The sequence below is a fragment of the Homo sapiens genome, chromosome 8, assembly GCF_000001405.40.
Source record: "Homo sapiens chromosome 8, GRCh38.p14 Primary Assembly".
NCBI classification, from domain to species: Eukaryota; Metazoa; Chordata; class Mammalia; order Primates; family Hominidae; genus Homo; species Homo sapiens.
Window position 1 is genome coordinate 20190244 of NC_000008.11, and position 123493 is coordinate 20313736.

The 123493-nt window shown below is 46.8% G+C and overlaps 2 protein-coding genes, 1 long non-coding RNA gene and 2 pseudogenes across 8 annotated transcripts, besides 14 other annotated features; 4 read left to right on the forward strand and 1 right to left on the reverse strand.

Moving 5' to 3' along the window:
• Positions 6912-7191: a silencer, noted in NCBI's record as "silent region_18971". NCBI's record gives its function as "represses an Ori minimal core promoter by ATAC-STARR-seq in GM12878 lymphoblastoid cells {active_cell/tissue: GM12878}" and the evidence as "EXISTENCE:reporter gene assay evidence [ECO:0000049][PMID:35858748]".
• On the forward strand, positions 7138-31453 carry ATP6V1B2 (ATPase H+ transporting V1 subunit B2). The gene is made up of 14 exons (NM_001693.4): positions 7138-7299; positions 14241-14296; positions 19190-19288; positions 20103-20196; positions 20326-20403; positions 20934-21073; positions 21409-21510; positions 21859-21956; positions 22539-22662; positions 24575-24725; positions 26170-26252; positions 26977-27081; positions 27910-28039; positions 30020-31453. The coding sequence occupies exons 1-14, from the start codon at positions 7164-7166 to the stop codon at positions 30157-30159; spliced, it is 1536 nt and encodes a 511-aa protein (NP_001684.2). The 5' UTR covers positions 7138-7163; the 3' UTR covers positions 30160-31453.
• Positions 33911-34010: an enhancer, noted in NCBI's record as "active region_27064". NCBI's record gives its function as "activates an Ori minimal core promoter by ATAC-STARR-seq in GM12878 lymphoblastoid cells {active_cell/tissue: GM12878}" and the evidence as "EXISTENCE:reporter gene assay evidence [ECO:0000049][PMID:35858748]".
• On the forward strand, positions 39536-39634 carry RNU6-892P (RNA, U6 small nuclear 892, pseudogene; annotated as a pseudogene).
• Positions 40116-40616: an enhancer, noted in NCBI's record as "H3K4me1 hESC enhancer chr8:20087870-20088370 (GRCh37/hg19 assembly coordinates)". NCBI's record gives its function as "activates a minimal SCP1, AML or CMV promoter by ChIP-STARR-seq in primed H9 embryonic stem cells {active_cell/tissue: H9 hESC(primed)}" and the evidence as "EXISTENCE:reporter gene assay evidence [ECO:0000049][PMID:30033119]".
• Positions 43951-44460: an enhancer, noted in NCBI's record as "NANOG-H3K27ac-H3K4me1 hESC enhancer chr8:20091705-20092214 (GRCh37/hg19 assembly coordinates)". NCBI's record gives its function as "activates a minimal SCP1, AML or CMV promoter by ChIP-STARR-seq in naive H9 embryonic stem cells {active_cell/tissue: H9 hESC(naive)}" and the evidence as "EXISTENCE:reporter gene assay evidence [ECO:0000049][PMID:30033119]".
• Positions 44461-44970: an enhancer, noted in NCBI's record as "NANOG-H3K27ac-H3K4me1 hESC enhancer chr8:20092215-20092724 (GRCh37/hg19 assembly coordinates)". NCBI's record gives its function as "activates a minimal SCP1, AML or CMV promoter by ChIP-STARR-seq in naive H9 embryonic stem cells {active_cell/tissue: H9 hESC(naive)}" and the evidence as "EXISTENCE:reporter gene assay evidence [ECO:0000049][PMID:30033119]".
• LZTS1 (leucine zipper tumor suppressor 1) lies at positions 55922-113720 on the reverse strand. Of its 6 annotated transcripts, none has more exons than NM_021020.5 (4): positions 113497-113720; positions 64594-65072; positions 62539-63342; positions 55922-60120 (listed from the first exon to the last, which is right to left on the reverse strand). In NM_021020.5, the coding sequence occupies exons 2-4, from the start codon at positions 64936-64938 to the stop codon at positions 59479-59481; spliced, it is 1791 nt and encodes a 596-aa protein (NP_066300.1). In that variant the 5' UTR covers positions 64939-65072; positions 113497-113720; the 3' UTR covers positions 55922-59478. The 6 variants fall into 6 exon arrangements, with proteins under 6 accessions (NP_066300.1, XP_047277265.1, NP_001349813.1 ...); XM_047421309.1 differs by lacking the exon at positions 113497-113720 and adding an exon at positions 83215-83292; NM_001362884.2 differs by lacking the exon at positions 113497-113720 and adding an exon at positions 82765-83292.
• Positions 58781-59322: an enhancer, noted in NCBI's record as "H3K4me1 hESC enhancer chr8:20106535-20107076 (GRCh37/hg19 assembly coordinates)". NCBI's record gives its function as "activates a minimal SCP1, AML or CMV promoter by ChIP-STARR-seq in primed H9 embryonic stem cells {active_cell/tissue: H9 hESC(primed)}" and the evidence as "EXISTENCE:reporter gene assay evidence [ECO:0000049][PMID:30033119]".
• Positions 59323-59866: an enhancer, noted in NCBI's record as "H3K4me1 hESC enhancer chr8:20107077-20107620 (GRCh37/hg19 assembly coordinates)". NCBI's record gives its function as "activates a minimal SCP1, AML or CMV promoter by ChIP-STARR-seq in primed H9 embryonic stem cells {active_cell/tissue: H9 hESC(primed)}" and the evidence as "EXISTENCE:reporter gene assay evidence [ECO:0000049][PMID:30033119]".
• Positions 65089-65272: a silencer, noted in NCBI's record as "fragment chr8:20112843-20113026 (GRCh37/hg19 assembly coordinates)". NCBI's record gives its function as "represses an EF-1alpha promoter that drives an FKBP-Casp9 reporter gene in an ReSE screen in K562 erythroleukemia cells {active_cell/tissue: K562}" and the evidence as "EXISTENCE:reporter gene assay evidence [ECO:0000049][PMID:32094911]".
• Positions 78395-78689: an enhancer, noted in NCBI's record as "tiled region #10012; HepG2 Activating DNase matched - State 4:PromP". NCBI's record gives its function as "activates a minimal TATA promoter and a strong SV40 promoter by Sharpr-MPRA in HepG2 cells {active_cell/tissue: HepG2}" and the evidence as "EXISTENCE:reporter gene assay evidence [ECO:0000049][PMID:27701403]".
• Positions 78395-78950: a biological region, named in NCBI's record as "Sharpr-MPRA regulatory region 10012".
• Positions 78415-78950: an enhancer, noted in NCBI's record as "OCT4-NANOG-H3K27ac-H3K4me1 hESC enhancer chr8:20126169-20126704 (GRCh37/hg19 assembly coordinates)". NCBI's record gives its function as "activates a minimal SCP1, AML or CMV promoter by ChIP-STARR-seq in primed H9 embryonic stem cells {active_cell/tissue: H9 hESC(primed)}" and the evidence as "EXISTENCE:reporter gene assay evidence [ECO:0000049][PMID:30033119]".
• Positions 78955-79014: an enhancer, noted in NCBI's record as "active region_27065". NCBI's record gives its function as "activates an Ori minimal core promoter by ATAC-STARR-seq in GM12878 lymphoblastoid cells {active_cell/tissue: GM12878}" and the evidence as "EXISTENCE:reporter gene assay evidence [ECO:0000049][PMID:35858748]".
• Positions 81631-82166: an enhancer, noted in NCBI's record as "H3K4me1 hESC enhancer chr8:20129385-20129920 (GRCh37/hg19 assembly coordinates)". NCBI's record gives its function as "activates a minimal SCP1, AML or CMV promoter by ChIP-STARR-seq in naive H9 embryonic stem cells {active_cell/tissue: H9 hESC(naive)}" and the evidence as "EXISTENCE:reporter gene assay evidence [ECO:0000049][PMID:30033119]".
• On the forward strand, positions 85530-100215 carry LZTS1-AS1 (LZTS1 antisense RNA 1). Its single transcript, NR_047509.1, has 3 exons — positions 85530-85671; positions 98966-99065; positions 99566-100215. It is a non-coding gene; the product is annotated as an LZTS1 antisense RNA 1 (long non-coding RNA).
• RNA5SP257 (RNA, 5S ribosomal pseudogene 257) lies at positions 99931-100046 on the forward strand (annotated as a pseudogene).
• Positions 113710-113779: a silencer, noted in NCBI's record as "silent region_18972". NCBI's record gives its function as "represses an Ori minimal core promoter by ATAC-STARR-seq in GM12878 lymphoblastoid cells {active_cell/tissue: GM12878}" and the evidence as "EXISTENCE:reporter gene assay evidence [ECO:0000049][PMID:35858748]".

Here is a 123493-nt window from a genome sequence, read left to right on the forward strand (position 1 = left end):
CAACAGAGCCAAACTAGGTGGCTTCAGAGGCCAGGTAGTAAAAAAGGAACGACTGTCTAGAAAGCTTAGACTGCTGGTATCTCACTTCCAGAACTTAGGAAAATCACTTTACTTCCCTAAGATTCAGTTTCCTCATCTGTAAATTAGGGAGTTAAGTCTAGCTGAGTGCTAAGATCTATTCTAGATTTTACAATCATTCTGGTCTTAGAAGTAAAACAATGAATTCTCATCTAACGTTGACTCTATGTCATCCGTTACTAACCCCTTTGACCTGATTTCTATCAGGTCTCTCTAATATAGAACTTTTAACATACCTGATTGCATGCTTGTTTTACCACTAGCCATAAAACCTGCTCCCTGTTAAAGTGAAAATTATACCATTTTAAACAGAAGCACCTTATTATTTCTCACCGTACTTTTGATTCAAAAGCATAATGAATGTTCATGCCAAAAATGTGACAAAATAAAAAAGAAAGCAAAACATCTCATAACTCAGAGTAGTCACTGTTAATATCAGTATATATTTCTTTACAATATTTTCCAAGTGTATGTGTGCACAAATAGATAATACAAATCATATAGTGTATGCCACTTCATATAGAATGCTGTACTCAGCACTGTGTTATGAAAATTTTCCCAGGCTTCCATCTTAATGTCTGAATAATTTTTCATCAAATCAAAGTATCTGATTCCTTTTTGTTGGAACATTTGGGATGTGAGAAGACTCTCATGATCTGGCAACAAAAGAGGGTCTTTGACAAAGGATACTTGGAGTTTCAAGGACAGGTGTCCCCTTTTCAGACAGCCAGGCGACAGGAAAGCAGTACTCGGTAAGAGACCTTCCATCCATCAGCTTCTTGGTCTGTATATTTAAACATTTGCATCACCTTCTTAAGTAGCCATTGTTCTGATCATAGGGCACCCTCTGCTCTTTCCCCTCTATTGGACAACACATCTGTGACCCCAGTGACAAGGAAAGTAATATGGGATATGGAAGAAAACCAGAGATCTCAGTTTTAGGAGGTCAAAGTACAGTTTCCAGCCTATACACCTCACTCTGCCTCAGATGGTCAGAATTTAAAAACAGCCAACACAGCCAGGTGCGGTGACTCACGTCTGTATTCCCAGCACTTTGGGAGGCTGAGGTGGGTGGATCACCTGAGATCAGCATTTGGAGACCAGCCTGGCCAACAGGGAGAAACCCTGTCTCTACCAAAAATACAAAAATTAGCTGGGTGTGGTGGTGGGCACCTATAATCCCAGCTACTAAGGAGACTGAAGCATGACAATCGCTTGAACCCGGGAGGTGGAGGTTGCAGTGAGCTGAGATCATGCCACTGCACTCCAGCCTGGGCGACAGAGCAAGACTCTGACTGAAAAAAACAAACAAAAAAAACAAAAACAAAAGCAAAAAAAACCAATAATAAAATATATAAATAATTAATTAGCTTCCTCTCCCATCTTATGCTGAAAATGTTGTACTGATGATTTTATATTGGTATATGCCTTGCTACATAGAAACACATAGGTCTGTTTATTTAATCTGTTGTGGTTTGTCTTCATAGTATTTTCCTTGATTAGAATTTTCCAGCAAATAAAGAGAGATACACATTATCTGGAAAAAAATCAGTCACTGGCATGAGATTTTCTTACCCCTTTCTTCTCTATTTTTCTTCCCCAATAATCATTTGTAATAAAAGAATAAGAGTTTGCCTTTCTATCTAAGATGTTGATTTCTGGAAGCTTCTTTTTAAATTCTTGAGAAGCCGGCATGACATGAAATCTTCCCAACTCACAGATGGAGATTCAAAGACAGAAGGAGTTGAGGATTGGCCCAAGGTTACACTGTGCATAAGGAGACAGTCAGCACTGAAACTGGGCTGGTGATTCTGAGTCTCATGTTTTGACCACATTCCCTACTGCTGGGGAATTCCTGGGATTTTTGCATTCCTTGGAAGTAAAACAAGGATATGGTTTCAGCAAATAACAGGAGGACAATAGCCAGTATACAATATCTGTAGGATGACTCTTCCTTGGCGGGGGGCGGGGAACCCTCCGTATGGAAGAATAAGATTGGTGGACAACTGTTCATTTTTAAGAAAAAAGCAACACATTTTCATTTATCTAATAGATATTTACTAAGTACTATGTGTAAGTTACCTTGCTAGGTACTTTAGATAGAAGACAAGAAAATGATAAGATACAGTCGCTGCTTAATACAAACTACTCAACTAGTCCAGGAGCCATATCATTTCTTTCTTAGAAAAGAGCCTGACACAGCCAGGCATGGTGGCTCACACCTGTAATTCCAGCACTTTGGGAGGCTGAGGTGAGCGGATCGCGAGGTCAGGAGTTCAAGACCAGCCTGGCCAACATGGTGAAACCCCGTCTCTACTAAAAATACAAAAATTAGCTGGGTGGTGGCAGGCACCTGTAATCCCAGTTACTCGGCAGGCTGAGGCAGGAAAATCGCTTGAACCCAGGAGGCGCAGATGGCAGTGAGCCGAGATCATGCCATTGTACTCCACCCTGGCTGACAAGAGCAAGAATACGTCTAAAAAAAAAAAAAAAAAAAAGAAGAGCCTGACACATATTAATTAACACATAAATATTCTGTTAATCAATAAATCAAAGCATGTAATAATAATGTTAGCTAAGCCATATCTAGCCTTTGCTATTTGCCAAATACTTTGCATTATCTCTTTTAATACAATAATTTTATGAAGATAATATTATTCTCATTTTATAAACTAGAAAAGTGAGGATTAGAGAGAATAAATTTTGTTCAAAGTCATAGAACTAATCAACTCAGGACTTAAACTAAGTCTGTCTGACCTCAGAGTCCATGCCCCAAGCCCCTGATAGAAGAAAAACTTCAGCTGAATTAAATTTAAAGGTGTTTAATTGAGCAGTGAATGATTTGTGAATCAGGCAGCCCCCAGAATCACAGCAGATTCAGAGAGACTCCAGGGATGCCTCGTGGTCAGAACAAATTTATAGATAAAAAAGGGAAGTGACCTACAGAAATCAGAAGTGAAGCACAGATAGAGCTAGATTGGTTACAGCTCAGTGTTTGCCTTATTTGAACACAGTTTGAACACTCAGCAGTGTATGAGTAGCTGAAGTACCACTGCTGGGATGGGCCAAGACTCAGCTACTGTTACAGGCGCAAACTCCTAGTTAGGTTTTCAATTTTGTCTACCTATTAAGTTAGGTTGCAGTTCATCCACAAGGACTCAAATATAGAAGTACAGAGTCCTTCTCGGGCCATATTTAGTTTGTTTTAGCACCTCTTACCCTTAAAACTGTGCAAGCCCCCCCACCTCCAGCTGATACTCTCTCTGTGTGAGTATATGTGACTTTTGGATATTTAATACACATTTCAGAAGAGAAAAAGATTTTTCTCTCCAAATTGCAGCATCAATTATTGGCATCAATGCACAATTTCCTGCTTTTTACCAATGTACAAACATGTTCTACACTACTGCAACTGGTCTATATCTGTGCTAAGCTTTCACTCAATATTATTTGGTATAAAGAGTTCAAATACTTGAATTCCACCAGCTATATATCATATTCATGTCAGTATCTATTAAATATACACTACTGGTGCAGTTTACTATTATGGGATATTTAGGTTACTATTTCACTTTCACTCTGATGAATAGCATTGCCATAACAAGCTATAAACATTTATTCCTTTGGTTAATAATCATATCATTGAGATCATGGAATCAAATTATTGGATCAAAGTGCGTGAACAAGTTTATGATCCCTAACCTATACCAGGTTGCTTTGCAGAAGGTCTGGCCAATTTCCAAAGTCATCAGAAATGAGCTGGTGCGACACTTAGCCCCGAATCCTGCCAACACTTAAAAAAAATCATTCAGTTTTCTTAATTTAACAGATAAGGTGGAACGGTGATGCTTAGTTTGAATTTCTTCATTACTAGAGAAACTAAAACTTTTCTATATTTTCCTAAATGTATTTTTCTATGTATATAACACTTCATTTATCCTTTTCCTTCTTGCATATTAAGGGGATAATTTTTTTAAACCCAAGGAAAAGCATTTATATAATATTGCTATAAATAATTCTAAGAAACTCTGAATTTCAGTTGACTAACAGTTTTGGGTTACCTGCGCTTTGCACAGGTACCATCGTAAGATCCAAATAAATTACACAATTTTTAAAAATGTAGTTGTCTGAGAAGTTAGAGACGGTGTCAAGTGATACCAACTATCTGACACAACCATGTGGCAATTTGATTAAACACTTGTGATTCCATAAATGGCAATACCACTCTCCCAATTTGTCAGTGATGCTTACTTGGTGGTTTTCTTTAAGAGTTTCAGGCTCCTTTGACAATGTGATAGAAATCTGTGGGTTATTTCCACGGAAAATATCCATATGCACACATTTTGCACAACGTTTCACCGACTTCCTAGGGTGCCAAGTTAATAATCCCTGTTTTACAGCAATCTTGGACTTATCTCTATCATTGTTTTTTTCATTTGAAATATTTCTCCCAGCTGCACTGTGCTCCACATCCCCCTTGCCAATCCCCCATTCCATATCTGAGGTTACAGAATGGAAAAGTGCAGGAGAAAGATATAAATGGCCACTTTTTAATGATATCATTATTGCGATGAGCTCTGTGACAGAGCTAAGGCCAGCGTGCTATGTAGGAAAGCCATCATCTGGTTTGAGTCCATGTTGCTCACCCAGACAATCACAATAGCTTCCTAACTGGTCTCTCCATTTTTCTCTTGCCTTCTTCACCAGTTCATATTTTGCCCAGTAGAACAACATGCCTCTTTAAAGCCTAATCAGATCATATTCCTCCTTCATAAAATTCTACAATCACTCTAAGAATATAATTCGAACTGCTATCTGCATAGCCTCCAAAGCTGTACATGATCTGGCCCTGCCCTCTCTCCTGCTGCTCTCTGCTTAGCTGTGTCCATTCTAGCCCCACTTTCCTTCTTCTGCCTCAGGACCTTGGCACTTGCAAAACCCTCTGCCTATGCCACACATCTCTTAGAGCTTCCCATGATCTGCTTTCTCTCTCCATTCAGATCTCAGATGACTGAGAAGTGCATTCCCTGATCACATCATCTAAAATCTTATCTTCGTCTAGATCACTCTTTTCTCTTTATCTTGTTTTATTATTTTTCATCATACTTGACACTACCAGGCACTTTATTTACATGTTTGTTTTCTGACTTTCTCCCTCCAACAGGTATCAGGATGACAGAGTCTTTGTTTATTTACAAATATATCTCCAGGACTTAGATCAGCACCCGATACACATGTGCATTTTCTCAACAGATGTTTGTTAAATAAATGTTGGGGTTACCACTCTACGTATACACATTAGACCACAACTAATTTCTATTACCAGAGTAAAAAGTTAAAAACAGGTTTTTTTTAAAGTAAAAGCCATGAACTACTCCTAAAAGAATAACATAAAAATTGTAACAACTAACAGTCTGATATTCACATATGAAATTTACCTACCATTGTGAAAAATTGGCATGAGAAGACTAGATTTGTAATTTTTATTAAAAAAGTTGTTATGCATTGTATTTGAAAAAATCAGTACAAACACCTGTTAAAGCAGTGAAACTACATAGAAAGATTATTAAATTAAAAATAAAATTTCTCCTACTGTTCACATGTTAATCTACTTTACATGGCATTTTGCAATTGCTTTTTTATTTTAAACCTAATAATGTGTCTTGGACTTTTTTTAAAAAAAAAAACTCAACCCTTGAGCCTCCACTGAATTCTTTTCAAAAGTTTGAGAAATACCTTTGACTTAATAGGCTATAACTTATGAATGGGCATTTAGATTGTTTCTAGGTTTATGCTATTACAAAAATTTTTTTTGAATATCTGTGTGTATGTATATATACATGTATATGTCTGTAGACCATATATAATAATATATACCATATGGTGCATGACGTAATGTATTATATATAATGGAAAATATTTGTCACATACACTGAGTGGATAGATAGATACAGATATATCTACAGAGAGAGAGAACGATAAGTTCCTAGTACCAAAATATTTGAATGAGATATCACCAAATTGTTCTTCTAAATATCATACCAATTGTGCTCTTATCAGTAAAGTATTACAATTCCTGTTTAATTTTACACGTGCCAACTTTGGACATTAGTTAAACTTAAAAATTATAATCTTCTGGGTGCAGTGGCTAACGCCTGTAATCCCAACATTTTGGGATGCCAAGACGGCGGGATCAATTGATGTCAGGAGTTCGCGACCAGCCTGGCCAACATGGTAGAACCTCGTCTCTACTAAAAACAAAAATTAGCCGGGCGTGGCGGTGGGCACCTGTAATCCCAGCTACTTAGGAGGCTGAAGCAGGAGAATCGCTTGAACCCGGGAGGCGGAAGTTGCAGTAAGCCGTGATTACGCCACTGCACTCCAGTCTGGGCGACAGAATGAGACTCCCTCTCAAAAGAAGAAGAAGAAGAAGAAGAAGAATCCATTCCATTGCTCCGGCCTCCAGCCTGGGCTGTCATCCTACACTAGTCCCACCCCTTACACAGCTTCCAAATCTGCCCCTATTTTTCACACCGCTACGCACATCCTATAACAAGCCAATATATGTTTGTCGAATGGATACATGCGTGAACGAATTGGGTAGGGAGTAAAGTGAACTAAATGATGCCACATGTGTTAATAATCACTGAAACATGTTTTCCATTGCTTCTGTTTTTCAAAGCGGTTTTCACAGCTTGAGTTCTCTCCATTCAGCGTCACGAAAGCCCATTCGAAATGGATATCAGCTGACGTTGGCCTGCACGCGTTTGCCTTCCTCCCCTCACTCCGCTTGTGCGCCTCTCTTTCGGCTGGCTTTCCTCTCTCCTTCCATCTCCCCTCTTTCGCTTCCCTTCCCTCTGCGCCCGCGCGCGCCTCCCAGCACGCTGGTCAGCTCCTCTTGCTCGCAAGCAGGTCTGGCCCCAGCGGCGCGAAGTCACGAGGCTGGGGGCGGCCGGCGGCGAAGGGGGCGGGGCGAGGCCGGGGCGCCGCAGCGCGCATAGGCGGAGCCTCGGGCCGCGGGCCGCCTTGGTATATCTGCGCGTGCGCGGCGTCGCTGCTGGGCCAGTCGGGACAGAGGAGACAAGATGGCGCTGCGGGCGATGCGGGGGATTGTCAACGGGGCCGCACCCGAGCTACCCGTGCCCACCGGTGGGCCGGCGGTGGGAGCTCGGGAGCAGGCGCTGGCAGTCAGTCGGAACTACCTCTCCCAGCCTCGCCTCAGTGAGTATCAGAGAGTAATACGTCTCCGGTCTTTGCTCCCTAGCCTAGCCCTTTGCTCCCAGTCACCTGCTTAGCCAGCGGGTAGGGGGTAGGATTTGTTTTTCCCTCCCGCGTCTCCCCTCCGACCCTGACCCACTTGTCTCTTTAGAAGGAGATTTGCCTGTACCTAATATTTCCAGGAGATGGGCTGAGGGCAAGAGCACCAGCGGGAACTTTTTCCTGGGGTTGGTGGGCTCCTGGCTGTTGCCCTACCCCCTCCCCTCCCCAGCTTCCCTAGGCTGGAGCCTTCTTAGGCACTTGCTTCCCGTCCCCGAGGGCCACTTCTTGCCACTCCGATCTTAATCTTCCCCTGACTTCATTTGGATATCTAGGGGTCGAGGGAACGCCCCTTCTCCCCTCCCCCTGGTGAGGACCTCAATGGGGTCTTCAACTCCTGCGGAGGGCAGACGGTAGAGCCTTCGCTGACGTGGTCAGGCCTTTCGTGGATGGAGGTCAGGCCAGTAGCCAGAGGGAGATGTGGCTTGGTGTTTGGTGGAGGGGCTGCTCCGCAGAAGGACACCTAGATATCAGAGAACGCTAGAGCTGAAAAGTACCTTGCAGGTCATCCAGTCCAACCCTATCATTTTACAGGTGAGAAGCCTAAGGTTCTGGAAGGGGTAGGATTTGCCATGCTTCAGACACTTAATTATTGGCAGAGCAGGGACTAAAAATCCAGGTTCTTAAATTCTCGCTGGGCCTTTTTCTACCGTTGCCTCTTCATTTACTGACCAGTTAACCAAACTTGGTTGAGTGCAGGGTTCTTTGGGGAAGCCAGGTGGCTTTGCCCATAGGTGGTGTGTGTGCATAGGCTTGTTTAAATGTTGTGATTTTTTAAATAAAAAGGCCTTAATGAACTAGGTTTAAGTGGATAGCTCAGCAATTCCAAAAGAAATGGTTCTTGATTACTAGAGAATGCAGTTGTGTAGCATCCAACTTCTTCACAGCTTTCTTCGGAACTGGCAATGAGCCCTCGAAATAGACTTTTTAAAAAACTGGGAAAAGCACATGATGTTTCCCCAGGTGGTGAGACTGCATTTTCACTGGTTAATTGCCAGAGTGTCTGTCTCTAGGTGGCCGACTGATTAAAAAGGATTTCAGATGAAGGGTGTTAGTCTGGGCGATCTGAAGCCTGACTAATCCACATCCTGATCTGTCACTGGGTCATGTGATAGCACTGCAGTGTGAAGAAAAAGGAAAACATTTGATTCGGTGGATTGCTGAGATGTGCCTTTTACAGTAACTGGGAATTGTTCGAATTAGAAAATGTATGTTGGGACTTATCTGAGCTGAAGTAGCTACTTCAGGAAATCGGCAGATGTTGCATTCTTATGCAAACCTTGGCAATAAATTTATACCTACGAATTACAAATTCTCTTTTATTAATTGCGTTTGTATGCATTGCCTTTCTTTGGGTAGAACAGATAGACATTAGTGGTGCCTCTCAAAAAAGGTTATAAAGGTGCAGTAGTCAGTTTCCATATAATTAATCATTCAGTGTCAATTCAGAGAATATCAACTGAAATAACGTTGTTTAAAGAGTACTCCATGATTAAGATTGTAAACCTTTAAGAGAGATGAATATGATTTCTCCATGGTTTGTACGTACTTACCCAGTTGCTGAGGGATTTTTCCAGACGTTATTCTTGACAAAACTGTTGTAGCATAGGGCTTCACACTCAACTGTTAGATGTCAGGGATCCTTTTTATGTCCCCACTGCCTAGCACAGTGCCTGACACATAGAATGTGTCTTGTAATTGTGTAACTTGCATTTAAACTCCTTGCTCGAATAATTCAGTGGATAGATTGTGAACATGGGTGGAATCAGAGCAGGGAGTTGAAATGCCCGGTCGAGTTGAGTTTCACTTATATATCCGTGTTATTCTAAAAAGCATAAATGATATCATACTTAGGCTAACAACTAACAGCATTTGAATATCTTCTTATTTTGCCATATTTTTTATTCTACTCAAAAGTTTTAATTGCTTCTGAGTAAATATTGATTAACCTCTTAATTTTTGTGGGTTTTTTTTTTTTTTTTTTTTTTGAGATGGAGTCTCGCTCTGTCACCCAGGCTGGAGTGCAGAGTGGCGCGATCTAGGCTCGCTGCAACCTCCGCCTTCCAGATTCGAGCAATTCTCCTGCGTCAGCCTTTCGAGTAGCTGGGACTACGGGCGCACGCCGCCATGCCCGGCTAATTTTTTGTATTTTAGTAGAGACGGGATTTCACCGTGTTTCCCAGGCTGGTGGCGAACTCCTGAGCTCAGGCAATCCGCCTACCTAGGCCTCCCAAAGTGCTGGGATAACAGGCATGAGCCACCACGCCCAGCCAACCTCTTAATTTTTGTAAATTGATTGTAATTTTTTGTGAATTGATTGATGTTATCATTTAAGGGGACATGTAATTATAGTTATTGTGTGTGTGTGTGTGTGTGTGTGTTGAGACAGGGTCTCACTCTGTTGCCTAGGCTGGAGTGCAGTGGTGTGAGCTCAGGTCACTGCAACCTCCACATCTCAGGCTCAAGCGATCCTCCCACCTCAGCCTCTCAAGTATCTGGGACTACAGACGGACACCACTACGTCCAGCTAATTTTTTTTAATTTTTATTTTTTATTTTTGGTAGAGATGGGATTTCCCCATGTTGCCCAGGCTGGTCTACAACTCCTGAGCTCAAGAGATCCGCCCGCCATGGCCTCTCAAAGTGCTGGGATTACAGGTGTGAGCTGCTGTGCCCAGCCTAAAGCTTCACACTGAACCTTTAGAAGTCAGAGATCCTTTTTGTGTCCCCACTGCCTAGCACAGTGCCTGACACATAGAATGTGCCTTGTAATTGTGTAACTTGCATTTAAACTCAAAAAGCTTTGTTTTTTGAATGAAGAAATGGAGTAATGTTGACAGTTCCACTGTACAAATTAGATCCTTTTAAAAAATAGCTTCAAGATTATAGGACTTTTAAAAGAAATGGAAAACATATTCAGGCTTGAAATTAGGAAATTATCTTGAGCATTTTAGTTGAATTTCTGAAGTCACAAGGAATGAAAACTTGATTTTCTCTTAAAAGAAAAGATTCAACAACATACATAGAGCTTTCGGGTGCTATGTATTTTGAATTTGGTCATCTCCATTTTTCTTGAGACCCTAGATCAACTGGCCTTAAGTTTCTTATATCATAAAGCAGAGCCAGCCCTGCAAAAAGTCAAAATAGGAATCTTCTCCTTGCTTTTTTCCTAGAACCTCTTCTTCAGGTGCTCACTGCTCATCATGCAGATCTCTACTCTTCTTGTACAAGGGAAGATGATTGCTCTGGGTTTTTGTTTTGCTAATAAGGCAGAGGCTAAAAGACTAGGACACTTATTATGCAATGGCTGTCAACTTTTTCTGAGTATTTCGTAATCATTAAATGGTGTTACTAGTGTTGAGCAATATCCTATCCTGCAGGAGGAAGAGGATGTCATCTGATAAAATATGTGCTCCTTAAAACCCGTGTAGATTTTGGGTTTTAGATGTTACTTCATAAATACTTGTCTGGCTCATATGATAGTTCAGAATCAAAGCCAAGACATTTTGGTTGTAAAATATGTTAAGAAGGTAATATAAGCATATATCTTCTGTGTTGTCAGAAGTTCTGATTATCCCCCATTCACACACCTACGGGCTCAAATTCTTTTTCATTTGGAGAGGAGTGGTCAATATGTAGGTAAATAGAAATATTTAGGTAATTTACAAATGGGTTTTTTCCTGTTTTGAAGGGCAACTTAATGTCTTTGACAGCCATAGTTTAAACTGGTATCTCTGTTTTGGGCTGTTAATGGTAATGGTGAGGAAGGCTGGATAAATCTAGAGATAAAAGGTAGTGTTTGTTATCATTCTGCTTGGTTTTCTTTGCAGATAGTTTTAGTACCATGGAGAAGAGCTGTAGTTTTATACAAATTGTCTTTTTGTCCCCACTTGTAGTCCAAGTGCTAGAAGCTGTATGATCTCCATACTTTTTAATTGTACTGAAGACTAAGGCCAGAAATATTATAAGGGTCATAGAGTACCAATCCTAAGATTAAAGAAAAACAAAACAGTTAGAAGCCTGGCTCCCCCATTTAAAAACAAACTTATCAGGGCCTTAGTTTCCTTAGGGTGCATCAGCCTTGCCTACTGTCTTAGCCATTTTCTGCTCCTTTTAACAGAAAACCTGAAACTGGGTAATTTATAAAGAAAGGGAATTTATTTCTTAAAGTTCTGGAGTCTGGGAAGGCCAAAGTGGAGGGGCCGCATCTGGTGAGAGCCTTCTTTCTGGTGGGACTTGAAAGAGTCCCAGGGTGGTTCAGGGCATCACATGGTGAGGGGGCTGAGAATGCAGGGGCACTAGCTCAGGTCTCTCTTCCTTTTGTAAAGCCACCAGTTACCTTCACATGATAATTCATTAACCCATGAATGGATTCATCCATTCATAAGAGCAGAGCCCTCATGACCCATTCCCCTCTTAGAGGCCTCACCTGTCAGTACTGCCACATTGGGGATGAAGTTTATTGCCTGGTGCGTTAAAAAGTAAAAACCTGTTTTGCATACCTAAAATTGCAGGCTTGTGAAATTGTTTTGGGTGGTATCGCTTCATAATTCTTACAAGATACCATACCACAAAAAATGAACCAGTTCAGTTTTAGAATTTGGGCTGTAGTAGAGTCAAAGAATAAGTGGCTTTGGAGCTAGAGTGTACACATTCAGATCCTTGGGCTGGTTGCTTGTGTCCTTGGGCAAGACACAATAATTTCTCTGAGAATAATTTTTCTCTTCTAAAACTTAGAATAATGATAGCTAACTCTGTCTGTTATGGAGATTAAATGAGAATTCCTGAAAAGTACTTATTAAATGTATGATAGTGTTATCAATTAACTTGCAAGGTTACTTACTAACTTTTTAAAAGGCTGGATACGTTGTTCCAAATTTAGAGACTTTTGATGAAGTAGAATCTTGTCTTCTGTAGTAGATGTCAATTTGAGTCACTGTTTCCAGGAAAAGCTATGACTAGTGTTTCTTTTTCTTGGTCATACTTTTGCTCGTGACTGGCAAAATTTCATAGTTTGGAATGAGCTTGAATTTTAAACATGAGATTCTAAAGCAGTATTGTTGTAGAAATCAGACCTATAAAGGAGATACAATCTTGTTGAAAAAATAAAGAGAATTTTAAGAACCTGGTGTATTTTACTGATGTTGCATTTTATTCAAAACAGTTAATCATAAATCTCAATACCATATCCCCTCCCTCACCCCAGCTGTTTGGTAAAGGTTTTGGAAAGGTCTACGTTTCTGCATTTCTGAAAACTGGTTTCAAGAAAACATATTTCTAATGTAGCTCACTTTCCATTTCCACATGGCAATTTTAGAAAGCCATTGTAAAAAAAATGCTGGGAGTCTTTAAAATGAGAACAATGAAGAAATCTTTTAAAGGGTTGGAATTATGTTTTTTAAGAGTATTCAATCATTTTAAAACAGTAGGGATGGTTTTCATAAAAGTGGCAGAAAATGTGGCAAATGGGGTCTTTCTAGTAATCTAGGGGAATGATTAATCCTTTCACATGACCATCCATCCAAGTAGCTTGCTTTTTATCTAAAGTGGGGAAAAAAAAATACAGTTCAGTTGGGGGGCCTCTATTGAGACAGTTGCAGTACAATTACTGATGTATTCAAGCAAATATGTGATGTCTGGATTTAAACGTCCTGTTAGCAGGAAAGATGGAAGCCCTGACAGTGCTGTCTGCTCTGTCCCAGCATTTTTACCAGGGCTCTGGCTTCCCCGCCTGAGGCTGAAGGAATTGTAATTTTAAATTCCAAAGCCACTTGAGTGGACAGACTGGTTAGTAAATGGTTTCCTCATGCTTGGGAGTCCACATCTGTGCCAGGAATCTCTGTGCAAGCTCATTATAAGACCTCAAAAGAAATCAAGCAAGTGAAAAATTCCCAGTTGCTAGACAGCTTCATGTTAATTATTTTAGGCCTTATAGTAAATTTTCTTCAAAACTTTAGTTCATGTATTTTTTTTCAGTTGTTCTGCTTATGAAATTTAGTGAATTTTGTAGGTGTCTGGTAGAATTACTCTCCCCTGAGTGTTCTTATACCTGATCCCCATTTCACTTGCCATGCAGGTGTGATAGGTGAGGGCTTTGGGTAGGACCTGCTGGGGTAGAATTAGCTGTTTATTCCTAGGGCGCACTTTGCAGTGGAAAACAACAGTCTCTAACCTGGCAGTAACGTTTGACTTTTTTTAAAAGGATCCTTTTCTTATCTTGTTTGACCCCCTGGCCTTTCTTTCCATTGCCTACTCCGTCCTTCAGAAGCTCTTTTCCCTAGTTTTTATGACACCATTTAATTGTGGCTTTTTACCTTGCAGGCTATACAATTTCTCCAATTTCCTTTGTGACTTTTGTCACTTCTGCGTAACATTAAGGATTCCCTTTCCTCATCTACTTAGCTAAATGCTGCGTCCTCTATAAAGTTTTTACTTTTCTCCCTGAGGTGAGAACTATTCCCCTGTTTCTGCTGTGCTCCCACAAACCCTGTGCAGGCCATAGTTAGAGCCCTTATCTCATCACATTCTAACTCCACCCCCTCGCATAAGACTGAACTTTTGAGACAAGCAGAGTCTTTCCCTCTGTGTCTTGTTTTTGTATGCTGGGTGCTTACAACAATGACTTACTAAGGATTCAAAATATTTTTGGTTGGATGACAGTGGATTATGAAAAGTTGTATAGGCACAGATGTAGTTTATAAATGCATTGAAAAATTTTGTAGCTATTTGAGTGTACCGTATTCTAATAGACATGATAACGTAGAAAGGATTTTTGGTAATGCCAGAGAGCTAATTTAAGCTTTTGTGCTATTTGACTAAAACTGACTCTTCTGTATTTCTTTCCAGCATACAAGACAGTATCTGGAGTCAATGGTCCACTAGTGATCTTAGATCATGTTAAGGTAATACCACTATCTGTTTTGGTCTATTTATGTAGTTAAAAATGTGGCATTAAGTCCTATTTAGTATACTTTAAATTTTTGTTATGATTTTTAAGCCATACTTTAGACTGGGTGTCAGTCAGTCTAAAGCCCAGATACCATGATACCCTGGGCTATCAGATACCCTGGGCTAAGATTTTTGCCTGAGCTGTTTGACCAAAATATCATCCAAGAAAATAATTTCCATAATATGTTTTCTAGAACAGTAATTGTACATTGGTTACAGGGGTGGGTCAGGGAGAGGCATACAATTACTAGTTTGTTGAGAGAGGTTAATGATGCATTTGTGCTTGGCGTGTGACCCCTCTGGAAGTAGAAAATACATTGAGAAACACTTCTTAAAAGAAGGGGCAAAGTGCATTGCCTCTTCTGCTTTATCACTAAGGTAATATCTTTCTGTATGATAAGGCACCTGTAGAAACTAATCTCAAGATGAAACCTAGTGAGTTTACCTCCTGACTGCAGTTTGATATGTGCTGCAGATTGATTCAAAGCCATAATCAAACTGAAGTTGTACAAGATTTAGGCAGGTGCCCATTAACGTTTTGTAAAAGAATACAGCCTCCTCTTTTGTTTTCTGGGGAAAATATTAGGAAGCTTTGTTTGTTTCTTTATATTTTAATTGTTTTCTATATTCTTTGTGAAATAAACTTTTGGACTCATTTTTAAAATATAAATTTTTTAAATATTAGTAAGTATATTATTGAAACAGCTCAAAAAATATTTGGGCTCAATTGTGTTAAGTGCTGAGCCCAGTACAGAAAATATAATGGTGGACAACGAGAACGGGGTCTCCCCTAGTTGAGCATAGTATAGTGGAGATGCAGATATAGTATCAATGTCTCATTGGTACGCGCTGTGAAGAGGCAGTTAGGGTGCTGTGAAAGATGATACTGGGAAGGACTTAGAAACCGTCTCTGAGGAAGTAATTTTAAGAGACCTAAAAAAGTTTCATTGAATGTTACATTGGGTTGTAGTTATAGGTGAGGGAAGACTGGTAAATCATTTTTATGTAGTTGTAGAAAAATCTATTTAGACTATGAGATTGATAGTGATTTGATTTTAGATTTTGGCTTTTGTTTTTAACATAAAACATATAGGATCAAGGAACAGATAATCTCAGGCAAATTATATCAGAATAGAAGAAGATGAAGCACTGCTGCCAACTAATTTTGTGAAGTTAAAGTATCTTTGACTCCAAACCAGAAAAAGGATAGTATTAGAAAAGAAAAATAGCTGTTCTCACTTATAAACACAGATCCCAAAATTCTTAATGCATTCATGTTAGATATTAGCAAAATACCTATGTAAAATATCAGCAAAAGTAGATAATTTGATATTAGAAAATCTAACAATGTAATTCAACACATTCATGGATTAAACTAGAAAAAGCTTATATTCTTCTCAATAAATACAGAAAAAAAATTTGATGAAATTACTCATTTTTTAAAAAGCCTCTTCGAAAATAAGGAATATAACAAACTTTTAACCTCTTAGTGAGTATCTACCACAACCTGCAGCAAATCAAGTACTTAGAAGATTCTATAAACATTCCCATTGAAATCAGTGAAAGGAAAATAACTATTCCCTCTCTACTGCTGTTCTCAGTATGTACTTCACTTCTGACACCAGATGTGTGTGTTTTTTCCTATAACAATTCAGTTCTTTGGGGAACACCTATTGGATGCCCTGCAATTTAGCTCAGTTCTGGCACTCACTGCAAAGAGTTGTGTGTACCCCATAGGTTAAGGGCTTAGTCCCACAAGACTGCAGTCCACTTCAGATGCCAATCAAAAGTAGTGGGTCCCCAGGTTACCCACAGCTACTGTCCAACTCGGCTACAGATTGAGGATACCCTTCTGAAGTTTGATAATTTGCTAGAATAGGTTACAGAACTCAGGAAAACCATTTACTTACTATTACTGATTTAGGGTATATTAATATATTAATATTACCACTACTGTTAAGGTTATATTAAAGGATACAAATGAATAGCCAGCTGAAGAGATGATCATAGAGTGAGGCCCTGAAGAGTCCCGAGCACAGAAGCTTCTGTCCCCGTGGAGCTGGGGTGGACCACCTTCCTGACACATGGATGCATTCTTGCTGCCGAACCCAGAAACTCTCCAAACACCCTCAGTTAGGATTTTTTTTGAAGACCTAAGCATGACTGGTCAAGTCCTTAGCAGCGGTGATTAGTCAATTTCCAGTACCGCTACTCTGTCAGGAAGTCAGGGGATGGGGCTGAAATTTCCAATCCTCACTCAGCATCACTATCCATCTTTCTGCTAAAAACTTACCCAGTGCTATGGGGAAAAGAAATTAGGGTACAAAGCGATTAGAAGGGAAAAGGAACCGCCATCATCATTTCTTGATAATCTGATTAATGAATCAGAAAACCCAAGTCATCCAGTGGCAGACAATTAGAAACAAGGTAGCAAACAAGGTAGTGGATACAGGATCAGTTTACAAAAATTTTTAGTGTTCTGTATGCCAGAGTAACTATTTACAGAAAACTATAAAACATTGTGAAAGACCATAAAAGAAGACCTAAAATAAGTGAAGATTCCATGTTCATGAAGGAAAAGACTCAATTCTCCCCAATTAACACAATCAGGGAAGAGTAATTAAAAATGAGGATTTGGTTCAGTAATAAGCAGATATAACAGTGGAACAAAATTTAGGGCCCTGAAATCAACTCTTCACACATGAGAATTCGACTTGGTAAATCAACATTACAAGGCCATGGGGGACACTGTGCTGCTCAGAATATTGTTAGGGCAATTGGTTTCCCATATAAAAATGAGAAATATAAAATTAGTTACCAAAATTCCAGATGAATTAAAGATCTAAATATAGAAAAGGAAACATAAGTCTAATAGAAGACAATACAGAAGACCGTTTTTGGGTGCAGCACACCAGCATGGCACATGTATACATATGTAACTAACCTGCACATTGTGCGCATGTACCCTAAAACTTAAAGTATAATAATAATAAAATAAAATAAAAAAGAAAAGACCGTTTTTATGACTTCAGGCTGTTTTCCAAACAAGACACAAAAGACATAAATTTGTAAAGGACCACAGTATGTTTTATTATGTAAAAAGTGTTGTGCACATGTATCCTAAAACTTAAAGTATAAAAAAAAAAAAGTGTTAAAACTTTTGTATGAAGAGATACCATAAGCAAAATTAAAAGATATGAAGGAGAGTAAGAAAAGATATTTGTACAAGGATTAATATAGAGAATCTATAAAACTTCTATAAATGAATAAGAAGGATTTACTTGATAAGTAAGAAAAGGATATTAATAAGCAATTCATAGGAAATGAAGTCTGACTTATCAGTAATATGAATGAATAATTGACAATGATAAGCATGGGAAGTTCCTCAGTATTGGTACAAGTTAGGAAAATGCAAACTAAAATGATGCTGTTTTTATTAAAATGGCAAAAATTACTTTTAAAAGCATAGATTGGCAAAGATGGAGGGAAAGGATACTTTTTTATATAGCTAGGGAGAGTGTAAATTAATAAGGTTCCTTTGCAGAGTTAATTTGGCAGAAAATGGGCATGGCCTGTATGTGGCCCACCAAATGGCTTTGGGAAATTCTGGCATGCTTGTATGAGGAGCCCCATACAAGAATGCTCATTGTAACATTTCTGTGCTAGTGTAAATTTGGAACAACCTAGAACTCCACTGGTAAAAGAACAGCTGAATGAAAGGTAGTGTAGTTATCTGATTTAACTATATCTGCTCTGTTTTAACATTAATACTAAGGTGCCCATATCTCCAAAGGGTCTTAAAGCAATGGCACATCATAGTTTAATTGGCAGGTTTCTCTTTTCACATCACACAAAATAATGATGCATCTTTCAATAAATTATGTTGATAAAATAAGTATTAACATGCCAAATGTCATGTTAATATCAGGTCAAGTGAAAAACAAATTGCGGAGTGATTAGTACGTTGCCATTTATGTAAATCACCAAACTTCATTTTTTGGAGACATGTCTTTTTAAAGAGTAAAAATGGATTAGAGGAATATATATCTTGTTAGGAGAACTAGATTGAGGATGAGACTTAAGCATTATCTTATTATAATAGTAATTATTATTTAGTAACTTTCTTTTTTTTTTTTTTTTGAGACAGAGTCTTTTTCTATCAGCCAGGCTGGAGTACAGTGGCACGATCTTGGCTCACTGCAACCTCCGTCTCCCCGGCTCAAGCAGTTCTGCCCCAGACTCCTGAGTAGCTGGGATTACAGGCCTGTGCCACCATGCCTGGCTAATTTTTTATTTTTAAAAAATTAAAAATAAAATTTCACCATGTTGGCCAGGCTGGTCTCGAACTCCTGACTTCAGATTATCTGCCCATCTTAGCTTCCCAAAGTGCTGGGATTACAGGTGTGAGCCACCGCGCCTAGCCTATTTAGTAACATTTTATTCTTCCCCTGTCAACCACATCTGGAGCACACAGTTGATTACACACACAGCCTAGAAAGCAATCATCATTTCTAGGTGGTGAGAACATGTTTATCTGTACTTTTCTGTAGCCTCAAAACTATAAAATATGCATGCAGAGGAAAAGCAATACATTTAATTCCCATGTTTTCATGGATTTAAGACCCTTCTTCTGTACCTTATGCTTTGTTTGCTAGTATATGTGACAGTGATGTTTGCTGTAAGGACTTAAACTACCTGAGGGTATTGAAAGCTCTCAGCAAAAACCTGTGTCTGTGAAGAGTAGAGGGTTCCATATTCAGACACAACATGGGAGAGACAGAGCATGTGTAGTAATTTGGGGGGCTTGTAAAATGTCGGATATTGATCCTTTATTTTTTTCTCTTTAGTTTCCCAGGTATGCTGAAATTGTCCATTTGACCTTACCGGATGGCACAAAGAGAAGTGGGCAAGTTCTGGAAGTTAGTGGTTCCAAGGCAGTAGTTCAGGTAAGTTTCAGCTGGCCAGCTGAACTGTTTCCTAGTTGCCTACACATAGGGAACACTGCTTGTTTCTTTCTGTGATGATCATTGCATAAGTGTTTTTAGAGTCTTTAGAGATTGGTTACCGGCTGCAGGGAAAGAAACTATTATTGCATGTTTTTTTGCTCAGTGTCACTTAGTCCGATAGCAACACTAGTAAGTGGCTTTTTTAAAATGGATAAAATTAAGTAGTCATGTAGAAGGAGAGAGATGAAAAGCAGAATTCACTGATGATGTGATGAAACCAACAGGATATCTGTCTGAGTTTCTTCCTTTAAATTATCTCATACATTTCCTAGTTTTAAAATGTTACCTCACTATGGGTAATGGCAATTTTCTAAAATAACATGTTCCCCTTAAAAATAGCCTAAAGCAGGGATTGGCAAGATTTCTGTAAAGGGCCAGAGAGTAAAGCTTTTAGGCTTTGTGGGGCCAACTAAATTCTCCTACATATTCTTCTTTTTCTTTCTTTCTTTTTTTTGAAACAACCCTTTAAAAAATATATATATATATAAACATATATATATTTATATATTTATATTTATGTATGTGTATATATATAAACATGCTTAGCTTGCTTATCAAATTTGGCCTGTAGGCATGAACCCTTGATCTAAAGGTTGACAATTTGATTTATTATCATATTTCTTTGCTCATTATATCAAAAGTAGTATACATTCATGGGTTTTACATTATAAGGGCTGTTTAACAGACAAATAAAATGTAAATGCCCGTGATCTAAATTACTTCTACCCTTCTCATTAATTCTTTTTCTTGATAGGTATTTGAAGGGACTTCAGGTATAGATGCTAAGAAAACGTCCTGTGAGTTTACTGGGGATATTCTCCGAACACCGGTGTCTGAGGATATGCTTGGTAAATGGATATTATTCATTCTAAGCCGAGATCTGTTTCCTTTTAAACATATTTCCATAATGTCTTTTAAAAATTATGAACATTTGAAAGTCAGCATCTACTCTGTCCTGTCTTCTTACTGATTTCTAGGTCGGGTATTCAATGGATCGGGAAAACCCATTGACAGAGGTCCTGTTGTACTGGCCGAAGACTTCCTTGATATCATGGGTAGGTACAGTAGATGGATTGCTGTGTTTGGGAGAAAATAACCTCACTCTGTCTTGTACCTTTGCCAGATAGAGAGTGTTTTTTGTGATATCACTTAAAGTAGATAGGCAACACGCTCCATAGGTTATAAATTATTTTATTATTTAATTATATTTTCTTAGAAATTATCGTAAAATTTTATGTATTAATATCTTAAGATACTGTAAAATATCTAGGATATATCTGAAATGTATATGGTAAAACCATGAATTTGAAATTAGGACTTCTCTCTTATTTGCTATATCTTTATTTTACTTTAGGAACTTGAATTCTATTACCCTATGTTTTGTGAGTCTACAAAAGAGTAAAGGAAAAAATTATTTCAAGTTTCATATTTGAAAAATAACTGATTTTTTTTGTAGTAAAGAGATGCTTTATGTAGTTCTGGTCTTCTGGTGCTTTTTCTTTTCTTTTAATTTGATATGATATCTAATTTCATTCATGAATAATGCGGCAACTTGTTGAAATTTTCCTTTTTGGAAATACATTAGGTCAGCCAATCAACCCTCAATGTCGAATCTACCCAGAGGAAATGATTCAGACTGGCATTTCGGCCATCGATGGGATGAACAGTATTGCTAGGGGGCAGAAAATTCCTATCTTCTCTGCTGCTGGGCTACCACACAATGAGGTGAGGACTGGGATCGGTTTGCTATGAAGTTTAGCAGACAAGAATTTCTATAATGCATCACTGTTACTGAGAAACCGAATAAAGGGTTTTCAAAATAAATACTCAGTGTTATTGTTTGTATAATCCAGTTACCTCACATCTTTATTTCTGCACATGTCTTCTTGCTTACCCTTGCATATCTTTGCAAAAAGTACAAAATAGTTTTGTTGAATGAATACCCTAAAACATCCTGGTTTCGTTTATGATTACGATTCCAAAAAGTTTATGGTAAAAGTTATTTTGTTGTAGAAATGTTATTTTAGATTTCAACTGAATTCTTCTACTTTGTTCATCAGATTGCAGCTCAGATCTGTCGCCAGGCTGGTTTGGTAAAGAAATCCAAAGATGTAGTAGACTACAGTGAGGAAAATTTTGCAATTGTATTTGCTGCTATGGGTGTAAGTAGAATTTTTGTTTTAGTATGATATGTAAAATTTTGCTTGTGTCGTGAGAACATTGTAGTAAGCTGTACATATATAGTTGAATTTTTCTTTAGGTAAAGAATTTGCAATCTGGCATTTTGGCCAAATTAAGGACTAAAATTTGGCATTTGACTAATTTGAAATTTAAGAATAATATTGTTTGTGCCCCAAACCGGCTCTTTGTTCTGTTGGTTTTTGTGAAGATTTTTGGGGTACTTGAGGTTTTAAAAGAAGGAACAATTCAAATCTGTAGCTTGGCTTTCATCAGAAATAAATGTTAAGGATTTTTCTTCTCCCAGCACTGATGAAGTTATTGTTATTTAGGTAAACATGGAAACTGCCCGGTTCTTCAAATCTGACTTTGAAGAAAATGGCTCAATGGACAATGTCTGCCTCTTTTTGAACTTGGCTAATGACCCAACGTAAGTAACAGAGCTATTTCTTTCTGTGGCCCAGACTCGGGATCAAAAGTGTGTCTTAAGGTTGGGGAGGTAAAATGTGGTAATAACAGCATTTGGACCTAACAATGAGGTAACCCTGTATTTAAAGTCCAGCCCTGCTTCTTGGTAGTTATCTGGCACTGGGCAAATTACTTAGGTTCTGAAGCTCATAAGATGTGACAGCTGATACTTGTCTCATGGAGTTGTTTTGCATATTAAATGAGATCATACTTATAAATTACCTAATACACAATCAACTCTCTGTAAATGATTTTTTCCTCCTACCTCAAAAATCTGGCTTTCATTTGTTTCCTCTCTCTCTCCTTCCTACCTGCCTGCCCCACCCCAGTGTTGAGAAACCATACAACTGAGAAATTTGGGACATTTATAAATAACTGTTAATACCTTACTTAAGAATTTGTAAAATAACAACTGCTTTACTCTCCTCAATTCATTTAAAACTTTAAAAGGGGAATTGTACTGTTATTTCCAGAATCATTTCTTTTTGTGTTTTCTTTTTGGTCTTTTGGTTTGAGTGGCCTAAGACTTAATGTTCCCTTTCAGCATTGAGCGAATTATCACTCCTCGCCTGGCTCTAACCACAGCTGAATTTCTGGCGTACCAATGTGAGAAACATGTATTGGTTATTCTAACAGACATGAGTTCTTATGCTGAAGCACTTCGAGAGGTAAGTTGTTCATGTTTTTCCCTCAGTTAAACAAAATTGGTTAATTTTCAGGGTTAACTTGTCACTTTGCAAGTTTTCATTCTTTATGGTTTTTTAATTCCACTGTTCATATATTAATAGAATGCCTTAATAAATCAGAAAGGAAACTACTTCGTTTTTGTCAACTTGGTAGAAGTGATTAGAGGTTAAGATTTAAATGGTTAGCCTGTTTATCATACTGTCACTATCTCCATGGATTAAGAAATGATTGTAAAAGGGAGTAAATAATTCAAGCTGTTTATTCAGTTACTCTCTCGGGAAGTTCTGTTTCTGTCCAGACTATTAATTTTTAAACCTTTTTGTAATTCCATTTTTAATGATGTTAATATTTTATAAAGACCCTACTCTCACAGTACTCTCTTCAGCACTTTTTTCTTCAGAAAACCCAGTGTTTATTTAGGAAAAATATTAAGATTCTAGCAGGCTGGGCACGGTAGCTCATTCCTGTAATCCCAGCACTTTGGGAAGCCAAGGCAGGAGGGTCACTTGGGATCAGGAGTTCAAGACCAGCCTGGGTAACATAGCAAGACCCTTTCTCCACAAAAAAATTAAGATATTGGCTGGGCGTAGTGGCACACACACTTGTAATCCTAGTTGCTCAGGAGGCTGAGGTGGGAGGATAGCTTGAGTCCAGTAATTTGAGGCTGCGGTGGGCTATGATTGTGCCACTGCCCTCCAGTCTGGGTGACAGATCGAGACCTGCTTCTTAAAGAAAGATTATAACAGTTACCCCTAGAAGTTTTGGGGTATTTGTTCAGTAATACAAATTACTGAAATTTTGAGTAAGTTACTTTTTTAAGCACATAAAAAGATTCTGAAGAGACAGGCTTCTTAAAATTCCTTCAGTGCCCTCACCATATCTTACTCTGCTATATTGCTGTTTCAGACTAACTCTAGTCAAGGACTAGTTTTTCTCCCCCATCCATCACAGACCAATACTTTTGTAAAATGCAATAAAATTGAGTTATTAGAAAAGTGAAATTTTAACTATATATATAATTTACAAATGCAGATTTTAGAATTGTTAGATTCAACAGGCATAAAATTATTCTGCCAAATTGCCCTGAAAGTTTCTAAATGCTTATCTTGCTTTCTGTGTGATCATTGCATGTTGATAACAGTTGGTCTGCAGACCGTGCTGTGAGGAGCACCGCTGTAGCACGCTCCTTTGAAGATGTCAGAGTAGCACTTAGAAGTTGGATTTCATAATGCTTTAGGGTTCTAGTTGATTGTAGGTGAACATGCACACCTATAGTCTGGTATCCATGTCTCTAAGGGAAAGATCGTTTATCACCATTCTTATTTTGTGCAGTGCAATGGACTCCTGACTTTGTGACCTTCAGAAATTGTTTAATTTTTCTGACCCTTGATTCCAACTGTTAATTGGAGGTAGCACCTTCCTCATAGGGTTGCTGTGAGGATTAAGTTAAATAATGTTGTAAAGCGCAGCAGATGATTCCTCGTGTACATTTCCTTCCCTTTTGACCTTTTTGGGATTAGGTTAGATAAATATGGCTAGTTCCACCACGTGGAATAAATCTTGTGAACCAAGAATCTTTTCTGTTTTAAAATTAACTTCCTTTGATTTATAAAATTGCAAACAGATTTTCTTCTAGCAAACTATTTGAAAACTTACATTATGGCAATACGATTTTAGCAAAAACCTTCTGGTGCCCCATTGTCAACATTTTTGTTACAGAATACTTTGAATTTATGTTGCCGGGAGATTTTTCTAAATCATTCTTAAGGACAGTATTTAAAATGAACATGATGGGATTTTCAACTTTGTACTTTGGCATGTTGAAACAAACATGTTGTAAGCAAGCTTGTTGTAATATCGTGCATGATACTCTTCTGCTTGACCTGCTGTCAGGTTTCAGCAGCCAGGGAAGAGGTACCTGGTCGACGAGGTTTTCCAGGTTACATGTATACAGATTTAGCCACGATATATGAACGCGCTGGGCGAGTGGAAGGGAGAAACGGCTCGATTACTCAAATCCCTATTCTAACCATGCCTAATGATGGTAAGTTTTGGTATTTGGATTATAACACACCTAATCATTTTAAAGAGAGAGAAGACCCATCTACCTTTTCGAGTTGAAGTTATTTTGAGAACACATCCCCTAAGAGTTTATCTTGGTTATTTGCCTAAATAAAACATTTTTCATTTGAAAATTACCCACAGTTATTATCCTATTGTGGAGGAAAAGCAATTTTCTTCATAATTTAAGTTTTTAACTTTATTAGGTACTATTGAGTGCCTGCTGTTTGCAGGACACTGTTCTAAATGTAAAGAATTTTTGAAAAGAATTTATGGTCTCTACTTAATGTAAGTTACTCAGTCTAATTGGGGATGTTTTTTATGTGTGTGCACCGGTAATTTAACATGGCCATGTTCAGTGCCACATGAGGAGTACAAGTGGGAAACTCCACAAAACTGAGAGACAGATTTTTTTAACCAAGGGCTGGTTAAAAATGACTTTCCAATGCCTGTCTGTGTGTGTGCCCAGGATGGGGTACGACTATTCAGAATTCCTCTCCTGTGTTGCCTCTTTGTCCTTATTTCAGTTTTTGAACAACACTTTGACAAAATATGGTAAGTTATTACTTACTGTAATTGAGCACTGTTCTGAGTGCTTTATAAATATTCACTCATTTGCTCCTCATAGCAACTTTGAGGCAGATGCTGTTTGAGGCACAGGGAGGTCAAATGATTTGTTGAGATTAGCAAGTGATAGATTTAGGACCCAGTTTGAGTTCATAACTCACACTGTTACTCTGTACTGCCTCTGACGTGAAAATGATTTGTTCCAAGGGAGTAGCTACAAAATGATGTAATTTAACAGATTTGGAAATGTGTTGCTTTGTGTGACCTTTTTGGTGCAGCCTGTGTAGTGTTGTTTACTTGTCTATATGCCTGCGTTTTGCATGGTGAAATGTTGTGTATCCATCCGACATAGCTTATGAACTAAGAATGTTCTTAGTATACATCAGGTTGGCAAATTTCTATAAGGGAACTTTGGGTTTAAAATGAAACTTTACTTATATTGAGAGGGGAGAGCGCTTACCTAGGGGAGAGAGTATTTTTAATGAATGCAGCCAGTTTACCTCATAGAGCCAACACATGTCTAACTGCTGCAACCAAACTAAACTGGCCAGTATGGTTGCCGCTAGCCACATTTGGCTGTTTAAGTTCAAGTTAACTGAAATAATTGAAATTAAGTTTTTCAGTTTTGTTAGCCACGTTTCAAGTGTTAGATAGCCACATTTGGCTAATGGCTACCGTACTGCACAGCACAGACACAGAACATTGGCAGCATCACAGAAAATGACTCTAAGAACACTCTTCTAAGTAATGTTACAGGTAGTACAGAGGGACTTTTTGTGGGTTTGGTTCTGAGAGATGGCCGCTTTAAAACTCATAACCTAAAGATGCCATGCTTAATGCCAACTGTCTTCCTCTGGTAGATATCACTCACCCCATCCCAGACTTGACTGGCTACATTACAGAGGGGCAGATCTATGTGGACAGACAGCTGCACAACAGACAGGTACTGGACGGGAGCAGTGCTGGGAAGCTTGCAGACCTGCTCATCCGTTATTCTTTAGTGACTTGGATTTTGCTCTTAGGAATTGCTTTGCTTAGAAAGTATCAACTTGAATTGTTTTTAATATGGTTATAAAATTGTCATTTCTATTATCTTAAATTCTGGTGTCGGCAGAGCGCCAGAATTAAGAATCTTCTTAACACTTTCCTTTATTGTGTCTTAAAACAGAGTCACTTGTCTCCAAGAACTTTTTTGGGAATTCTGTTCCATAATGGTATCATCTACCAATCTTGTTATTGATAGAAAAAAATGACTTTTCCATGCCTCTCTAGTAGATGCTGACTTCTAAAATCAGCTTTTAGGAATTATTGTTAATTTTTTTTATTTTGTGTATAATTTTTTGAGTCAGTTCAGAAGACCATTTTGACTCGATAATGTGGTAGTACTTATCAAACAGATGTTGAAAGTTGAGTTTTTTAAAATAGTCTTGTACAGTGTTATAGATGACACTTTTTTGGATTTGATTCTCGAAAGAAATGCTATGCTATAAAGTGTTTCTTACTACCTTTTCTTGCCAGGAAGAGACAGTAGGATTCATCTAGGAGACAAATGCAGCGGTTGTCTTTGATTTAAGTTGTAATAATGAGTTTCAAATGTTTTTTTATTACCAGTAAAACTTGAGTTTTGTACTTAAATATAGTATTTTTTCCCTCTCATTCTACCCAAGATTTATCCACCTATCAATGTGCTGCCCTCACTATCACGGTTAATGAAGTCTGCTATTGGAGAAGGGATGACCAGGAAGGATCATGCCGATGTATCTAACCAGCTAGTATGTACATTCTTCTAAGAATGGTGTTTGAAAATATGGATACGTTTCTGCTGTCTTACACCTCTTGTCTTTCACCCTTACCACTTCTCTCTTCCCCATCCACATGGAATTTTAGTGTAGGCTTGATGTGGAATACATAATCATTCATTAGAACCAAAGCAGCCTTTTCCCATAAGGACAGATGCAAATGATCAAGATTAGCTTGAAACCCATGTCTAATGCTATCAAGTTTCCAAATAAAAAGCCAAGCAATGAGGTTGTTTAAATTTTTTATTAGCAATTTTAATGTTAATTATAGAGTATTCCTGAAAGGCTACTCTGACCTATTTCTTGCTTAACATATTAAGCCGTCACCAGAACACTAAAGTATACAGTTTTATGTAGGCTCTGAAATCCTTGATTTTTATACTCATATAAGATTGTACACTAACACAAATAAAGAAAAACACTATGGCCATAAAGTAGAAATGGTAAACTTAGCGATATCACAGATTTTTTTTGAATAGAACTTCAAGATGGATTTCTCCATGGTTTAACTATGAGTTCTGATTTTCAAGTGCTCTATAAATTTTGAGCTCATTAACATATTGAAGAAGTGTGCGTTTTGTAGAACATTAGGAGTGTCTTGTGTATTGTATGCCTGAAGACTCCTTTCTGAGTGAGAATATAGTCCTTCTGGTACTTTCATATGAATTTTATGTGAATTGTTTTTGTAAATTCCTTCTATGGGCTCTTGTGAGGAGAACTAGAGCAGTACATTCCTATATCCCAGATGACTGAACATTTTGAGAGCTTCTCTCTGCTGATGGGTGCCTTTCTTCTCTTTAGTATGCGTGCTATGCTATTGGAAAGGATGTGCAAGCCATGAAAGCTGTCGTTGGAGAAGAAGCCCTTACCTCAGATGATCTTCTCTACTTGGAATTTCTGCAGAAGTTTGAGAGGAACTTCATTGCTCAGGGTAAGATGACTGTTGGCTTACAAACATAAAAAGCCTCATATGTAATTTTGAAAACTGCTTTCCAAGCCTAAGAAAATTCTCATTGGTTTCTATATAGTTATTTCTCTGGTTAGAGAAGAGGCTCTGTCACCTGCCTGCCTTAACCCTCTGGCTTCTCCTCTGCCTTCTAAACATCTTGGGAGATCTTGACTTGATTTTCCAGTTACTCAGCTACCATCTCACTGTTTTCCTTCTTCCATCGCCCTTCTGAATCCTCCTTCCCAGCCCCTCTGCGGTACAACTTCATTGCCAGTTCTCCTTGCTGCTAACTTCTTAGCAATGATCTGCTTTGACATTTGGGGCTTGGGACTTTCCTGATTCATCTATATTCATCTCTTTTTCTCATTTCTTACCTTCCTGCCTCTTAATTGTTAGTAATCCAAAAAGCTCAGTTACCTGTTCTTTCTGCTTTCCCTCCCAGCGTCCACTTTTCACTGTGCTGTGGGCTCTATGATGTGTGGACCTTTACCCACTGTCCAGACCTCTGATTCCACAATCTCCAGCTGCCTTAGGAACACCGTTGTTGTTTATGCCACCATCCCCTCAGGCTCAGTGTACTCAGAACCAAAGTTTTTTTTCCAGCTGACCTGCCTAGCAGTGCCCTTTCAATTTTTATCTACCTCTGCTATAATCATTGTCCCAGTTAACTCAAGCTCAGTAACTGGGCATTATTCTTAACCTTCTTTGCTTATTGTCCATTGATCAATTATTTACTAATTTGTGTTGTTTTCTTTTGAAATATCTTACCCTATTCAGTTTTTATTTCCATTATAATGCCTTAGTCCTGTATTTCTTAAACTTTAATATGCTTTTGAATCAGCTGGAGATCTTGTTAAAATGCAGATTCAGATGCAGCAGACCTTGGTGGGGACAGAGATTTTGCATTTCTGTGAATTCCTGGGTGATGTTGAAGCTGCTGGTCTCTGACCACTCTTGAGTCCAAAGGCTCTAGTCCAAACCTTTGTCCCATCACCCTTGGCCATTGGTGCCAACTTTTTCACCACTCTTCTTGACTCTTTGTGTGCCATTGCCAGGGTAAATATATTACTAATTTTATTGGTTGTCCCTCTACTAAAAAAACCTGTAGTGGTTTTTATGACATAGCATAGGCAGGATTTTCAAGCTGTTTTGCTTGGTCTCTCCCATCACCCCTGCTAATGCTAGTGATACTCTCTTAACATCGGTGGTTACAACAGGTGTGTTTACTTTGGAATAAATGCATCAGGCTGTACACTTAGGATGTGCACCTTTCCAGTTATATGATACATTATTAATATTCAAATCCCCAAAATATTCATGATTATTGGAATTTTTTTAATGCAGAACCTGAATATCTTAAACAAAATAAAGTTTTCCTCTAGAGAAAAGAACCCAGACCTCCAGCCTTGGACTCAAAGAATAAGATTTATTTGTGGGGATAAGGATGATTCTGCCATCAAAAATAATTTTAACAACTTGGGAAACCACTGACCTTCAGATAGTGATACTCTGGAGAGGGTTGCATGTATTCAGGTGCTTGACTGGCATTTATGTCCTTCTGAGCATCTGTGTTAGTCGCCTTCAAATTCAGCCTTTTCTCTTTGTGTGAACCTTCTGTGCTAGGGAGACTTTTCTTACTAATCTCTGGACAAAACATTGATTCTAGTTTCCATTGCTCAAGTATCCTACCCAGTTGTCAAATCTCAGATCTGTCTCACCATCCTCTCCCGCAAGACTGCTCCCTGTCTCAGCCCAGCCGCCTCTTCCCTCTTCTCTGGTTCCTTATGATACTCACTGTCTGTGCCTTCTTTTCCTCAGTCCTTCTCATTTAGTCTTGGGAGTCCCAACTTTTTTTTTTCAATATCTATTTAATACACTGCTAGTCATATAACAATACATACTGGATAACACTGCTAAGTTGGAAGTCATTTGCATTTATTAATTCAATCTCAATTTTTTAAGGTCCTTACGAAAATCGCACTGTCTTTGAGACTTTGGACATTGGCTGGCAGCTACTCCGAATCTTCCCCAAAGAAATGCTGAAGAGAATCCCTCAGAGCACCCTCAGCGAATTTTACCCTCGAGACTCTGCAAAGCATTAGCTGCTGCTTCTGCATTGCTCCGCGCTCTTGTGAAATACTGGTTCTGTTTTCTTTATTCCTTTTGCACTCTCGGTTCCCACCTTTGTGTTGGAGTTTACCATGTTACCCTGTAATTAAAAACAAAGAATAGGTAACATATTGTGCCAGTGTTGCAACGTTTTAAACTGCTAACAGACCTTAAAATATCCCCCTACCTGGGTCCTCAGTGCTATGTTTAAAGTGCTGCAGGGATGGAGTGGCGTTTTCTTATTGCTGTATGTATTGTACATAGTGGAGTAGTTAGTTACCTGATAACAGTCTTGTTATTTGGGTCTCTTAGACCTTACCTCTCAACTCCCTCAAGAGTACCAGTCTCTGAAGTTATAATGCTTTGGTCTCTACATTAGGGGCAAGATCCAGTCTGAGAGAAGTCTCCTTTGAGAAGGGCCAAGAGGCTCTTTCCTGAGTGTTTGCTTTCGGTTTGTTGGTATGCCTGTATTGCTGGGCTGTGCTGCTGCTCGAAGCAGATGGTTTTGACTGTCTTTTTGCTCTTTCCTATATAATGAATAGATGAGTGAAAGGAGTTTTCTTTTTCTCTTTAGTACTTACGTATTGGGATTCCTGTGTCTTACAGCTCTCCCTCTCCAAATAATACACAGAATCCTGCAACTTTTTGCACAGCTGGTATCTGTCTGGTAGCAGTGAGACCCCTTGTCTTGGTGATCCTTACTGGGTTTCCAAGCAGAGGAGTCACATGATTACAATTGCCAGTAGAGTTGTTGTTTGGGGTACAAGATGAGAAGAAAGAAAAACCTACAGCCTTTCTACATTCTGACATGCTAACAGTGGTTTAAGTTTCTAAAGTGTTTACCAGATGCTGAAGGCAAGGGGAGGGAGCAGAAGCACTTATGTTTACGGATATTTTAAACTCTGTTAGAGAGCAGCCTTTGAAAATCCCCAATTTGGTTCTGCTTTTTGACCTCTCTCTACCTTTTCAGGGTAATCTTTGTGGCACAAACGATAGCATTTCCAAGCTTTAGAGTTTTCTGAATTCCTGCGCCTTCCTGACGTGAGCCCTGAGCGATCTTCTATGCAGTTCTGCCATGCGTCCTGTTGGTCTCTCTGTGTTCTTTGTTACTTGGGTGCAATAGCAACTTCCCTACCCCGTGCATTCCATCTTTCATGTTGTGTAAAGTTCTTCACTTTTTTCTCTGAGGGCTGGGGGTTGGGGGAGTCAGCATGATTATATTTTAATGTAGAAAATGTGACATCTGGATATAAAATGAAAATAAATGTTAAATTAAATGGACCTTAACTAAAGTGACTCTCTATCTTCTAACGAGGAAAGCAACAAGCAAATATGTAATCACACATCTCTTCAATTCACAGCTCTGAGCATCATAACCAGGATTGGGAACCAGCCCTTGTGTTGCAGGGACATGGCTTCCACACTGCCCTTGTCATTCTTTTTGGTACTGTCCCTTACAGCATGCTGTAGTTTGATCCAGGGCTGAGCATTCCTACAGGTGCTCCCCAGCGTTCCTCATTTCAGGCCTAGTCAGGACCTCTAGAGCCCATCTGCTGTGAGCAAAAGAGGGTGCTAAATAGTGAAATACAGCTTGAAGCAAGCCAAAACCTGTTTCACATAAAATCTCACATGGATGTCCTGTATATATAGAAACCTGGTGAAAGCACAGGGCATGCTGTCATGGAGCCTCCCATTTCTCCCCACTCCAGTTCAAGGCAGCTTTCAGGAGATGGAGAGGAAAAAGCTTAATCATAAGAAGAACTGGGTAGACCTGAGTTCTCTTTCGGATTCTACCAGTACTATATGGCCTTGCTTAATCATTCAACAAATTCGAGTCTGCTTGTCTGCTTGTATGCCTTTTAGGGTTGTTGTAAGGACTGGAGATTTTTGTGTGTAAAACACTAGGACAGTGCCTGGTCCATAGCAGGCCACTGTTACTAGTAAACCTTTTTTAAGATGAATTTGCCTTATTACTGTTACATAATACTTAGGAATTGTTGGTTATATAGCACTCTTGTTAGTTTGTAACTTATTTTTTAGTGAAAACATTTTCTGAAGGAGCCTTTTTATACCAGAATAAGACCTAATGAAAAGACCTGCTACGAAGCCAAGTGTCCTCAAAGGTCAGGCTAACTAAAATGACTCATTCGGCATTTATTCTTGCAGTTGACTGCCACTTCATTGTGTAAGATTTCATGTAAGTGAAAAAATGTTTTCAGACTAATGTCATAAATACCTCGCTAAGATGTTTTATTTTCAGCAAGTGTGAGGGTACAAATCGTCTGAGGTCAACAAAGCATCCTCTGCTCTTGAAATTTTTTGTTACTATCATAAGGGCAAGTTAGCTTAATTCAGTATTAGGAGCCAACGGAAAATAGTTCCCCAGACTACATTTAAAATAGCATTTAGAGACTACAACAAGAAATACTTGGCAAGGCAGTTCTTGAGGGAAAATTATCCTTTGTGGGAAAACTTAAGAAGGAAGTGGGTTTTTTTAAAATGAAACAGTCATGTTCCTTACTCAGCTACCAACTGTAGTTTTATTTCAAGCCATTTTTCCAGTTTGGGGTTGAACACCTGCCTCACACTCAGGCAAACCTTGTGGTGTCCCCAGCTGCCCCCTCCTCCATATGAAGCCCTGCAGTGGTAACAAGGAGCGGGTGACTGATATTTGGAAACAATGAGAAATCACTTCCAGTCACTAATGGGTCACAGAGCTTTGTATCCTGAGCTAGTGGCAAAACTCGTCCAGAAAACTTAGTAAGTGTTTTTCAGACACGTGTGAAGGCTAGGAATTGTGGGACCCTCCCTGAACAGTCTGCCACATTTCTACTTAAGGGAAAAGCAAAGCATCTGACCATGGCTATCCCTGAGGCTGAGGCACACATGAACAATGCCTAGGTCTCCTTTGTAGGAGCCTGAGGGTGCCTAACCTAGAATCAAGCCCGTGGCTGTTTGCTGTGGTTAGCAGCTACAAGTAGTGCACATGTGATATGCCACTGTTCTCCACAGAATTTCATCTCTAAACTCCTAGAGCATTTTCTAAATCCAATAAATTACAGCGTTCCAGGTACCAGTGGTCATGTAGCCCTTTATCCACAGATGCAACTGGAAAATGACTCGTCCAGGGTCACAAGGGAATGGCAGAACACGAGCTGGAACCTGGGTCTTTAAGCGTGGGCTAGTGCTCTTCCCACAGCACAATGTTAACATCCAAAGGCCACTCCACACATCAAAATGGTCTTCACAAATGTCAATCTCGCTAGAAACCAGGATTTTGTATTGTGGCTAAAGTTCCATATCCTGGTGGACAGAATGGTAGCGTGAATGTAAACCAAAGGCCCTGACTGTCTGGACCTAGGAACTTCAGGGCTCACACTAAAAAGTTAAGCTTAGGGCTCACACTAAAATGTTAAGCTTTTAGGGGAAGGTAAGATGGGAATGTGTGTACAGACAATAGCCTCCAAATGCATCTAATTTCTTTTCTAAGCAGTCGTATTCTTCATTTCCACAAGAGGGCAGCAGCCCCTGAATGGTGTGGCAGTGGCTAAACACTGAGTTCTAGAAACAGACACTTCCGGATCAGTGACTGGCAGTCAACAGTTCACTGAATCAAATAGTGCTTTTTTTGGGGCTGCATGTTAGCCTGGGGACTGTAAGGGAACATGCTCTGATAAAAATAAACTGAAATCGGTGTAAGGAGCCCTGTACTGTGGAATTGGGAGGTCAGGGTAGAGAGATGGCAAGGATGACCTGGTCCAGCCCTTTCCTGATAACTGAAGGGCTTTCTGAGCATCTGAAGCAGTGAGATCCAGCTTCTGGTGAAGGTGGGACGGTGTCAGGAGGCAGTCTACTCACAGATGGGCATCTCTGGTCGTTGGAATAATCTTCCTAAACCAAGAAACTTGCCTCCCTCTAACTTCACGGAGGGGTATCCTTGGGCTGTCCCCTACGGCTCTCCCAGGTGTTTACCCTCTACCATTCTGAAGATAGTTGGCCACTTCTAAGTCTTCAGTCTAAATATTTCTAGTTCGCTTAACCATCCCTCCCTTTATGAGTTAGGGAGTTACTGATCTCTCTGGTAACTGAACAGGTTTAGAAGTCAGATCTAGCCTCCTCCCATAGTACTTTTGTTATTGGGTCTGTGTTGTCCATAGAAAATCTTCTCCAAAATCTAGAGGCTCAGCTCATGGAAACCAAGGCCTCTCCCAAGCGGGAAGCTGGAGCTGGAAGCGAGCACGGACCATGGGCCTTGAGACCAACTCACAGAGGCTGGGACTCTGATTCAAGCTTAGGTTGCTGGAAACCTCAATATACTCTGACGTAAGACATTCTATTCTCTGGTTCTACTATACTTTTCCCCAGGATCTACTATTCAGTCGCACTCAAGTGTGGCCCTAGCACCAAGGAAGCTTCATTAGTGATTTACCTACTAGATGTTCATTGTTCAGATAAAACTTGGAAAGTGCAGGTAAGCATGAAGAAGAGAGTTCCATAATCCTATGACTTTGAGGAAATTTAACACTTTATCATATAGAACCTTTCAACAATCATGACTTTACCACCTGTGGCTTTGCCCTTCTGTCTTCTTAAGCCAAAGCCCACGGCAATTCTGGCTGCTTTCTCCTGAGGACCACATATATATAAGATTATGGGAATCATGTCAAGAAGAGATGTGTTTAAGGTGTAAACTTTCAGTACATGAGATTACAAAACAGCCGTGTGGTTTAATCTGAGGGCTCCGTTGAAAAACAAAAATAATTTCCAAATAACAAAGTTCTATTGAATTCCTTAGATTACATGTGCCATGAGGGGAATTGTGGTCCTTTAGCAGTACTTCTCAAAAGCCCCTTTCTTCTTTTTTTTTTTGAGGTGTCTCACTTTGTCGCCCAGGCTGGAGTACAGTGGTGCGATCTTGACTGACTGCAACCTGCAACCTCTGCCTCCGGACTCAAGCGATTCTCTTGCCTTAGCCTCCTGAGTAGCTGGGATTACAGGTGCGTGCTACCACGCCTGGCTAATTTTTGTATTTTTAGTGAGACGAGGTTTCACCATGTTGGCCAGGCTGGTCTCGAACTCCTGACCTCAAGTGATCCACCTGCCTCGGCCTCCCAAAGTGCTGGGATTACAGGCGCGAGCCACTGCACACAGGCAAAAGCCCCTTGCTTCTCATGGGTCTGCTGTTGTTTCCTTCAGCCACTTTGGTTTTCAGGGAGGGTTCAGGAAACCATCCTCCACTGTGCTTCTTTCTGGCCTTTGCTACCCCTGTTTCCCATCAGGAGACCCCAGGAACTGAAGTGGCAAGGGTGAATCCTGTGAGACGATGAGGAATGAGACCAGGCTGAAGTGTGAGATGCAGTAGCCCTCCTCCACCTCCACCAGAAGGCAGGGGTGGAATAAGAGCTGAAAGGTTTGTGTGCACATTTCTGGGTTATCCAGAGAGGGAGGGAGAGAGAGAAAGAGAGAGATGGGGCCTAGGTGGTTTACTTCTAAGTGCTTCAACAACCTGTGAAAATACCAGGGAGTTATCCATGCGTTTTGCTAAGGATTCTGAAAGATCGACATGAGTGTGGAAGATATATTTTAAGCCAATAAGGGCTGGCATGAAGAAATGTAATAACAGATTAAGTCTGCATACCCTGATTACAGAAGAACCCGCCTTAATAGATGATGACCGAAGCACAGAATGTGCGCTGAACCATTGAAGGTGATGCAGAGAAGAGTTACGTGTGTGTGCGGGCGTGTGTGTGTGAGTGGGTGTGTATTTAACAGCTTTACTGCAATATAATTCACATACCATCTAATTCACCCACTGAAAGTGCCATTCAGTGATTTTTAGTATAGTCACAGAGTGTGCAACCATCACAATCAATGTTACAACATTTTCATATTCTCTCCCCACCCCCAAAAGACTGTACCCATTAGAAGCCACTCTCCATTTCTCCCCAACCCTACCAGTCCCGGGCGGCTACTGATCTTTCTCTGTCCATGGATTTGCCTGTTCTGGATTTTCTTTTTTTTTCTTTCAGACGGAGTCTCATTCTGTCGCCCAGGCTGGAGTGAGTGGCGTGATCTCAGCTCACTGCAACCTCCATCTCCCAGGTTCAAGTGATTCTCATGCCTCAGCCTCTCGAGTAGCTGGAATGATAGGCGCGCACCGCCATGCCTGGCGAATTTTTGTGTTTTTAGTAGAGACGGGGTTTCACCATGTTGGCCAGGCTGGTCTTGAATTCCTGACCTCAAGTGATCCACTCTTCTCGACCTCCCAAAGTGTTGGGATTATAGGCGTGAGCCACCGCGCCCGGCCTGTTCTGGATATTTCTTATAAATGGAATCATACAGTGCTTCTTTCAGTTAGCATAATGTTTCCCAGGTTCATCCAGGTCATAACACATAATCAGGCTTCATTTCTTTTTATTACCAAATAATATTATATGAATATACTACTTTGTGTGTATCCGTTCATTGGTGGATGGACATTTGAGTTGTATATGCCTTTGGGCCATTGGTGCTGCTATCAACATTCATGTACAAGTTTTTGTGTGGGTGTATGTTTCATTCCTCTTGAGTATATCCCTAGGAGTGGAATGGCTGGGTCATATGATAACTCCGTGTTTAACCTTCTGAAGAACTACCAAACGACTTACCAAAGTGGCTCCCCTGTTTTCTATTTTCACTGGCAGTGTGCAGGAGTGGGGTTTTTTATAATGCCCAATAATCGGATTTATTCAGGAAGCAAGTAGCTTCCAGCTTATTTACTGAGCTTTTAAAGATATACTTAATGTCGTTTCTTAAGAAAAACCAGGTCTTTATTTACTATGAGACTCCAAGTGCTTTAATATAGTTGAAACTAAAGAAACATAAATTTTTCATTCTGCCTCTTAATTGCATGGGAAACTGCACTTATTAAGCATTCAGTTTAATGGCTATATAACACTTTATCATAAATATACCCATATTGTCTCTGTTGTTTAACATTTAGCATATTTTCAACTTTTGCTTACACTGTGATGAATTTGTTGGTACATAAATATTCGTCCGTGTTCTGGGATATTTAAGAGACTTCCAAAAGTATAGGACAAAGAATATGAACACTACCAAAGCTCATTACTTATATTGGCTCCACTGCTTTAAAAAAGATTTATGACAGCCTTTGGTCTCACCGTGATTTCATTGCACCCTCTCTAGCACTGGGTGTTCACTCTTGTTAAAACCCTAAAACCAGAAACACCTTAATTTTAAGAAAATTTTCTATTAGAGTAACATACATAGAAAACTGCACAGATCATTAATGTGATAGCTTGATACATTTCCACAAAATAAGCACACCTGTGTAACAAGACCCAAGTTACTAGACAGGACATTTCCAGCCTCTCAGAGGTCCCCATCCTGTCCCCTTTCAGTGACTAACCATCTCCCCTTTCTCTCCAGAAACCACCATCCTGACTTGTAATAGGAAAAAAAAAAAAAACAAAAACAAAAACAAAAACAAAAAACCTTGCAAATTTAATGCATAAAAAAGTATACTGTATTAAAGTAAACCAGGTTGTCATAGAATTCCAACATTTTTAAGCCATCTGTATTTCTTGTGGAAAGCCATGTACTTTGCAAAGATAGCTTTCTTCATTTTAAGGTCCCCAAATGGGTGGAGGACAGGGAGCCCACATGATTTCTACAATCCAGGAAATCTGACTCTGGCCTGTGGCCAGTGTGCCCTGGCGGTGCCCAGGATCCCTCTTGGGCAGCACCTGGGACTTCTTTCTTGCCATCTTGTCTAGGTAATGATGGGCTTTTTCCTGTCCCTCCTGTGTATCACCAAATCAAACTCCAGGGGATGCCAATCCAAGACTGAAAGCCAGCAGCAGAGCTTTTACATGATGAATGGACATTTCACCCAAGGCAGGACACTGCTAAACTCACCACTCCTGATCACTTTTTCTAGAGGTGGTGAGTTCCCTTTCTAGAACAGGATAGAATAAACACCTTAGGGGGCCATTGCTGTTTCCCCTACAGACCTGTACAGAAGCCTGGAATGGGAAGCTCTGGCTTCTCAGCTTGAGGACAACAGGATCTTTTTCTTAGATCAGACCTGGCACTTTCCACCAGCTCTGCCTCGTGGGCTCTGTTCCTGGTCTTCCCCTTGCTTTGAAAAATACAAATACCAACATACAGGAAGTGACATTAACACAAATTCAAGCAACCGGAGCTCTCTGGGGAGGCATTTAGTACTCTGCTGCTGCCATGTAAAAAGAAGGAATAAGGAAGAGAGTTTTCCTCAAGAGCCCAGGAAAGATTCCAAGTGCATTGCTGTTGTCAGCACGAACCCCCATGCCCACCTCAGCCCACTATCCTCTAATATTGAAGATAGGGCAGGGAGAACATTACTGCCCGCTACCTGAGGTTCAGGGAGGCCAAGTAACTGACCTAGATTTAGTGGAAGAACTGGGATTGGAAGTCAGGAATGCCGAAATCTAGTGGAGATTCCTTCTGTCACTCTGTGTTCCTGCTGTGCAGAAAGGTCCTCAGATTGTGGTAGCCTAACATGGAAAATCATGGGCTTTGGAGAACAGCAGATCCGAGACGAAATCTATGTTCTACCATTACGTTATGAGAATTTAGACAAGTTGTTTACTATCTCTGACCCTATTTATCATATAAATGGGGACAATAAACTGTTAAAGATTAAGAGAAAACACTATAAAATATCTACCAGAGTATCTGGGTTTGAATCCTGGCTTTGCCTTTTTCTAATTGATTGCGTGACAAACGGCAGAAATGTCATACAGTAGAAATGAGAGATGAGAGGTCCTCTGGGTAAGTGGGGAACTGTTTGGTCTCATCGCCTCCATTTCTACATCTCTAATAATATCCCTAAAAAAAAAAAAAAAAAAAAAAAAAAAGCCTAGGGGCCAGGTGCAGTGGCTCACACCTATAATCCTAGCGCTCTGGGAGGCCAAGGCAGGAGAATGACTTGAGACCAGAAGTTTGAGACCAGCCTGGGCAACATAACAAGACCCTGTCTCTACAAAAATAAAGATGAAAATTAGCCAAGCCTGGTGGCTTGTATCTGTGGTTCTAGCTACTCAGAAGGCTGAGGCAGGAGGATCTTTAGAGCCTAGGAGGTCAAGGTGGCAGTGAGCTATGATCATGCCGCTGCACTCTAGCGCTTGCAACAGAACCAGACCCTGTCTCTAAAAGAAAAGGAAAAACAAGTCTTATATTTTTATGATAAAATGAGTTCACAGCTTTGAGAGATTCAAGGCCCATGCCTCAATGACTATGTCATTTAGCCTTAGTTTCCTTATCTGTAAAGCAATCTGAGCAGGGATTATCTCTGTATCACCGGGTGATTGTAGACATCCAAAGTAGGTGCTCACTTCAGCAGCACATACATTAAAATTAGAATGATACAGAGAAGATTAGCGTGGCTCCTGCACAAGGATGACATGTTTAAAAAAATATTTTTTTAAAGGAGAAAGAAAAAAAATCAAAAGTAGATGCAAACCATTTTATGATCTCATGATCTCAAAACAAAGGGAAAAGAGTAAGATTCCATGTCTCCTAGAAGAATTAGTGATCTTAAGTTGCCTTGAGTGTCCAGAGGAGGCTAATGTTTGTGTCTCTCATGTGGCTGATGAGAGACGTTCTATTAATGATGGTACTGAAGCCAGATGTTAAGTAACTTGCCCAATTTCACATAGGTAGTGTGTGACCAGCCTGGCTTTAACTCATAGCTTGTTCTCCAAAGACTGTGGTTTTTTGTTTGTTTTGTCTTTGTATTGTAGGGTAAGAAGGTTATGACCAGGCCCTTAAGTGTTATCAGAGAAATAAAGTCAATGGCTATAAATGTGGGTATGCAAAATTTCTTAGTAGGATGGCTAACCTTAGGGCTACCAGAATTGTATTCCTAAGTAAAACTATTTCAGGAAAGACAGGCTTGGGACTGGCACCCTTTTCATAAGAGCAAAATAAAATACCAAACTCTTCTGACCTAGTAGTATCTTCTCTTCATGTCCACCACCACGACTCCTAACCATATTAAAAGAGAGGCCCCCACAGAGCTGCCCTGAGGGTGGTCAGCATGGCAGCTGGAAGGTCTGATGCACCCACTAACCCAGAGGACCTCTCATTTCTGTTATATGACACCCAGCAACGAGCAGGTCTCAGAGGACGGGGATGGGTAGTTACTAGAGATGGTTAGTTACAGCCTGAGGACAAGACAAGATCCTGTGGCTCCTGAGGGACCCAGGAAGGCACCAGGAGCAAGTGTCAGCTTCAGAAGCCTTTCGTCTGCAGCTCCAGAAGCCTTTCCCCTGCAGGTCCCTGAGTCTTGGTGGCACAGCCCTGTCCCATCAGGGAGCGAGTGCCCTTCCCCCGAGGAGAAGCTCCAGGGAAAGCAGCCCTGGGCATCACCCCCAGGCAGCAGCTGCTCATGCCCGAGAGAGGGAGCCCACCTTCCCCAGCTGTGGCTGCTCCCTTAGACCCCGAGGCCCAGCCACCACTGCTCAGTTTGGTCACTGACAATGCCTACAGATTGTGTCACCAGTTATTCCAGAGCAAGAATTACCTCTCAGCTCAGTGCCCGAAAAAACGAGAGAGGGCTTGAATCCTAATCCATAGATAGGTGATTGACCACATCATGGCATCTCCAGGAAGTTCTAATTTTTTAATAGATTTCTAGAAAGGACCAGATGTGTCCTTCTCAAGCTGTTCTCTCTTCTTCTCTTCCTCTTTCTCCTCCTCCCACTTCCTTTCCCCAAATCCAAACACTCAGGTGCTCAGAATGACGGAGACAGCTGTGCTGTAGCCCTTTGGGTTGGCTGGGGCAGCCTGGGTTTCTTTTGCTAGTTGGAGGACAAGGTGTGGAAGGCATATTGTAATCAAGTAGCAGCAACAGCTTCTACTCTAGAGATTTTTAGGCCCAGAAAGGACTGACTCTTCCCTCCCCTTTTTTTCTTTTGTTGAGACAGTCTCACTCTGTCGCCCAGGCCCAGTCTGGAGTGCAATGGCGCTATCGGCTCACTGCAGCTTCTGCCTCCCAGGTTCAAGCAATTCTCCTGCCTGAGCCTCCTGAGTAGCTGGGATTAACAGGTGTGAGCCATTACACCTGGCTAATTTTTATATTTTTAGTAGAGACGGGGTTCCACCATGTTAGCCAGGCTGGTTTCAAACCCTTGACCTCAAGTGATCTGCCCACCTCGGCCTCCCAAAGTGCTGGGATTACAGGTATGAGCCACCGCGCCCGGCCTGACTCTTTTCTGAAGCCTGCCCTGGGACTGACCTGGCCCTGAACAGAAAGAAGATGCCCAGCAGCAGCACCATCATGGACCCCAGCGTAAAGCCCTCATAAGTTTCAGGTCTGTGTCAGTTAGTGTACGTGGGGAAACTTAGAGTAGCCATAGGTGCAGGTATCCGTGTGTCTGAAGAGGCAGCAGTACTTTTAATCCTGTTAACAGAAGTAAAATTAAAAGAAGAAAACGCACACACAAAAAACCTTGCAACTCTTGCTGCATTTCCATTACTTACCATCAGGTGTCAGTAGACCACACGGGAAGAGGGAGCTTTAAGAGCCGGGGTGCTCAAGTCCGTGTCTGGGGAGGCAGCGCCTCCTCCGTATTCCTGTGGATCTCTTAGTGGGAATCATCCTAGGCACCTCCTTTCCCCGTGCCCGCTGCCCTCGTTCCACCCCTGGTCTGGTCTGCCCTTGTATTCCCAGCAATTCTACGCTGTAAGATGCCTTCTGTGTTCTCTGCAGGGCATCCCTCCCTGACTCAGCCTAGCAATGGCCGGAATTCATGCATTTGCTGTGTGCCAGCTTGCCCTAACCATCTGATTTACTTATCAAAACAGCTCTCTGACATATGCACAACTAGTTAAGCAGATTGACACATCAGGAAGGGGCCTGGAGAGATGAAGGGCAGCTTCGTGGGATGCATACATGTGGACTTTACCTGGGCGGTTTCCCCAGAGGCAGAGCCATGAGGCAGAGGCGTGAGGCCACTCCTCTCTCCAAATCGTGCTAAATCACTGGGCTCTAAGTCGGCTCACAGGACAGCTTTTAATAGTTTCTGCTACCTCATGGCAAAGCCCAAAGGCTGACCTAATTCTTCCCAGCACAGTGCACAGGCAGAGGAGAGACAGCGATTATGCAGGAGGGCAGCCTCCTTCCTGCCCCAGAGGCCCTGGCCCCAAGCACGCCAGCGTTTTTGTCTTCTCCCAAATAAGTCATACTGGAAAGCTCTCTTGCCCTAGATTTAGGAGAGCAAATATCAGGAGGGTGCTACTTCTTTGGTCACAATCCAGCCGGGCGTGGTGGCTCATTCCTGTAATCCCAGCACTTTGGGAGGCTGAGGCAGGTGGATCACTTGAGGTCAGGAGTTTGAGACCAGCCTGGCCAACGTGGTGAAATCCCGTCTCTCTTAAAAATACAAAAATTAGCTGGACATGGTGGCGCACGCCTGTAATCCCAGCTACTTGGGAGGCTGAGGCACAAGAATTGCTTGAACCCAGGAGACAGAGGTTGCAGTGAGCCGAGGTCAGACCGCTGCACTCCAGCCTTGGTGACAGAGCGAGATTCTGTCTTCAAAACAAACAAATCCTACTCTACACTTAAGTCCAGGTTGAGTAGTGTCCCCTGCCAAAAACTATGTATTTAAATCCTAACCCCCCAGTACCCAGAATGTGACCTTATTTGGAACTAGGGTCATTGTAGATATTAGTTAAGATGAGGTCACACTGAAGTAGGGTGGGCCTCTAATCCAATATGACTGGTGTCCTTATTTAAAAGCGGCCATGGGAAGACAGACGCCCTGTGTGAAGATTGGAGTGATGCAGTTACAAGCCAAGGAATGCTGAAGGTTGCCAGCAAACCACTGGAATCTGGGAGAGCTGCAGGAAATAGATTCTCCCTCACAGCCTGCAGGAGGAACCAACCTTGCTGACACTTTGATTTTCAGACTTCCAGAACTGTGAGAGAATATATTTCAGTTGTTGAAACCACCTGGCCTGTGGTTCTTGGTTACAGTAGCCCACCCGAGCAAAGGAATATAGTTCCTATTCCAATGCCTTCTCTTCAGAGCCACGGGGCCTTCCCTGCGGCACGTCAGGACTGATGTCCCTGAGGGGCCCAGAAAGGCATAAGGAGCAGGTAGCAGCCCCAGAAGGCCTTTCCCTGTGGGCTCTAGAGTCTCAGGGGCACAGCTCTGTCCCCTCCAAGGAGAAGCTCTGGAGAAGGCAGCCCTGGGCATCACCCCCAGGTGGCAGCTTTGCATGTCCGAGCCCACCTTCCCCCACTCTGGCTGGGCCTGTAGACCCAAGGCTCCGGGTGCCAGTGCTGGGGGTTTGTTCACTGGTGGTCGAATGTCCAGAGCACTCACTCAGCGAACATTGAATTTCAGGCTGTCTTGCTCAGCCTAGGAGCTGTTTAGATTGGCCTTGTTTTATCTCAGCCGAGATAGATCTGCCCCACTAGGGCCCTAAAAGAGGCAGGTAGCCCAAGAGGTAATGTGGTCACGGCTGAGAAGGGACAGATAAAGGGGTTGGAGGGAGGAAGAAAGAAGGAAGCCATCCCTTCTTGAGCAAGGTCTGAGCATCAGGAGGCCTGGAGGGGGCTACCTGGTGTTTTTCTCTCACCTGACCTTACCCCTTTTTTGGGGGGACAGGTGCCAGGACTTAACCCTTTCTAGAGGTCTTAGCGAGGAAAGAGTACGTTGAATATTATTGACAGGTGTTTTACATACACTTTCTCATGCCCACCCTGTAACGACTGATTCCTGTTTCACAGATGAGAAAACTGAGGTTTGGGCTAGATAACCAAAGTCCGACGGCACGCTAGGTCTCACCACCAGTCTCCATAGCTGCTCCTGCTCCGTCTGGTTCCCAAACCCCAGCTTTTAGAACAGAATCCTCCTGTTTATGGTGTTGGTCTTGACTTCTCTTGTGGAGAAGCTCTGGATTTTAAGGTGGAGCCTCATGGGTGACCCTAGAGCAGCCAGCTGGGACTCTCTGTCACAGGGGAGCCTGGCGCTAAGCATCTTTATCACCAAGGTCACTGCTGATCATTATCAAAACCACCAAATGTCCCATCCTCCTCCTGCGACCTGCCCAACAGCCTGGGGCTCCTGTAAGTGAGCTGCTGTTAAACAAAGGGCTGCTCGTGCCGCCCTCCCCCCACCCAGGGCCCAGCGGGGACAGCAGGTATCTAAGCAAATGGGAGCGGAACCGCAGCTGCCACCCAGCACATTAAACACTCTGTTTTCTTAATTCCCCCTCCCTGCTAAGTGCTGATTACCGGGTCTGCCTGGGGCCTGATCCTTCCAGCCACCTGACTTCAGCCAGTGGGGCATCCAGAGAACGAGAGCAGCTGGCAGGTCGCACTTCAGGCGGGGCAGCAGATGCAAGACACTGATTATTCTGGGAGGGCTGCACCCAGGGACCGGCATTTGCACTTCAAAGGGGGACGGGCCCCTGTGCCCCACTCTTGGGACCTGGGTCTATTCTGGGGAAAATCATGTTGCTTTGAGTGAGTTACCCACCCGGGCCCCACCCCCTTCTTAACAGAGGGCGGTTTAAACAACCTCTCGGAGTTCACGAGCACTCGCTAGACACTCCCCGGGACCCTCCCCCGTCTGGCAGCTCTCCTTTTCATGGGGTTTGCCCCTGTCTGGACGGAGCAGGAGGGACTCGGGCGTTTAGCAAGTCCCAAACCTGTGCTTGCACTCTTGAATCTCAGTCCTCCCAGTGCCCCTTTTAACGGATTGAATTGTGTCCCCGCAAAAGACATGTTGATGTCCTAACTCCCAGGATTTCAGAATGTGACCTTGTTTGGAAATAGGGTCATTGCAGATGTAATTAGTTAAGAGGAAGTGACTCTTAATCCAATAGGACTGGTGTCCTTATAAGAAGAGAGACCCAGAGGGGGAAACACCGCATAAAGACACAGAGACAGGGAAGAGATAGCCATGCAGACAGAGGCGAAGATGGGAGTGATGTGAATACAAGCCAAGGAACACCTGGGGCCACCAGAAGCTGAAAGAGGCGAGGAAGAAATCTCCCCTGGAGCCTTCTGGGGGAACGGAGCCCTGGACCAAACACCTCGATCTTGAACTCTCAGCCCCTGGAACTGGGAGAGAATTAATTACTGTTGTTATAAGCCACGTGGTCTGTGTAACTCATTATGGCAGCCCTAGGAAACTGACAGACCCCTGAACTTTGTGGCAAAGCATCACAAGGATCTCGCTATGGTGTGATGCCACCCTGAAGCATGGCTGCGATAACCAGCCCCAGGGCTCGCACCCCTCACCCACTCCCCATTTCCCTCCTCCACCCCCACTCCTTGTAATTAAGCCCCGAAGTGACTAAGGAGTAACCAGTGCCCTGAGACCCCATCCCTAGATGGACAGATTGGACTGGACGCAAAGACCACCCCTTCTCTCCCCACAGGGCAGGCGTTGCTGGCTTCCCTTCCTCTCAGGGCCTCTGAGAGATAACAGGGCCCGTCACTGTGCCTGCCCTTCAGGGAGACATAAAGCAGGAGGAACCCCATCTCATGCTAACCCTGCTCCCGGCTCCCCCCACCCCCAGGGTGCTGGGGGTCTTCACGGCCTCCGTGTGCCTCACTGGGCTGTGACAGGGAAAGCCCTCAGCTCTCATGGCCACCTCCCCCATGGTCGCAAGTCTTTCGTCTCTTCTCTCTGTCGAGTACGGTAGCCTAGAAACAGCCGCTTTCTCTGTCATTTACTGCCTAGAATGGCCTCACCAGGCAGCCCAAGTCCTTTCTGGATCACCATGACCCTGTGGGTAGGAGGAGCTGGGCCCCTGGAGGTCAAGGGGTTTGCTCAAGGCCAACTGGGAGAACTGGCCTCGAACTCCTAGGAAGTCTGACTCCCCATCCAGAGCCCTTCCTGCCCTCGTACTGAGCACCTCCGGGGGCCAGTGGGTGCTGGGTTGGCTTCTGGGGCCGATGCATTGAAGGGTAAGATGGGGCCACCTGTCAGGGGTCACCTACAGCTGAGCTGGCTCTCGGGCAACCCACAGAACAACTACAAGCAGCCACCTCCGCTCTAGCCCTCTTCCCTCACCAGCCCAGACTCTGGCTGGACGCCAAGGCACATGGGAGACATTCAAGCAAGGTTCCTTCTCCCCGACAGTTTGCTTCCTGGCGGCGAGTGTCCACAAATGTCTACACAGTTGGCTGTGGGGCAGGAGGAGGTGCGTGAATGTAGCCCATGCTGCAGCTTGGCCCGGGATGTGAGGTTTGGTTTTAGTGCCATCCATGGAGGGCTTGGGGGATGGGGACTGGTGAGAGACTCTGCCACATCCATTAGGCTTTGGTTTGTGGGGCAGGGTTCAGAGGCCGGGGGCGTGGCAATGATGAGTGCAGAGAAGAGGGGAGAGAAAGGAGGGCGTGGGGGGACTCGGGGGTGACCCGAATTCCCCTCTAGGGTGAGGCTTTCACTCCCCAGCTGTTGAGAGTGCAGAGCTGCGTCCCTCTTTGAGGCTTGCCCTGGCCCAGGCACACATCCATCCCAGCTTGGGGAGGGGGCCCAGGCACTGGCTGGGTGTGGGGTTGGAGTAAGGGTGGGGACGTCAAGGCCTAGCCCTCTCATCTCACCCCGGGTGAGGAGCAGCTGAGCCCTCCGTTGTGACTGCCCCGTGGTGAACTCACCTCTCTACCCATCCTTCTGACTTCTTTTCCCCAAGGTCTTCCCCAAGGTGTAGCCAGAAAAGCTTTCCTCAGACAGGTCTGCACCCGGAAACTTCTTCCCTCAGACAGGTCTGCGCCCGGAAACTTCTTCCCTCAGACAGGTCTGCGCCCTGAGTCCTCATCCGCATCACAGGCACTTCTGGGAGGTTAGCAGGTGCCCTGGTGCCCGTGGGGGTGGGGATAAAACGAAAGAATGGAAGGAAAGCAGCACCTTCCATATGCGGACACCCTTCAGCCCCTCCCACCCACATCCACACATCCACACACACACACACACACACACCCCTACCCTCATGTATACACACACACACAAATGCATACACACATATACATATACACACACAGGTATGCACATACATATACACATACCCACACGCACACTCACACCTACCCCCATGTATACACACATACACACAAATATTCATATATACACACACAGATGCACATATGTACACATACACACACACCTACCCCCATGTATACACACACACAAATACATACACACACATATACATATATATACACACATACACACAGATATGCACATATATACACATACACCATACAGGCACACCTACCCCCATTTATACACGCACACATACACATATACCTATACAGATATACACACACATACACACAGATACGCATGTACATACATGTACATACATACACCTACCCCCATGTATACACACATATACAAATACACACATACACACATACATATATATACACACAGATATACACATACATACACATACACTCTCACACCTGTCACCCCACACACATACATACACATATACATATACATACGTACACACATACACACAGATATATACACATATACACACAGATATGCACATAATACACATACACACACTCACACCTACCCCTATGTATACACACAGATACACACAATACATACACACATACACATATACATATATACGCATACACATTCACATACATACACTCAACCCACCCCATATATGCACACAATTTACATAAACATATGCATGCATAAACATATATATACATAGACTCACACCCACACATACACACATGCATGCACTTACATACGCACAGTCACACATATACATGCAGACATACACATGCATGCACACATACACTCACCCCCATATATACACATGCACACATACATAGAGTCACACATGCACAGCTATACATATACGCATACACACGTACACATGCACATACATACACACGTACATACACAGACACAAAACCACATGCATGCACACACACAGACACCTCTGAAGCCCTAAGTTTAAAAGACATCTAGAAGCTAGAGAAAAAGAGCAGTGTGTGTGTGTGTGTGTGTGTGTGTGTGTGTGTGTGTGTGTGTACAGGAAAAGCACATTTGCTTGATACGCTTTTTCCTTTTCTGATATAGCTATACCCTTTGGGAGTCTATAAGTAGGAAAATCCTCTATCAAACTATAATATTGTAAGGCAGCAGCAGGAAATTGGGCCTGAGCGCGTACACTGCTCTTGGGCTCAGGAAGCAGGGGGAGGCAGGGGGTAACCAGATTGGGTGGCGGGAGCGGGACTTTGAGTGGGGGACTTGCCTTTGGTTTTCTGCAGCATGAGTCTTGGGTGATGCCAGCTCTCCCTGGAGCTGGCCCATTGGCACGCCTGTGTCCTCTCCCACTTTCTAAGTATAGTCTTGGAGGCCCAGCCAGATGAAGGCTGGAGCCAGAATTTCCCTGGAAAGCATTTGCTTCACAAGGGAGGGGCCTGGGAAGCTGATGAAGGAGGCAGGTGAGGTTGACAGTGGGCAGTGGCGCTCAGGCCACTCCTTTCCTCTTTCCGAGGGGTGGGCGGGTCCCAGGCAACCCCCCTGCTCCAGCATGGCAGCAATCCAGGTGAGCAGAGCAGGCCAAGCACCTCCCAGCTCAGATGGGTGTTTTTCAGGGGCCAGAAGAAACGGTGGCCTAGGAGAGCTGGGCCACTGTGATGCATAGTGTGGGAGGACAGCAAGGTGACCCTGACCACCACTGTGACTTCTGTCCACAGCTGTAGCAAGGCTGGGAGGAGGAGGCAACCCAGCAGCAGACCAAGAGCTTGTGCCTTGGCCACAGTCAGGCCTGGGGCTGCGACTATCCACTGTGCACAGGACAGTGTAGAATGCAGGGCTGCTGTGAGGGTTAAATGCAAGTGACAGGATTGAGAAGTCAGCCAGCACCCAGCCCAGTCAATTCCAGGGACTCCAGGGCACTTCCTTTCTATTTGGTATGGATAATACCCGCCACCCCCAGCTTGCTTTGCTGAGTCCCTGGAGTCTGCCTGGAAAACCAGTCAAGCAAAGGGAACCCTGGACCTTGAAACCCGCAGGCTATGTGTTCACGGCCCCCGCAACCCAAGAGGGGGCCATCTGAATGACGGGCCGTGGCAGGCAAATCGTCCTGTTATTTTTGGTGTAAGAAATTTAATTTGCTTCACCTGTCACTGATTACAACTGCTGTCATGAGCCTATTTACCTCTCAATTAGCTGTAATTGAGGCAGTGGGGGGCAAGGGGCAGAAGGAGAACGAGGTGGGGGGGCTGCATGTGTGCATGCTCGTGTGCATGTGTGTGTGTGTGTGCATGCGTATACGCTCAGGCTGGCACTATGTGGCAGAGCTGAGAGAGGGGGGAGAGGGAAAGAGGTGCCAAAGGTAGTGAATAAGGATTTTAACCAGTTCCATTTCGGCCGGGGGTTTTGGTCAGTGTCACAGTCACAGGGTGGCCCGGCCCAGCCCTTCACCACACCCCCCAGCAAATCCCTCCTTGTTCCTTTCTTTCCTCCGGCTGTGCCCTCGGTCCCAGGGGCATACCCCCATAAGGCAGCCTTCTGGTATTGAAACCTGGAGAGAAAAGGTTGCAGGGAGCTGGGGAGGTAGCTCATCAGAGTAAGATCTGTTGTTTCCACGGGGTAGAGCTTCGCCAGGCCAAGGGAGCTTGGGGCACCACTGTAACTCATCTTGGCTTGAAGCAGGGACATTTTGTTAACAAATACTAATAAGTATCATGTCACTAAATTGTGGTAGTCATAATAAACAGTAGCAATGCTTTAACTTTTATTGAGCATTATCTCATATAATTGTCAAAACAACCCTCTGAAGCCCAGAGAGTTTAAGCAATTTATTTATTTATGTATTTATTTATTTATTATTAGTATTAATTTTTGAGACAGAGTCTCGCTCTCTTGCCCAGGCTGGAGTGCAGTGGCGCGATCTCAGCTCACTGCAACCTCTGCCTCATGGGTTCAAGCGATTCTCCTGCCTCAGCCTCCTGAGTAGCTCGGTTTACAGGTGCGTGCCACCACGCCTGGCTAATTTTTGTATTTTTAGTAGAGATGGAGTTCTCAACATGTTGGTCAGGCTGTTCTCGAACTCCTGACCTCAAGTGATCCACCCACCTCAGCCTCCCAAAGTGTTGGGATTACAGGCGTGAGCCACCGCACCCAGCCTAAGTAACTTATTTATTTTTTGAGACAGGGTGTTCCTCTATTGCCAAGGCTGGAGTGCAGTGGCACCATCACAGCCCACTGCAGCCTCAAGCTCCCAGGCTCAAGTGATTCTCCCACCCCAGCCTCCTGAGTAGCTGACACTACAGGCATGCACTACCGCACTTGCCTAATTTTTGTATTTTTTGTAGAGGCGGAGTCTCCCTATATTTCCCAGGCTGGTCTCCAACTCCTGGTCTCAAGCAACCTTCCCGCCTCAGCCTCCCAAACTGCTGGGATTATAGGAGCGAGCCACCATGGCTGGTCTAAGTAACCTTATCTCAGCAGCAGAGGAGTTTGGATGCTAACGTGGCCAGCTGATTCTCCAGATGAAGGACTTAACCTCTGTACGTGCTGCCTCTTGGAAGATCTCAGGTACAACACAGAACTGGGCAGCCGAGGGGGGTCTTTTCATAAAGATTGTGATGGACAAGAGGAATCCCTCATTGCTGATGGAGCTAATGTTGATGATAGATGTGATGTTTTATGGAATGCGCTCTGGCCCCTCCCATCAGATTCAAGTTTGCAGATGTGGGTGTTGGAACCCCATGAAATGGAGAGACCTGAAAGCCAGCTAAGAGGGCTGGAGATGATTCTGACATCAGTGAAGAGCCACTCAAGCTTTTGGGCAGGGCAAGGTTATGATGTCAGCAGCACTGGAGGTGTAAACCGGACTGTTGTGTGTTAATGGATTTAATGGGCCAGAGTGGGGGCAAAGAAACTAGCAGGGTTAGTAGAGCTGCCAAGGAGACCAGGTATATCATCAACTAGCCGTGTGACCTTTAGAAAGCCCTCTTGTCTTTCTAGGTCTCCCTTTTGTATGTCTATAAAATTGAGATGGTGAGAATTAGAAGATGTCTAAGGTCTAAGATGTCTTGGACGTTTTGCAATCCTTTTGATGACCTCAAATGAGCTAATAGATGTAGACAGAAAAGAGGGTGGTGGGTAGGGCTGTGAGGAGTGGATAGAGCCTGCAGGATCTAGGATCTGATTGGACAGAGAGGATGATGGAGAGGCAGGAGTCAACAATGGCTCCAAACTGCAGTGAGAGATGGTAGGATAGAGTTACCTGGGGGAAAGTCTGGATTATACAGTACGCAGAATAAACACATCCCTCCCACCAAAACAAACAAAAAATATGTAGATAATTTAGCTGGGCATAGTGGCTCATGCCTGTAATCCTAGCACTTTGGGAGGCTGAGGCAGGAGAATTGCTAGAGGCCAGGAGTTTGAAAGCAACCTGGGCAACATAGTGAGACCTCATCTCTACAAAAACATTTTTTTAATTAGCTGGGTTTGGTGGCTAGTAGCTACTTGGGAGGCTGAGGCAGGAGGATCACCTGAGTCCAAGAGTTGGAGGCTGCAGTGAGCTATGATTGTGCCAGTGCACTCCAGCCTTGGTGACAGAGACTGTCTCTGAAATATATATATAGATAATTAAAGCTGAACATTTTTTAATTAAGTTACCTAGAAACTTTTAATTTCAGCATCTCTATAAGAATTGTGCCATTTCACAAAGTTTTGTCTTTAATTTCATATGTGAGAACAACAATGTTTAATGCTTAAGGCTTTTCAAAGGTCTTTATTGGGAGGTGGTGGGAGGGGTTTGTTTTAGATGGAGAGGAAGCTAGAGATGTCCAGCGGGTGGCAACAAGAAAAGCTGAGGTTAGGGAAGAAAAGCTGCAAGTCCCCTGGTAAGATAAGAAGGTGTCTGCTGAGGGCTGGCCATGGCGGCTCATGCCTGTAATCCCAGCACTTGAAAGGCCAAGGCGGGTGGATCACTTGAGCTCAGGAGTTTGAGACCAGCCTGGGCAACATAGCGAGACCCCGTTTCTACAAAAAAATACAAAAATTAGCTAGCCATGGTGGGGTGTGCCTATAGTCCCAGCTACTCAAGAGGCTGAGGCAGAAGAATTGCTTGAGCCCTGGAGGTGGTGGAGGCTGCAGTGAGCTGTGACCACACCACTGTGCTTCAGCCTGGGTTACAGAGTGAGACTCTGTCTTGCGTGCCTGTGTGCTCGTGCACACACACACACACACACACACACCCATATCTACTGAGACCCCCAGAGAAGAGATCTCTTTTTTTTTTTTTTTTTGAGATGGAGTCTCACTCTGTCATCCAGGCCGGAGTGCAATCTCGGCTCACTGCAACCTCCACCTCCCGGGTTCAAGCAATTCTTCTGCCTCAGCCTCCCGAATAGCTGGGACTAGAGGCGCCTGCCACCATGCCTGGCTAATATTTGTATTTTTAGTAAAGACAGGGCCAGGTTGGTCTCGAACTCCTGACCTCGTGATCTGCCCACCTTAGCCTCCCAAAGTGCTAGGATTACAGGCGTGAGCCACGGCGCCTGGCGAAGAAGAGATTTCTAAGAGAAAGAATTTGGCATGAAGGGTGGGGAATCCAAGTTAGAAAAGGACAGCATGTGCTGTCAAGATAGTGACATCAGGTGATATTTGTGGTTCTCCAACTTTCCTTTCACTGTACCAGTTTCCCCACTTCACTCACTCTGCTGCAGTTACAGCACCTCCAGTTTCTCCACAGACAGCTTATATCACCCTCTTTATTTCCTTTGTAGCACTTATTATAATGGAAAATTATTTATTTCTTTTCTTCCAAAGTGTAAACTTCATCAGGAGAAGGGACCTTGACTGCTTTGTTCACCGCTGTATTTCTGGCATCTAGAACAGGGCTGGCAAAAAGTAGGAGTCCAATAAATATTTATTGAAGAAATACATGCATGCATGCATGAAATTGTGATATTTCAGGCCTTGTGGCACCTGGGTTGGGGAGATATTTGGGGACAGCGTGACCTTCCTTAAATAACTCAGAAAACACCTGCTGCTGTGAATGCCTGGGGATGATCCCCAACTGTCTCCCTTCTCACAGGCTCAATTGTGCACTCAGTCCGTCTGGGGCTCGATAAAAATATTCTGAGACTGTGCAATGTGTGCGGTGGAGGCTGAGGATTGAGCTGCTTGTTGTCAAGGAAGAAGGAGTCTCTCTCTCCTTCTTTCCCTTTTTCTCTGTCTCTTCTCTCTCTCTCTCCTTTCCCTTTTGTTCTATTCTTTTTCCTAAAGTAATAAGCAGAGGGCTGAATGGGGTGGCTCATGCCTGTTATCCCAGCATTTTTGGCGGCTGAGGTGGGAGTATTACTTGAGGCCAGGAGTTTGAGACCAGCCTGGACAATATAGTGAGATCCTGTCTCTACAAGAAAACAAGACAAAAGATAAAACAATAAGCATGTTTGGGAGGCTCCAGGAAGGCTGTTTCCTAGGCAGGGCTCTGGAGGAAGTGGGATCAGGAAAAGCCCTCATTTCTCCACTCTTTTGCCCCCTTGCCTCACCGCTGCTCTTCCAGCTGGAATGGTCTTTCCCATGGCTCTGTGCTTTTCTTTATCTTTTTTTTTTTTTTTTTTTGAGACAGAGTCTCGCTCTGTTGCCCTGGCTGGAGTGCAGTGGTGCAATCTCAGCTCACTGCAACCTCCGCCTCCCAGATTCAAGCGATTCTCCTGTCTCTGCCTCCTGAGTAGCTGCGATTACAGGCTTGCACCACCATGCCCAGCTAATTTTTGTATTTTTAGCAGAGACAGGGTTTTGCCATGTTGGCCAGTCTGGTCTCGAACTCCTGACCTCAGATGATCTGCCCGCCTCAGCCTCCCAAAGTGCTGGGATTACAGGTGTGAGCCACCGCACCTGGCCCGCCTTGTGCTTTTCTAGGGGTGCTTTTTTTATGTCATTCTGAGCCCTTTGGATGGAGACAGGCTTGTCAAGTGGCAAGCAAAGGAGCGTGCTGATAGGCATTCTGGTGATGTATTTTTATGCCATGTAATAGATCCCCCTGACTTCAGTGGCTTAAACACATGGTCATTTACTGTGCTTAGGGATCTGAGGGTAAGGACTGTGGCAGGGCAGAGTGGGGAACAAGGCTCTGCTCCCCATGGGGTCGGCTGCGTCCTGGGTAGTCACTCAGCTGCACTCAGCTGGATACGGGACCTAGCTGAGACTCTGGGACAAGTGGCCCCTCCTACCCTACGTGGCCTTTCCAGCAAAATGGGAGGGTGGGCTTCTTCTGTGGCAGCTTAGGGCTCCCGAGAGTATAAAAGCGGAAGTGGGCCAGGCACAGGGGCTCATGCCTGTATTCCCAGCAATTTGGGAGGCCAAGGTGGGAGGATGGCTTGAGGCCAGGAGTTTGAGACCAGCCTGGGCAACATAGTGAGACCCTCCCATCTCCAGAAAAAAAATAAAAAATGAGCCAGGTATGGTGGTGCATGCTCGTGGTTCTAGCTACTTGGGAGGCTGAGGCAGGAGGATTGCTTGAGCCCATGAGGTGAAGGCCTCAGTGGGCCATGATCGCACCATTGCCCTCTCAAGCCTGAGTGACAGAGTGAGATCCTGTCTCAAATAATAGAATAGAAGTAGAAGCTGCTAGGCCTTCTAGGCTTAGGCTAAAACTGGCAGAGCATCACTCCTGCTCTATCCCATTGGTTAAAATGAGTCTCTGGGCCTACTAGAATTAAACAGGAAGGGGTGACCCAAGGGTGTGATTAGTGAGAGGGATGTTTTAGTGAGGTCACCAGCCTGGGCCAGGTCTAGGAGGAAGACAGGGAAGAGTTACCACAGGTCTGACATGACCCCTTTGTCCCAAAGCTGGGGCTTATATGTTAATCACAACTTGGCTCCTGTCCTGGCTCAGTGAGTTGAGCTTCTCTGGGGTCCCCTGCACCCTGGCCCTCCTGCCTCTCCAATCCCCGGTGCTGCTCTTTTCCCATCACAGGTGGGCAGGGAGCTGTGTGAACGCCCGCCCCGGAGACACTTTTCTGGTCTTCTCCTCTCTCCCGCTCCTCTTGTGTCCTACCCTTGCCCCAGGTCTTCTCCTGCCTGCATCTCCCCGGACCCCCGTCTACACTAACCTTCCCCACCGCAGAGGCCTTGTCATCTGCCCCTTATGTGCCCCCTATGCTGCCTTGCATTATCAATTTCCTCGTAACATGTCCCTTCTGTCTCCCACCACCTGAGCAGCAGCCCTCTGGGCCTAGGCTGTGGGCCCGGGATGGTAGGGAAGGTTGTCAAGGGGGCACCAGGTAGGCTGGAACCAAGAAGGCTGGACAGATGGCCATGATGGTGACTGCACCTGCCCCACCAGGGGGCCCTGGGGCAGTGGCAATTGTAGCCATGCTGGTCTTTTGCCAGGAGGCCATATGCAGTAGACCCAGGAGTTGGCTGGTGAGGTGAGCAGACGGTAGGGCATGCAGTTTGGGTGGGGAGGGGCTCTCTTTTGGAGAGGACGCTCTGACTCTACATGGACACCTGTCCCTGGGTCCCTTTTCCTCTCATTTCACAGATAAGGTCCCGGGGTAGGCGATGGGGGCAGGGGCCAGCTGAAGCCTGTCTGACCCCGGGGGCCCCTTTCCCACTGCCCTGTGCTGCCTTCCTCACCCCCTTCGCTGGTGGAAGGGACGTCATCTTTCCTGTTCCAAGGGGAGAAGTCCCAGGGAGCTGCCACACCGCAGCGAGGGGAGAGGAGGGCAGATACACGTGGCTCTAGAGGGCGTGAGAAATGGCATTCTTTATTCATAAATAAAAACATAAAATTGCCACAAATAGTTTACATGGCCAAAAAGTGACGTCAAAAATAAAATGAAGCTGTCAAAAGCAAACCAAACCAAACAAGAAACCACAAAGAGAAAAATAACTATGTACATCTTCCAGATGCTGGTCCGTCCCAGCCTGCCTCTGCTGGGGGCTCCAGCTCTGCCTGCAGGCGCAGCACAAAGGCCACCTTGCACAAGAGGTGGGTGAGCAGCCCCGCTGGCCCAGGGGTGCAGCCTCTGTCATGGCAGCACCCACCGCATGATGGCTTGAGGTCTGCAGGGAAATCCCTCTCCCCAAGCTGCTGCTCCTCCAGCCAGGCCTGGCTTAGTTTCGGGCAACTGTCTCACCTAAGAGATGGCCCAGGCTGGGGCCAGGCACAGGAGGCTCACTGAGTGCCTCTCTGGGGAAGAGATGCCCCCATATCCCAGTCCCATGTGAGCTCAGTGCTATAGGGGCTGTGTGTGCCTGGCAGGAGTTCACTGGGAGAGCTAGGAGGGAACCCCGTGACAGTCCAGTCGTTCCCAGGTCCAGGGGCAGAGTCCGATCCTTGGTGAGGTGATGCGGAGTGCTGCTCTCTCCTGCAGGCGTCCTTTGGGGACAGAGCAGGTTGGTCCATCCGAGTGGGTCAGTGGGTCGGCCAGCAGGCGTGCCCAGAGGGAAGGGCAGGAAGCCCACCCTGTCTGGGGCCTGGGGCCAGGCTCTGTGCTTGGAGGCTTCTGCTGTCCAGAGCCTCTTTCCAGAGAGGCAGAATCTGGCATGGTCCAAGAATAGTGAGGGCGCTTTTGGACAGGGCAGGAAAGAACACCCACAGGAAGGTGAGGTTGCAAGGTCGCAGGATACTTGCATTCTAGTGCCACGGTGGGCCACTCTGGGGCGGGGGCTGGTGGCAGCCCAGGGAAGACATCTGCCACCTTGGACGTAGGACAAGGCCTGGGGGGGACACATCTGGGCCGGCCTGGGACAGGGCCATGGAGATATGGAGAAGGCTGCACTCCTCTGTGTATGGAAGGTACCGGGACACCATGGCGGAGCACAGCCTCCGCCTCAGGGCCTTCCCCTGGGTGTGGCAGCCACTTCTTCTCAGGCAACGTCTGAGGCAGAGCACTGGACTCTGACTGCTCTTTCCTGGAGTTGGGGGGGGGTCTCCAGCCTGGGGAGGGGGAGCCAGCCCTTTCCTCTGTCTCCGTGGGGCAGTCTCACTGGGAGGAAAAACTCAAACAAGGCACGGCCTGGTGGAAATGAAGGAACTGAGGGCTGAGGCGCAAGGAATGGGGCATCTTTGACTTGGGTCTGGACTGTGCCCAATGGAGGGTACTGCCCTCAGGCAGGGAGGGACTTTTGGCTTGTAGATTCCAGGTTTAAGCCTAGCTTGGGACTAAGAGCAATGGTTTGAAATTCCAGAAAAGCTCCTCTGTCGTTTGAGGATGGCAGGATGGGCACCGTTTAACCTCAGGGACAGGAAGGTAGAGCCAGCCACAGAAAAGGTGACTCTGGCCTCAGCCCGCACTCAGGGAAGGGCTAGGACCCATGAGGGCGGGGGGCAAGGAGAGAAGCATCTCCCCACCCCTACCTCGGGGTCTCTAAGGGCCAGCGGTGAGCGAGGCAGAAATGGGGACTGGCCTTGGACTCGCAAGTTCCCAGACGCTCCCCTCCTCATCTCAGCAGGCAGCAGGCGCAGGCATGTGGGAAGGGATGCTGTCCTGAGAACAGCAGCTGTGGCTACAGTCAAAAATAGAACATGGAACAGCCTGCTAGGTCTGGCTTGCTTCTGAAAAGACAAGAAAGCAAAAAAGAAAAAGAAAGAAGAATAAAAGAAAAATCTGGCCAGGCACGGTGGCTCACATCTGCAATCTCAGCACTTTGGGAGGCCAAGGCAGGTGGATTGCTTGAGGCCACAAGTTTGAGACCAGCTTTGGCAACAAAACGAGACCCCGTCCCTACAAAAAAAATGAAAAGTTAGCCAGGCACGGTGGCGCGCACCTGTAGTCCCAGCTAGTTGGAAGGCTGAGGCAGGAGGATTGCTTGAGCCCAGGAGTATGAGGCTGCAGTGAGCTATGATCATGCCACTGCACTCCAGCCTGGGGGACAGAGCAAGACCCTGTCTCATAAAATTAAAAATAAAATCCCTGAACCAAACAACAGAGAAACTCCACCTTTTATCTCTCTCTACCACCGCCTCCCGCTCCGCACATCTGCAGAGAAACCCTGGACTCCCTGGGGCACTGCCCAAGCTCCTGAGAAAGGGAGCTGCTCTCTGGATCCTTTAGTCTGGGACAAATGGGGGTCTTGAGGTGGAGGGAGGATGGCTGGTGGCCAGGCTATTCACACTGCTGTGTGTATGCCTCTTTTTCGTCCTGCTTGGGGCTCTGGCTTCCTGGCGCTCTGAGGAGCCGTCCTGACCTCTAGAAACCCAGAACTCAGCCCTGAAGGTGCTAAGGGGGAAAGGTTTGCCGCTAAACCTGGCTGTAGGCAGAGGAGGAAAATGCCCAGATCACATATATGCCATCTTAGTGATATGGGCTCTTCTGGATCAAGCAAAAGCTTGATTCTGGGGAGGGAAAAACATTCCAGAGTAGCCGCCGGCCAACGTGAAGCAGGTAGGGACTCCCAGCCTCTGGCCCCAGCTGGACAGATGGGGAGGCTCCCTGAGGGTGCCTGGAAAGCCACACCCTCTGGTTCACGGTGGTTTCAACCCTCCCTTCCCAGCACCCAGCCCAGGGCCTCAGGGTCTATGGCTTAAAGAAGAGTGGTCACCGAGGTCAAAGGTCACTGGCTGTCCAGAGGCTGCTCAGCTCCCATTTGCAAGAACCAGTAAACAGGGGCTGGGCCCCAGGGGCTGGCCATCACCCGCCACTGGCTCTCAACCCTTGGATTCTCCCTCTGCCCTCCTCTGGCTGTGGCAGGGTCTCCACACTGCTGGGCTGCCTGTCTCTCCCCTCCTTCCTGTGGCTTGCCGGGGCTGGGACAGCCCTGAGGTTTCAAAGCCAGCTTCCCCGCGGCTCATTCCACCCCTACACCTCTGCGGCCAGAGGAAAATAGCTCAGGTTCTGATGGGGCTGGTTCCAAGGCTTCTGGTCATATATGGCTTCTTTCTATTTCCAAGGCATTCCAATGTGTCCAGGAGGAAAAAGAGGTTGGGATGAGAAGCAGAGGGGAGCCGCTGTACTTGCTGTGGCCACCTTCCCTGGAGGAGGGGGAGAGGATATCTATTTCGAACAAAGGCCAAAGTTTAGGGAGCCCTTAACCAAAGCAGACAGACCCCTGGACCCATCTCCTGGGAAAGCCAGAGGAGTCAGGGCCTGACGTCTGGTGGGCTGCAGGGCTGGTGAGCACTGGGACATCAGAGAGGGAAGGAAAGGCCATCCTGCCCTCCCCTCGGGGGTCCTGGGTCTGTGTCCCAGGGAGTGGCGTCTCTCAGAGGGGTCTGAATTGCTGAGCAGGGGGGATGCACGGGAGAGCCCTGCCTCCCAGTGCCAGGTCCCCAGACTCGCCTTCCCAGGCAGCCCCTCAGATCTCAGTGGCTATGATGTCCTCGTAGGGGATGTCAGCCCCTTCCAGGTCAACCTCCAAGGGCTCCCCGGCGCTGTCCCCACGTGCCAGCTGCTGCAGGGCCTTCTCCAGGCGCTGGTTCCGCTGGTACATGGCCACGTAGCTCTGCTGCAGCTGTTTCTGGTACTGAATCACCTTCTCCTTCTCCTCCTTCCACACGAGCCGCTCATGCTGGAAGCCCGAGGACATCTGGTCATGGCCTTGCCGCTCCTCCCGCAGCTCGGCCCGCAGCCGCTCCAGCTCCCGCTGCAGGGCAGGGACGTCCTCGGGGAAGGTGGGCGGCCCCATGTCGCGGGCCAGGGCGGCCTGGGCCCGCAGCTCCTGCAGCTCCTGCTCCAGCAGGTTCACCTTCTCCCGCAGCAGCTCCGCCTCGTTCTTCTTGCGCTGCAGCTCATTCTCACAGACCTCCAGCTCCAGGCCCTTGGTGCGCAGGGCGCCCTCCAGGTCCTGGGTCCTCAGCTCCAGGCCCTCCAGCTTGCCCCGCGTGTCCTTCAGCTGTGCCTTGAGACCCAGGATCTCGCTAGCCTTGGCGTTCACCTCCGTCTGGGACTCCTTCAGCTGCTGCTTCAGGAGGGAGATCTCGCCTGACTTCTGGCACACCTGCCGAGGGTGGGGTGGAGACAGAGTGCCAAGAGGTGAGTGTCCTTACCCAGGGAAGTGACAGCTCAGCTGCCTAAAATAACCAAGCCACTCCGGATGCGGTGGCCCGGTGTTAGGCATTCCAGCCTTTGTCCAATCTGAAAGTAAGCTGAACATTGCTGTGACCTTTTCCCCAGGTTATCGAGCTAGGCTATATAGTAAAATGATAAAATAATAATAATCATGTATAATGACACATAGTATATTATTATTGTTATTATTTGAGAAGTCTCGCTTTGTCACCTAGGCTGGGGTGTAGTGGCGTGATCTTGGCTCACTGCAACCTCCGCCTCCCCTCTGATTCTCCTGCCTCAGCCTCCCAAGTAGCTGGGATTACAGACACCTGCCACCATGCCTGGCTGATTTTTGTATTTTTAGTAGAGACGGGGTTTCCTCATGTTGGCCAGGCTGATCTCGAATTCCTGACCTCAAGTGCTCTGCCTGCCTCTGCCTCCCAAAGTGCTGGGATTGCAGGCGTGAGCCACCACGCCTAGCCACACAGAAGTATATTATTATAAACATACTTTCACTAATAATTTGTAGTGTTATTAAGTGCCAAGCCATACATTTGCTCATCTATTCCTTACAACCCGATGAAGTAGGTACTATTAGTAGTCCTCAATTTACATCAATGAAACTGAGGCACAGAGAGGTTATGATAGCAAATAGCTGGTGAAGTGACCAGCCTGAGGGCTAATATATATATATATATATATATATATATATATATATATATATATATATATAAAATATAAAGTATAAGAGTAGAGATTTGATCCCAACAGTTTAATCACTATACCCCATTGCCACCATGGCTAATGTATTTACAATCACCTGGATCATAAGTGGTCAAGCTGAGGTTCAAAGCCAGGCCCATGCCTCAGCCATGACTGTGTCACTCCCTTCGTGGCATGAATACAGGGTTGGCCTTGGAATGAAATTCTTGGTCCCAAGCACGCATCCTGGGTAGGGTCGGATTTTCTCCAGGACTGTGCAGTGTTTCACTGAGGGCAAGGGGAAATTTCTACTGTGAAAGGAAATGTGAAGGTGGCTTCCAGGCTAGTTCCAAGAATCCATTCTGTAGAGCCACATGCTCTGGACTTCATTCACTCTTAAGATTCAGCCAGACTGGCCTTGGTCTCCCATGACCCCAGATGGCCAAGATCCAGAGACACATGGGTCTAACCTGTGGCTTCGGTTTTCATCATTGCTCTTGGCCAAATTTTGATGGGGGATAGGGGTGGAAATAGAGAAGAAGAGCAAGAGGAGAAGACAATGATTCCTCGTTTGACAGATGTGGATTGGGCTCTGCATCCAAGCCAGCATGATACTAGTCACTGGGTACAGCAGTGAATTTGTGAGGTAGTCTTTACTCCAGTAGACAGGAGAGAGGAGGGCTGGGTGCATGCAGGGGTGAGGTCAGAGGATGTGGGCATAAACGTCGATGACGGAAATCAGGCTGACACCAAAACCAATACCATTGGTGTTAAATGGGGGTGATACAGCTGCCAGCAGTGGGCAAGTTAAACCACTGGTTGTTGACTTGCACATAGCCAGGGGTTTGCGTGTAGACTGAGAGTTGGACTCTGAACTGGGGGTGAGGCAGGCACGTGGACAGACCAAGCTGGGTGCGAGCATGTAAAGAGCCTCAACGATGGGCTTGAACTCCATGAGTCATCCAGACCACCAGGCTGGTGAGAAAAGCTGCTTTCCCACTAATAGATGCAGAGGTTATGGGGTTCTCCAGCACGGTCAGGTACAGATGCCTCATTTCCACGTGTGACCGGGTGAGTGAGTGTGTGTGAGTGTGTAAGTGTGTGAGTGGGGGACTCTTTACTTCCTCTCCTAGGTTTCCATCTCAGCTCACCAAATAGAAGTTCCACTTACACTTCAGCAAGGAGTGGCCACTTCCATCACTGAAACCTGCCACCAATAGGGTCCCTCTTACTAGTGGGTGCAGTCCCTCCCTCCAAAGCAACAAATGCATTCTGTGCTCTCTTGGGCCCCTGGCCCCGCCTGAACTCAGGCACGGCTTGTTCTTCTTCTGAGCCTCCTGGGAGCTGATGGAAGGGAGGTCAGCCCACAGCCTGGCTGGGCCTTGGTCATCTGGCTTCCGGCTTCATGATTTAATGGCTCACTTGGGAAACTGAAATCTAGGAGCCATGAGGGTGATGGTGGGGACAGGAGGAAGCTCAGATGTAAGTCGATCCCCCAACATGGTTTGCAGGGAGCCCCTTCTTTGGGTGATAAAGCCAGCACATTAGCCCCGCTTGCCTGCGCGGTCTGTGTTTGCACGCTATTGGCCGGCACCAGAAGGAGAGGGGGGTACTGGCGCCAAACCGCTGACCACCCAAACCCATGAGCCCTGTGTGGCCTCACCTCCCACTGGGTCTCCTCCAGCGCGGGGCCGAAGCTGGTCTTCTCCCTCTCGTAGGACCTGAGCTTGGTCTCCAGCAGGTCCTGCTCCTTCATGAGGCTCTCGAGCTCCTGCCGGAGCTGCCGCTTCTCCTGCTGAAGCTGCAGTACCTGCAGGTGCAGGACCTGCTGCGCGCGCTGGCTCTTCTGCGAGGCCTGCTTGAGCTTGTTGCCGCCTTTGGGCTCCGGGCCCTCCAGCTCGTCCCTGCAGCGCCGCGGCCGCTCCTCGTAGGCCAGGCTGGAGGCAAGCTCCTTCTCCTCAAAGCTGCGCTGCAGCTTCTGGAGGGCGCCCTCCCTCTCCAACAGCTTCTGCTCCAGCTCCTGGATGCTGCACTCGTCCGTGGAGATGGGGGAGCGGACACACGAGGGGCCCTTGTCTGCCTTGTTCGAGTGGCCCAGCTTGCTACCTCCGTCGGAGAAGGACAGAGCCTTCAGGCTCATCATGTTGCTGTCCTGGAGGACGATGCCCTGGGTGATGTTGTGGGCGGAGCCCCCAAAACGGCTTGTGGGTCCCACGGGTGTGACCAGCGGGTCCAGCTGGTAGCTGCTGCTGGTGCTGTGTGTGGGCAGGCTGGACATGGAGTTCCGGCCGGAGTCTGACAGCGCCCCAGAGCACAGGCCAGGCTTCAGCTCCTGCTCCTTGGGCTTGTCTGGAGGGGCGGGGTGCAGCTGGTGGCTGGCACTCTCCGGGGAGGAGTGCAGGATGGCTCCTGACCGTGGCAGCACAGGCTTGAAGGCTGTGGGCCTCACTGCACCCTTCTCGGAGCCCTGTAGAGGAAAAGGACCGCGGTGACTCATGCCTCCCCTGCGCGCGCATTGCACCCTCCCTCCCCAGGCACGCGTGCCGACCTTGAGCCAGTCTGGGCTCTCTGAGCGCACGCAGCACCCCTCTTGGTCAATTGTCTCAGCAGACCTTGCCTGTTGCTTTGAAGCAGCTGAATGTCATCTCTCTTAGGAAGGAAAAACCCTAATGGCGACTTGGGCACTTTGTTCTATGAAATAGCAACCTGCCACCAGCTTGCCCCAGCCCTCCCGAGGTGATAAATACCATCTTGAGGCTCCTGCTCTAGGTCTCTGTGTGGGGCAAGTTAGGGCATCAGGCTGGCCGAGCTTGCTGTCCCTCTTTAGGTCCATCCCTTCTTCCTGTTCACTGCCTCTTCCATTAAGCCTGGAGCAAGGACACGGACCTGGCCTCCTTACAGGGTTGGGAGGCTCACTCCAAATCACGATCCTTTTTTAAAACTGTAATTTTCCCTGGTAGAGTGCTTCACAGTTTACAAGCCCCTTAATTTGAAAAGCTGAATGCTCTATGCAAACATAAGAGGCTCTTTCCTAGTAAATCAAAGCCGGGGATTCATTTCCCCAGGGCAAGGGGCAGAGGACTGAATAGGAAAATTGATTTCAGTGTCCACTCGTGGGACGCACGAGGGCTTGAGCTGGTGTGAGGGCTGGATTTCTCAGTGCCTGGGCCTCCTTTGCCCTAATCTCTGGTAAATGGATGACAAAACTCCAGCCTGTATTCAAAGATGCCCCCAGGCGCAGCTTGAACAAGGAGCTAATGCACACCAGGGCAGCAAATGAGAAGACCGCACCCACCCCCACGAGTCTCCCGGGGAGAGAAGCGGTTAACTCCCGGCCTGCATCCTCTTCATCTGTGCTTCCAGATGAGAACAGGGCTCCCTCTCCTTCCCGAGGCTTGGCAAACGCCTGGATCCTACGTTGACAATCCAGCTACATTTCAGTGGGACTCCAGAAAGCTCACATATCCCCTGTGCTCTTTGCTTATGGCCTGACCCAAGACTTCTGCTTCAGGGGGACTGAGCGATGCTCTAATTCCTTTGTGAAACGTTTGATCTCTGCGGTGTGGCCACAGGCTTCCGCCGGCACCCCTGCCGCTCTGGTTTTGAGGAGTCTGAATGCTCAGGTCACCACTCCCCCTGAACCCCCAGGCTCTCCACCCCCATTTTGCTTTCTCCTGCGTTTCCAACCCACTTACCCTTGCCAGCGACCCCCGCTTACCATTTCTAGCTGATTGGAGAAGGGCATGAGCTTGGGGGGTGTGGACGGGTCAAAGTCCACCCCAGCCTGGCCCCCTAAATCCCCGCTGGACAGTGCCGTGTAATCTGGGTGATGGGAGCCCCGGGCTTTCTGGCTGACCTTGATGTAGAAGAAGTCTTCGCTCTTGCCCATTTTGGAGCTGGACTTGCCGTGACCGGAGTCCTGGGAGAAGCCAAACCTCAGCAGCCCGTCGGAATACCGGTTGAGCTTCTTGAGGTGGGAGGACTTGCGCAGCTTGTACTGCGAAGCCCGGCAGTGCTTGCTGTGGAAGCTGTGGCCGGAGATGAGGCTACTGACGCTGCCCATGGTGACTCGGGGCTGAGGATGGGGCAGGGCCGGGCAGGGTCTTGGAAAGGCTGTGGCAGCAAGGGGCAGTCGTGGCTCCGTGAGGGGACTGAGGTCATAGCAAAGCCCTCACAGAGCCTGCGAGAGCCGTAGACCTGGAAGAAGACACAAGACAGAAGTCAGCGTGGGTGGGAGTGGTCACAGCACAGTGCTGATTCCGACTTCCAGATCTGGGCAGTAGAGAAACACATGTCAGAGCCCAGCACTGTCTCCACCACCGGGTGCTCCGTTCCTTCTTCCTTTGTCTGATAATTCAACAAACATTCACTGGGAGCCCACTTCATGCAAGCCTCTACTCTAAACACTCGGGACCCAGCAAGTGACTAAAACAGTCACAGTCCCTGCATTCCTGGAACTTAGGGTTACAGTGGTGTGGAGAGGCCAGAAGCAAACCAATGTATACTATAGCAAGTGGTACCAGTGCTGCGGGTACCAGTGCTGCGGGTACCAGTGCTGCGGGGGAAACTGGAGCAGAGAGGACAGAACAGAATTCTGGGAGGTGGCTGTTTTATGCAGGAAGGTCTTCTTTTGTTAGGGTAGCATTTTAAAAGGCTTCAAGAAAATGAGGGGGCAGCCAGGCATGATGGTTCACACCTGTAATCCCAGCACTCTGGGAGGCTGAGGTGGGCAGATTGCTTGAGTCCAGGAGTTCGAGACCAGCCTGTGCAACTTAGAGAAACCCCATTTCTACTAAAAATACAAAAATTAGCCGGGCGTAGTGGTGCACACCTGTAATCCCAGCTACTTGGGAGGGTGAGGTGGGAGAATCGTCTGAGCCCCGGGGATCAAGGCTGCAGTGAGCCACAATTGTGCCACTGCACTCCAGCCTGGGCCTGACTCAAAAAAAAAAAAAAAAAAAAAAAAGAAGAAGAAGAAAAGAAAATGAGGTGCAAGTCATATGAAAATCTAGGGGGAGAGGGGTACCAGAAGAAACCCCAAGTATAAAAGCCTGAGTCCCTGAGGCAGAGGGGGCTTGGCTGTGTGAGACCCACATGGGAAGCAGCCTGGCTGGAGAACAATTAGCAAGGCTGGGAAGGAGAAACAGAAACCAGGAGCCAGCAGACATCAGAGAACAAGGAGGCTGTGCAGCTCAAAGAGCTCTGGCTTTGCTTGGGTTGAGACAAGGAGCCCCTGGATGGCTTTAAGCAGCTGACACCTTGATCTGCCTTAGGTTGGGGAAGGTCACTCTGGCTTCCGGGTGGGGAAGAAGCTTATTGAGGAGACGGGGGATAGAAGTGGTGGCCAATTACAGGCTAATAGTCTAGGGTGGTAGTTGTGGATTTAGATGTGGTGGTGGCTCACGTCTGTAATCCCAGCATTTTGGGAGGCCAAGGCAGGAGGATCACTTGAGGCCAGGAGTTCAAGACCAGCCTGGGCAACACAGTGAGACCCTGTCTCTAAAAAACAGTTTTCAATGTAATTTTGAGGTTGAGCTGACAGGACTTGCTAAAGGATCAGATGTAGGGAGTGAGCGAAAGAGAGGAGTCAGGGACAATGCCAAAGAGAGGAGTTTGGTTGAAGACATTCAGTTTGCAAAGCCTATTTGGCATCCAGGGAGTGATGGAGAGTAGGCAGGAGGGTGAGTGGGCAGCTGCTGGGAGCTGCAGATGCACTTGTCAGAGCTGGGAGTGTGGAAGTGGCTATGAGACTAGATGGGGTCACCAAAGAGCGGATGCAGAAAGACAAGAGAGGCCTGAGGATGGTTAACATGGAGCACTCGGCATCTGGAGGTCAGGCAGGTTAGGAGAAGTGAAAAAGAGCAGCAGAGAAGGTTTTCAGGGTGATGTCGATATAGAAGACCTAAGAAAGCCAAGTCAAGAAATTGTTTCCTAAAAATGGTGTCAAATGGCCAGGCGCAATGGCTCAAGCCTGTAATCCCAGCACTTTGGGAGGCCAAGGTGGGCAGATCACTTGAGGTCAAGGGTTTGAAACCAGCCTGGCTAACATGGTGGAACCCCGTCTCTACTAAAAATATAAAAAATTAGCCAGGCAAATTGGGCATGGTGGCACGCACCTGTAGTCCCAGCTACTGAGGAAGCTGAGGCATGAGAATAGCTTGAACCCAGGAGGCGGAGGTTGCAGTGAGCTGAGATCACGCCACTGCACTCCAGCCTGGGCAACAGACTGAGTTCCTGTCTCAAAAAAAAAAGTTGTCAAGTGCTGCTGAAAGTAAGATAACAATTGAGAATTAGTCAATGCATTTGGCCATGTGGAGATCTTTGGTAACCTTGACAAGAGCAGTTTTGGAGGAATGGTGGAAGGAAGGCCTCATTGAGAAGATTCAAGAGAGAAAGAAGGAGAAAGTCATTACAGCCTTAATGTTGAGAAGTACCCAGCCGACTTGGTGTGCATTCTAGTTACATCACCTGCCAGCTATGACATGGAAGGTAAACTGTTTAATATCTTTAACCTTCAGTGTTACAAACTAATTCTAAGACACCCTTAAACTTTTTTTTTTTTTTTTTTTGAGATAGAGTCTCACTCTGTTGCCCAGGCTGGAGTGCAGTGGCATGATCTTGGCTCACTGCAACCTCCACCTCGCGGGTTCAAATGATTCTCCCACCTCAGTCTCCCACATAGCTGGGATTACAGGTGAGCACCACCATGACTGGCTGGCTAATCTTTGTATTTTTAGTAGAGATGGGGTTTTCCCATGTTGGCCAGGCTGGTCTCGAACTCCTGACCTCAGGTGATCCACCTGCCTAGGCCTCCCAAAGTGCCGGGATTATAGGCGTGAGCCACCGGACTGGGCACATTTTTTTTTTAAAGTAATAGGATAGCATCTAATAATCAATGCTTAAACAATAACAACCTTGTCAGTCACCAGACAGGAGAAATTGGGATGTCAGTGCCAGCACATGTGCAGATTCAGGCAAATCTCTAAGTTTAGATCACACAATTTTCAAAGCTAGGAAAGGTTGGTGATTGTCATGCACTGTGAAGTATTTCTTAGTCAAAAGACAGATATCCAATTAAGAAGGGGAAAGCCACAAGTTTAATAAAACAGGAGATGTGGAAGGAGCCTCTGTTCTTCGCTGAGCTCTAAATTATACCATCCATCCTAAAGGGGCTAAAGAAATCCCAGGTGGGACATGGAGAACTGCATGGGCACAGCTGAAAGGGAGCCAGAAACTTTCTGACTCTGTTTTTTAATTTTAATTTTATTATATATATATTTTTTACAATTAGCAGTTGTGCATGGAGACTCTGTGACTCTGAATATCTAGGCTTCGATTCAAACTTGCGTTATCATCCTGAAGAATAAAGAGGTTATGTTATGAATATGTTCTATATTTTGTTAGGAAAAGCATGACACAACAAAACTTCGTTGTGTAAGTTTAATATGTTTTGATGTGAAAAGCTTTTATTGAATTGATGGCTTTGTATACTCGAGGAAATACAGTGAAGCAGCCTACCTCATAGGATCGTTATGAGAAATTTAAGAAATACCACCATAAGATAACAGCTCTGGAACATTTACTCAATACTTAGTACATAGTGGGCACTCAATAAATGCTAGGCAGTGTTATCGGTATCTGTTACTTATATTGTGACCATTGTCCTTGCCAACATCCATCATCCCTATGGATCTGGGGAGCCTCAATGTCCAAACTCACTTTCCAGAGCTAATCCTTTCCTTCTAAATGCAACCTTTCTGCCTCCCATTCCTGCGAGGTGTGACTTAGGAGCACAGGGTGGCTCTGCTGATATAAACTTGACACTGACAAAATGTGTTTTCATCCCCCTAGGTCATCCATCCCTAGCTTAGCTAACACCTCTAGTTCCTATGGGGCGAAAATACTACTCTGGTCCACATGCAGGGGTGTCATTTTGGGCCAAAAGACCCTCCCGTGCTCTGCGCAATATGCTCAGCTCCTCCTTTTTTTGCCATGCAATACACATTGCCGAGCAGCTGTACCTGCAGGGCTGTACAGACCAGACCATCAGCTGTGGCATCGGCAGGAGTTTGATTTGAAAATCAATCTCTCTGAGGTTTCTTCATTTACAAACTGAAAATATTAATATTAAATAGGAACATTAGGGAGCCGAAACAAACAGAAGGAAAATACAAGGCCTGGCATGTAGTAGGCGATCTACAGATGTGTGCACGATATGTGTTGCCTTCAAGCCTATGACACCGCTGGAGGCTATTGACAGTATCAGTGCATCGGTGCTAAATGAATCTGTTTATGGTTCTCATCCATCTCCTCTCACCTCCATCTCCTCTCACCTGGGCCTTGAAGGAGCCTCCCAATGTCTTTCCCCAGTCTGTTCATCAGACACATCTGAAGCGTCCAGGTCATAGCACTTCCTAATGGGAACCCTTCCAGTCTTCCCACTGTGTTAGAGTACAATGCGGACTCCTCACCTTGTCCCGCCATGTCCCAGGGACAGACACACTCATCTCTTTCCTGGTGGGTGAACATACGAAGTCTTGACCCATCCAGGAGACTCTGCACTTGCTGCTGCTTCCCCTGCCTGGAATTCTCCTCCTTGGGCTCTTCACATACATCAGCCTTTCTCATTTTCTAGTTCTCAACTTGAGTCTCATGTCTGCAAGGTGGCTTTCTCCAGTTAATCTTGAAACCCTTGCATCCCTCCCCGATTACTTTCTACCAACCTGTTTATTCCCTGTGTAAGGCTTGCTCTCACCTGTACTAATCTTATTATTTTTTATTTATTTTTAAATTTTAGAAACAGAGTCTCATTCTGTCATCCAAGCTGGACTGCAGTAGGTAACAGTGATCACAGCTCACTGCAGCCTCCAGCTGCTGGGCTCAAGTGATCTTCCCACCTTAGCCCCAGAGTAGATGGGATGACGGCACATACCATTACTCCTGGCTAATTAAATAATTCTTTTGTAGAGACAGGGGTCTCGCTGTGTTGCCCATGCTGGTCTTAAACTCCTGACCTCAAGCTATCCTCCCACCTTGGCCTCCCAAAGCACTGGGATTACAGGTGTGAGCCACCACACCCAGTCATATCTTATTTTATTGATGATTGATTGACTGATTGATTTTTAATTGAGACAGAGTCTCACTCTGTCACCCAGGCTGGAGTGCAGTGGCATAATCTCAGCTCACTGCAAATTTAGGGTTTATTGTGTGTATCTCTACCAGAATCTGAGAGTAAAGGTTTTTGTATCTAGAGCTCCTAGAACAAAAAAAGGGAGGCTAAGGCACAGACTCACAAGGTGGGATGCCGTGGCCCTGGCCACTCAGTGACCAGTGACAGAGGTGGGATTCGAACCCAGGCCCAAATGCCACAATCTCCATGCTAAAATCGCACGCTGCAATTGGGGACTGTAGGTGAGGCCCAGAGATGTTAGGGTTTCTGTCCCAGATAGCAAAATGAGCTTCCTGGGTTAGGGAAGAGGAAGCCTAGAGGAGGAATCAAAAGCAGACTTCTCTAGCCGAGCTTCATTTCCCTTTTGGGCCAATGCCAACAAGATTGTAGGCACTCAGAAGCTGTGTCATTCACCTGGGCAGCAGCCCTGTGCTGCATCCTAGAGGGTCAAGAGGTAGAAGATGGACAATGCCAGGAGCCCAGGAGAGGGGTGACTGAAGAATGGCCACCTCCAGTCCTCCTGAGAGCATTCCTATCCCTTAGCCCCGATACCCAGCTGGCCACTCCCCAGGTCTTGACACACAGAGGAGCTTTGAAGTTTGAGGAGAGTTTGGGATCCACTTGAAGCTAAGCTAATCACCTTTAAGTGTCTAGACTTGTTTCACTGTCAACTTGGAGAGAGCATTACACAAAACTCGGCTGTGTTCCATCCTGGTTCCCAAATCCATCTTCTCACCTGCCCCCGTCCAACCTGCTGTCTCTGCCCTCCATAAGGACAGGGTCAACAGACACATTTTTATTTCTGGGAAACAAATTCCTACTGACTGGGAGCACGTATTTGGGGTGAAAATAAGAAATCACATAGATGTTGGGGATTCAGGAAGGGGACAGGAGGAGGGAAGAAGGATGGAGAGAAGGTAAAGGAACCACAGAGCCTCACACTCCACATGGCATGCTACGTGAGCTCCTACAGAAGGAATCCAGCTAGAGTTGGACTTTAGACCTTAAGAGAAGAGAGAAAAAGAGAAAAGAAACCCAAAGCAGCTGGGACCATCCAGCCTACCCTTCTCAGAATCTGGCCCCAGGACCAGTCCCAGCCCTCACACCCCTCCCTGACATGACCTCCCCTCCACTAGCCCACCTGCACTGTGGATGGCTGCTCCACCAGGACGGGGAGGGGCCCGGGATATTGCAGAAAGCCCTCACTTTTGAGCGGCTTCTACTCAAAAGTAGTGGGAGCACCTGAGCTGCCCCATCCCCAGCCCCCTTCTGCATTCTCCCTCCCAAAGGAAACCAAGGCTCAAGGCAAAGTGACACCTGCCTCTGATGGTCCCTTTCTGGAATGTGGAGAGAGAGGCATGGAGTTGCAAAGTGTCTTTCTGGATGCAGAGAGATGTGAACTAACCTGACTCATCGTCTCATCCCAAACCAACAGTCTGGCTTCCCATGAGTTGAAGCAGCTATGCCTTGGCCCACGCCAAGTCCCGGGTTCTGGCTGGGAAAGGAAGTGGAGGATTCACACACGCCCTCCTCCTCCTCTGCCGCCATGCAGTGAGCAGGGGTCACTCCCCCAGCCGGAGATGTTCAGCCTCCAGCCACCCCGCCTCCTGCCTCCTCCCTCCCACTCAGCTTCTGTTATTTCCCCTCCTGCTCCCTGACATCCTTCCCTCCTTCTCCCCCTCTCCGTCCCACACCTCCTCCCCTAAGCTGCAAAGAGCAGGGGGAAAGCCCACCAGCACTCAGCGGTGAGCTCACGGCTGTGCTGTGCTTCTGGCATCTCTGCAGTCTGCACTTGCCCCTCTTTACCCCATCCATTCCCCCCCAGAACTTTTGCCCTTTGCAGGCCCACAACGATGCAAAGTGTTGTGCTGGCCACTCCCCAAGCCCACCCAGCCAAGTGTGTCCTGAATAACTGCTGTGCCAAGTAGCCTGTTGGCAGGACTGAGCTGATGGGGCTGCACTGTGGGGGAACATTTAGTCATTTCTTCAACAAATATTTATTCAGCATCTGACATGGGCTAAGTACTGTGCAAAATGTAGAGGATCAGGTGGGGAAGAGGGGAGGGGAGAAGGAAGGAGTATATTTAGTGAATGGTAGATAAAAGCCAGAGAGACAGGGAGGACAGGTGTGTGAGTGTGTGTTCATGTGTGCACGTCTTTGTGTGTGCATGTGTGAACGTGTGTGTGTATACGTGTGCATGTGTGTCTACTACTTTAGATGGAGTGGCCAGGAAAGCTTCTGAGAAGATGACATTCGAGAAGAGCCAGCCTGATAAAGTGGTTTTGTAAAATGATGCCCTTATCGGGAACAGCATGTGCAAAGAAAGGTGCTGAGGTCTGTATGAACTTGGGCTTGGTGTCAGAGCAGCAGTTCTCAAATGGGGGTAATTTGGCAGGACCTGGAGACAAGACATTTTTGCTTGTCATGATGGGGGTGCTACTGTTATTCCATGAGTAGAGGCGAGCAATGCTGTTAAACATCCTACAATGAATGCACATGACAGCCCCACGACAAAGAATGATTTCACCCAAAATGTCAACGGTTCTGTGGTTAAGAAACTTGGTTTGGGGGGAAGAGGAGGAAAATATGAGTTTAAAACCCCAGTTGAGTCACTGATTCAGTGTGACCGTGGACATGCTACGTAACCTCTCTATGCCTCAGTTTCCTCACTTGTAATATGAAGGCAACCATACTGGCCCTGCCACATGACTTCAGTAGGGAGAGGAAAAGAAGTAGGAGCTTAGAAACTATTTTGAAAAGTCCCCATTGCTGGTCATTGTTAGTATTCTTTCTCATTATTATTCCCCAGAAGAGCTCTCTGAGATGCTCTGTTGATTTGAGAAGAGCTGCGGGGCTGGACTCCCAGGGCAGAAGCTGGCCTGGCCACAGAGGTCTTAGTGCCACTGCCTACCCCACGACCGCCTTGAACTTGGAAGCAGGCGGAGACTGGGCGGGGAGATGTGGGTCTTCCCTTCACTGGTGCAGAGCCTCGAGGCCCCTCTGGGCTCAGTTTCCAACCACAACACGAGGGTCTGGATTCATTTCAGTCTTTTTTTTTTTTGAGACCTCTTAAGAATTTAATGAGAGCTGTCAACCCCCTCTTCAGAAAAACGCACCCTCCTCCAACATTTTGGCTCTGACTTCTAAGGGTTTCCTGACCCCTAATGCCCCTTGATTGACCTAGTTTAAAAACATTCATACATCCTGCTCTGGAGGATAGAACATGAACTTTGGAGAGGAACAAATAACGTGGTCTTGGATTACTGACTTCACTTTAACGACTCCCTGCTTCCCTTCAGGAGCTGGAGAGACCATTGGAAGTGAAACTAAAGCAAATGCCTTGCATCCTCTCAAGGCAGCCCCATCCCTCCACACAGACTCCAGCCTGCAGCCGCTCCAATCCCCAAGAGGTGGGCGGACCTTAGACCACTCAAAGTGGGGCGCGGGGTGGAAGAAGGGGTCTGGGTGGTCAGAGGGGCAGGCCCTCTGGACTGGCAAGCAGGGCTCAGGGAACAGTGTCTCCCGAAGGCTCGCCTGATGCTCATCGGACACCCCACAGGGCAGCTTCCTTTTCCTTGTGTTTAATAAATTTTTGAGATATGGAAATATGTACAAAAATAACCCAAGTACCCCGTGCAGAATGGACAATTGTTAAAATGTTGCCATATTTGTTTCAGAAATGAAACAAACATCTCAGAGCTGGAGTCCCCATTCCCTATTCCTTCTCCCCACTCCCACCCCTAATCTCTCTCCCCAGGTGGAAAATTCTCATGATTTGAGTGGGAACATTTTTGGATCATTAAACATATTTTAACGTCTATGAATGCTATATGTTTTTTACTTTACATAAGTCATATCATGTCATATATATCATTCTGCAACCTTAATTGTTTTATTCGACCTTTTATTTGATACTTCGGATCCATGCATATTGACAGCATGTAGAGCTAGATCTTCCCATTTACCTGCTGTGTAATATTCCACCTCATTTCTTTTACTATTCCCTACTTAGATGTTTCCATTCTGTTGCAAAAACCCTCTTATATATGATTATTTTTCCACGTATGAAAGCTTTACTAAGATTTATTTTATTGGGGGTCTCAGAAGCTGTCAGTTTTTAAAGCCCCGTTCCTTAAACTGTGCAGGAGAGACGACATCTAGGACCTCTATTAGCCAAGATATCAAAGGAAGGCAGCGGCAGTGAGACAGAGAGCCCCTGAGTCACAGTTGGCTGTGTTACCCTGGGGGAGGGGAGGAGAAGTTGCTGTTACTCAGAAGAGGGGCACTGGCAGAAATGAGGCCCAGGGAGGAGCCCTGTGACCAGGTGTGGTGAAGGAGCTTTGGCTGAGCAGAGGGGTTGACCTGCTGCAGGTACAGAGGAGCCCCCTGCTCTGAGGCAGCCTGGAACTCGAGGCACAACCAGCCAGGCAGGACCTCGGCCGTCCTCTGCCCCAAATGCTTCACTACACCCTGAGGCCAGAGCGGAAAAGGGATTTGCCAAGCTCATATCACAAATTCCAGGCTCCAACCCTTTATTCTGTCTATTTGACTAACAGGACAGGGACAACTGGGTTTCATTTCCAGCTGAGGGGAAGAGGGAAACGGGAGAAAGAGCAGCCCCTGATCTACCAGGGCACGTGTGGAAAGGGGGGATGTGGGGTGTGTACGTGTGTGTGTCAGTTTGTCTGATACAAATGGGAGTTCAGCCTGTTGGGCTCACGGTGCTGCTTGAATCAGAGAGGGTCACCCTGTGGGTTCAAGTGCTGGGAAGGCAGAGGAGGCTGCAGCTGCTGTCCCAGGTCGGGGAGCAAGCTGTCTGCAGGAATGGCTGGTAGGTTGCCGGGCAGGGATCAGAGTTCTGCCTGTAGCTCTCTCCTTCCCACTGGGGCGGCATCACCAGCCCAGGGTAATTTCTAATCTTAGCCATGGGAACCACGCCTTCGCTTTTTCATGCTCAGTTCCATCTGTGCAACCTGGAGCACTTCACACTCACTATTATTCATTCACATTGTCCCCCAGGGTAGCGGCATGGCAGGCATCGTGTTGACTGCAGAGAAAAAGAGGAGCAAGGCCTCTCATAAAGAACTTGCATCTCAGCTAGGCATGGTGGCTCATGGCTATAATCCCAACACTTTGGGAGGCCAAGGGAGGAGGATGGCTTGAGGTCAGGAGTTCGAGACCAGCCTGGGAAACACTGTGAGACCCTCCCTGCCATGTCTACAAAAGATTTTTTAAAAAAATGAGCCAGGCACAGTGCCACAATGCCTATAGTCCCAGCTATTTGGTAGGCTGAGGTGGGAGGATTGCTTCAGGCTAGGAGTTGGAGGTTGCAATGAGCTATGATCATGCCACTGCACTCCAGCCTGGGCAACAGAGAGACTCTGTCTCAAAAAAAAAAAAAAAAAAAAAAAAAAGGCAGGGGAGAAAACAACCCCTGAATCTCACCATGAAACCTCAGCTTCCTTTCCAAGAAAGAATACAGCCCTGTTTCAGGCCTGGCTCCCATCTCCCTGCTCTGCGCAGAGGGCAGGAAGTTCCCTTGGCCACAGTTGCTCCTCAGTGCTCAGCTCCCTTGGCCCTCAGCCTGCACAGCTCTTGCATCATCTAACTTTTCAGGGGTGAAAGTCTGTCACCCCACTTATCTTTAAACCCCCTTGAAGGCAGATAGCACTAAAGCTTCTTTGTATCACACACAGGGTCAAACACAGTACTAAGAACATAATAGATGCTCAACAATTTTTTTTTTTTTTTGGAGACAGAGTCTCACTCTCTTGTCCAGGCTGGAGTGCAGTGGTGCAATTGTAGCCCACTGCAACCTCAACCTCCAAGGCTCAAGAGATCCTCCTTCCTCTGCCTCCCAAGTAGCTGGGACTACAGGTATATGCCACCATAACTGTCTAATTTTTAAATTTTGTGCAGAGACAGGGCAGGGCTTGCTATGTTGCCTAGGCTGGTCTCAAACTCCTGGGCTCAAGTGATCTTCCTGCCTTGGCCGCCCAAAGTGCTGGAATTACCAGTGTGAGCCATCACACCTGGCTCTCAATAAATATTTTTAATAAAACCAGCTCATAAGGAGGCACAGGGACTACTGACCTAGTTCACAGAAGGGAAGCTGAGGCTCTGGGAAGGCATGTGACTTAAACTGAGGTCTCCACATATGCAGATACCGAAGCCAAGTCTATACTACCAGAACCCAAATCTGGTTTTCACTCAAACATTCATCATGTAGACTTTGAGACAACTGGTCACCTGGGGGAAGTGCATCCACCCCCTTCCTCAACAACCAATCCTGTTCGGCGTTTTGGACCAAGACAAAAAAAAAATACAAGGCAGAGTTTCTGTTTTTGAGGATCTGGTGGAGAGATCTGACAGCTATGTACACCTAAACAAAAAGGGTTTAAAAAGCAGCATGAATTTAACCAAAAATGCAGCTTTCTTAGGAATGTGCTGAGTTAGAGCCAGTTTGTCTCTGCCCCTAGCATGTGAGCGGTTTTTAATTTTTTCTTTTGTAGGAAAGGAGGTGAAAGTTACTCTCTTGGCCAGGCATGGTGGCTCACACCTGTAATCCCAGCACTTGGGGATGCCAAGGTGGGCAGATCACCAGAGGTCAGGAGTTCAAGACCAGCCTGGGCAACATGGTGAAACCCTGTCTCTACTAAAAATACAAAAATTAGCCAGGCATGGTGGCGCGCACCTGTAGTCCCAGCCACTCAGGAGGCTGAGGCCGAGGAATCACTTGAACCCAGGAGGCAGAGGTTGCAGTGAGCCAAGATCGCACCACTGCATTCCAGCCTGGGCAACAAAGTGAGACTCCATCTCAAAAAAAAAAAAAAAGAAAAGAAAAAAAAAGAAAACAGCTACTCTCTTATCCGCCTCACCTCTCAGGCACCCTGGTGGAGGATGCTGTCTGGGCTGTCGGGTCCCCTGGTTTCTGGCATCGTCCTTGTGTTCTTTTCCTCCTGCTTCTTTGTCCCCAGGGTGCTGAGAGCCCAAGAGTGTAGACCTGGTCTCCATGTTGGGGGCTGGATAGCAGAGGTGCGGGAGTTGGGGTAGGAGGGCGGTGCTGCAGTCAGGGAACCAGAGCTCTAATTCTGGTGCTGCCTCACTCCTGCTCTGGGACACTCAACCCACTTACTGGGCCCTGCCTACTCTTACATGTGGCCAGCACAGTTGTAGGGCCTTAGGAGGAAACCATCAGTCATCATTCATCAGAACAGACACTTGTTTTTTTGCTTGTTTGTTTTTTGAGACAGAGTCTCACTCTGTCGCCAGGCTGGAGTGCAGTGATGTGATCTCGGCTCACTGCAACCTCTGCCTCCCGGGTTCAAGTGACTCTTCTGCCTCAGCCTCCCAAGTAGCTGGGACTACAGGCGCTCACGCCACCATGCCCAGCTAATTTTTTTATTTTCAGTAGAGACGGGTTTCACCATGTTGGCCAGGATGGTCTCGATCTCTTGACCTCATGATCCACCCGACTCGGACTCCCAAAGTGCTGGGATTACAGGTGTGAGCCACTGCGCCCGGCCCAGACCTCACACTTGGCACACACTTTACTTGCATGTTTGCATTAGGCCCTAGACAAAAGATCCCAGACCGACGGATCTGCTGTATCATCAGGCATACAATTCAATCTTTCAGGGTCTCCATTTCCTCATGTGTCAGATAAGCACAGTTGATACCAAAGCCCGGCCACTGTCAGGATTAAATGAAATCACAGATACAAAAAATGCTTGACCAGTGAGGACAGTACACATGGGATGCACTGAAACCAAAGTGCATGTGAAATTATAGAGCAGTATGGAAAGATGCTAGAATTAGATCCTCGCATTTCTTGAAGTCAAAAGAGCAGGTCCTTTAGAAGGACTCCCCACCCCCACCCCCACCCCCACCCCCACTCCCATCTCACCAGGCCTGCCTCTGGGCCTCCAGGAGGGCAGCTGCTCTTGCAGAGATGTGAGAACAGTCCCCAGGCATCTGCCAGCTGGGGCTGGGGGGCCCAGGCTGCACCAGACTGGTGGGCGGGCCTCCAGCCAGCTCCCCAGCAGAGGTCTCTCTGGGGCTGAATGGGGCACGTGCCCAGGGCTAATTGACTCCCCTTTTATGATGATTCTCCCCGTTCCCCCTCCCCCCATACATACTCTGCCCGATTCAGCTTTCCTTATCTGGAATTCCTCCTCCTGTTTGTATTCCTTGTCCTTGACCCTTCCTCCCATTTGCTGCTCTAGATGAGGGGGAAAGGGGTTGGGGGCCAGGGCTGGGGCAGGGGTGAGCCTTTGAGCTAGTTAATCATCTCAGCCCAGGCTGCAAACCTCCCCGTGCTCAGTTTGCAGACGCCTGAAGGCCTACATGAGCAAAGCTCGATACAGATTTTCTGAGTGAATGCATGAATGAAAAAGAGGCGAGAGTGGAGGAGGAAGGGGGTGGGGGAACGTGGGCAACATGAGGAGGGGCTGAGGTTGCTGAGGTGCTGGGGGGAGAGGCTGCTGGTGGGTTGGGAGCAGGGGCCCACGCAGCTCTCAATTAAGTGCACTTGGATTCCATGGAAAGGCAGAAAGTGAAAGGGAAATCGCTGGCAGGCTGAGTCATTCCATCGGGTCGAACAATCGGAAGCAATTCGGCTTCCCACTGCTCTGGAGGAATCAAAAGCCACTCTGCCGGGCGGGCTTTTGTGCACAGGTCGTCAGCGTTCAGCTGCCGGGGAGTCTTCCTCCATCCCGGTGGGCAGCTTGTGTCTTAGCAGCATTGATTGACATTTCTCCCCAAGAACAAGATTACCCACCAATCCCAGCCTGCCCTTCCCCCTTCCAAAAATAAAGCCACAGTTACATGCAAAGCTCATGCAAATTTCACCCTGCTGCTGTTTGTGCTGCGGCTGGTCCCACGTGAGAGAGCAGAAGGCAGGCTCATCCACATTCATGGCTTGGACCCCAGGGCCCAAGTGAGCCGGGCACCGCTGGATAAAGGGAGCCTCTTCTGACGACCCGTGATACAGATCTTAAACAGGGGAGTGGGTGCAATCTCCAGAGGAGGGCTGGGCATCTGGCTAGACTCCCTCCCGTCTTACCTGGAGAGACAGAGACTGCAACCTAGGAGCAGATGGGACTCTGGAGGCCAGCATGTTGGGGGCAGATGGCCCCCTGCCTGCCAGATTTTTAACACCCAGAGTGGAGACTAAGTGGGCACCCCTGGAAGGTGAATTTAAAGATCCCAGGTCTGAGTCTGAGTGATGAACCGACATGAACCAACAGGGCCTTGGACAGAGACTGAAACATAGGTTTTACCCATTGATCAAGTCGGTATTCTGAGGCCAAGTTCAGGTTCAGTACGGAAGAATCAATGGAAACTGAGCGATGGCATGCATGGGCAAGGAGAAGGGGAGTGGAGCTGCTGTGAGCTCCCTAGGCAGGTTGACACCTGGTTAGCCTTTGGCAAATCCGACAACCCTAAATTGGATGGGAACTCTCTCAGCAGATCTCTGACTTTGTGGGATGCCTTTGTACCTCCCCTCTCTCCAAAATTCTGATCTTCCTTCACTGTCCCCAGGTCCACACTGTGGTCCTCTTCACTCTCTAGACCAGGGTCTTCCATGGAGGGAAGTGCAGCAGGTGCACGACTCTCCATTTCATGCCAGGAGATGGGATGGGCATGGGAGCCTCTCACTAACGGGCACCCTCAAGCAGAAAGAGGGTGTTGGGGCCCCTTCAGGGCATTACAGAGGTACCCACCTCCTTACTCCATCTATGCCTGAGGCCCTTCCTGAGTGGGCAAGACCAGGCGTCCCAGGCAGTCAAATGCGTTGGCACCAGATCACAGATGGAACCACAGAATGGAGAAAAGCTGTTAAGGCCAGCGATGCTTCAGTGCGCCGCGAGGCCCACAGAGCGTAGGTGGCATGTCCTAGGCCACTCAGCAAGGCAGGGGCAGAGCTGGGCTGGAAGCCTGACCCCCCAGCTCCCTCTCCAGTGCTTTCCTCTTACATCGTTCTTCCACAACAGAGCAGGAAGGAGGCATAGGTGGAGGGGGAAGAGCATTCTATGCTGAGAGGCGCTGCTACAAAAATACTCCCATCAGACCAAGGATGAAGCCAAGTCCCCCACCCTGCACCCCAGCAGCCTGCAGCTTCCCGTGTCATCAGCCATCAACAGCAGCTGAGGGCAGGTGATAAGTGCTGTCTTTCCAGGGAAAATTAAGGGAACTTTGGAGCTTGTGAGTTTGGATGGGGCAAGAGTATGGCGAAGGACAGAGGTGGCAAGACAGAGTAGAAAGAAGCAGGAAGGCTGGAAAGCCCTCTGCCACCTCTGCCATACCCAGGAGGGCTTTGGTTTGGACAGGGAAGAGGGAGAACTTAGGACAAAAGGCGCAGACTCCTCCAGGAGGTGGGCAGGTGTGGGACAGGAGGAAGGGTGGGGGAAACACAGTACAAGTCTTAAAGACACTCCCTCCCCTTCTGGCCTTACCCCTCACCCCTACTTCAGTAGGGCTCATCTTTTAGATGCACCGAGTGTGTCCTCTGTGTGTGTGTGTGTGTGTGTGTGTGTGTGTGTTTGTGTGTGTGGAGAGGGAAGGGGTGGAACAGGGAGACCTGGTTGATTTCACATTTCTGGGTTTCGGAACCCAGAAAGGATTGGAATTGAGGAAGCCCCAGCAGGAAGCACAGCTCAGATTCCTGACTTTGGGTGCTGGAAATGACCTGGCGTGGCACGAAGAGTTTAACCTGGTCCCTCAGGGAGGGCAGCTTTGGGTACCTGGCACTGTCTGTGTGTGCCTGAGTGTATTTTTGTGTGCTCAACAGCATGGGAGTCTGTGTGCACAAGCCAGGAAGCCTGTGGCCATTCCCAACGAGTCTCTACCTGTCCTGAGTTAAAGCTCTCTTGGTACCCTTTGATGTGTCTGGCTGAGGAATTTTGACTTCTGTGTCACCTCTGCCCTGATTCCTCAAGCTCCTTGCCTCCTCCTGCAAGGCTTCTCAGTGAACTAGAGCCTCACATTTAGCCCAGGAGCCGCTGAGCCTGGGTTGAGCATCCGGCCGTGTTTCCACTCTCCTGGAGTCTGTGGACCCCACAGCCCCTGACAGTGAGATAATTAACCTCTTGTTGGAAGCCCAGGGCTCCTGCAGTGTTGACCCCCAGCTGCCACCTAAGTCCCTCAGCTGTGCCCCCTCTGTCTCCATGAACCTTCCTGGTGAGTGTTACCAGCAGCAAGGCCAGAGGTGCTTAAAGAGGCTCCGAAGAGCCACCTGTAGATGCTCGGGGTCACTCCCACTTTGCTTCTGAACCTCCTTGCCCTTCTGGCCCCGGTGACGCTGAGTGACTCATAGGCCCCACTTGCCATCCTCTCGGTTCTTTCCCACCTACTCTTCCCTCTGCCAGGAACAACCTCCCTGACCGCGGCTGCTTCACCAGTGCAGGGATGGTGGAAAAGCGCCTCTCCCTCCCCCTTGCCTTCCTTGACTGTGTCTGAATAAAGCAATGCCAGTCCTATGCTCTGTTAAGAATTCAAACCCAAGACTATGCATTTCCATTGCCTGTGGTTTGGTGGGTGCACAGCGGCTGCTGGACAGACTAGCCATAGGCGAGCCAGGTGAAAGCAGGGCCGGGGCCTGGCTTGATGTGCCTGGTGGGGCAGCCGCAGCTGGGGGTCACCTCCCAGTATATGTGTCAGCACAGGCTTTGACAGGTAGAAAGAACAGCCACTGGAGGGGTGAGCTGCTGGGAGCACCTGTGCATTTTTTCAATATTCACAAGTACTTATTGAACATTTATTGTGCACAGTCTCCATCAGGGCCCTGTAGGCATAGCACTGAGCAGAACAGAATCTGCCTTAATAGAATCATGTCATGAATCATGTCAGACAATGGACACATTTAACTTGGCATTCAAGGTCCGATGCAATCTAAGCCCAACCTGTCTTCCCAGGTCATCTCCCACTATTTCAGGCTAGAATGACTGGGCCTGCTTCTTGACTGATCCACGATGTGCAGCTGCTGATACTCTGGGTCGCATCTGACCTCCAGAGTGACCTTACTGGTGTCCCTTGACCACCCTCAAGGGCCTGTCTTGCTTTTTTCCTCCCCTGTGGCTTTGCTCATGCCCAATTCTCCCTTCTGAGCCTGACCCCCCTTCCCAGATCAGGTCCTCATTGGTTTTCCCTGCTGGGTGGTCTTTGTATTTTGAAGTGGTGCCTTTGTCCACTAGACATGGAACTCTTTTTTGAGCCCAGATGCCGATGGGGACCCTAGAATCAAGACCCCCTAGCTGCCCTGTGCTTCTCCTGCTCCCTGTTGCATTTCTCAAATCTTATCAGTCCTTTGCCACTTACAAAGCCCTGTACCCACCTCTGCTGCCACACTCCCTGCAGACAACTTCATCTCTATAATACAGAGATAAGTAGAATCATTGGGAGGAAACTCCCTCAATTCCCTGAACTCATAAACCTGCAATTGACATGACTGCTGCCTCCTCTGTGCCTGTCACCGTGAAACAGAAGTCTGTCTTCATCTCAGACTAATCCTTCCAGCCATGGCGTGACTCTCGTCAACGCCAACCTTCTCACTTCCAGTTTTCTATTATTCTCTCCCATGAGCATTTAAACGTGCACAAGTCTCCCAATTCAAAAATAACATACAAGCTCCTGGACTCCATTTTCTTCTCCAGGGACCACTGTCTTTTTTCTCCCGTTCACAGCCAAGCTTCTCGAGAGAGACAGAACATCATACTCACTATTGCTGCTCGATCATTTCTCATTGGCTCTTCAATCCACAGAGGCCCTGGTTTCTGTCCCCACCAATCCACTAGAACTGCCCTCCGGGATGTTGCTAAATCCAATGGACCTTCCCAATAGTTAGCAAACTTGACCTCTCGGCGGCTCTGTCTCTTTCTTTTTCGGTCTGTGTTTTTTGAAACACTGCTTCCTTGGCTTATGTGATACCGTGATTGCCTGGCTTTCCTCCTGTTGCGCAGCCTGTCCTCTGTCACCTTTACCTCTTTCATTCTCTAAATGTGGATGCTTTTCAGGCTGTATCTGAGACCCTGACCTCTGCTCCTTCTGCACGGCGTCAGCTGCATCCACATGGGGATGATTTTTAGATCGTTATCTGCAGCCAAATCCTCTCCCCTGAGCTCCTGCCCTAAACATCCAACTGCGCTTCCCTCGGAGGGGCCACATCTCACCCTCGCACATCCACAGTGGAATTCTTCATTCTCTCTTGCTTGCCAGGATCCATCTGCCTTCAGCGTGCCCCTCCTTCTGGAATCCCGGTGTTAGTGAACAGCACAACTGTGATCAAGCCAGAAACCGGTCCCAAGAAACCTAAGCAAACCAGGAACTTTTGATTCCCACTCAGCCCTCACCCTACATCTGACCAGCCACCAAGCCCTGTCTCACTATTGCTTTTCCTCAAAACCAGCATTTCCCTGAGATTCCATAGCCACTGTCTTAGTCTAAGTTGCTATCATAGTTCCCTTGGGAAATTAATAGACCTGTTATATTTGTTTTTTTTTTTCCTAGCTCTCCCAAGGCTACCCTATTGCCCCAAAAATAAAGCCCAAATGTCCTAACATGGCAGAGAAGGCCTTCATGACTGGGACTTTCTGTATCTTTGTATCTTCATGTCATCCGCCACCACTTCCTCTCCTCCCCTCCCCAGGCCTGCCCGCCCTCTATTCTGAGACTGGAGTTTGTAAATCTGTCATTTTCTCCCTCAGACCCTGCCCTAGGTTTTCCCACGCTGCTCCCTAGGCCCAAAGCCCCTGGGACTTTGCTCAGAAGGCACTCTTCTGCTATGAAGCCTTCCCGTATCTGTGAGGCCCCTTCTGCGTGTTCTTACAGTGGGCATTAATCACTCTGTAGCACAGCTGCTCTCTACTTTGAGCTCTTTCTCAGTAGATGGCAAGACTGTTTTTCACCCAACACTGTACTCCCAGCTTCGAGCGCAGTACCTTCTGGCCCAAGACTCAGTGCTTGTTTGTTGAATGAATGGATAAGCGTGTGTTTATGCATCGTATTTTATTTTATGGTGCCTATGTTCTACCAGCTACCCTTTCCCAAATGCAACACCATAAAACACTCTACACAGTGGGTGTTTACGAACTTTTCATCCCTTCTCCTCATCCTAGGGAACCCCTTGGAATACACTAGGTAGCTTGGAGCATAGCGGCAATCATCTCCATCCCGGTGTGTGATGGAGGCTTCTCCATGTGGGCACTCATGCCTCAGTGGCACTCTGGCCTGAGCATTGGGTCCGAGCCTGTGGGCGTGTTGGAGTCTGTGGGCCTGAGTGTTAGACCCCCCTTATGTGGAGATAAGATTACAGCTGGACAGCGTAACCCAATGGGGCGTAAGTGCGTGTACCAGCGTCAACACTCCCTTGGTGTCGAGCTTTTCTGCACTCCAAGCTCCACTTTGTGAAAATAATCTGGGACACAGCACAACCAACTGTCCTGATCTGCCTGGGACTGTGGGAATTTCTGGGATGTGGGATGTCAGTGCTAAATCACCAGGAAAGTCCTCGTAAAGCGGGATGCATTGGTGGCCCCACCTAAACTGGAAGTTAGGATTTGTACAAAAGATTGAATTAGTTCTCAGTGACCCCTCGACCTAACCCTTGGTCCCTCACTGAGTGGGCTCCTTGGAGCGCTGTGATCAAAAACAAAGATAGAGTGGCTGCCATGATACTGTGTGTGTGTGTGTGTGTGTGTCTCAATGGGATTACCTCTCAGGATTGTGATATTCGCTTCCTGGAGGGAAGTCTCTGAAGGGCAGTGGGTGGGGGACAGATACTAATGTGTGTGGAAGAGATGGATAACTCATTAACTGGGGACAGAAAGAATTATGGTTGGGCGCCATGGCTCAAGCCTGTAATCCCAGTACTTTGGGAGACTGAGGCGGGTGGATCACCTGAGGTCAGGAATTCGAGACCAGCCTGGCCAACATGGTGAAACCCCATCTCTACTAAAAATACAAAAATTAGCTGGGTGTGGTGGCGGGCAGCTGTAATCCCAGCTACTTGGGATGCTGAGGCAGGAGAATCACTTGAACCCGGGAGGCAGAGGTTGCAGTAAGCCGAGATGATCGCGCCACTGCACTCCAGCCTGGGCAACAGAGTAAGACTTCATCTCAAAAAAAAAAAAAAAAAAGAATTGTCCATATGGGTTAGCTCCCAGCCTTACTTCCCCCACCCGGGAGAAGCTTTCCTGCAGACCCCAGAGAGAGGTGGGCTGGGAGTTGGGGAAGGGCCTAAGCAGGAGAAAAAATCTAAGAAGGCATAGGTGAGGGAATCCTAAAGGGTAAGGGGCAATCTCGGGGTAAGAGAGGAGAAAGAGAAGGAAACAAGGAAGGACGAGGAAGATGGAAAGTGCTGGTGGGTCCAGTCCTAGCAGCAGAGGGAGGGGTTAAGACTGGGACTCCGGAGAGGACCTCCATTGTGATGCAAATGAGTGACTGGGCAGAGAGAAGGGGCCCTGTGGGGAAGGGTGAGGGTGCAGGGCAAGGACAGCAGTAGGAGCTTACTGCAGTGACTGTATCATAACTGCTGGTTATGAGGATTGGATTTCTTTTTTGCAGATGTCACGTGCCGGGGTGAACTGTTATTAACTAAAAGGAGTCAGGGCTTAGCTGCAAGAAAGGAGGTATGTGGTTGAGTGCATTTCAACATGGGTAGAAGAAATGGTGTAGCCTGCAGAAATGAAGGCAGGTTTTTGGGACTGGAGCACATTTTAATGGGAGGAGAAGTCTATAAAGCTAGTAGCCCCCTACCTACTCCCCCATTATAACTACTTCCAAAAAATAAAGAAAATGTTTAAGAGGCCTATAGGTTATCAAGAAATAATATAATCCTGGGATAGATTCATTTTAAGATACGCTGGTTTAATGAATGGATGACTATGATATTATAAAATATATATTTGGTCTTTGACCCCATTTCCTGGCATCCTAAAATCCTTAGAGTCTCCAGAGTGATTTTTTTTTTTTTTTGACTGATGGTTGGTAGCTTCAGAATAGGGCAGGTCACCAGAAAGACCAAGGCAGGATTAGATGGTTGGGACTTTCAGCCACTGCCCCTAACCTCTGGGGAGGAGAGAGGGGCTGAAGGTTAAGTTGATCACCAATGGCCAATGGCTTAATCAATCATGCCTATGCAATGTAGCCTCCATAAAAACCCAAAAGGACAGGGCTCAGGAAGTTTCTGGATAGTTGAACACCTGGAGGGTCTTGGAGGGTGGCGTGCCCAGAGAGGGCATGGAAGCACCCCACCTCTTCTCCCCTGCCTTTCTCTACGCATCTCTTCATCTGTATCCTTTGTAATATCCTGTACAATCAATCAGTAAGTGTGTTTCACTGAGTTCTGTGAGCTGCTCTAGCAAATTAATCAAACCCAAGGCTGGGGTCATGGGAACTCCAATTTATAGCCAGTCAGAAGTATTGGTGAAACAACCTGGTGAATTAATCTCCAGGTAGGTAGTGCCATAAATGAACTGAATGAGAGAACATCAGAGGGTCCTCTGCAGAGCTGATTGTTTTCTTGTTGGTTGGGAAAACCCCACATATGTGGTAATAGAAGTCTTCTGGGTTGATTGTTACGGTGTTAGATCAGAGGAAAACGGTTTATTTATTAAAGGTGCTCCCAATACTGGACATTAGGATTAAGGGTAAGCATGTCAGAGGCATTTGAACCAGAGCAACTCCATGTTGAATAGGGGCTGGGTAAAATAAGGCTGAGACCTACTGGGCTGCATTGCCAGGAAGTTAAGGCATTCTAAGTCACAGGATGAGACAGGAAGTAGGCAGAAGATACAGGTCATAAAGACCTTGCTGATAAAACAGGCTGTGGTAAAGAAGCAGGCCAAAACCTACCAAAACCAAGATGGTGATGAGAGTGACCTCTGGTCGTGCTCACTGCTCATTATATGCTAATTATAGTGCATTAATATGCTAAAAGATATTCCCAGCAGTGCCTTGGCAGTTTACAAATGCCCTGGCAATGTCAGGAAATTACCGTATATGGTCTAAAAAGGGAGGAACCCTCAGTTCTGGGAAGTACCCACCCCTTTCCCGGAAAACTCATGAATAATACACCCCTTTTTTTAGCATATAATCAAGAAATAACTATAAGTATATTCAGCTGAACAGCCATGCTGCTGCTCTGCCTATGGAGTAGCCATTCTTTTGTTTTGTAAACTTGCTTTCACTTTATGGACTTGCCCTGAATTCTTTCTTGAGCAAGGTCCAAGAACCCTCTCTTGGGGACTGGATTAGGACCTCTTTCCAGTAACAAGTATATAAGGCTGGTATTAATTCCAACAGGACAAACCAAGAAATGGTTTAAGAACTGGGCCTTTAACTGTGGATTTTCACTTTGTAGGCTGATCTATGAGTTGGAGGAAGTAGGGTGGGGTGTTAGAAAATTCCAGCAACTCCAGGTGGGCGAACTGTCCTAAAAGCACCCTTTTCTCTGTTTCTGTGCACCATAGTGCCAAGAATCTGGTGCAAGATCCAAAACAGCAGGATTTGTCAGCCTCCTAGCCATTTCCCAGTAGGACTTGCTGTGTCTAATGCCAATTCCAGCTTGGTGCAGAGCTTGGGAACCCTGGGACTGGAGGGAAGGCTGGGAGCAGGATAATGTGTGTGTGGAAACACTCCCATCTACTATGAGCACCTTGGAACGTCTTGCTCACCACTGTATGTATCACTTAGCACAGCGCCTGGCACATAGTTGTGTTACAGTAGGTAGTCGGGCAGGCATGAGCAGGGCAGGAGAGTCCCCAACCCAGGAATGTCAGGTGACCATCAGATGGTCAGGTGGTTGTTACAGTGTGTCGCTGAAATAATAATTGGTCACAGCTGGTGCCAGGGACAGGCAGTCTCCCAGTAGATAGAAACACCTGAAGCTGGTGATCAGCAGCTTCCTGATAAGATCTCAGCAGTTGGGTGTGTGGGTTCAAGCATGCGCACTAAGAGGCAAAATGGTATAACTGGTATATTACCTTCCTCTAGGAACGAGACAGGTAAGTGGAGAATTCCTCAAATGAGCATGCACACAACTTCAGTAAACCCACGGTGCAGGTACAGCATTTGCCCTTCCCAAGTGCTGGCAGGCCACTGTGCATGTGGACAGCCCACCCAAAGGGAAGAATCAGGAGGAAATAACGCAACAGGAAGATGCCAACATAAGACCCCAGGTCAAAGGTCAAACCGTACACTTGACTCTCTCACAGGCCTCCCACCGGGCTCTCTTACAAGCGTGCTTCACTCCATTTCATTCCTGCCCTGATAGTTGTTAATACACTTTCACTCCTGCTCTAAAACTTGCCTCAGTTTCTCACTCTGCCTTATACCTCCTCTGTCTAATTCTTTCTCTGAGGAGGCAAGAACTGGGGTTGCTGCAGGCCTGTATGGATTTGCTGCTGCTAATATGGAGCTCAATACATATTCATCAAATGAATGAATGAATGAATGGACTTTCTGCCTTAGTTCTCTCCTAGCTCAAATAGATCTTCCACATTGCAGCAACTAGGCACTGCCTTTCTAAAACACAGACTTGACAGCTTCAGGTTCTTTTCCAGCCTCTCCTCTCTCCAATAATTGTCTTAATTTCCTTCCTCGGAGATCTGTACTCACTCCCTGCAGTACATTCATGACCCTTTATGCCCTGGGTCCCAACCCCAATTGCCAGTTTTATTTGTCCTGTCACCTGTCAGTGCTTTCTCACCATTTCTTCCAAATGCCACTCAGCACATAATGCTCTCATGTGCCACAGGCACAACCTAGAATCTCTTTCACAAAACTTCTCCCTATATCTCCAGCCTTCTGCCTGTGAAAACCCATCCTTCAAGGTCCAGCTCAAATGTCACTTCCTCCAGGAAGCCATCCTATGTTTTCTTTGCTGCCTTGTCTGTCATTGTACAATGGCAGACTGAAACTCTTAGAGAATTGATTTCATTCTGTTTCTGAAGTAACCTGTTCTTTATCTGTCTATCCCCTCTGCTAGTCTTTGGGCTTCTTGAAGACTAACATTGTTTTGTCTCCATTTACCCAGCTAAACAGCCATCCAAGGAAGGAGGGAGGGAAATCAGAGAGGCTCAAAGAAGTTGGAAGATGTGTTAGTGGGCTGGTGACAGGAAAATAAAAAATAGCAGACATCTAGCTATTTGCCTCAGAAATTGCTGGACTTTGGAAGGCTGAATTGAGAGAATCGCCTGAGGCCAGGGGTTCGAGACCAGCCTGGGTGACATAGTGAGACCCCCCATGTCTACAAAACATTTTAAAATTAGCTGGGCGTGGTGCCATGCACCTGAAGTCCCAGCTACTGAGAGTCTGAGGTGGGAGGATCGCTTAAGTCCAGGAGTTCCAGGCTGCAGTGAGCTCCAGCCTGGGTGATGGAGCAAGACCCTGTCTCAAAAAAAAAAAAAAAAAAAAAGAGGCTGAGCATGGTGATTTATGCCTGTAATACCAGCACTTTGGGAGGCCAAAGTGAGCAGATCGCTTGAGTTCAGGAGTTTGAGACCAGCATGGGAAACATGGTGAGACCCCAACTCTAATAAAAACAAACAAATAAGCTGGGCATGGTAGCACATGCCCGTAGTCCCAGCTACTCAGGAGGCTGAGGTGGGAGGATCACCTGAGCCCAGGAGGTTGAGGCTGCAGTTAGCCATGATCTCTGGGTGACAGAGAGAAACCGTGTCTCAAAAAAAAAAAAAAAAAATTGCTGAAATTGCCAGTGAATTTTCTTTTCCTGATTTCACTTCCATCCCAAGAAGTAGAATTGCTACTGACCGAGAAAAGAGGTGAAGGAGGCCTTAGGCCATCCTCCTACACAGGAGACAGTGAAAGTGCTTGCTCTTATTCCCTTAGGTACCACCCCAACCCCAGATGAGGCTGGATTTCCCTCGTTTTCTCAGTTCTTTCTTTCGAAGAATCGGCCCTGATCTTCTTAGAGTAGCCCACAATAAGGGTGCACCCTTCCTTCTGCTTTCATCTGCCCAGTAATAGTGCTAATTGGAAGGACTTTGGCTCTTCCCGCAGCCTGGCTTTGTCAGGCGTAACAGTCCTCTCTCATTCTCTGGATGTGGCTCGTGTTCCTGCTGGCAGTCTTCTTCAGAGTTCACTTGTCATTCAGACCTCTGTGAAAGGCCCCCTTACAACTTGCTCATTCACTGTACCTCATTGTCCCTGCCCATTCATTGACATTCATGGGGATAATTCCTCCCGCTGCCACATGCACGGAGGCGCGTGCACATGTGTTCAGACCCCATGTCCCATTAGCAGTGAGAACACTTGAAATAAAAAAGCAGCACCGCCTGAATGTGGAACTGCCTTCCCCTTTAATAGCTGGGGAGTCGATTGCGCTAATGTTATTTCAAGAAGTGCCAGGAGAATTGGTGGGCACAGCAGAGCAGGGAGGGAGGAAGGGGCAGGGTGGTCCTGACAGTTCCCTTCCTTAAAGCACTGTCAGCGACATCACTCCGGACAGACCCAGCTCTCCTCCTCCCATCCTTCCTCCTTAGATCCAGCCAGTTCTGGGAGCTGCACTCCCTACCTTCCACCTGGACATTAGCCTGGCATTCAAGGCTCTCTAAAAAACCGCTCACAAGTACCTCCCAGACTTACCTTCTACCTCCTCTCTAGGCTGAATTCTTCTCTAACCAGCCAGGTCTAGGCTGATGATCTGCAGCTCACAGTTCGCTTATCTGTTCTTTCAAATCATTCCCCAGGGCCTGGGTGGCTGCAATGGCAGCAAGAACAGTTGTTCTCCCTGAGCTACTCAGCAAAGACGGTGTCTACTCAGTATTTTTTAACGTAATGGTTATAGGAATGGTTGAAGAAAATCATTACAGAAGCAGGACAAGGGTAAGATTGTGAGATGGGAGAGGATATCATTTGGATGTTTGTCCCCTCCAAATCTCATGTTGAAATTTGATCTCTAAGGGTGGAGGTGAGGCCTGGTGGGAGGTGTTTAGGTCACCGGGGTGGATCCCTCAAGAATGGCTTAGTGGCCTGGACACGGTGGCTCACGCCTGTAATCCCAGCACTTTGGGAGGCTGAGGTGGGCAGATCACCTGAGGTCAGCAGTTCAAGACCAGCCTGGCCAACATGGTGAAACCCCATCTCTACTAAAAATACAAAAAAAAAAAAAAAAAATTAGCTGCGCATTGTGGTGGGCACCTGTAATCTCAGCTACTCGGGAGGCCGAGGCAGGAGAATCGCTTGCACCTGAGGCAGAAGTTGCAGTGAGCCAAGATCGCACCATTGCACTCCAGCCTGGGCAACAAGAGTGAAACTCTGTCTCAAAAAAAAAAGAATGGCTGAGTGCCCTCCTCACAGTCATGAGTGAGTTCTTGCTGAATTCGTTTGCACAAGAGCTGGTCATTGAAAAGAGGCTGGCATCTCCTCTCTCTCTCTTGTTCCCTCTATTACCATGTGATATGTCTGTTCCCCCTTCACCTTGCACCATGGATAAAAGCTTCCTGAGACCTCACCAGAGCTGAGCAGATGCTGGGGCCATGCTTGTACAACCAGCAGAACTGTGAGCCAAATAAACCTCTCTTCTGTATAAATTACCCAGTCTCAGGTATTCCTTTATAGCAATGAAAAAATAAATGGACTAATACAGGAGATAAGAGAGAAAAGAGTTGGTGGAAGGATGGAGCTATCATTATAGTTGATTCTGCTACCAGCCCCCCAGAGTATAGCCCCTGGCCACCCCCTGACCTTCAGAAACAGGCTCCGTTCTCTCTGATGTTAGGACCTGAACTTCTCCTCTGAGTACTGCAATCCCACCACCAAGCCTTCCAAGACTCACTCTAGTTCTGCCTTTCCATGAAGAGGGCCTTTTCTAGTCACCACGAGGGTCCACAGTCCTTTGACAGCCATGGGGTTCTTGGCAATACCCTCACTGGCACTTACAAGGCCTTTCATGTGCACACACCATAATGACTCATTAGAGACTTCAAGTTTCAGAGAGGAAGAGGTGGCGACTCATGCCTCTGTAGCCCTCCAGAGCACTGGTGGGAAAGGCTTGCCTCTGAGCAGCTGCTCTCTGAGCCTGCTGGGCCTCTGATCTGGCAGATGCAGAATGGTGTTTGCTGGCCATGTGGAAAACAGTAGAATGAGTTATCTCACAGATATGACAGATATGACCTGGGGGCAGTTGCTACTGAGCACCAGGAGCATTTGGTGACCAAAAAAGCATAGGCTCTAAGGTCAAACAGATGAGGACTGTAACGTAGCTCCTTCTTGACTAGCTGTAAGAACTGCTACCTAATTGCTTTGAACTGTAGTTTTTCCTTTCGCATTTAAGTTGTGCTTGGGCTTCTCCACCTTGGCATTATTGACAAAGGCTAGGTAATTCTCTGTTGTAAGGGGCTGTCCTGTGTGTGGTAGGACATTTAGCAGCATTCCTGGCCCCTACATTCTATGTGCCAGTTGCACTCACTCCCCTTTTCCACCAGTAGTTACCTTTAAAAATGTCTCTAGATGTTGCCAAATATTCCTTAGGTGGGTGGGTAGGGGGCAAAATCTTTCTCAGTTAAAAATCACTGATCTTTACACCCTGGGGTTTTAAAGATGAGAGGATGTGATAGTGCATGGGACTTGTCTGATGATGTCTAGCATATAGTAGTAGATACTCATACATGTTGGTCCCACTGGATATTTCAAGAATAGAATTCTTTGAATAGAATAGAATAAAATAGGACACTTTCTCTTCCATCCTCATGCACCATGGAGCATCCCTGGGGGCTCAGAAGTGGGATGGATAGAGCCTGACTGGGCTTGAGAAGAGCTCTGGAGAAGGTATCTCCACCCAGTGATCTCCCCAGTGGCTTCACTGGTCAGGACTGAAAAGAAGACACTTCATGGATGCTCAGATGTGTTCTGGAACTGTCTCATGAGAAAGGGATGTTCTGTATGGTCTGAATGTTTGTGTCCCCCAAAAATGCATATGTCGAAACTTAGTGACCAATGTGACGGTATTAGGAGGTAGGGCCTTTGGGAGGTGATTAGGTCATGAGGGTGGAGCCCTCATAAATGGGATGAGTGTCCTCAGAGAACTACCTTGTCCCTTCCACCATCTGAAGACATAGCAAGAAGGCACCTGCTATGAACCAGAAAGTGGGTCCTCCCCAGACACTGAATCTGCTGGCACCTTGATCTTGGACTTCTCAGCCTCCAGAACTGTGAGAAATACATTTCTGCTGCCTATTGGCTACCTCGTTCATGGTATTTTTTTATAGCCGCCCGAACAGACTGGAGTCTGTTCTGGAAACCCGGAGAGGGATACAATTTCAGCAGTTTACATGGAGAGCCATTTCCAAGCAGACAGCCTGTTTCTACTTCAGTTCTTCCTCCACACCTGGTTGTTCTGGGGAGACAGATGGTCCATTCTAGAGAAGGGAATATGAGTTATGTAGAGTAGCAGCTCCTACCAGCAAGGAGAGAGTGTGAGACACACTGTTGAGATGTTAGCTTGGCTGGAGTGCAGGATGGAGGGACTCAGGGTCTTCTGGCTGCAACTTCAGGTCACAGAGGAGAGAGTAACCAGCTGTGGCCACTGCACATCTGGCCTAATGTGCATCCTGCCTGCCCAAATCCAGGCCTGTCTATTCCTTCAGGCCTAGGATCAATGGAAATCTTCCAAGTCAGCAAATCAGGCTTCCACCAGAGGCAAAACCAACTGAATATAGGAAATCTCAGGGTTGCCCAAGCAATAGATGCTCCAACCCCTCTTTCTTGATGGTGGAGTAGAAATGACAATGGACTGGAGGTCAGGCATCCTGGACTTGAACTTGCTCTGCTTGGCCATTGACTAGTTGTGTGGTCTTGAGTGAGTCATTCTCTCTGGGGCTTCCTTTCATCATCTCCCCATGGGCAGCTTCATAACCGCTCTTTCCAACTGAGAGGCTCTGGCTGGATCAGCAAACAAACACGCTTTGAGAAGAGAGAAAGGATTGTTGGCAAATGCCCACCAGCAAGTTCAGCCTCATGTTGAAGAAGCACCGGCCATGCCAGGGCCATTTAAAAGGGAGTCACTGGATGAAGGACTGAGCTAACAGGATGAGCACAGCCAAGGCAAACCATCTCTGGGAGACCAGAGCACAGCTGCCCTTCTGAAGATAACCAGGTCAGTGTGGAATAAGAGCTGGGAGCCCGCAGCCATCAGAGCAGAGGATGAGAAAGAAGGAGTTTATTGTTTGTTTTTGTTTTAATCACAAGATTAGTTAAGAGAAGGTAAAGGCATGCACATTTCACTTTTTTTTTAATGGAGAGAGTATTAAGAACCAAAAGCCCAAGAGAGTGTTCTTCACTTTTACGTGTACATTGTCCGTGGAGACCTGTAGACCTGACCTCGGGGTACTAAGCCACACTCTGTGGTTCTCGCCTCTGCATTTGCTCATTTTCACCCTCTCTGCTCCCTACCTTGGGGCCTGCATCATCTCATGCCTAGCATGTAATGACAACCCCCAAGGCAGCCGGCTTACCTCTTCTGCCTCCAACCCATTCTACACAAAGGTCATTCTAAACACAGATTTCAACACTTGGGTCACTTATCTGCCTGATAACCTTTCCCTGCTCCCATAGCCTATCTCATCAAGACCCATGCTCCCATCCGATAGTCTTAGAAAACCCCTCCACTAAGTGGTGAAATGAAAAGGCTGTGATCGAAACTGATCTTACAACTACTTCCTCATGGGGAGAACTCGGCCGAGCCTCTTTACTCTCTGAGCCCAGTTCCTTATCTCTGAAAACGACATAAAGAGCTCACAGGTGGTGACCTCATAGGCACACAGTGAGGATCAATGATACAATGGACGCAAAGGGCTTTACAAACTCTAAAGTGCAGTACCAACATTCCCATCCATTCAAGTCTCTGCAAGATGGATTTCTTGTGGTTCTCACATTGCTTCCCTTCGTAGAGATTCTCCCTCCTTTTACTCATCATGAAAATCCTGCCCTTGTGAGCTCATCAACTTCCACACCCTGATGCCTTCCTTCACTGGCCATATCCTTTAGGACTGAGCCTGCCACCCTGACCTGCCTCAGTTCTTCCATGTGTAGATACGAGTTAGTGAGCCCCACTATGTCTCTGGGGCTTATCCATAATCTCATTTACTTCTCACAATAAATTAATATACAAAAACCAACTGAACTTCCATATACTAGCAACAAATAAATCAAAAAAGACATTGAAAAACATGTAATTTACAAAATGTGTATGCTTGGGAATGAATATAACCGAAGTTGTGTATGACCTCTACACTGAAAACTCTAACGTATTATTGTGATGAATTAAGGAAAATCTATATTAATGCAGAGATATGCCAGGTTCATGGGTCACAGACTTGATAATCTAAAGATTTACATTTTATGCACATTGACCTAGTGACAATACAATCACAATCAACATCCTAGCAGCTTAGATACTAAAATGCAAAGGAGCAAGAATAACCAAGACCATTTGGTGAAGAACTAAGCTGGAGGGTGTATATCAGCAGACAGCAAGACTTAATGGTAACTAAAACAATGTGGTATTGATACAGGTAAATAAATTGACCAATGGAACCAAATAGAATTCAGAAACAAACCCAAATATATAAGATCACTTGATTTATGAAAAAGGAGACATGGCAGGCAAGTGAGACAAAAAAATGCTGCTGGGTCAACCAGGATCCATTGAGGAAAAAGTAAATATTGACTCCTACTTCCTACCACACACGAATATTTCCAGATGATTGTAGATACAAATGCAAAAGGTTAACACCCTAAAGCATCTAGAAGAAAACCAAGGATAATATCTTCTTGACCTTTGGATAGGCAAAAATTTCTTGGCCAGGTCATTAAAAAAGCACTATTCTAGAGGAAAAATATTAATAAATTAAGAATTTTTCTTCATCAAAGGTCTCAACTTGGAATGAAAAGGCATGCCATAGAATAGAAGGAGATATCTACAATACACACACCTGACAAAGTACTCATATCAGAACATAGAAAACAATTCTCGTAAATCTCTAATAGAAAAACAGAAACCAAATTTAAAATGAGCAAAAGATTTGAACAGGCTAGGACATGCTAATGGACAAAAATAGGACATGCTAATGGACAAAAATATATAAAAAGGTATACTCACTGTGAGTACTGATTAGGAAAATGTAAGTTAAAATCATAATTAAATACCTACCGCTAGGCCACTATTCAATGGTAAAATGAAAAAGTCTGATAATACCAAGTGCTGGTGAGGATGTGAAGCAAGTGAAACTCTCATACACCACTGGAGGGAGTGCAGACATGCTCAGCCACACTATGAAAATGTTTGGCTGTGTCTATCCAAGTTGAACACAAGCCCAGCAATCCCACTCGTAGAGGTACACCTGGCAGAAATGGCCACATGTGTTCACTTAAAGACCTAGCAGTTTTGTGCGTAAGAGTCCCAAACTCAAAATATCCGGAGACCTAAATGCCTATGCACAGTAGAATGAATGGGCTGGGGTTCATGTGTAGAGGGGATCCCAGGGAGCAACGGGCACGAATGACAGCACTGCTGCTACAATCACAACATGGACCAGTTTCACAAAGGACACGTTCTGTGCAATTCCATTCAGTAAGATGTTTAAAAAGAGGTAAAAATTATGGTGTCAGGATGGGGAGCAGCAGGGATTAGCAGAGGAAGACAAGGGGTTTCCGGGGGGTACTTTTAATGTTCTCTCTTGACTAGGCTTCTATGTATATGAAAAATTTGCAAACTTGTCTAGTTGTTCACCTATGGTTTGTGCACACCTCTGCATGTATATTATACTTCAATACATTGATTTTAAAAGATTATCACAATAATCCTACGAGGTGGTTCTTTCTGCCCAATTTACCAATCAGGAAACATGTCTCAGAGAGGACGAGAAAGGTGTTCGGTGCCGGTCACTTGGAAATGAGAGGCAGAGCTAGAATTCAAGCCCACACTATGTGAGTTCCTAAACACCATCTCCTGACTTTACATGGAGTAAAGTCCACCCTTTCACGGGGCCCAGCTCCTCACTGGAGCTTCGTGCCCTGGAAGGCAGGGACTCTAAACTCCCACATCTTTGCTGTCAGCACAGGGCTGGACACTGCTGCTCAGCAGATGCTCAGCAAGAAGTAAAAGGTGAAAGTAAAATGTAAACCCTTGCCCACCTCGTTCTTTCGCTCCCACCCTCAACTCTCTTTCCCTTCCTGGCTCTACAGAGGGTCTATGAGCTTGCCCTGGCTGTTGACCCTGCCTTGCTCCTCTGCAGAATCTGTGCCGTCTTCAGGGCAGGGAGGTTACAGCAATGCTCCCAGAACTCAGTCCAGAGAGAGAAGAGTGAGTGAAGGGGAGAAAGAATGCTGCTGCCCGGGACCAGGCATGGTGGCTCACGCCTATAATCCCAACACTTTGGAAGGCTGAGGCAGGTGGATTACCTGAGATCAGGAGTTCGAGACCAGCCTGACCAAAATGGTGCAACCCCATCTCTACTGAAAATACAAAATTAGCCAAGCATAGTGGCACATGCCTGTAATCCTAGCTACTTGGGGGGCTGAGGCAGGAGAATTGCTTGAGCCCAGGAGGTAGAGGTTGCAGTAAGCTAATCACGCCAAAGCACTCCAGCCAAAAAAAAAAAAAAAAAAAAAAAAGGTTCCTGGCTTCTTCCCCTTCCCTAGCCCAGCCCACCTGCAGATGGGCCACCCCCAAGCAGAGGGTGGGGTCCTCCACTCCTTTGCTGGGGATGGGGAATCCCGACTGTGGGTCTGCCCAGCCCCCACCTCCTGCCTCTCCCTGCCCCAGGTGCAATCCTGTCTCCTGCTCCGTCTCAGCCTCACAAGCTCCTTCTCCTTCTCAAAGAGGAGTGAAGCTTTCCTGGTGTTGTCAGCTCAGCCGAGCAGAGCTTGTCTTCCCACTGTCTCCCTCCCTCCCCCACACAGCTGGGGGATTCTGAAATCACCGCCTCGCTGCAGAATCAAGACCTGGATGTTGTCAGGAGCCTCTGCAAAGGCTGACTGCCAGCATCCCACGTCTCAGGAAGTGGGTGGCCACTGCTCAGGAGAAGCTGCCTGGAGACAGCCTCCCTCCCTCGCCATCACCTCTGGCCAGAGGCGATGCGCAAGTGGAAACAGCAGTGCCCAGTCCAGGGCGGGGAGGACACAGCTTCCTCTTGGGCTTCCATTCACTGCATGTGTCCTGTGCACTAGGTATGGGACGATGTACGACACACACATGATCTGGTGCCTGCCTCACCCCAACCCCAAGAGGGTGCACTGTTACTACCCCAACTGATGGATGCAAAAAAATGATGCCTCAGGTTTTATATCTGGCCAGTGGCAGTACCTGGCTTCAAACCTAGGTTGCGGTCAACAGCCGTCTAGCAATACACACGCACAGGCATCGAGCACATGGCTCTCCCACCACTGGGGCCCCTGGCACCCCTCTCCCCACAGCTTCCCTGCTCCTCTAGAACTCACCCCAACTCTGCGCCCAACCTGCCCCTCCTCTGCCTCCCCTGCGTCTTCCAACCCTCCCCTCTGGGTTCAGGTAATCCCTTCATTTAATCCTCTTCCCCCAAGTCTTGGGCCACTACTTCCATTTCCTTGTCTGTAAACTGGAGCTATGGGTAGTACCCACCTCATAGGGTTTTGGTAAGTATTGAGTAAAATTTTATTTGTAAAAGAAGGATATAATTAAGAGCTTAAAAATAGCAGCTGGTTTTTTTTTTTTTTTTTTTTAGACATATGGGACTTGGTGACTTAAGACACAGTGGGATTGCTTGGCCTCAAACTCTTTTTACATTTGTTTCCAACTTCACAAGGCCGTGGGCTCTATTTCTTCTGGCTGCTTATCTAAAGAACTCACAGCAATTCCATTTCGGGCCTTTAGAGATTAGATTTAGGAAAACAGATTTGTAATCATGTATCAATTGTTTGCAGGAATTGCTCTTAAAGTGCTTGGAAGTCACCGATCTAACCAACGGACAAAAAATTTCCTGAGGACAGACCCTCCCCTCTGGAGGCATCCTTCTATCATTGGGTATGGATGTAACAGGTTTGCCTGCAAAGGCTGAGCCTTCCCTGATCCTTAGAAGTGGGCCAGGCAGACAAGCGGCTGATCGTGGGGGTCCTCCTGCCACTTCCTCCTGCAGAGTTCTGTCCTGCTCCCTCAGAAGCTCAGGTCTGGGCAAGACCCTGAGACCAGCACTGCAATTAAACCACATCCACAATTGGCCCCTGCCAGAAGATCCCCACCCACCTCCTGGTCCCTCAACTGCTCCAGGGTCAGGCAATGGAGCACAGTTCTCAGCTGCTGGCAGGAAAGCAGGGAGGGCTCTGGGTTTGTGTGGCCATTTCCTCTTGTCTCCTGTCCTGGGACCTCCCTAAGACCCTCCTGGGTGGAGGCTTATTAAGCAGGGACCCTATCGCAGCACCATGATTTTCAACTCTTGGCAGGCTTCCCTAAAAGCATTTTATGCCAATGCGACTGAGGCTAATTCCAGGCTGCCTGAGTTTAACAAGCTCCCCATCTCTCATCAGCTCCTGACTCCCCGAAGCAAGGTCAAGTGGGAGTTTAATAGCTGTTCCTGGGACTGTGCAGAGGGCAGCCCTTTGAACTCAGTGTCTCAATCCCACAGGTGGGAGGTTCCCACCACTGCGTAATTTCGAGAGGGAGGGCCGAGACTGCCTGGGGGGAAGTCCCATGGCTACCTGGTTCGAGGCAGCTCTTTGATATCTCCTGGAGCACTCCTGGTCCTAGAACCAGACAGCTCTCAACTGAACTGACACAAGTAACAAACTCAGCATCCCCTCTCCTGGGCATTCCTACAAGCCATGCGAGCCCCGTGTTGGTGGAGACACTGCCTTCTCCACCGCAGACACCAACAAGTTAGAATGGAGAAACTGTCTATGGCCCTACCACTCTGAACACGCCGGATGTCATCTCATCTCGGAAGCTAAGCAGGGTCGGGCCTGCTTAGGACTTGGGTGGGAGAATGGAGAAATTGATGGACTTTTGACGATGCAGGTTTTAACATCAGATCTGAGCCCTAATAGCTGTGTGTCTCAGCTGTCTGGGCCACACCATTAACAGGGAAAAGTTTCCTCCACTTAAAGAAAGAAAAAGACAAAGAGGAGAAGGAAGGCAATACGGAGCTCTCCTGGAAGGTACATTAAATCATTAAATGCCAGCCTGCCTGTTTCACGTAGGAGGACTCGTATATGTGTTCCTGGTAGGGAATGTGTGTCCAAAACACCAGCATCTTCTTCTCAGCCCACCCAGGCTGCCCCCATCTTGTTTAATGCCGTTTAGGCAGAATAACTATTTCTCCAATTTTCCAGTGCAGAATTAGACTCTTTAACTTGACTTCTGCATTTTCCTATGTGAGACTCAGCCGGATGTATGTCCTCTCCCACGTGTACAACCCCCATAAACTGAACTAAGAGAGAAGTTTCATTTTATTTGTTTTTCTTTCTCTCCCTTTCCTGACCTTTTGTGCTACATAATCCAGAAAATGATCCAGATGGGAAAGACATTGGCTTTGAAGCAGGAGGAAGGAGGAAGGAAGAAAGGAAAGGAGAATAACCCCACTTCTGTCCAGCCACTGCCCTTGGGGAGAAATCTCCCTCCCCTAAAGTCTGTCCCATGCACGGGCTTGAGATGGTATTGTGGGGTCCTTCCCGAGGGAGGACAGAAGCCCAGCTGACTTGGATGGCCTCCCAACCTTCTCCCCTCAGCTCCTCCACTCCTGCACCACATCTGGCATAAGCCAATCTGAGCATGACACCCACTTTCAGAGCTGAGTCCTGACCTCAGGACACTGAATGGTATCACAGCCGCCCATTCTACATAACTTCATAGGCTTTCAATCTATTTTAACGTAGTCAGATTGACCACATAGATGGAGATCCAGAGTGATCAAGGTACCAACGACTCCTTCCCATACTGTTTCCAGTTAAACCGTCTCCCTTTGCCAGGGTAAACAGATAAGAGGGTAAGGAGGTAGCTCCGCAGGCAGCACAACCTGACCCTAAAGTTGTCCCTCCCTGACCCCCTGGACACCTGCCTCTACCAAGCACTCATGACCCTCCCACACAGGCAACTCAGTCTCATGCCTGGTTTCCTCCCTTTGGAACTGAGGGGAAGAGGGTGAGACTAACATTAACTGAGCTTCTACTATGCTTCATGTGCTTTTACTTCTACTGGCCATATAATTTTCATAAAAATTCTATATGAGGCACAACACATTTTACAAATGAGAAAATTGAGGCTCAGAGAGGCCAAGTGACTTGCCTGATGTCACATAGCTAACAGGTAGCAGAGCCAGGATCTCTCTCGCCATTGTTCCATCTGCGATTGAGCACCCTTTCTGCAGAAAGTAAAGATTGCCTTGCTGAGAGACCTTTTGTCTCCATGCTGACTTTTCTTCACGGCACCAATTACCTATTTGTAACACATTTTACAAATGAGAAAATTGAGGCTCAGAGAGGCCAAGTGACTTGCCTGATGTCACACAGCTAACAGGTAGCAGAGCTAGGATCTGAACACTGATCTATCTGATTTCCAAAATCATGGTTTTTTTTGCCACTGTCCATTCCCCAAACTTGGGCTCAGGATCAACACACAGGAAAAACCTCATGCCTTGTCTTTAGAACTTACCTGCTCTCTCCACCTGCTTCTGAGACTGCCAGCCAGGTGAGGGTGAGTTCCTCTGGGAGACCAGGGAAGCCTGACCTGGGTGGAGGTGTTTCCTGAGGAAGGCCCTGCCCCCAGGGGTCCCCTCTCTGGAAACCTCATGGGACACTGCTACAGCTTTGTCCCCTCCCTTGGCTTGCCAGGTTTTTAGAAGGCAAGATGAAAACGCCTGAGCGGGTACCAGGCTGAGGAATCTTCCAGAGGAAGGTGGGAGATGCTGTTCTGAGAGTTTCATGTCAGTAGGCAAAGGAACCCCTGGCACCCAGTGTGTCTGAGATTGAGGGATGTCCCACCTCTTCTGCCCTGTCACTGACATCCCACCTGGCATCAGGACACGTATCTGCCTCCTGTCTGGAAATCTCTCCCTATGTAGTGTCGCTCTATGGGTAGCTAGCCCTGCTGACTGGCACCCAGCAACCCTTCCATTTTGTTTGGGTTTGGCTTAAGCTGTGCACATATGAGAGCGGCAGAGAACTTGCTTTTCAGTTTTGAAAGTACCGACTGTTAGCAACTGCGACCAGCACAGCCTTTGCTGTCACAGAACCCTTAGGACAGAAAAGGCAGAGGAACAGACGGAAATAAGATGCCTCAAGCACTCAGAGAAACAAGACAGAAGAGTGGTGAGAAAAATACAGAGCGTTGTATCAGCTGTCACAAAAGTCCAGGGGCCCCTTTGATTGGGGTAGGGAGGAAAATCCACCAGGACTGAAAGCGTCTCTCTACTGCTGTGTTCTTGTATGCCCCCTGGGGCAAACCTGCCTACCATTGAGGTCTGAGGGCCTGATGAATTCTGCTGGCTCTTGAGTCCTCATCCACCAGCCCCACAGCACGTTAGTAGAAAGAGCCCTGATGTGGACCATCGATCCTGGCTCTGCCATGTCCCTCAGCCATGGGACCCTGAGAAAGTTCCTTCCCCTCTCTGGGCCTCTATGTCTTCATCTACGTAAAAAATAAAAGCCCTCTGTGATTTCTTTCAGGTCCAAAGCAGGGAGGTATTATCCATGTGTCCCATTAAATAAATAATCCTGGACCCAGCATCTTGACCTTGGATTAGGAACTTCCCTCTCTTTGAAGCCTCGGTCACCCCAGATATTCCCCGGCTACAAGAGGTCTCTGGGAAACTGTGCTATCAACTAGGAGATACGAGATGAAGATAGGTATTCTAATAATGGTATTTCTAGAAAGAAGTCTCTCCACCCTTGAATCTATTCTATATTCCATTGCTAGATTCACTTTCTAAAACCAGGGTCTGCTCTAGGCCGCCCCTCTGCCTCTGACTTCAGTGGTTCCCTGCTGTCTACCAAATAGCATGCACTCTCCCCAGCTGAGTATGCAAGGTGGGTGTGCAAGCGCCTCCTCAATCTGACTCCAACGTGCCTTTCTAGAAAGGTTTCTTTCCCCACCACCTGCTCTTCCCTATCATGGCCACCCCTCCACTTCGTCTGCCTGGAAATCACACCCAGCCCTTGGGGCTCTTCTCCAGCTCTGTATCTTCCATGAAGACTCGGTGCTGATTCTGTTTTGTAGAATGATGTTTTTCTGGATGTTTTGTCTCACCCCCAATACCAGACAAGTGACTCGTTGTGGCAGGGTCTGTGGTTGCTCATCTTGCACCTGAGCGTAGCACAGGGCTGGACATGAACCTAGCCTTCTGTGACTTTCAAAGGATGGAGCTGAAATAGAAAGAGATGGAGCACAGTAGCTCACGCCTATAATCCCAGCACTTTGGGAGGTTGGACTGGGGAGATTTCTTGAAGCCAGGAGTTCAAAACCAGCCTGGGTAATGTAGCAAAACCTCATCTCTACAAAAAAATTTAAAAATGGGCCAGGTATGGTGATACCCACCTGTGGTCCCAGCTACCAGGGAGGCTGATGTGGGAGTCCAGGAGTTCGAGGCTGCAGTAAGCAGGGATTGCACCACTGCACTCCAGCCTGGACAACAGAGCATGACTCTGCCTCAAAAAAACAAATAACAATAATAAATAAATAAAATAAAAAGAAAAAAGAAAATGGAAAGAACTGGGTTCCTGAGGTGTGAAATAAAAGTTCTTGGCAGTGAGTATTTGTGTGTGTGTAGGGGAGACAGGGAGAGGATATGGATAGAGTGGTTTTTAAGCATCCTTTCAACCCTGAGGTGTTGTGTTTGCATGTAGAGTATCTGAAGTTTTTTCAGCACAGGCTCTTTTGTGTCCTGACAAATCTTAGGACCCTAGAGTTGGAGGTCCTGTCTGCGGCTCTAGAATAGAAGTAAGTCCAACATCAAGAAAAAGTTTCTAAGTCAACAGATGTCCGAGGTACTGGTGGAAGCCCAGAGAAGCCAAATGCCTGGTGCTTCTAGTTTGATAGATGAAGAAATCCTGTCTTGGGAATAGCCACGCATCCTGCCCACACCTGCCCCACCAGCCACCAGCCGGCTGCACAGCCTTTGAGCAGGGCCAGCTGCGGGCCTGGCAAGGGGAGGAGCCGAAGGCAGCTGGGGAGTCCTTCCCAGGCCTCCTTCAGGGGCCGGCTCGCTTTACAGTGCAGGTGGAGGCTGGGGGCTCCGCCTGGCTCCTCTCATTTTCCCCACCTGCCTGCAGTGTGGTTTGTCTGCTGGGGCCACGGAGGCGTTGGGGCTGGGGGAATTTGATAGGCAAGGAGGGGGAGGCTGTCTCCTCAAGATGTGTGCGCTGTCCAGTCCATGCTTCCCTCCCTCCTCCCCTTGCACTGTGGAAATGCCCTTTGGGGGTGGCGGGGAGCAGGGAAGAGCTCAAGCTGGAGTGTCTGAAGGTTGCAATAAATAAGGGAAGCTACCCTGAGTGTGTAGATTGTCCTTCTGGACCTCTGCTGGGGATGACCATGGGAGACAGAGGGGAGGGCAGACCCCACACAGGTACCTACAGACACCAGGCATGGGGCTGCCTCTCTGGAAGGTCAAGGGCAGCCTCAGGGCTCATCCCCATATCCCTCAAGAGTCTCCCCATCTCCCTAGCTAGGGAGGCTTCTGTTCTTGGCATTTTCCTATTATCTCCCCCAAGCAGAGTGTGGGAGGCAAGGAGCCTGGGTTGGGGGCCCCAAGAGGTCCCAAGCCAGCTTGGGATGGCATGAGTTCCCTTTCTAACCTCTCCCTGGGTGCCCAAACAAATGTTATCAGTGACTCAGGGAGCCTCCTGTCAAGGTCAGTCTGCCCTGCCTGACGCTGTCACTGCTGCCCGATGTGAGAACCGATTCTGCTTCCTACCTCCTGCCAGCCCCGGCACCATGCCTGGGCATTGGGCAATGGATGAGCTATCAGGAGAGCCCATGTGCCAGGTGGAGATCACCCCCAGCCTTCTGCACAAGGACCACAGGTCTCTTAAGTTTCTGCTTTCCTGGCTGGTCTGTTCTGCAGTGTAACCCTTTCCCTCCCTGGAGTTTCCCACTGAGATTGCAGACCAAGCCCTGTAGATTCCCTTGTGATTCCATCTCCTCTTGCTTGCCTGGCTTTCCAATTTCTGTGGCCCTTGAGTGGCACAGAGAGATCTGAAGTGGCTGGGTAGAAAGAAGCACTGTGGGCCTTAGCGCCATCCATCTCTGCCATTTGGGACCGAGCCCTAGACCATTCCTAAGGCCTGGTGCTATATATCAGATGCGGGACACACATTCTCTTTCAAGGGGCTTATAACCTATGCTGGGAGGGAGGATAGAGATAAAAAGCTAAATATGAATACATGGGAACAAGTGCTCAAATGGGAGTGACAAGTACGTTATACACTGTAGAATTCAAGGAACAGGGAGTTCACAGAGGGCAGAACCCTTCTCTTCCCATGGCTAATGTCCTTTCCTGCCTCCAGACCAGGGGTGGGAAGACACTCAGTAGCAGGTGGACCCCTCTGTCTCCTCCCACTGAGCCAGGACCCACTCACCTATAATGCCCCCCCAATCCAGTGTCACTGGGGTCACCAGGGAAAGGTGCTGGCAAACCCCAGGCCTTGTTTCCCTGCCTCCTTCACGCTGTCTTCCCTCCTTCCCTCTCTCCCCTCTCCTTGCATGTCTATACTCAATTCTCCCTCTTTACAGCAGGAATATAATGTTCGGCTGCCTTACACCCACTCTCTGAATGCTGCCAGCGAATAATGACTAAGGTGGTGGGTGGAAGTACAGCAAGTTGAGACCAATTTAGCAGTCCATGGTGCCAAGAGGAGGGTGATTTAGCAGCAAATGGCTCTGCAGCAGCAAGAAGAGTGAAAATGTCCCCCAAGCCAACAGGCCAGGGAGCCAAGTGCACAGCCCTGCCCTGATGCCTTGGGCGGGGATGGCCTCAGCCACCTGAGAGGTTATTCTGTGAGGTCAGATTCATGCACAGGAATGGGAGGGTTTGAGAACAATGCCCACTCCCAACCCCATCTCACCTCCACTTTCAACCTCCTTGAGGGGCCCCAGTTCTTGTACCCCTCTTAGGCTGAAAGTCTCACCTAGACTGGCCCATCCTCTTCCTCCAGAGGATCTGTAACTCTAATGGGTTCGTGGCCACCTAAAGACTGCCCCAGGCATGGCATCGGGGAGGGGGCTGTCTGAGCTCACCTCAGACCATGCCACAGATTGGCCAGCCCAGGTAGGCAGAGGTGTGGATCTCCCGGGTCCTGACATCTTGGGAGTCTCTGAAGATTTGTGTAATGTGATGTACTTGGGCTTGTGAGTTTGGGTATCACAAGAAAGCACGTCTCAGAGGGAGAGACAATGAGAGTGGATGAATGAAATGGATACGTGTGTGTGCGTGTGTATGTGTGTATGTGTGCGTGTGTGCATGTGTGTGCATGTGCTCTGGCACTGGCCTGAAGGCAGCCCTATCTTCTCCCACAATGATTAACTGACATGAAGCACATCTATTGGCGATCTCCATGGGGCAGCTCTTTGCTGTCTTTGTTCCAGGTGCTGGACGCAACCCACATCACATCTGTTCAGACACCGATTTGGCCTGTCACTTAGTAAGAAAAATCACCTCTCTGCTGGATTGATTAGATCAATTAGCTTTAGCTGTTAGCTAACACACACATTCCCTCTCTGCTTGTCTTCTGTCTCCGTCTTCCGCCTCCCTTCGCTCCCCTCCTTCCCACGATGCTCCATCCAATTCTCTTCTCCCCTGGGGGCAGCCTCCATGTGTGATTGCCCCTGAAGTCTGGTTTCCACAAATTGCTTGAGCTACCAGTGAAGAGACTGCTATCCCATTTTAGTTCAGAACGTACTTGCTCATGGACAAGGTGGAAACACTGAAATATATTATGCAATTAAGGTTGGTATTCCAATGAAATGTCATTAATTCAAATTCTGTGGAGGCAACATTTGCTCTAATTTCAACATGGAGTGGACTAAACCTTTTGAATTGACAAGCTATAAAGAAAGAACTGACATATGATAAATTTCATTCTCTAAAGCAAATGCCAAGTAGACATTCCATTATCCTAGCTACATCCTACTTTATTGTGTTTGTTTGTTTGTTTGTTTGTTTTTGAGACAGAGTCTCGCTTTTTAGCCTAGGTTGCAGTGCAGTGGTGCGATCTCAGCTCACTATAACCTCCGCCTCCCGGGTTCAAGCAATTCTCCCGCCTCAGCCTCCTGAGTAGCTGGGACTACAGGCGTGCACCACCATGCCCAGCTAATTTTTTGTATTTTTAATAGAGATGGGATTTCGCCATGTTGACCAGGCTTGTCTGGAACTCCTGACCTCTGGTGATCGGCTCACCTTGGCCTCCTAAATTGCTGGGATTACAGGCATGAGCCATCACGCCAGGCCCTAGTTTATTGTTTATTGAGCTTAACATATATGCATCACAAGCACTTAGGGAAAAGGGAGATGGGGGGTGAAGTGAGCACAGAAAAACTGAGGAAGATTCGAATGCCCTCATCATGCTTGAATTACAATAAATACAAAAGTAACTGCATTCTTATAATTTTAAAAATCTCTTTTTCCTGCATATTAAACACTTGCCAACAATTCGATGAGCCTAAATCCATTTAATTGGTGAACCCCAATGACTTGGTAGTTACAGCCCAACATTGGGACTCAGAACAGCTGGTGTTCATATCTCAGCATTCCTCTTAAAAATCTTGCATAAACTCTTTCACCTTTCTTTTTTTTTGTTTTTTATTTATTTTTTGAGACAAAGTCTTGCTCTGTCACCCAGCCTGGAGTGCAGCAGTGTGATCTCCACTCACTGCAACCTCCACCTCCCGGGTTCAAGAGATTCTCCTGTCTCAGCCTCCCAAGTAGCTGGAACTACAGGCGTGCACCACCACACCTGGCTCATTTTTGTAGTTTTAGTAGAGACAGGGCTTCATCATGGTGGCCAGGCTGGTCTTGAACTCCTGACCTCAGATGATAAGCCCACCTCAGTCTCCCAAAGTGCTAGGAATACAGGCATGAGCCACCGTGCCCAGCCCTCCTTCAACTTTCAAAGGCGCACTTGGTTTCCTCATCTGCCAAATGGCAAAGGGAATCTTCTCACAGAGTTGTTGTGAGGTGTAAATAATAATAATAATAATTTTATTCCACTTTTTAAAGTGTAAAGTCCTGTACAAGTAAAAAGCGCTATTGAAATCACCATTAAGGAAGTCTAGGGATGGTGGAAGTCAGTGTCCAGCAGGAAGCAACAGTGTGAGGCTGGATGCGGTGGCTCACACCTAGAATCCCAACACTCTGGGAAGCCAAAGTGGGAGGATCACTTGAGGCCAGGGGTTCAAGACCAGCCTGAGCAACATAGCGAGACCTTATTTCTACAAAAATTAAAAACAATTAGCCAGGTGTGTTGGTATGCACTTGTGGTCCCAGCTACTTGGGAGTCTGAGGAGAGAGGACTGGGGATCACTTGAGCTTAGGAGGTCAAGATTGCAGTAAGCTGAGCCGTGATCACATCACTGCACTCCATCCTGAGAGAAACAGCAAGATCTTGTCTCTAAAAAACAAACAAAAAACCAGTGTGAGAGACACAGGATGAAAACTGCAGCAAAACAGAGGGCTTTGCCAAATGGCAAAAGGAGCTAACTAGCCGTAAGCTCACCAGCTATGCTCGACTGTAGCTGACACATCCCCATCAACTTCTCCAACCCTGGGAGGAGGGATCTGGAGGCTAATTTGCACGCTGGCTGGAGGCAGTGGTGAGAGGTGAGAGGTTGAAAACCTCCCATTTTTTATGCACCACCTCTGTTTGGTCTGGGTGGCTGGCCAAACCCAGCATAAGGAGGCAACAGGCTCTGGCTAAGGTTCTTGGAAGAGAGAGCCCTGTCTCCTCAGCTCTCAGCTTGCATCTTGGAGCCATGAACTTGGCTCCTGCTTCGCTGACTCCCTTCATACCCTCCTCAGGTTCAACTTCAAGGTTCAGTTCACAGCCACCTCCTCCCTGGTAAGGAAGGTTCTGGCTCACCTGCCTCCTGCTGAGAAACTGCTGTATTCAAAGTTAGTATTTTAATTGCAAAAACCACAATTACTTTTGCAGCAACCTAATACAATCCAGTTTTCAACTTACTTGTCATTGGTTCAGGTGTGCCAGTTCTTCTTCCCAACTGTCATCACAAATTTTAGTCTCTAAGCATTATTTCGTCTTTTTTGCTGTTATTCCCCACTCCCTGGCACCTCACACGGATAAGACCTTTAATAAATAGTGAAATGCAGAGTTTTTCAAACTTGATCAATGATCTTTAAAAGAAAAACTTAAATCGCCATGGAGCCCCGAGAACACAGGTAGTAATTCCTATATGAGAAATAACAGGGCGATGGAAAGGAGATGGAAGGAGAATCACTTGACTGCGTCGCCTCGGAGAAATCATGGCCAGATTACCTCCCCAAACATGGTAGCAATTCACACTCTCAACTGCAAGCCTAGGAGTGTCCATTTCAGGCTTCAAACTGTAGCAGCACAAAGATCTATTCAACAGCAAACTCAAAGAGCTAATATGTAAATCACCTCAAGATTCCCCACGTAGTTGGATACTTCTTTGTTGGCAAAATCCCAGAAACATCTCATCATTGCCCTGGAACCATGTGGCGGCTCAAAGTGCAGGATTTTAAAACCCCAGGTCTAGGTCACACCTAGAATGGTCCCCTTCCATAACTGTGCTTGTGGGTTGATTGACCTGGAGATAGAGTGGGTGGGGGCGAGTGTTCCCTCGGACTCCCGAACTGTTGGTGGGGCCTGAGATGGCCCCATCTAGGGAGAGGCCTTGAAGGAGCTGGCCCAGTAACAGAGGAAGGAAAGTCAGTGGCCACACTAGCAAAGGGCACCCATGCAGAAATCCACTGTTGGGAACAGTGCTCCCTGCCAAAGGTCTCTGAGAGCTCTCATCTTTCCCCTTACCTTATTAAACAAGCATTTACTAAGGGCATACTCATAGTATCTACTGAAAGCCAACACTGTATTTTTTTTTTCTTTTTTGAGACGGAGTCTCTCTCTGTTGCCCAGACTGGAGTGCAGTGATGTGATCTCGGCTCACTGCAAGCTCCCCCTCCCGGGTTCACGCCATTCTCCTGCCTCAGCCTCCCAAGTAGCTGGGACTACAGGTGCCCGCCACGACGCCCGGCTAATTTTTTGTATTTTTAGTAGAGACGGTGTTTCACCGTGTTAGCCAGGATGGTCTCGATCTCCTGACCTCGTGATCCACCTGCCTCAGCCTCCCAAAGTGCTGAGATTACAAGCGTGAGCCACAGCGCCCCGCCGCCAACACTGTATTTTGAGCTGGGAACTCATGATGCAATCTCTGCTTCTAGGAGTTTTGTAGACTCCTCAGGAGCCAGTGAGTAAATGCCATAATATACTGGTATGATGGTAGGGACTCTGAGGAAGGTACCTGACTCAGAATTGAGGAAAAAACAGAGGAAACTTTCTTGGAGGAGTTGATCCCTATGGTTAAAACCCACAGTGGGGCTGGGTGTGGTGGCTCCTGCCTGTAATCCCAACACTTTGGGAGGCTGAGGCCAGCAGATCACTTGAGGTCAGGAGTTCAAGACCAGCCTGACCAGCATGACAAAACCCCATCTCTACTAAAAATATAAAAGATTAGCCAGGCGTGGTGGCAGGCGCCTATAGTCCCAGCTACTTGTGAGGGTGAGGCAGGAGAACTGCTTGAACCCAGGAGGTGGAGGTTGCGGTGAGCCAAGATCGCACCACTGCACTCCAGCCTGGGCGACAGAGCAAGACTCCGTCTCAAAAAAAAAAAAAAAAAAAAAAAAAGTGGGAGCCAGTTAAGTGGAGAAGGTAGAGAGACCAGGCAGGAATATTCCATGCAGAAGAAACAGTGTTTCTATGTTCAAAGGTAGCAGAATAACATGGACAGAGCCAGGGTCCAGAACCTTACTAAGCTGATCTCAAATCCCTGCCCCTCGGTTTTGTAGCCTGGCTAAATTACTTAACTCTCCTCATCTAATAATTATACATACCCCGCAGGGCTGCAGTGAAAATTAAATGAGATAATGAATAAAAAGTTCCAGGCACACAGTGGATTTAGTGGCTGGCATTAAGTGTTACGGTATTATCCATTACACTGGTCTATAAGGTGCTTACCCATAGGTCTGTCATCATTACATTATTCATCTTCCTAGCCTCGCTGCACAGCTCAGAGCCTTGCATTTGGTAGGCGCCCAATGAATATTTATGAAATGAACGTTGAATAAGCGCAAAGGCATATAAATAAGTTTTCAGGATTAGAAAGCCATTTATATACGTCTGGAGCCCATGTATAGCTTTGCTATACACGCTGACCCACGGCTTCTCAAAACTGAAAGGCACATCTTTCCCTCACACACTCCCAAAGCATTGGCTTTCCCCAGGGCACCCCACGCAGCAGCACTCCTTCTATGACAGCACCCCTGCCCCACATCGACCCAGGCACACACAGCTGGGGGCACCTCCTGCAGATACACAAATGCACAAGCTGAACTGCTGAGACAGGTTTACCTCGTGAAGCACACAGCCGCTGCTATAAATGTTAACTAACAACCATCTTCAGCACATCAAATGTCCCGCCCTCCCTTTTGCTTGCATATAGACACCCACAGAGATGCCCGTTCTTTTTCTACTAGTTTTCTTCTCTTCTTAAGCAGAGTGAGCGCCCCACACTCACATCCACCCAGCTGAGACCTCTTACTAGGACTCCCAGTTGCTCCATCCTATTAGCTGTGGGACCTTAGGGAAAGCCTTTCCCTTCTGACGCCTCCGTTTCTTCACTGGCAGGCACAGAGAGCCCACCGCACCAACCTGGTAGTTATGTTGTGAGGATAAAGGAGATAACGTATGAGATAACGTCTATGATGAGCAGAAAGAGCCTCCAAAGAAAAGCGCTGGATAAATACAAGGTGTAACGCCACGCCTGATTAGCCTGCATGCTCTCTGCCCACAGACTTCTACCCACAGACTATGTTCCACTCCACTCTTAAACACAAACACCTTTCCCGTCTGTACATGCTATCTCTAATACCCATATGCGCACACTCTTCGGGCACCTCCATTCTCCCTCTGGATGCCTGCAGAAAATTGTTTTTGAACTTAGAGAAAGCTCAGGTTGCAAACACCCTCTTGCCGGTACCCGCAGACTCTTCTCAGGGTCTTGGTGCAGGAACTGCCAAGCAGATAGCTCATCTCTTTGTGGCTGGGCTCCTGGGCTCCCAGCATTCCTATTAGGCTGCACTTCCAGCAGAGTGTGGGATCCTTATTAGGAGCAGCGCCTGCCCGGCATGGTCCAGAACTCAGTGCCTCCTCAGTACTTTCCCAGCGCCCGGGACCAGAGAGTAGAGGGGCTGATGGCAGCGGGACGGTGTGGAGGGAATAAGTGAGACAGGAAACACTTTAGGAGGCCAGATCCCTAAGCACTTCTTATTCCTGGGAAATTGAAGACTGCGAAGCTAACAAGTCTGGAGCACTTTCCCAGGCCTGACATACTCGTGGGCGAGCACAAGGCTCATTTGCTCCACAGTTCAAACCTTTCCACTTGGAGCACGAAAAAGAGACATCACCTGGCCCTTGGTGTCTCGGGGATGCCTGTTGCTGCCAAGCTGCGACCTCTGAAGCCCCTCCAGCCAGAGCAAAGCCTGTGGCAGGGTGGAGGGGTGAGGTCTGGCTGCCTAGGGTGGCGGTGGAAGAAGTGAAGGTAGTGTGGGGCTGTCTGTGTGTGCATGGTGCTTTGACTAAATTCCTGAATTGCACATCCAGGACCGACCCCAGGAAGCTGCAGCCCCAGGGAGCCACTTAGACACTTCGATTTACCACCTTCCTCTCTAACCACCTCCGCCCGTGTGACTTATTCCTTGAGGGAAACCTTTCAAATCTCTGGCTGCAACGCACCGGTGTCCTCCCCACCGGTGTGGACACAGCTCATCTGCAAAGTTCCAGGCGGCGAAGTTCAGCGGCCCGGACCGACCGCCGGACCCTCTTCCTGCGGCCCCTGCTCCTGCGGCCTCGCGTCCCCACCTCCCACTTCTTCACCTCCGACACCAGTGTCACCTAACACTGACGTCCCCGCCAGGATCAGCATCGGTGCTGGGAATAGACGAACCCCGTCTGCAGGAGACACGAAGACAAAGACAGGAGGACAGACGCACAGTCACCTCCTCTGGGCCGGGCCGGAGAAGCGGCGCCCACCCTGCAGAGGGGAGACCCTGACAGCTCCACGCGGAGACAAAGACACCTCGACAGCCACGGACACAGACAGACAAAGACCGACGGACGCGCGGACGCACGGACGGTCCGGCCCGGCGAGGGGAAAGCGGTTTCCCGCAGCCAGGGCAGCAGACCCTCCAGGGGCGAGGAGATCCCCGGCCACCGCACCTTACCTGCCCCCTGCGCCTCGGGCGCACTTGAGACTTTTTTTTTTTCCCAGTGTTTCCCGGTGTGTTCCCGTCTCTCTTTTTCCAGAGCTGCTGAGCGGGCCGGGCCGGTCCCACTGCGCGGGATGCAGCTCCCGGCTCCCACTCACTGGCCGAGGCGGGCAGAGAAACTTTCGGCCTCCCCGCCCGGCCGCTGCCAACCCGCCAGCTCCAGGCGCGCCGGCCTCTGCGCGGGTCCCGGAGCCGGGGCGGGGCGGGGCGGGGCGGGGCGGGGCGGGGCCGGCCCGGGGCGGGGCCAGAGCCGGCGCCGCTGATTGGCAGCGAGCTGCCGGCAGCCTGGTCTGTGCCGCTCGGCGGCCTTTGTTCCGGGCTGACAGCTGGGGCTGCTCGCGACCTCGCGGCTCCTTCGCGCCCGCGGCCTGCGCGGGGTCCCGGGTCCCGTCTCTCTGCTCTCACTTCCATCAGCCCCATTGGGCGACCCTGCCCCCTCAGTCTTCCTTTCTTGCCTGGCCCCCTTTCTCCGATTGTTCCTGTCTTGCTCTTGTCGCATCCTTTTTTCCCTTTCATTACCTGAAATTCTTACTCCAGTTTTGTTTAAAATCCATTCCTTCTCCCGTTCTGTGTATGTTCCCCTTTCTTCATTACCCCTTCCTCTTAATCGCCAGTTTATTTTTCTTAATACCGTCTCTCCCGCTCCCGACTCGCACTAAAGGGCGTGTGTTTTGTTCAAGGACTGGACTAGCACCCAAGTGAGGGGCATTGCGAACCACACCAGGATTACAGGCTAGAGTCCAGAGCACCGGGACTCCCACTCCCAAAACATGTCAAAAGCAAACTTTTCCAGCTCTGAGGGAGCTGAGTTTCAGGTGACAGCAGAGGCCTGTTTCAAGTTTATAGCTATTAGTCTCACCCAGTCCCCTTATAATACTATCATTTTCTCAACCACCCTCACTTTTAACTTCTAGCAACTGAGCCAGGAGAGGATTCAAGCTTACAAGGTTTTGTAGGACAAAGGGTCAGTTAACCGGAGTGCTAGGTGCAGCATGAGGCTTGGGGGCTTGAGGGTGCACTGAGGCTAATCCTCTAAAACCAGGCTTGGCGGGAAGATGGCAGCTCTGCCCAAGGAGTGTTAGCCTCATCTTGAAAGAAGCCTGTGTGTGTGTGTGTGTGTGTGTGTGTGTGTGTGTGTGTGTGTTGGGGGGTGGGGGATAGATGTAATGGATTAGGATTGACATAGCCGATCTGATTATAAATAGCATGGGGGCCGGACGCGGTGGCTCATGCCTGTAATCTCAGCACTTTGGGAGGCCGAGGTTGGTGGATCACTTGAGGTCAGGAGTTGAAGACCAGCCTGGCCAACATGGTGAAACCCCGTCTCTACTAAAAAAAAAAAAAAAAAAAAATACAAAAATTAGCTGGGTGTGGTGGCAGGAGCCTGTAATCCCAGCTACTTGGGAGGCTGAGGCTTGGGAATTGCTTGAGCCTGGAAGGCAGAGGTTGCAGTGAGCCAAGATAGTGCCACTGCACTCCAGCCTGGGTGACAGAGTGACACCGTGTCTCAAAATAAATAAATAAATAAATAAATACAAAAAAATTAAATAGAATTGTGGTGGCAGGGGGGACAGCTCAAAGGAAAACAAGCCATATGGTTTCTGCCACACCCCTGCTCAAAACCCTGTAGGGGAATCTCACTGCCTTCGGTTGTTGACCCTGAAGACTCTGACCTTCGAATCTAGGCTTCCTGAAAGATGGCACCGCGAGGGTTTAAGAACACAGACAGGCTTCGCTGCTTGTTATTTGAGCCATTACCTTCCCCTCCCTCTTTCTCAGTTTTTCTTTTTCTTTCTTTCTTTTTTTATTTGTGAAATGAGGTAACAAGTCCCAGTGTAAATTCCCTGAAGGCAGGAACTTGTTCTCTTTTATTGGTGGCTGAGGGACTTGGTCTGTTTTATTCATAGATGTATCCCCGACACCTAGAACTTGCCAGGCAACATAGTAGGCACTCAATATGTATTTGTTAAATGAATGAATTTCTCATGTATAGGTTTGTTCTGATGATTAAATGAAACCCACTGCCTTGCGGTAAGTACATACACGTGGCAGTAATTACAAGCAATACGACAATTTCTAAGTGTCAACCCCAAAGGCTACTCAGCCTTTTCCTGAACATCACCTCCTTTTCCCCACCTTTGTATAAACCTGCCCCTCAGTCTGAAAAGCTTTTCTCCTGCTCTTCTAACTCTACCTCTCAAAATCTGAGACAAAATATGGAACCCTTACTCACACCTTCTCTTATCGTCCAGGGCAAAATAATGTCTTCTTTTTCTAAAGCGCCATGCTTCTTTGTGTTGCATTTATTGACAGAGAACATGTATTCTTGCTTGCTGGTGAGAGTATCTCAAGAATTTTAGCTGAATGAGTTAATATCGATCAAACATTCCAGCGCTTTAAGGAAAGAGCAGACTCCTGGAAGGTAGATTAAGGTATGAGGTGGGCTCCAGACTTCAAACTCATTTTCACATCGTCGGAGGTGAGATTCCATGGAAGAGACAAAGGACTCTGGAAGCCCACTTTTTGTTCTGGCCCTACTGCTGACTATATGCTCTTGGACAAGCCATGTCCCTAATGAGGCCTCAGTTTCCTCATCTGGAAAGTGGATGGTTTGGAGTCCCTGATGAGACCTCAGTTTCCTATCTGGAAAGTGGATGGTTTGGAGTCCCTGATGAGGCCTCAGTTTCCTCATCTGGAAAGTGGATGGTTTGGATGAGAAGATACTCCTTAAGGACCCTCCTTCAGCACTGACACCTTTGTCAGTGACATTCTAGGTGAAAGCTGGGTATGATGTGCAGCCTTCCTGGAATGACTGAGTCAGGCAAAGGGTATGAGCAGTGTGTTGGTTTGTGTATGAGCGGTGGAAATGGGATACCCTATGGAACAACAGAAACACCCTGTGGAAGGGATACTTTAGAGACAGAATGCATAGAGAGTGGGGCTGGAAATGAGAAGGCAGAGTGGAGAAGGAGACCAGTGATGGACAGCACAGCATGTGTGTATGTATTATGGTTCCGTATGTGTGCATGAAAGCCTCAGGAATGTGGTCTCCAGCAGCACAAAGCCATAATTAGCTCCCTGATTCAGCAGTTGGGTATGGTAATGCAATGGCTGGGTGTGTCTACCCCCAACACCACCGGTAGGTTCTCAGTGTGGCTCCTTTTCTTCCTTGTCTAGTGAAGGGGCGCTGCCCTTCCTTAGTGTCTGGGTTCCCGAGAGGTGTCTTATGTGAAACTCTGCATCCCTCAGGCTCTCCCTTGCCTGAGTCGAGTCTAGAAAGCTGGGTCACAAAACATTTCTTGTAAAAATCTCCTACCCTCCTCCTGTATTCATCACCTGAGATACAGAGCATCATGCTTCATCTCTAGGACCTAAGATTGGCCACACTGGACCAGACCCATAGACCAGTTAAGCCAGCAGCTTGTTTGGATTACAGACAACTCTGCCTTCCTCAAGGTACTGTCACCTATCACAATTTAATTAATTCCCTGGCTTCTTGTTTGTCTGTTCATCTCTTCTGCAAGTTTCTTGTTCAAAGATCATGTCTGTCTTAGTCAACATTGAATCCACAGAACTCAGCACATTATTGGTACAAAGCAAGCGCTCAAAAAATACTAGAATGAGTGCTATGAGGGGAGGGAGGCGAGATGATGTTTCAGAGAGATAAATTGACTCAAATTCAGAAAATCCACGTGTATTCCTACTTCTTCCAATCTGCAGTCTTCTCACAACCCTTTGGAGGTTTAGTTTGCTATCAGTGAAAGAAGCCTAATAACATTTTCCCTATCTATCTTTTGGCAACAATACAAAATGAAAAGAATTAATAAAGTCAAAGGTGTTATGAAAAATACAAAATATCAAATAATTTTTTAATATTATTTCAAGTCTCAAAATCCAGGGCCTTGTGTTAAGAGAAAAGAAATGCTGACTATATTTAAGTGAGGTTGGATAATCTCCAAAAGCCGGTGAAAAAATATGAGCCTAGACAACTGAGCAAAGCTTTAAGGAATCAACTGAGGCCACTCCTGATTTCCCAGTGACCCCAGTAAAGGTCCAGGGAGAGCAGTTTTTCTGCAGTCAGAGCCAATGGTCCCATGACCTTAGAAGATGTCTTACCATCCCTGTCTTTTTCCAGGGTAGAAAACAGTTCCCGTGGAGTTGCTTTGAATGTGCAACTTTTATAACAAGAATTTTCATTCCTTACCTGTAGGTCTCTGACCACCTTGAATCTCTTATCTCTGGGCTTCAGGAGACTTGTCTCTGAATTGGAAGGACCATCTCTTTTTTCTTTAAATTTATTTATTTATTTTTTATTTTTTTTGAGACGGAGTCTCGCTCTGTCGCCCAGACTGGAGTGCAGTGGTGCCATCTCGGCTCACTGCAAGCTCCGCCTCCCGGGTTCATGCCATTCTCCTGCCTCAGCCTCCCGAGTAGCTGGGACTACAGGCGCCCACCACCACGCCCGGCTAATTTTTTGTATTTTTAGTAGAGACGGGGTTTCACTGTGTTAGTCAGGATGGTCTCGATCTCCTGACCTTGTGATCCGCCCACCTCGGCCTCCCAAAGTGCTGGGATTACAGGCGTGAGCCACCACGCCTGGCCAGGACCATCTCTCCTCTGTCTTCTCTGCATGTTATAAAGACAAATGAGATAAAATGAAAGTAGTTTTTCTACTTTCCTCGAAAGTGCTGCATGACTTCAAGAAATTGTTAATCATCATCATCACTAGCATTATGATTCATAACTTCATTCTAAGTCTTCACCTGTATTCAGGTTAGGGAGACCAGAGAAGTTACAGAGAGAACAAATAGCCTTAGATGCCCTGGGAGAACTTGCTGACATACAATTCCTATTCAACGATGACCCCTCCCTACTAAGACACTCAAGTTATATCAGGAAATATGTCCACCCTACTCTTTCAGTGAAAGGAAAACTGAGTCAAAGTGCAAGACAAGAAATTGACCCAGCTTCACTGGAGCTGGGACCTCAGGGTTTAAGGGCACATGCCTCCTACCTGCCTCAGAAACCTTGTAACTGACACAGGGCCTGAATGTGGTTTGATCTGGGCAGTGTTGACCACAAGCAGGCAGCCTTCTCCTGAGCAGAGAATAGTGAGACAGCTAACTTGGCTAATGCAATGCGAGGGCTCAAATGGCACTAACGGGCTGCCAGTGTGAATCGGTTTTGTTTAGGTACCAGCTGGCAAAGCTCATCTGAAAGTTAAGTAGCAAGCCCTTTGATGTGTAAACTCACGGTTGAACTAAATTACAGAGAAATGAGAAGGAAGTATTTTGAGTTGACTCCCTCGCTCCATCTTTTTCAATAGTGTATAATAGACTATTTATATCCTTTCCTTTTCTTCTTCTTTCTTTTTATTTTTTTTTTTATTTTTATTATTATTATTTTTTTAGACAGGGTCTCACTCTGTCGTCCAGGCTGGAGTGCAGTGGTACAATTTTGGCTCACTGCAACCTCTGCTTCCCAGGACTCAGGTGATCCTCCCACCTCAGCCTCTCCAGTAGCTGGGACTACAGGCATGTGCCACTACCCCTGGCTAATTTTTGTATTTTTTTGTAGAGACGGTGTTTCGCCATGTTGCCTAGGCTGGTCTCAAACTCCTGAGCTCAAGCAATTAGCTCACCTCAGCCTCCCAAAGTGCTGGGATTACAGGTGTGAGCCAGTGTGCCCGGCCAACAGACTAGTTCTAATTTAACATCCAATCTCTGAAAGGTCTGGCCTATCACTTGTTCTGAAATTTATCTCCTCTGTGGTTTTGGCAAGTTTGTCCAAAATTATAAATCGTGAGGATGTTTCCATGTACAGGTAACAGAAAAGCTTGACTCAAAATCCCCTAAACAATAGAAAAAAACCTCATGAATTAATAAGTTCAGAGATCAGGTCCCAGGTTCTTTTGTACCTTGGCTTCCCAGTGGCATCAGGAATCAGGCCTTGCCATGTCTCTGTTCTGCCATCCTCAGAGCATGGGCTTGGATTGCCCTTGGGATGGTTGCTTCATGATCATGGGTTGAATCTCTCGGTCTAGTCGGGACATCCAGAACTAGCAATGCGCTGAGGAATAAAGGACCTTTGTTCCTGCATCTCTTTTTCAAGATCAAGGAAACCTTTCCCAGAAGGCCTTCAGCTGACCCTAAACAGCCTGGCCATGTCATCTAGCAGTCATGGGTTCACTCAGTAAAATTACCCTGATTGGCTTCGACCAGTCCATTGGTGGTAGATAGATATTGGAACATACCTGTGTAGCTCACCTTTGTCTTCAAGAAGGGGGAAAGAAGCCCTGTAGAAAACTAACAGCCATTGCTTGCCTATCACATGCCACACCTTTGCTGGACATTTTACCTACAGTATCTTACTTAATAATCACAGAAATTATTATCTCTGTTTTCCAGATGCAGAAACTGCAGTTCAGAGTGGCTAAACAATTTGCCTCAAATCCCACTACTAGTAGTGGAGGAGAAAGAATTGGAATTCAGGTTTATCCACACCCTTTGCTCTCTCTAGTCTTCCAGGCTGTCTCTCCAGAGTCTATCTTTTCAGCTCTACCCAAGGCTGGAGACCACCTGCCCCAAATGAATGAGACCCTTCTAGGACCACTGCAAGCGCAAGGCATAGGATAGCTTCCCCTCTAGCATCAAGTTGAAACGGCCGTGTTCAGCTTTCCCACACCCTCACGTTTCCAACATGCACATCTCCTACGTCACCCCAGAGCTCCACATTGCCTCCCCACCATCAAGGCCACGTCCATATCCGTCCATGTCCTGGCCCTCCTTCAAGCCAGATGGAAGTGTCTTTCAAGGCCCTCGCCAGGTCCTGACCCACCCTCCTTAATCTCCCACTCCCACCCCATTGAATGAAGTTTCACTGAACAACACATACACATCCTACTATTCATTGCTTTATTGCCACTTTGTAACTTAGGTGGTATTGTTTCAGGTGAATGAAGCTCATTTTCTTACTGGATTTGAAGTGCTCTGCTCAATGCTCAGTACATAATAGGCACTCAATAAACATTAAAGAAATACATGAGGACAAAGACCACCTCTTATTTTTCTATATCTTTAATAACACTCCGCCTGCTGCTGAGCACATGGCTGGTGACTAATGGACTAATTGACTTGGGGCTTATATCCCCCCAGGGCTAAGGAATGGCACGCAGACAAAGAACCTGGCACGGCCCTTGTCAGTTCTGAGGGAGGTCTTTTGCAAATGGGCCCTGTCAAACTCACATTTGCTTGTAGCCCTAAACTCATTTAAACAAATAGAGCATATGAGATCATGACTTCTGGGAAATCATTTAGTTCCCCTATGGGGAATGCTGGCATGCTCATTTCCTCTCCCCAGGGGGGAGAAAAAAATAGCAGAGGCTTTGGAAACCCTGTGTGCTGCAATTTCATTTACACATTTACTCAGTGGTTTCTCAGGAAGCGGCTCCAGGAGTCCTAGAGGAGAGGATGCTGCACACAAAGGGCTGGGGAGATCAGAGACTGGTTGTCTGGGGCAAGGGGCTGCCCTGGGCTTGGGGTCCTGCTGGCCTGCTTGGTTTTCTAATTGAATCCTCCAGGTCACTGCCCCTCTCAATGAGCATCTCCATTCTTCTCTCATGTCTTCTGGCATTAACTACATTGCCTTTACTCTGCATATCAAATTTTATAGGTGTTGACCATATATTTTGCTTTTATTCCCAAGACTGACTGTAGTCTCCAAAAGATGGACTCAATCCAATCACTTAATCTGGGAGGAGCATAAGGGGGCGGGTGGTTGCATAACGTCATCACTGAGGTCAACACTGAGGTCATTTCCAATGTTCTCTCTCTCTCTCTTTCTTTTTTTCTTTCTTTCTTTGTTTCTCTCTCTTTCTTTCTCTCTCTCCTTCCTTCCTTCTTTCCTTCCTTCTTTCCTTTTTTCCTCCTCCCTCTCTTTCTCTCTCTCGTTTTTCTGTTTCCCTCTGTCACCCAGGCTGGAGTGCAGTGGTATGACCAGAGCTCACTGCAGCCTCAGCCTCCTGAGTAGCTGAGACTACAGGTGCTCACCACCACACTCAGCTAATTTTTTGTAGAGATGGAGTCTCGCTGTGTTGCCCAGGCTGATCTCGAACTCCTGGCCTCAAGTGATCCTCCTGCTTCAGCCTCCCAAAGTGCTGGGATTACAGGCAGGAGCCACTGGGCCCAGCCTCCAGAATTTTCTGTCTCTTTTTCCCCAGTTTCTAATAACAGCAAAAAAAAAAAAAAAAAGAGGGTTTGTGATGGCAGCTAGTTTGAGTGGTCCATCCAGAAAGGGCTCTTGGTAATTGTTGACAAATTTTGCCTTCAGGGTTCAATGGAAACCATATTGCGAAGTAGCATCCGTTTGGTTAAGGTTTCCCAGTCACTGTGCCTACCTCACAGTGTTGCCGTGCAGGTTAAATGGGCTAATTACTTGTGCAGAGCTCAGCACAAGGAAAATGTATAGGAAAACTCTTAAGTGTTAGTTGTGGTTGTTCTCTTTGCCACCTCTCCCGCAATCATGAACCCAGAGCCTTTTCTACCCTATTTCTTCTAATTAGAAAAGGTCTCATGATTTGGCCTGAAGCCCATTCAGCATGACGCAGTGGAAAAAAACATTTCGAGTCTATAGACCTGGACCAGTGGAAGACCTGGGTTGGAATTCTACTCTGCACTTAGCAGCTGAGTGACCTTGGCGTAGTCTTTTGCCTCCATAAGCTTAAGTTTGTGCCCTCTTGAGTGATATTAACGATAATATTCCACGGGATTGGACGCAGGAAAAACGTACAACAGACTAAAATCCACCACAATCCTCGGTGATAGTGATTGCTATACGATAGAACGCTTAGACTAACATTTACCACACTTAGACTAACATCAAGGATAGTGATGGCTGAACGACAGAAGACTTTCCACTACTGCGAAGGACAGTGACAGTGAAATGTTGCTTCTTTCCCAGCTACAGCCCTACCCCCTCCCTAAGGTCTTTTCGTTTTATCAATGGACATAATCAATTAATCTAAATGAATGAGGCAGCACTGAACTTCCTGGCATTAGCAGTGGGCGGAGGAGGTACTCGGTTGGACAGTGGAGCGTCATCTCGTCCTTGAAACCCCAAGGTTAGGTAGAGAGCGGAGCTGGAAGGCAGAGAGCGAAAGCCCTTGCTCCAAGTTAGGAGAGACAGCCAGGGGGAACCGATCCAAAATGGCAGCTTGAGAGGAAGTAGCCGGCTGCCTGTTCTGGAACCTCTCGGAGCGGTGTTTAGAATGTTCTCTCTCATTAATCCTATTTAAAGCCCGGCTGCTGAGAGGGGAGGCGGGGAGTCTTGTTTCAACTTGCAGCGGTGAGGTTCCCTGCCGCCACTGCCTCTGCTGTTGATGCAGGGCTGAGCCCAGTGCTGGGAGGGGCAGGGGGCTTTCTCAGGGCCACTGCTGCTGACTCTGACAGCCCCTCAGGAGAGCTGCTTAGGCATCCCCTCGCCTCAGACCTGCTTCTGACTCGCCCGACCCTGACCCTGAGTTTTGTTGCGGGAGAGGCTGTTTGCTAAGAAGGCAGCAGGTGTGGGCTGGCCAGCCAGCTGGTGATGAAGAAATATTGGAGAAAGGTGACTCTCCATTGAAGTGCCGTGGATAGTGGGTAAAAAAAAAAGTGGGGGGATTTTGTGCAAGAGTGTTTTCTGGGAATTTCCCTCTCCCTCTGGGCATGGGGAGGTCTCTAGCTGGTTTTGAAAACTAGGAACAAATATTCCCAGCCTTCCTCTTTGAGGTTCTCCTGGAGGGGCCAGATCTAGGGAACTGGGGCCTTCCTCACCTTGAAGGGGAAATGTGTGAGTGAACCTGCGATGAATAATGTAGAGCCAGCGTTTGCAGAGAAAGAGTAGTGGACAATATTTACCTCTGTGGCGTTATTTCTGAGAGGCCGAAAAGAGACTTTTTCCCCACTAAATATTTCCC

Coding starts and splice junctions, on each gene's coding strand:
- LZTS1 (NM_021020.5), bottom strand. CDS start 64,938: ATGGGCAGCGTCAGTAGCCTCATCTCCGGCCACAGCTTCCACAGCAAG. Junction 63,343..64,593: donor TCTCCAATCAGCTAGAAATG/GTAAGCGGGGGT, acceptor TTTCCTCTACAG/GGCTCCGAGAAGGGTGCAGT. Junction 60,121..62,538: donor TGGAGGAGACCCAGTGGGAG/GTGAGGCCACAC, acceptor CACCCTCGGCAG/GTGTGCCAGAAGTCAGGCGA.
- ATP6V1B2 (NM_001693.4), top strand. CDS start 7,164: ATGGCGCTGCGGGCGATGCGGGGGATTGTCAACGGGGCCGCACCCGAG. Junction 20,197..20,325: donor GGTGTCTGAGGATATGCTTG/GTAAATGGATAT, acceptor ACTGATTTCTAG/GTCGGGTATTCAATGGATCG. Junction 27,082..27,909: donor CCGATGTATCTAACCAGCTA/GTATGTACATTC, acceptor TCTTCTCTTTAG/TATGCGTGCTATGCTATTGG.